Source organism: Pristis pectinata, chromosome 3 (genome assembly GCF_009764475.1).
Source record: "Pristis pectinata isolate sPriPec2 chromosome 3, sPriPec2.1.pri, whole genome shotgun sequence".
Lineage (NCBI taxonomy): Eukaryota > Metazoa > Chordata > Chondrichthyes > Rhinopristiformes > Pristidae > Pristis > Pristis pectinata.
In genome coordinates this window covers 140,906,417-141,050,595 of record NC_067407.1, presented here as the reverse complement: position 1 = coordinate 141,050,595, position 144,179 = coordinate 140,906,417, and the positions used below count along the sequence as shown (strand labels likewise).

The following is a 144,179-nucleotide window of genomic DNA, read 5'->3' as shown; positions in this document are numbered from 1 at the left end:
GGTGTATTTAAGGCAGCGATTGATAGGTTCTTGATTGGTAAGGGGGGTTAAGGGTTACAGGGAGAAGGCAGGAGAATGAGGTTGAGAAAGAAATCAGCCATAATTGAATGACAGAGAAAACTCGATGGGCCAAATGGCCTAATTCTGCTCCTATATCTTATGGTCTTATGGAGTTGAGCTCTTGTCACTGGCCCAGCACTGTGTGTTACAACCACAGTGAAGCTTTCATTTTAACAATGGGCTCATGGAATAAATCACTGGCTGGTACACTGACGAGAGGTGGCAATTTTTCAAGATCGTCCTATAGTGGAATAAACTCTGGGTTTAACAACTCAAATAAGACAGGCTGCGTCCAACAGTGCTACACTCTCTCAGTCCTGCACAGTTCCTTCGGGTGACTCCATGGCCTCCGGAGAGAGTGCTCTCCGCAGCGCCGCTGAATCGAATCACTGCTGCTCTTACCTCATCGAAGGAAGCCAAGCAATTGGGCAGCACAGTGGCACAGTGGGTGGCGTGCTGCCTCGCAGCTCCAGAGACGCCTGTTCAATCCTGACCTCTGCTCCTGTCTCTGTGGAGTGTGCATGTTCTCCCGTGATGGTGGGTGATCCAGTTTGCTCCCATATTCCATAGACATGCTGGTCTGTTAATTGTCTGCTGTAGGTTACCTGTGGTGTAGGTAATTGGCAAAAGAATCAGTTGTTGGGCATGTGACAGCGACCAGGATAAGTATAAATGGGTAGTTGATGGTTAGCATGAACTCAGTGGGCCGAAAGGCCTATTTCTCTGCTGTGTTGCTCTAAGACTCTGTATAAAGAACTCTAGTTGGGGTCTGGCATAGACTTGGAGCTCGATGGCTCCCTTTCCTGTTGTAATAAGTCAATAGTGGAAAATCTTCTGGGTGCAATACATAAAATGTTTTGAGGCATGGGTAAAGGGTACACCAGCATCACGGCTAGTAGCTTATGTCTGGATCACTAATCAAGATCTGGGTTCAAGTCCCACCAAGGATCCTGGGGCATTTAAATTCATTAAATAAATCTAGAATTTTTTAAAATTTAAAGTTAGTCATTAACAGGGATCAGGAAATGACGGCATTGACGTTAAAAATCCATCATAAATATCCTTCAGGGACAAAAATTAGCCCATGCTTATGTTTCCACACCCACCAAAGTGCTTGAGTCCGGACCACCCCCTCAGTTCAAGGGTAATTAGGAATGAACAATAAATGCTGGTGTTGCCAGTAGCAGCCACAACCTGAGAATAAATAAATGAAACAAACTTTGAGGAACAGCAGGGCAGTTCTCCCAAGTGTTTGGTCCAAAGGTTATTCCTCATCAACATCCCTGAAACAGCTTACGGAACAACACCTCATCTTCCGTTAAGACCTCTTGCAGCTCTTGTGATTCCATATTGAATTCAACAATTTCAGATAACCAGCTTTTCCTGTTTGTGTCAGAATCAGTCAGATCTGACGTCAGGTCATCCACCTTAACTCTCTCCACAGATGCTGCCTGAGCAGGAGCCGGGACTTGGAACGAGAGGCGGGAGTGAAAACACCAAGTCTGTGCTTGGGGTTTATTTTCAGTGAGCAGGACACTTAAAGAGACACACTTGCATATTGTTAATAATAATTGGCTAATTAGCTAATTGGAAGCAACCAATAAAAACAAGCTAGGATTAAACAGAGTGACCAGTTTGGAGTGGGGGGTTGGGAGTCTTTGATGAGAAGAGGCTGAGTAAGTGACCTAGGTGAGGGGAGTGTGAGTAGCTCTTTTTAAAAAAAAGTTTCAGCAAGAAGGTACAGGTAAAATCTTTATTTTGTTGTCTGTAGATCCTCAGCCCTTGATTCAGTAGAGGCAGGATGGCAGTTTGGGCAGTGGGATGCTCCTGTAAGATATGGGATGTCAGGGAACCTCACGGTCTCCCTGATGACTACATCTGTAGGAAGTGCACCCAGCTGCAGTTCCTGACTGACCAAGTCAAGAAACTGGAGCTGAAGTTGGATGTACTCAGGACCATCTGGGAAGCTGAAAACCTCATAGAAAAAGATCTCTTTATTAATCATATATACATTGAAACACACAGTGAAATGCATCTTTTGCATAGTGTTCTGGGGGCAGCTGGCAAGTGTTGCCATGCTTCTGGTGCCAACCTAGCATGCCCACAACTTCCTAACCTGTATGTCTGTGGAACGTGAGAGGAAACCGGAGCACCCGGAGGAAACCCACGCAGACACGGGGAGAACGTACAAACTCATTACAGATGGTGGCTGGAATTGACCCTGGGTTGCTGGTGCTGTAAAGCATTATGCTAACCGCTACACTACTGTTCCTGCCCAGGAACGGAAGGAATTAGTTTTGCCAAACCTTAATATAGTCTTGTGTCAGGAATGAGTACAGTCTTAAGTTTACTTGAGCATCTGCCCCATGCACCACCTCCCCTCAGATCCCCCACCTTTGGAATCTGTTATTCAACTTGAAATGCTACTGGATAAGACTTTTACCAAGGTGGTCACACCCATGGTACGGGCTTCAGATAGATGCATGACCACCAGGAGAAATAAGGGGAGTAAAGCAGTCAGTGCAGGGTTCCCCTGTGGCCATTCCCCTCAGCAACCAGTATACCCCTTTGGATACTGCTGGGGGATGACCTATCAGGGCACAGCAGCAGCCAGGTCAGTGGCACTGTGGCCAGCTCAGCAGGCAAGGGTAAAGTCAGGCAGAGCAATGCTGATGGGAGATTTGATAGTTAGGGGGACAGATAGCAGATGTGGCTGTGAAAGAGACCAATATCTTCATGCCCTCTCTAGCCACAGGCCAAGGTACCAGAGGACTGGCAAGTAGCTAATGTTGTTCCATCTTTCAAGAAGGGAAACAGTGATAATCCTGGAAACTATAGACCGATGAGTCTCGCATCAGTGGTGGGGAAGTTACTGGAGAGGATTCTTAGGGATAGGATTTATGAGCATCTGGAAAACCATACCTAATTAGGGACAGTCAGCATGGTTTTGTGCAGGGCAAGTCGTGCCTTGCTAACTTGATTGAGTTTTTGACGAGGCGGTGAGGGTGATTGATGAAGGTAGAGCGGTGGATGTTGTCTACATGGATTTTAGTAAGGTGTGTTATGGACTAGGTTACTATAGGTGAATGTCCCTTTAAGATAGAGCAAAATGGTGTGTGTGTGGGGTGCTTACGTCAACAAAAGATAAAGGACGGAATGACATTGTTGAAGTCAGTCAGGAGAGAGAGACATCAGCCTGCTAGTTTCTCTATCAATGGATGAGAAACAATAACTGTGTCTGTCACTACAATCCACGTATGGAATCTGGTGGAGTTCACTTTGTTGTTGACCTGTAGAGGGAAACAGGTATTTGTGTGGACGGCCATGATTCGAGAGCCTTCAGGGGTGAGGCAGATGCAGTGGAGTGGTCACTACTGAGTAGACACTGAGGTGTCGTTTGGGTTCCATCGTGGAACATTTGGATTTCGTAATTACTCTGTTCTCTCTACATCTACATTTTATCTTCAGACAACGGTGGTTGTCGAAGGAGCCTTTGCTCATGTTTCACCTTATGGCTTGCTGAACTGAACTTTAAGAACCATTCCTCGACTTGGAGTTTGGGACTTTGCCACACACACACAACAAGTTTAGTTTTGGGGTTAGTGTTCAAGGTTTAACATTTTTACTTCTGACATTCTAACATTTTTACTTTTATTTTTCTTATTACCATAAGTAGTTATTAACAAAATAGTTCTTAACACTGAATCATGACTCAGTGTGTTTCTTTTGTTGCTGGTTTGTAACAGGTGCTTGACAAAGTCCCTCATGGGAGGTTCGTCCAGAAGATTGAGATGCACGGGATCCATGGTGAATTGGCTGTTTGCATTCAGAACTGGCTTGCCTGTAGAAGATGGAGGGTAGTGGTCAATGAGACATATTCTAGCTGAGGGTCTGTGAGCAGTGGTGTTCCACAGGGATCTGTACTGGGACCTCTGCTGTTTGTGATATATGTAAATGACCTGGATGAAAATGTACATGGGTGGGTTAGTAAGTTTGCAGATGATATGAAGATTGGTGGTGTCGTGGATCGTGTAGGAGACTGGCAAAGGATACAGCAGGATGTGGATCAGTTGCAGATATGGGCAGAGAAATGGCAGATGGAGATCAACCCGGCCAAAGGTGAAGGGTTGCACCTTGGGAGATCAAATGTAAAGAGAGTGTGCTGTTAATGGCGAGACCCTTAACAGTGTTGATGAGCAGAGGGATCTTGGGGTCCAAGTTCATAGCTCCCTGAAAGTGGCTACACAAGTTGATAGGGTGGTAAAGAAGGCATAGGGCATGCTTGCTTTCATTAGTTGAGGCATTGAGTTGAAGAGTCAGGAAGTTATGCTGCAGCTTTATAAAAACTTTAGTTTTACAAACTGGAGTATTGCATTCAGTTCTGGTTGCCCCATTATAGGAAGGATATGGTGGCTTTGGAGAGGGTGCAGAAGAGGTTCACTAGGATGCTGCCTGGATTAGAGGGTATCAGCTATAAGGAGAGGTTGGACAAACTTGGGTTGTTTTCTCTGGAGCGTTGGAGGTGGAGGAAAAACCTGATAGAGGTTTATAAAATTATGAGAGGGATAGATAGGGTAAACAGTCTTTCACCCAGGGTACTAGAGGGCATAGCTCTAAGGTGAGAGGGGGAAAGTTCTTCTACGCAGGTAGTGGTGGGTGCTCTGAATGGGCTGCCCGGGATGGTGAGTGCACTTATTGTCCATCCCCCCAGTTGCTCCTGGACCAATGGCAGGAGTCAGCCACACAGGTTGGGTCAGGAGTCAGGTGAAGGGGGACCTTCACCCAGAAAGTGGGGAGTATCTGGAACACACTGCCGAAGACAGCAGTGGAAACAGTCACTGGCAGCATTTAAGAAGTGTCGAGACGAGCACTATAAGGAGAGGTTGGTCGATTTTGGGTTGTTCTCTCTTGAGCAGCAGAGGAAGAGGGGACATCTGATAGAGGTTTATAAGATTGAGAGGCATAGATTGAGTAGACAGCCAGTATCTTTTCCCCAGGGTTGAAATCTCTAATACCAGAGGGCCTGCATGTAAGGTGAGAGGGGGAAAAGTTCAAGGGAGATGTGCGGGGCAAGTTTTTTTTTAAGAGGGTGGTGGGTGCCTGGAATGTGCTGCTGGGGTGGAGGTGGAGGTAGATACGATAGAGGTGTTTAAGAGGCTCTTAGATACCCACATGGATGTGGGGGAAATGGAGGGATATGGACATTGTGCAGGCAGAAGGGATTAGTTTAGTTGGGCATTTTATTACTGATGTAATTGGTTCTGCACAACATTGTGGGCTGAAGGGCCTGTTCCTGTGCTGTTCTGTTCTATCTGCTGAGTATCTGCAGGTTTCCAACAACTAGTATTCTCTGCCTTTCAGTTCACGCAAGTCATAGTCACACAGCATGGAAATAGGCCCTTCGGCCCAACTGGTCCATGTTGAACAAGTGCCCACCTAAGCTAGTCCCATTTGCCCGTGTTTGGCCCATATCCCTCTAAACCAGAGGTTTTCAACCTGTGGTCTGCGGACCCTTGGGGGCCCGTGGCAGGTTGCCAGGGTTTCTGCGAGCAAGCCAAGAAAAAAAATGGAAAAGCGACCTGTTACAAAGACGAAGCTTACTTGCTTGCTCCAGTTTTCCACTATTCAGAAAATCGACCATATCTATTCTATCTGTTATAGGTGACAATCTTAGACTTGGGCGGTGTTCCCTTCTGGTAAGCTGCTGCTTAATATTTGATTTGTGTAGTCAGTGTTCACTTTTCTCTACTATTCTGTTATGCACTGTAGTGTTAGTGAGACTGAGTGACGTTGTTGGTGTGCCTTAATAATATTGCTTACTTACCGTGCATTTACGCCACAGTGACGTCACTGTTAAATGAAAAGTGCGCAAGTGTGTAAATTTGAGATTCGTTTTGATAACTTTGTTTATCAGTAATAGTAATTAAACTGTCCAGCATGTATTGCTGAGTATGGAAAAATTTCTGAAGAGAAAAGCTGACCAGAAACAGGAAGATTCTGATGACGAAGGGGATAAGGGTGACCGAAAGAGAAAACAATGCAAGTACAATCCAGAATACATTTCGTATGGCTTCATCTCAGTGGGGACAAATGCGGACCAACCTCTGTGTTGTGTGTTTGCAAACACTGTCCAACGATGCAATGAAACCAGTGAAATTGAAGTGCCATTTAACAACAGTGCATCCAGATATTGCCAGTAAGCCAAAGGAATATTTTGAGAGGCAAAAGGAGCTGTACCTCAAGCAGAAAGGCAAAATGACAGCCTGCACCACTGTAAATGAGAAGGCTTTTCACACATCATATTTGGTAGCATTACGAATAGCACGTTCCAGACCCTCACAACTGGAGAAGAGCTTATACTGCCTGCAGCAGTAGATATGTGTGAAGTTGTACTGGGAAAAGAATCCAGTCAAAAACTGAAAGCCATTCCACTGTCTGATAACACAGTAAGCAGAAGAATTGGCGATATGGCGGAAGATATTCAGAGCCAGCTGACAGCACATCTTCGAGTTGGATTTGTGATTCAGCTCGAAAGTACTGATGTTGCCAGTGCTGTGCAGTTGTTGGTTTATGTTTGATATTGCTGGGAAGGAGGGGCTTTGGAAGACTGTTTTGCAAGGCGCTCCCAGGGCGTACAACCGGTGAAGAACTTTTCTGTGTGCTTGACACTTTATTGTACAATTGGCGTGGACAGTGTATTGGAGTATGCACGGATGGTGCTGCTGCAGTGACAGGATGGAAGTCGGGTTCAGTCACACGAGTGAAAGAAGTAGCTCCACATGTAGCAGCAACCCACTGCATGATTCACCGTGAGGCTTTGGATGCAAAGGATATAGATGAAAATCTTGATGTGTTTTCCACATGCATTAAAATTGTTAACTTTATCAAAGCCAGACCGCTCAATCATCGTTTGTTTGAAAACGTATGCCGTGAAATGGAAGCCAAGCATAAGTATTTGTTGCTACACACAAGTCAGATGGCTGTTATGAGGCCGCGTTGTGCAGCGTGTATATGAATTGTGAGATGAACTGTTCATTTTTCTAAATGAAGCATAACAGATCATTGGCAGAGTTCTTGACAAATGAGACGTGGGTTGCCAGATTAGTCTATCTTGCAGATATTTTCAACATTTTGAACAGCTTGTATCTATCATTGCAAGGACCTGGCTCAAATCTTCTGAAAATGCATGACAAAATCAATGCCTTCCAGAAAAAAACTCTGTATCTGGAAGGGAAGATGTGAGCAAGGCGTCTATGATATGTTTCCATTGCTGGCTGACTTTCTGACAGTGAACGGGACTAAGACCATTGTGAGCACCATTTAGAACCATATTCAACAGCTGTCACATTATTTCCATGAGTATTTCAGCGACAATGACACACAAGCGTGTTTGATTGGATTCTAAATCCATTTGAGTGCATGCTTACTGATTTAACTGGACGTGAACAAGAAGAATTGGCTGAACTGTCATCTAACAGGTTTGTGCTTGCAGTTCAACTGAATGTCACTGCTGTTCTGGATAGCATGTTCCCAGGAGTACCCACTGCTGTCCAGCAAAGCCGTCAATGTTCTGTTACCATTTGCAACCACTTACTTGTGTGAAATAGCATTTTCTGCAGTCACTGCCATGAAAACCAAATATAGATAGTCTGAATATTGAGGATGACATACATGTGTGTTTGTTGCACATACCACCACATTTGGAGAAACTCTGCAGTGCAAAACAGGCACAACTTTCACATTGAACTGAACACTGAAAGACGCCACTGGTAATTATCAGTGATTGAAATAATGACTATTTCAATAGGGCCTATGTGCAGTAATTGAAGTGTTGTATGCATGAATTACGATTGTTTGATTTTGTGGGCTTTGGGGGTCTGCCATCTAACAAGGACATGTTCTGAGGGGCCACAGCATGAAAAAGGTTGAAAACCACTGATCCAAACCTTTCCTATCCATGTATCTGTCCAAGTACCTTTTAAATGTTAATGTACCTGCCTCAACCACTTCCTCTGGCAGCTTGTTCCATATACAGACCACCCTCTGGGTGAAAAAGATGCCCCTCAGGTTCCTATTAAGTCTCTCCCCTTGAACCTTAAACCTATGCCCTCTAGTTCTTGGTTTCCCAACCCTGGGGGGAAAAAGTCTGTGCTCATTCACCCCATCTATGCCCCTCATAATTTTATACACCTCTAAAAGATCACCCCTCATTCTCCTACACTCCAATGAGAAAAGTCCCATTTACTCAACCTCTCTCCATAACTCAGTCCCTCAAGTCCTGGCAACCTCCTTGTAAATCTCCTCTGCACTCTTTCCTGTGGCAGGGTGACCAAAACTGAACACAATATTCCAAATGCAGCCTCACCAATGCCTTGCACAACTGCAACGTAACATCCCAACTCAATGCCCTGACTGATGAAGGCCAGCGTGCCAAACGCCTCCTTCGCCACGCTCCACCTGTGACGCCACTTTCCAGGAACTGTGTACTTGTACTCCTGGGTCCCTCTGTTCTACAACAATCCCCAGGGCCCTACCATTCACTGTGAAAGTCTTACACTGAATTGTCTTCCCAAAATGCAGCACCTTGCACTTATCTGAATTAAACTCCATTTTCCATTCCTCAGCCCAATTACTCAGCTGATCAAGATCCTTCTGTAAATCCTGATAACCTTTACTGACTACAACACCATCTATTTTAGTGTCAACTGCAAACTTACTAACCATGCCTTGTACATTCTCATCCCAAACATTGATACAGATGACAAATTGCAATGGACCCCACACCAAGCTGTGTCTCTGTGTCTCAAGGAACTAGCATCACCATTTAATAAAATCAAGGCAGATCCAATCTTGGTCTTCGTTCTCTCTTCTCTCTCCCCATCCCCCTCGATTCAAATCTGTCAATCTCTCTGTTGAATAAATTCTATGACTCTCTCTCCACAGATCTCTGGGAGAATTCCAAGGAGTTATAATCTTCTGAGAGAAGAAATTCCTCCCCATCTCCATGGAATCTGATCTGTAAGATCACCCTCACTCTTCTATGTTCCTGTGAGCTTTCCCACCATGTTCTGCTTTGGTTTCATTGCAGCAGGGTTACCTGCTCATGGCTGCTTGGCAGTTTTGTGGGAGCTTGCTGTGTGCAGATTTCTTGTCTTTTCAAAAGGTGCTGCATGGAGTTACAGATGTCCTGGGGTGCTGAGGGGTGTGAAGGTCCTCCTTTACTTCCTGCCGCAATGTTCCAGCTCTTCGTCCCTGGTGCCTGCTGGTTGGCATTGTCAAGGTTCTGCACAGCCTAGTCTGGCCTGGGGTGGTCCCAAGGGTCATACAGGACAGAAACAGGCTTTTCGGACCACATCAGCCTCCCCTCCGTGGACTCTGTCTACACTTCCCACTGTCTCAGGAAAGCAGCCAACATAATTAAGGATCACACCCACCCCGGACATTCTCTCTTCTCCTCCTCCCATCGGGCAGAAGATACAAAAGCTTTAAAACACGTTTGGAATGATCTGTCTGGATGGCATGCAAAACAAAAGTTTTTCACTGTAATTTAGTACAAGTGACATTAATAAACCAATTACCATGCCCATACCAACTAATACATACCCATCTACACTAATTGCATTGACTAGCACTCGGTCGACAGCCTCCTATGCCTCGATGGTTCCAGGTTGCCAGTGGAAGTGGTGGATGCAGGTTCAATCGTAACATTTAAGAGAAGTAAGGATAGGCAGAAAACCAGGCTGGCATGGACTAGATGGACTAAAGGGCCTGTCTCAGTGCTGTAGTGCTCTGACTCTAAGTTTGGTGACCAGAACATCGTACATTATTTTAGCTGTAGCCTGACCAATGTTCTGTAAACTTGCACGGTCAGCATCTACCTGCACTCTTTTATTGTTTTACCTCGTACTACCTCAATGCACTGTGTACTGAATTGACCTGTATGAACAGTATGCAAGACAAGTTTTTCACTGTACCTCAGTACATCTGACAATAATAAACCAGTTTAGCCCAGGGATAATCCAATGACCTGAGGAGCTGGATAGATGGAGCTTCCTCCAACGCTCCCAAGAAATGCCTTGGACCAGGATTCCTGGAATGAATGGCACAGAAGCAGGGAGTTGCCGGGTGATTGACAATGGGGAGTAACTCTGCCAGTAACAGAGTGAGTGACCAGGGCAGCTCGGTTTGTTGTCTCTCCTCTCCTTCCCTTCCCAGTGAAAGCCAAGCGAGTACATTCAGAAAAGTAACGAGGTCATTAGAAGCGCAGTGCAATGATCAGATAAGTGCCTCGAGAACATTTTCTGCACATACACTGGTAATCAGAGGAGAGTTTCCAGGGAAACAATGTTTTGATGTTCTCAGAATTCAGCCTAAGAAACACGGCTGGTTCACCCTTGCATCACCAGAGAGCTCTTCATCTCTCTGGTGATGCCAAACATTCTCCCACAGTCTCCTGAAACTCTGCCACCAATGAGGACAAGGGAAATGGGTGCAGGGCAGCACCACCACCTGCAGGTTCCCTTCCAGGTAGCTCACCATCCTGAATTGGAAATATATCGGCGAATCCCTTGTCTCTGTGGGCTGCAGACCAGCTTCCATGCTGTATGACTTCGTGATTCCTCGGGATTGGGAATAACTTCCTCGTGCTTCGGTACTGTGAGGTCTCGGGTGAGTGATGAGGTCGGTGAATGGTCCAAGCAATGGAAAATGGAATTTAACTCAGACAAGTGTAAGGTAAGTTAAACCAGAACAGACTTCATAGAACATAGTACAGCACAGGAGCAGGCCCTTCAGCCAACAATGTTGGGCCAAACTAATTAAACTAGTAATTAAACACCTAACTAAACTAGTTCCTTCTGCCTACAGTCTGTATCCCCCCATTTTCTGCACATCCATGTGTCTCTCAAAGAGCCTCTTCAATGCTTTTATTGTAGCTGCCTCCACCACCACCCCTGGCAACACATTCCAGGCACCCACCACTCTGTGTGTAAAGTTTTTTTAAAAAAAATGCTTTTCCCTCAGATCCCCTTTAAAACTCCTTCCACTCATCTTAAGCCTCTGCCCTCTTGTTTTTGGTACCTGTCCCATGGGAAAGAGATTCTGACTGTCTACTCTATTTATGCCTCTCATAATCTTATATACTGTACTTCTATCAGGTCTCCCCTCAGCCTCTGATGCTCCAGAGAAAACAAACCCAGATAATCCAATCTCTCGCCATCAGTAAAGTCTTCCAATCCTGGTGAATCTCTGCACTATCTCCCGTGCAATCACATCCTTCCCACAGTGTGGTGACCAGAACTGCACACAGTGCCCTATGTGCAGCCTAACCAGTCTTTTGTAAAGTTGCAACATAATGTCCCAACTCGTATTCTTTGCCCCTTCCATATACCACCTTCATTCTTTTTTGCATTCGTATTTACTCTGGACACAGACAATAGAACTGAGGAAATAAAGTAGTGAGGTCACAGACCGTATCCGGATTACGGAAGAGGAGGTGCTGGCTGTTTTGAGCTGAATTAGGGTGGATAAATCTCCAGGGTCTGATGAGGTGTCCCCTCAGATCTTGTAGGAGGCTAGTGCAGAAATTGAAAGGGCCCTGGCAGAGATATTTAAAGCATACTCAGCCATGGGTGAGGTGCCAGAGGACAGGAGGATAGCTAATACTGTTCTGTTGTTCAAGAAAGGCTCTAAGGATAAGCTAGGAAACTATAGGCTGGTAAACCTGACATCAGTCGTGGGCAAATTATTGGAAAGTATTCTGAGGGACAGGATATATATCTATTTGGATAGACAGGGCCTGATTAGGGATAGTCAACATGGCTTTGTGCGTGGCAGGTTATGTTTAACCAACCTTATTGAGTTTTTTGAGCAGGTGACCAAGAAGGTCGATGAGGGAAAGCCGGTGGATGTTGTCTACATGGACTTTAGCAAGGCCTTTGACAAAGTCCCACGTGGGAGGCTGGTCCAGAAGGTTAAGTCGCTTGGCATTCAGGATGAAGCAGCCAATTGGATTCAACGTTAGCTTAGTGGGAGAGGCCAGAGAGCGGTAGTAGATGGTTGTCTCTCTGACTGGAGGCCTGTGACTAGTGGTGTGCCGCAGGGATCAGTGTTGGGTCCGTTGTTGTTTATCATCGATATTAATGATTCAGATAATAATGTGGTAAACTGGATCAGCAAATTTGTGGATGACACCAAGATTGGGGGCGTAGTGGACAGCGAGGAAGGCTATCAAAGCTTTCAGCGTGATCTGGACCAGCTGGGAAAATGGGCTGAAAAACGGTGGAATTTAGTGCAACACCTCACACTTGTCTGCATTTTGGGAAGACAAACCAGGGTAAGACTTGCACAGTGAATGGTAGGTCACTGAGGTGTGCAGTAGAACAAAAGGATCTGGCAATACAGATCCATAATTCCTTGAAAGTAGCCTCACAGATAGGTAGGGTCATCAAGCGAGCTTTTGGCACTTTGGTCTTCATAATTCAGGGCATTGAATACAGGAGTTGGGATGTCATGTTGAAGTTGTACAAGATGTTGGTGAGGCCGAATTTAGAGCATTGTGTGCAGTTCTGGTCACCTACCTACTGGAAAGATATCAATAAGCTTGAAAGAGTGCAGAGAAAATTTACACGGATGTTGCCAGGACTTAAGGGAGTTATAGGGATAGGTTGAATAGGTTGGGACTTCATTCCCTGGAGCTTATGGAGGTATACAAAATTATGAGGGGTATAGACAGGGTGAATACATGCAGGCTTTTCCCCCTCAGTTTGGGTGAGACTAGAACTAGAGGTCATAGGTTTAGGGTGACAGGGGAAATAGTTAAGGGGAATCTGAGGGGGAACTACTTCACTCACAGGGTGGTGCGAGTGAGGAACGAGCTACCAGCGGAAGTGGTGGATGCAGGTTCAGTTGTAACATTTAAGAGAGGTTTGGATAGATACATGGATGGGAGGGGTTTGGAGGGATATGGTCCGGGTGCAGGTGGATGGGACTAGGCAGAAGATCAGGTTGGCATGGACTAGATGGGCTGAAGGGCCTGTTTCTACACTGTACTGCTCTAAATTAGACAGGTCCTTCGCCCATCTTCCTTCATCAGCTTCTCAGAACCAGAAAACTAGGACTGGGGTAGGCCACTCGGCCCCTCACGCTGATCCGCTGCAGGCCTCAGCTCCTCTTCTGTGTCAGATCCTCAACTCCCTGATGTTGCAAAAGTGTACCTGTGAATACCAGGTTCAATGCTGACCTCCTCCATAAATGCTTCCAGTGACCCAGCCTCCACAACCCTCCAGGGCACAGGATTCCAGAGGTTCACCACCTCTGCCGCAGGTTGGTGTGTCTGCCTCTCAGCTCCAGTGACCTTGGTTCAATCCTGACCTCCAGTGCTGTCAGTGTGAAGTTTGTACCTTCTTCCTGTGTCTGTGTGGAACCAGAGCACCTCCGGGTGCTCTGGTTCCCTCCCACATTCCAAAGACGTGTGGGTTGGTGGGTTAATTGGCCGCAGTAAGTTGTCCCTAGTGTGTGGGTGAGTGGCAGAATCTGGCAAAAAGGTAGAATTTAAGGCAGAGATAAGTTGTGGATTGGTAAGGGGGCAAAGGTTGTCAGGGGAGAAGGTGGGAGGATGGGGTAAAAAACAATCAGCCATGATTGAATGTGGGAGCAGACACAATGGGCCAAATGGCCTAATTCTGCTCTTATATCTTATGATCTTGAATACAGAGGGCAGGCACAGTAGTGTAGCAGTTAGCGTAACCCTACTACAGCGCCAGCAACCTGGGTTCAATTCTGGTTGCTGTCTGTAAGGAGTTTGTACGTTCTCCCCGTGTCTGCGTGGGTTTCCTCCGGGTGCTCCGGTTCCCTCCCACATTCCAAAGACATACAGGTTAGGAACTTGCGGGCATGCTATGTTGGCGCCAGAAGCGTGGCGACACTTGCGGGCTGCCCCCAGAACACTCTACGCAAAAGATGTATTTCACTGTGTGTTTTGACATACATGTGATTAATAAAGAGATCTTATCTTAGAACAGTACAGAAAGGACCAGGCCCTTCGGCCTATGATGTTGTGCTGAACTAATTAAGCTAAAGACGCCTAATCCCTTCTGTCTGAATGTGGGGAGAATAAAACTGGGCCAAGTGTAAATGATTGCTTGGTGGTCAGATCAGACTGTTTTGTTATTCCAAAATAGACTTTATTCATCATAAAATAACTATATACACCAATAAAACTGTGCAAACCTTTATTCTTGTGTTTGGATCAATCATTAGCGTTACCTTTTTATATAAACAAAAACACATCACTGATGCCACTCGTGTAGCTCCCTGGGGGCTACCCCAATCCTGTATTTACAATATTTAGGGGCTTTCTCGCCTGACCCTGACCCTGCCCCTCCTTCTCCAGTGGCAGAAGAACCCTAAACTAGTCCTTCCCCACCGCGCCCTTGCATTGGCTGCACCCAGCTTCAGTGCATCCTTCAGCACGTACTCCTGCAGCCTGGAATGTGCCAGCCGGCAGCATTCCCCAATGGACAGCGTTGGACATCTCACAGTGCTGGGAGACCAAGTTTTTGGGCAGATCAAAGGGTGTCTTTCATCGAGTTGATGACCTTCCAGCAGCGGTTGATGTCAGTCTCTGTGTGTGTCCCCGGGAACAACCCGTAGAATCCTCTGTTATGCAGCTGCTGGGGATGAACCGTGACAAGGACCCCTGCATCTTTCGCCACACCCTCCTCGCAAACCCACAGCCCGCAAAGAGGTGGGCGACTGTCCGCCAAAGGGCCTGTTTCTGTGCTGTCTCTGTCTCTCAAACTCTGATTGTGTGAGAAGAGGTTCTTACACTCCTCACTTTTAAATGACCACGTTTCATCTTCCCCTGGTAACCCCAACACCTGATCCTCCCACAACCTTTGAGTGTTATTGATAACTACAATGGATTTTTGTTGGTATAATGCAAAAAGAAAGGCAACGAATGAGATTTATCTTTCCACTGCTGTATGATGCCATCTCTGGAGCTGACTCACAGCAATTTGATGTAGCTGAACAATTTTGTTCCAAATTATGTTTAAATGTAAGCATGATTACTGCTGTGCTCAATCAGGGGTGTTTTTAGATAATACGGCATTTCCACCAGTGAGTATTTTTAGCAGGGTACCAGAATTTCATCCTTTTGAACAAACTGGTGGTGTTCATTGGGCCCAGAAACCTCTGTGGAGGCAGGGAGAGAGTTAACGGTGACCTTTCACCCAGCCCGGGAAAGGTGAAGCATTTCTCCGGGAGGCAGGGAGAGGGAAGGGAGGACGGATGAAGGAATGGGAAGAAGGAAGCGATTAGTGATGAGAGGGGTGGGGGAACAAGGCGAAGGGGGAGTCACACAGGTAAAGAGCGGATGGAATAACCAAATCATTACCAACTCCTGGGAAGACTCTTGAAAGGACCTCCTGTACGATAAAGAATTCCTGATCTCTCAATCTACCTCGTCATGGCCCTTGCATCTTATCTGACTACATACACTGGGCTTCCCCTGTAACTGTAATTATTGTAACTGCAATGTTTTGCATTCTGCTATTGTTTTCCTTTTGTACTACCTCGATGTTCTTATGTATGGAATGACCTGTCTGGATGATATGCAGACCTCACCGTACCCTCTCATGGGGACAAAGATTTTGACTGTCTGTGCTGTCTATGTCTCTTATGATCTTAAGATATCTTTATTAGTCACATGTACATTGAAACACACAGTGAAATGCATCTTTTGCGTAGAGTGTTCTGGGGGCAGCCCGCAAGTGTTGCCACGCTTCCCGCGCCAACATAGCATGCCCACAACTTCCTAACCCATACGTCTTTGGAATGTGGGAGGAAACCGGAGCACCCAGAGGAAACCCACGCAGACACGGGGAGAACGTACAAACTCCTCACAGACAGCGGCCGGAATTAAACCTGGATTGCTGGCGCTGTAATAGCGTCACGTTATATACCAGTCTCCGAGTCTTCCCCAGCCTCCTTTGCTCTACCTTGTTATTCTTCTTTTGTACTATTAGTTCATTTATTGGTAACTTATCATAATTTAAATGTCTTGCACTGTACGGCTGCCGCAAAGCAACACATTTCACGACATATGTCAGTGATAATAAACCTGATTCTGATTCTGACAATCCCTCTGCAGCAGCCCAGAGTCCAAATGATGATCAGGGCTCCGTGATATGTGGCTCACGTATCTGAATCAGAATCAGGTTTATCACTGACTTGTACAGGTTATTTGGATGAGGAAGTGGAGGGATGGGTTAGTAAGTTTGCAGATGACACAAAGGTTTTGGGTGTTGTGGATAGTGTAGAAGGTTGCCGTGGGTTACAACGGGATATAGACGGGATGCAGAGCTGGATGGAGAAGTGGCAGATGGAATTCAATCCGGAAAAATGTGAAGTGATACACTTCAGGAGATTGAACTTGAAGGCGGAGTACAGGGTTAATGGCAGGATTCTTAGCAGTGTGGAGGAACAGAGGGATCTTGGGGTCCAAGTCCGTAGATCCCTCAAAGTTGCCGCGCAGGCTGATAGGGTGGTTAAGAAGGCGTATGGTGTGTTGGGCTTCATTAGTCGGGGGATCAAGTTCAAAAGTTGCAAGGTAATGTTGCGGCTCTGTGAAACTATGATGAGACCACACTTGGAGTATCGTCTTCAGTTCTGGTCACCTCATTATAGGAAGGATGTGGAAGCTTTAGAGAGGGTGCAGAGGAGATTTAGCAGGATGTTGCCTGGATTAGAGAACGTGTGCAGGCACGGTAGTATAGCGGTTAGCGTAACACCTTACAGCGCCAGCGACCCGGGTTCAGTTCCCGCCGCTGTCTGTAAGGAGTTTGTACGTTCTCCCCGTGTCTGCGTGGGTTTCCTCCGGGTGCTCCGGTTTCCTCCCACATTTCAAAGACGTACGGGTTAGGAAGTTGTGGGCATGCTACGTTGGCACCGGAAGTGTGGCGACACTTGCGGGCTGCCCCCAGAACACTCTACGCAAAAAATGCACTTCACTGTGTGTTTCGACATACATGTGACTAATAAAGAAATCTTATCTTATGAGGAAAGGTTGAGTGAGCTAGGGCTTTTCTCTTTGGAGTGATGCAGGATGAGAGGCGACTTGATAGAGGTGTATAAGATTATGAGAGGGATAGACAGAGTGGACAGCCAGCATCTTTTTTTCAGGGCGGCAATGGCCAATACCAGAGGACATCCATTTAAGGTGAGAGGGAGAAAGTTTAAAGGAGATGTGTGGACAAATGTTTTACACAGAGAGTTGTGGGTGCCTGGAACGCACTACCGGGGGTGGTGGTAAAGGCTGATACTACAGGGACATTTAAGAGACTCGTAGATAGGCACATGGATGTAAGAACAATGGAGGGTTATGGGCTGTGTAGGAGGGAAGGGTTAGATTGATTGTGGAGTATGTTTATATAGGTCGGCACAACATTGTGGGATGAAGGGTCCATACTGTGCTTTACTGTTCTATGTTAAATATCGTGATATCTGTTGTTTTGCGGCAGCAGTACCAGCATAATCAAAGACCCCACCCACCCGGGATATTCTCGCTTCTCTCCCCTACCATCTGGTAGAAGATACAGGAGCCTGAGGGCACATACCACTAGGCTTAAGGACAGCTTCTACCCCACTGTGATAAGACTATTGAACAGTTTCCCTTATACCATGAGATGGAATCTGACCTCACGATCTACCTTGTTGTGACCTTGCACCTTATTGCACTGCACTTTCTCTGTAGCTGTGACACTTTACTCTGTACTGTTATTGTTTTTACCTGTACTACCTCAATGCACTCTGTACTAACTCAATGTAACTGCACTGTGTAATGAATTGACCTGTACGCTTGGTTTGTAAGACAAGTTTTTCACTGTACCTCGGTACAAGTGACAATAATAAACCAATGCCAAATACCAAAGACATGAAATTACGATATATTACAAAATAAATAAATAGTGCAAAAAAAAGGAATAACGAGGTAGTGTTCATGGGTTCATGGACCGTTCAGAAATCTGATGGCGGAGGGGAAGAAGCTGTTCCTGAATCGTTGAGTGTGGGTCTTCAGGCTCCTGTACCTTCTCCCTGATGGTAGTAACGAGAAGAGGGCATGTCCCGGATGGTGAGGGTCCTTAGTGATGGATGCCATCTTCTTGAGGCACCGCCTCTTGAAGATGTCCTCGATGGTGGGGAGGGTTGTGCCCGTGATGGAGCTGGCTGAGTCTACAACCCTCTGCAGCCTCTTGCGATCCTGCACATTGGAGCCTCCATACCAGGTGGTGATGCAACCAGTCAGAATGCTCTCCACCGGACGTCTATAGAAATTTGCAAGAGTCTTTGGTGATGCTCTAAATCTCCTAATGGAGTAGAGCTGCTGCCATGCCTTCTTTGTGATTGCAGCAATGTGTTGGGCCCAGGATCGATCCTCCAAGGTGTTGGGCCCAGGATCGAGACGCTGGGGCCCAGGAACTTGAAGCTGCTCACCCTTTGTTTATGGCATCTGGCTGCTGCTGGTAATGACTGCATTTATTGCCCCTCCCTATCTACCCTGAGGGGGTTGGGAGGGGGTGAACTGCCCCCTTGAAGTGCCGCTGTCTTCTGGTGAAGGTACTCCCACAGTGATGTTGGGGAGGGAGTTCCGGGATTTGGACCCCATGACGTTGAAGGGCCGGTGATGTTTTTCCAAGTCAGGATGACATGTGGTTTGAAGGGGATCCTGCAGATGGTGGTGTTCCCCTGCACCCACTGCCCTTGGGAGGGAGAGGTGGTGGTTTGGGAGCCTGGGTGAGTAACCACGGTGCATTCTGTAGACAGTGCACGCTGCAGCATCTGTGCGCCGGTGGTGGAGGGAGGGGGTAGATGGGGCGCCGATCAATTATTCCATCTCATCCAGGGAAATCTGGTGCACCTTTAGAGTTGGAACTTCTGCAGGATAATTTAAAGAGGAAAGATCGACTCCAAGGTCTAATTGACTTTCTCCTGGTCACGGTGGCTGAAACTTCAAAGCCATGACAATGGGGTAGCCAGGGATGTTCCTGGACGTGTCATGGAGACACAAAGCATAGAACCAGGCACTTCGGCCCAACCAGTCCATGCCAACCAAGATGCCCATCTCAGATAGTCCCCACTGCCCGCGTTTGGCCCATATCCCTCTAAACCTTTCCTATCCACAAACCTGTCCAAATGCCTTTTAAATATTGTAACTGCCTCAACCACTTCCTCTGGCAGTTCGTTCCATGTACACACCATCTTCTGGGTGAAGCAGTTGTGCCTCAGGTTCCTATTAAATCTGTCCCCTCTCACCTTAACCTGTGCCCCCAGTTCTTGATCCCCCAACTCTGTCACGGTAGTGTAGCAGTTAGCGTAACGATATTACAGCGCCAGCGACCCGGGTTCAATTCCCGCTGCTGTCTGTAAGGAGTTTGTACATTCTCCCCGTGTCTGCGTGGGTTTCCTCCGGGTGCTCCGGTTTCCTCCCACATTCCAAAGACCTACGGGTTAGGAAGTTGTGGGCATGCTATGTTGGTGCCAGAAGCGTGGCGACACTTGCGGGCTGCCCCCAGAACACTTTATGCAAAAGATGCATTTCACTGTGTGTTTCCATGTACATGTGACTAATTAAGATCTTGTGGTGACTCACCGTTTAGTAGGGGGAACCAGCTCGGCAGTCGGGTCGCGCGGCATCGGAGCGATGAGGCCCAAGATGGCGGCGGGTCTCGTCTTTCCGAGCGACGGGGAGAACCCGCACGCGGGAAAGTCTTGATGACGTAGGACTTACGTCATTGCCGGTTGTTTTGGGCGGGAACATTCTCCCTTAAAGGGCCCACGCAAGGCGGGAAAATAAACCAGTTCTTGTTTGGCAATCCTCCGACTAGTGTCTTGTTTTATTCCGCAGTAGCAACCGCTACACTGGTGACCCCGACGGTCCAAACGGCTTTTGGACCCACGCAATGGATGACAGCGCAGCAGCCAACGTAGTGGCCCTCAAGCTGCCCACCTTTTGGACACTTCGGCCCAGCGTCTGGTTTGACCAGGCCGAAGCGCAATTCCACCTTTGGCAGATCACCTCCGACTCCACGAAGTACTACCATGTGGTTAGCTCTCTGGACCAAGAGACAGCCGCCCAGGTTGGAGACTTCATCCAGTCGCCTCCGGAAGGAGATAAGTACCCGGCTTTCAAAGACCTTTTGATCTGGACCTTCGGCCTCTCCCGTTGTGAGCGCGCCGCCCGCCTGCTTCATCTGGATGGCCTGGGGGACAGATCCCCATCCGTCCTAATGAATGAGATGCTGGCATTGGCCGAGGGACACAAGCCATGCCTGATGTTCGAACAGGCCTTCCTCGAACAGCTCCCCGATGACATCCACTTGTTGTTAGCTGACGCCGACTTCAGCAACCCCCGTGAGGTGGCTGCCCGGGCAGATGTCCTGTGGAGGGCCAAGCGCGAGAGCGGTTCTTTCTTCAGTCAAATCACCAGGCCATGAGCCCAACGCCCGCCTCGCCCGGCCCCAGCAACCGAGCAGCCACGCCCCAGGAACGCAGACGACGACACGGGTGACCAGCTGTGCTTCTACCATCAGAGGTGGGGTGCGGGGGCCCATTGATGCCGCCCACCCTGCAAGTTTCAGGGAAACGCCAGGGCCAGCCGCCGCTGATGGCTACGGCGGCTGGCCGCCGACAGAGCCTCCTCTTCGTTCAGGACAAGAAATCTGGACGGCGTTTCCTCGTTGATACTGGAGCGGAGGTCAGTATTTTGCCCCCGACCGGCCGCGACACTCGTGACAGGCCACCAGGTCCTCTACTCAATGCCACCAACGGTACAACGATATGGTCTTTCGGCACCCGTACACTTCAATTACAATTTGGCGGCAGCCGTTTTACCTGGACCTTTACCCTTGCCACCGTTGCCCGACCACTCCTAGGAGACGATTTCCTTCGGGCCCACAACCTGTTAGTCGACCTGCGAAGGAAGCGGTTAGTCCACTCTAGCACTCTCCAGACCTATCCCCTGGGAGAAATCAGCCCACCAGCCCCGCGCCTGGACTCCATTTCCCTTTCTGGCAACGATTTCGCCAAGCTCCTAGCCGAATTCCCATCGATTTTGGCACCTTCGTTTACAAATTCTAGGCCCAAACACGGGGTACGACACCACATCATTACTACAGGGCCACCCCTTCATGCCCTAGCACTACGATTACCTCCAGACAAGCTCCGCCTGGCAAAGGAAGAGTTCCGTCACATGGAGGAGCTGGGGATTGTTCGCAGGTCAGACAGCCCCTGGGCCTCCCCCCTGCACATGGTCCCCAAAGCCACCGGAGGGTGGAGGCCCTGCGGCGACTACTGCAGGCTGAATGACGCCACCACCCCGGACTGCTATCCCATCCCTCACATCCAGGACTTCGCAGCGAACTTACACGGGGCCCGCATCTTTTCCAAAGTGGACCTCGTTAGGGGATACCACCAAATCCTGGTCCATCCGGATGACGTCCCCAAAACTGCGATTATCACCCCATTCGGCCTTTTTGAATTCCTTCGGATGCCGTTCGGCCTTAAGAACGCCGCGCAGACCTTCCAGTGGCTGATGGACGCGGTAGGCCAAGACCTGGACTTCGTGTTCATTTACTTAGACGACATACTGATCGCCAGCCGTAACCGCCAGGAACACCTTTCCCACCTCCGCCAGCAGTATTCCCGCCTCCGCGATTTCGGCCTCACGATCAACCCGTCCAAGTGCCAATTCGGACTTGACTCTATCGATTTCCTCGGCCACAAAATCACCAGCGACGGGGCAACACCCCTACCCGCCAAGGTGGACGCTATCCGCCATTTTGCCCGCCCCGACACAGTCAAAGGCCTACAGGAATTCCTTGGGATGGTCAACTTTTACCATCGTTTCATCCCTGCAGCAGCCCGTATCATGCGCCCTCTGTTCTCGCTGCTGGCTGGTAAGGGCAAGGACATCACCTGGACTGACGAGGCTGCGGCTGCTTTCGTTAGGGCCAAAGACACCCTGGCAGACGCCACGATGCTGGTACACCCCAGGACTGACATCCCGACTGCCCTCACAGTAGATGCGTCCAACACCGCGGTGGGTGGGGTACTGGACCAGCTACTCGAAGGCCGCTGGCAACCCTTGGCATTTTTCAGCAAGCACCTTAGACCGCCCGAACTGAAGTACAGCGCTTTTGATCGGGAACTTCTAGCGCTGTATCTGGCGGTCCGGCATTTCCGATACTTTCTAGAAGGCAGGCCTTTCACCGCTTTCACCGATCATAAGCCTCTGTCCTTTGCCTTCTCCAAAGTCTCCGATCCCTGGTCAGCTCGTCAGCAGAGACATTTATCCTACATTTCCGAATTCACAACTGACATCCAACATGTCTCCGGAAAGGATAATGTCGTTGCTGATGCACTTTCCAGACCAACCATCCACAACCTATCCTTGGGTGTCGACTACACGGCCCTAGCTGACGCACAGCAAGCCGACGACGAACTGCCCAGCTACAGAACCGCAGTCTCGGGTCTGCAGCTCCGAGATTTCTTGGTTGGTCCAGGTCAGCGGACCCTACTTTGCGACGTTGCGATGGGTCAGCCCCGCCCTATAGTCCCTGCAGCCTGGCGGAGACGCGTTTTTGACTCGGTACATGGGTTGGCACACCCGTCCATCAGATCTACTGTCCGACTGGTCACCAGAAAGTTTGTCTGGCATGGCCTGCGCAAACAGGTCAGTGAGTGGGCCAGGACTTGTCCGCACTGCCAGACGTCAAAAATCCAGCGACACACCAAGGTCCCACCACAGCAGTTCGAGCCTACCCGTAGGAGGTTCGATCACATACACGTCGACCTCGTGGGCCCTCTGCCGGTTTCAAGAGGAGCCCGGTACCTCCTTACCATCGTGGACCGGTTCACGAGGTGGCCTGAGGCAACCCCCCTGACTGACATCACAACTGATTCCTGCGCCGGGGCGCTGCTCACAACTTGGGTCTCACGTTTTGGTGTTCCGGCCCACATCACTTCAGACAGAGGCACCCAATTCACTTCCAGTCTCTGGGCTGCATTAGCGAACCTGCTAGGGACGCAGCTGCACACCACCACGGCCTACCATCCTCAATCAAACGGGTTGGTGGAACGTTTTCACCGCCATCTGAAATCAGCCTTGATGGCCCGCCTGAAGGGTCCTAACTGGGTTGACGAGCTGCCTTGGGTCCTGCTCGGCATACGCACTGCCCCCAAAGAAGACCTCCGCACTTCGTCAGCTGAGCTTGTGTACGGGGTGCCCCTAGTTGTCCCCGGGGATTTCATACCTGCCCTTCGGGACCAAGGGGAACAACCCCCAGCAGTCCTACAAAGACTGCCCGAGAAGCTTGGCGCCTTGGCCCCGATTCCCACCTCACGGCACGGTCAAGCCCCATCCTGCCAGCCCAAGGAACTACGGGACTGTAAGTTTGTTTTCGTTCGCGGGGGCACACCTCGGGCGCCATTGCAACGACCATATGAGGGACCGTTCCGAGTCATACGGAATAACGGATCCACCTTTATTTTGGCTATTGGTGGCAGGGAACAGGTTTTCACAGCGGACCGCCTCAAACCGGCCCATTTGGATCTGCAACAACCTGTCGAGGTTGCAACGCCGCGACACAGAGGCCGGCCCCCTAAGCGGCAGCTGGCACAGCCCACGGACCTTGGGGACTGTATCGCCGGTTCGGGGGGGGGGGGGGGGGGGGGGGGGGGGTTGTGTGGCGGCTCACTGTTTAGTTGGGCGAACCGGCTCGGCAGTCGGGTCGCGCGGCGTCGGAGCGACGAGGCCCAAGATGGCGGCGGGCCTCGTCTTTCCAAGCCACGGGGAGAACCCGCGCGCGGGAAAGTCCTGATGACGTAGGACTTACGTCATTGCCGGTTGTTTTGGGTGGGAACATTCTCCCTTAAAGGGCCCGCGCAAGGCGGGAAGATAAACCAGTTCTTGTTTGGCAATCCTCCGAGTAGTGTCTTGTTTTATTCCGCGGTAGCAACCGCTACAATCTTATCTTATCTGGCAAAAAGACTGAGTGCATCATCCTATGTCTCTCATGATTTTTATACACCACTGAGACTTTTTCCCAAGGCGACAATGGCTAACACGAGGGGACATAATTTTAAGGTGATTGGAGGAAGGTATAAGGGGGATGTCAGGGGTAAGTTTTTTACACAGAGAGTGGTGGGTGCGTGGAACACACTGCCGACAGAGGTTGTGGGGGCAGATACATTAGAGACATTTAAGAGACTCTTAGATAGACACATGAATGATCGAGAAATGGAGGGCTGTGTAGGAGAGAAGGGTTAGAGCAGGATAAAATGTCGGCATAACATTGTGGGCTGAAGGGCCTGTACTGTGCTGTAGTGTTCTATGTTCTATAAGATCGCCCCTCAATCTCGTACACTCCAATGAATAATGTCCTAGCCTGCCCAACCTCTCTCCATAACTCGAATCCTGGCAACATCCTCGTAAATCTTTTCTGTACTCTTCCCAGCTTAATGGCACTTTTCCTATAGCAAGGTGACCAGAAATGAACACGTTCCTCCGAGTGCGGCCTCCCCAACACCCTGTACAAGGCATTACCCTCCGTATCTGGAGTCAGCCAGTGATCCCACTCGGCGGGAGGGGAGGCACATAAAGCCACCTCTCCCCCTCAGCTGACAGCAAACCCCTTGAGCCAGCCACGCCCCTGTCACAATGTGATAACCCTGGGATAACACTATAAGACACAGCAGCAGAGTTAGGCCATTTGGCCCATCGTGTCTGCCCTGCCATTCGATCACGGCTGATTTATTTTTCCCTCTCAACCCCATTCTCCTGCCTTCTCCCTGTAAACTTTGACGCCCTCACTAATCAAGAACCTACCTTTAAATATACCCAATGACTTGGCCTCCAGCACGGACTGAATAAACCACACAGGGAAAGTAAGACTGCTGCATCCAAGGGGTTGAGTTCCCTATTGTTTTTAACTTTGCTGGATTTGTGCTTTAATTACCCATTAAACTCTCTGTTGGGAGGTAAGTCTGCGGTATAACAGCATGTTCTGTTTTAATGAAATCATTATCCAGCAGCCCAGACAAGTAAGAACACAGAATCATTCCTTTGTGCGGTAAACATCAATGTCTATTCTTTTCTTACTTTCACTGTTTTGTGTCTGCATCAGCTATTCAGCACTCGGCTGTATCAATCTCACTTACTGACACTTCTGTGGCATTCTATACCTTGACGTTTAAGGTGCTTCTTAAGTGCGAGAGTCTCTGCCTCCACCACCCCCTCAGGAAGTGCGTTCCAGATTCAAACCATCTTCTGGCGGTTAAAAGTCCCCCTTGGACCCCTCAAAACCTCTTACCCTTCAACCCAAACCTATGCCCTCAGGCGTTAGACGCCTCTGCCAAGAGGAAAACAAGGAGGGGTGGGTTAGTAAGTTCGTAGACGATAGAAAGATAAGCAGGACTGTAAGAAGCTGCAGAGAGTAGTGGACTCAGCCCAATACATCACGGGCACATCCCTCCCCACCATTGGGAGTATCTACAGGAGGTGCTGCCTCAAGAAGGCAACATCCATCATCAAAGATCCCCACCATCCGGGCCGTGCCATCTTCTCACAGCTCCCAATGGGCAGGAGGTACAGAAGCCCGAAGTCCCCACACCACCACGTTCAGGAACAGCTACTTCCCTTCAACCATTCGGTTCTTGAACCAACCTGCACAACCCTAATCACCACCTCAGTACAGCAGCACTATGGCCACTTTGATCACTTTGCACAAAAATGGACTTTGATTTTTTATATTGTAATTGTGCACTTTCGTAAAAATTGTGTATAACATTTAATTTATATTTTTCTTGTGAATGCTGCATATCTGACGCTATGTGCCTGTGATGCTGCTGCAAGTAAGTTTTTTATTGCACCTGTGCACACATGGACTTGTGCAGATGACAATAAACTCGACTTGACTTCACTTGGCCTCCTCTTGGTCAGTTTAATGTTACGATCCCACAGTGAGTGTGGACCTTAGTAGAATATTAGCACTAGTGGGACTGGCTCTGAAAAATGTGTTTGGGGAACAGCGCTGATTGGAATAACAAATTCTATAGAAGCCACATATTGCAGTAAACCTGCTGAAGCTGTTTCCATGGTGACAACACTGTGAGGCATCCTTTGATGCTTGGTCTGGGCTAGGAACAGCCAATAGCTGAAACCGTGTGGTGTTAATAAAGCCAGAGAAGAAAGCAGAACACAACTGAGGAGGCCATTTGGCCCATCCTGCTGATGTGGGCTCTTTGTAAGGGCTCTCCAATTTGTCCCATACCCCATATTCATTTCAAGGCACTTTTCCAAAATTTAACCTCAGCAAATAATTATCCAGCTCCCTTGACTCCACTTCAGCTGCCCTGTCGGGCTCAAGCTCCAGATCACAATTTGTGGAGTGAACCCGTTCCTTTTGGTCCGCTGCTCCAATCTCAGTCTGAAATGAACATCTCCTTACCCTGGGCTCCTGTTAGTGGGTTCCAGAACCAAGACAGCAGAGAAATCCCATCAGTCCCAAATCCATAGCTCCCTGAAAGTGGCCACACAAGTAGCTAGGGTGGTAACGCTTGGTATGGAGGCTCCAATGTGCAGGATCGCAAGAGGCTGCAGAGGGTTGTAGACTCAGCCAGCTCCATCCCTCCCCACCATTGAGTCAGTGGTAACGATTTTGATTCTGAAAGAAGGTGTACAGCACGCTTGCCTTCATTGGTCGGGGCATTGATTTTAAGAGTCAGGAAGTCATGTTGCAGCTGTATAAGACTTTGGTCAGGCCGTACTTGGAGTATTGTGTGCGGTTCTGGTCGCCCCATTACAGGAAGGGTGTGGAGGCTTTGGCGAGGGTGCAGAAGAGGTTCACCAGGATGCTGCCTGGATTAGAGAGTATGAGCTACAAGGAGAGGTTGGACAAGCTGGGCTGAATGGCTTCCTCTTTCTTTTACATCGTCACTAAATCCCAGGGCACCCTCCTCAACAGCAGTAAGTGGAAGTGGCCAGTATTCCTGAACTGTGCCCTCACACCCTGACCCCCAGTGTATCAGCAAGAGTACCTTTTTGAGACAGGTACATTAACAACATTGTAAAGACACTTGGATAGGTCCATGGGTAGGAAAGGTTTCAAGGGATATGGGCCAAATGTGGGCAAATGGGACTGGCTTGGATGGGAATCTTGGTCAGCATGGACCAGTTGGGCCGAAGGGCCTGTTTCCGTGCTGTGTGGCTCTGTGACTCTCCACACGAGCCTCTGCTCTGTCCCATTACTCCATCAACTCTGCATGCTCCCTCATGTCCGTGACCAACTTCACTTTAAATGGACAACTGACATGTTGAGATGTGCAGTCCTACATTGCCCATCATACCCCGTCATAGAGTTATGGAAACAGACCCTTCAGCCCAACTGGTCCATGCTAACCAAGTTGCCTAACTGAGATAGTGTAATTTGTCTGCTTTTAGAACTATAGAACAATAGAACACTACAGCACAGAAAACAGGACATTCGGCCCTTCTAGTCTGTGCCGAAACTTTATTCCACTAGTCCCACCCAGTCCATAACCCTCCAGACCTCTCCCGTCCATGTATCTATCCAATTTATTTTTAAAGCTTAAGAGTGAGCCCATATTTACCACATCAGACGGCACCCTGTTCCACACTCCCACCACTCTCTGAGTGAAGAAGTTCCCCCTAATGTTCCCCCTAAACCTTTCCCCTTTCACCCTAAGCCATGTCCTCTCGTACTTATCTCTTCTAATCTTGGCGGAAAGAGCCTACTCGCATTTACTCTGTCTATACCCCTCATAATTTTGTAAACCTCTATCAAATCTCCCCTCATTCTTCTACGCTCCAAGGAATAAAGTCCTAACCTGTTCAATCTTTCCCTGTAACTCAACTCCTGAAGACCCGGCAACATTCTAGTAAATCTCCTCTGCACACTTTCAATCTTACTGATATCCTTCCTATAGTTAGGTGACCAGAACTGCACACAATACTCCAAATTTGGCCTCACCAATGTCTCATACAACCTCACCATAACATCCCAACTCCTGTACTCAATACTTTGATCTATGAATGCCAGGATACCAAAAGCCTTCTTTACAACCCTGTCTACCTGTGACGCCACTTTCAGGGAATTATGTACCTGAACTCCCAGATCCCTTTGTTCCTCCGCACTCCTCAGTGCCCTACCATTTACTGTGTATGTCCTACCTTGATTTGTCCTTCCAAAATGTAGCACCTCACACTTGTCTGCATTAAATTCTATCTGCCATTTTCTGGCCAATTTTTCCAGGTGGTCCAGATCCCTCTGCAAGCTTTGAAAGCCTTCCTCGCTGTCCACAATGCCTCTAATCTTAGTGTCATCAGCAAACTTGCTGATCTAATTTACCACATTACCATCTAGATCATTGATATAGACAACAAACAACAATGGACCCAGCACAGATCCCTGAGGCACACCACTAGTCACAGGCTGAGAAACAATCATCCACTACCACTCTCTGTCTCTCCCACACAGCCAATTTCGAATCCAGTTTACAACCTCTCCATGGATACCTAGTGTCTGAACCTTCTGAACTAACCTCCCATGTGGGGCCTTGTCAACGGCCTTACTGAAGTCCATGTAGACAACATTCACGGACTTTCCTTCATCTACTTTCTTGGTAACCTCCTCGAAAAACTCTACGTTTGTCTACTTTTGTCACTTATTCCTCTAAATCTTTCCTATCCATGGACCTGTCCAAGTGTCTTTTAAACATTTGTAATTGTACCTGCCTCAACCACTTCCTCTGGCAGCTCGTTCCATATACACACCACACTTTGGTTGCAAAAGGTTACCCGTCAGGTCCCCTTTACCCTCTCACCTTCAACCTATGCCCTCTGGCTTTAGCCTCTCCTACCGGGGTAAACAGACTGTGACCGTTCACTTTATCTACGCCTCTGATAATTTTGTAAACTTCTGTCACACCCCCTTCGGCAGCAAACAATCTGCAGGGGGAGCTCGGCGGGTCGAGCAGCATCTGTGGAGGCAGAGGGATGGTCGACGTTTCACATCGAGGCCCTGCATCGGGAGTGGGTTTCTTCCTGGGACATCAGGGACCTGATGCAGGGTCTCAACCCAAAACGTTGACAATTCCTTTCCCCCCAACAGATGCTGTTCAACCCACTGAGTTCCCCCAGCAAATCGTTTGTTGCTCCAGATTCCAGCATCTGCAGTCTCCTGTGTCTCCATTAGATCAGTACATCCTTCCTAAGATAAGGGGCCCAAAACTGCACACAGTATTCCAAATTTGTGCAGTTTTGGGCCCCTTATCTTAGGAAGGATGTGCTGATGTTGGAGAGGGTTCAGAGGGGATTTACAAGGATGATTCCCGGAATGAAAGGGCTTACTTATAATGAGCGTTTGTCAGCTCTTGGACTGTACTCATTGGAGTACAGAAGAATGAGAGGGCACCTCATAGAAACATTTTGAATGTTGAAAGGACTGGACAGAGTAGATGTGGATAAGCTGTTTCCCCTGGTGGGTGAGTCCAGGACTAGAGGGCACAATCTTAGAATTAGAGGGTACCAGTTTAAAACAGAAATGAGGAGAAATTTCTTTAGCCAGAAGGTAGTGAAATTATGGAATTCTTTGCCACGTACAGCTGTGGAGGCCGGATCATTGGAGGCGTTTAAGGAGGAGATTAATAGGTATCTAATTAGTCAAGGTATCAAGGGATATGGGGGTAAGGCCGGAAATTGGGGCTAGATAGGAATAGTATTAGTTTAGCTCATGGAGCAGACTCGATGGGCCGAATGGCCTACTTCTGCTCTTTTGTCTTGCAATCTTGTAATCTTCTGATCCCCTTCATCCTGTCAAAGTGCACCTTTGGTGTGTAATGATCTTAAAACAGCCAAACCACTTGACAGACTAGAAGCTGGGTTTGCCAGTCGGATTTGGAGCTTCCTTCAGAGACTGGGATGGGAACTGGTGCGGAGTGGTCAGTCATTCTGTGCTGACACACTTCCAGCTGCTCAGTGGGGAGAACGGATCAGGCTCCGGAGCTCCACCACACGTACCAGGAAGCTTGTCAATGAATCTCAGATGAAGGTGTCGGACTCCAGTGCAGTCTTCGATGTCTGAAAGCCTGCGGGTTGGAGCCATTACCAAGAGGCGGGATGATTATACAAACTGTTTAAAGGCATCTCCCATGGACTCTTCCGCATTGTCAATTAGGGCTGGTGTGTGGGACTGAAAGAGAAGAGGAAATCAATGAGCTGAACTAAGGAGAGAATTGACCGTCTCTGCCTCTGAGACTGTGTGCTTGCCAGATACAGGGATACTCACACTGAACGAATGAATCACTTCCCTCTCCCGGGAGCACGGTTCTGTTGTCTCCATGTTACCTGCCCAAGAAACCAGGTGGCAAGAATCCATGGACCACCAAGCAGATTCCATTGAGGAATAATTGGTGATTGGTAATTGGTTTATTATTGTCACATGTACCGAGATACAGTGAAAAGCTTTTGTCTGTGTGCCATCCAGACAGATCATTCCATACATAAGTACAGAGAGGCAGTACAAAAGGAAAACAGAACGCAGAATGATGTGTTACAGTTACGGAGAAAGTGCAGCGCAGGCAGGCAATAAGGTGCAAGGCCACGGCGAGGTAGATTGTGAGGTCAAGAATCCATCATCATTGTATAAGAAATCCCTTCAAGATTCTTATAGTCTTGTAATATCTTCCTCTTACCAGAGGAAGTGGTTGAGGCAGGTACATTAACAACACTTAAAAGGAACTTGGACAGGTGAAGTCAAAGCAAGACCAAGGAATTGATTGTGGACTTCAGGAAGGGGAAGTCGGGAGGACACACACCAGTCCTCATCGAGGGGTCAGGGGCTGAAAGGGTGAGCAGCTTCAAGTTCCTGGGCGTCAACATCTCAGAGGATCTATCCTGGGCCCAACACATTGATGCAATCATGAAGAAGGCACGCCAGTGGCTCTACTTCAGTAGGAGTTTGAGGAGATTTGGTATGTCACTAAAGACTCTTGAAAATTTCTACAGATGTACGGTGGAGAGCATTCTGACTGGTTGCATCACAGCCTGGTATGTAGGCTCCAATGTGCAGGATCGAAAGAGGCTGCAGAAGGTTGTAGACTCAGCCAGCTCCATCATGGCACAACCCCCCCCCCCCCCCCCCCCCCCCCCCCCCCACCATCGAGGACATCTTCAAGAGGCGATGCCTCAAGAAGGCAGCATCCATCACTAAGGACCATCACTAAGGACATGCCCTCTTCTCGTTACTACCATCAGGGAGGAGGTACAGGAGCCTGAAGACCCACATTTCAACATCTCAGACACAGCTTCTTCTCCTCCGCCATCAGATTTCTGAATGGTCCATGAACCCATGAGCACTACCTCGTTATTCCTTTTTCACTATTTATTCACTTTTGTAATTTACGGTAATTTTATGTCTTGCACTGTACTGCTGCAGAACAACAAATTTAATGTCATCCAAGTCAGTGATAGTAAATCTGATTCTAATAGTGTCACAGTTACAGAGAAAGTGCAGTGCGGGCAGACAAATAAAATGCAAGGTCCATGACGAGGTAGATCGGGAGATCAAGAATTCATCTTTATTGTATAAGAAATCCCTTCAAGAGTCTTGTAACATCAATAGTCTTGTAACATCTTCCTCTTGCCAGAGGAAGTGGGTGAGGCAGGTAAATTAACAATATTTAAGAGGAACTTTGACAGGTAAAAACAAAGTCGAGTTTATTGTCAGATACACAAGTCCGTGTGTGCACAGGTGCAATGAAAAACTTACTTGCAGCAGCATCACAGGCACACAGCATCAGGTAAGCAGCATTCACAAGAAAAACATAAATTAACCATAAATTATACACAATTTTTATAAGAAAAAGAATTAGAACAAAGAAAGTCCATTTTAATGCAAAGTGGTCACAGTGTTGGTAAACTGTAGTGATTAGGGTTTTGTCAGTTGGTTCAAGAATGGAATAGTTGAAGGGAAGTAGCTGTTCCTGAACGTGCTGTGGGACTTCAGGCTTCTGTACCTCCTGCCCGATGGTAGCTGTGAGAAGATGGTAGCTGTGAGAAGATGGCATGCTGAAGGTCTTGCTGAAGTCCATGTAGACAATGTCCACTGCCCTGCCCTCATCCATCATCCTCATCAGCCCTTCAAAGGACTCAATCAACTTGAAGAGAGACACGATTTCCCACACACAAAAACATGCTGACGTTCTCTTTTCAATCCTTGCCCTTCCCAATGCCAGGAGCCAATTCCAGATTGGGTTCCAGAGTGAATGGACAAGGTTTTCACAGGTATCAGTATTGAGAAAGTTCCTCCGTGACTTCCTTGTACTCTGTGCCTCTGTTTCTAGAGCCCAGGATCCCACATGCTTTTGTAAACCTCTCCCACCACTCACCCTGAATCATTAAACAATCTATGCACGGGACCCCTGAACGGGGTCCTGGAAATGTTCACTCCAAGTCTCATCCACCCCGTCTATGCGAGGGAAGCCCCCTCAGTGGCTCCTCTTTCCCCATCCTGATCCAATGGCTCTGGGCTTCCCCAGGGTGCTGACAGACCTCCAGGCGACCCCACCCACACCCCTACTGAAGATCAGCAGGTACATGGAGCCAGTCGGCACAGACCCCCAGGTCAGTGAAGTCCAGGGCTGCACCCTTGGTTTAAGCAGTGCTGTGTATCCCTGTGTGTGAATTCTATCCCTTGGGGTGATAGGGGACACCGTTAGGCACAGCAAGATCCCACAGAAGGATCACAACCAGACAGTGGGCAGGACTTGCCTCCTGCAAATCTGCGGCCATGCAATCTTTTATCTCCACTGGAAGGGCCTCCAGTTCCTTGTGTCAGCGGAGAAAAGGTGTCTCCAAATGTACTGAGCTCTCTCACTACCACTCCTCCCACTGTGGGCACTCCCTTACTACTGTTCCCCCCACAGTATGACACTCCCTCAGTACCGCCCCTCCCAGAGTGGGTGCTCCCTCAGTACTGCCCCTCCCACAGTGCGTGCTCCCTCAGAACTGCCCCTCCCACAGTGCGTGCTCCCTCAGAACTGTCCCTCCCAGAGTGGGTGCTCCCTCAGTACTGCCCCTCCCAGAGTGGGTGCTCCCTCAGAACTGCCCCTCCCACAGTGAGACACTCCCTCAGTAGCGCACCTCCCACAGGGATTTGCAAGTGATGTGAGATTGCTGTGGGTTCCAACTGCAGTCTGAAGCCTTCAGCACCGGATTATTAACAGGTTATTCTGGGGAGAGCAGTGAGTGGTCAGTGGGATCAATTGTTTTGGACACAGCCTCAAGATTCGGGGGAATAGATGTAGGACGGAGGTGAGGAGAAACTGCTTTTCCCAGAAAGTGTTGAATCTGTGGAATTCTCTGCCCAGGGAATCAGTAGAGGCTGCCTCATTAAGTATATTTAAGACACAGTTAGATAGATTTTTGCACAGTGGGGGAATTAAGGGCTATGGGGAAAAGGCAGGTAGGTGGATCTGAGTCCACGGCCAGATCAGCCACGATCTTATTGAATGGTGGAGCAGGCTCGACGGGCCAGATGGCCTCCTCCTGCTCCTATTTCTTACGTTCTTATGTTTTGCCCTATGGTCTGAAACTCAATCAGCCACCTCAATCCACAAAGACAGTCAACCAGTATCTGGTTGGCAAGGTGGGAGACAGAGATTTGGTGCCTCCATGTGTCCAATGGGAGTATTGCAGACAGCAGTCATCAGCATCTGTGTGATCGATGGTGTGTAAGGGAGAGCTCCCATGGGTAGGAACTCAGCCCAAACTGGGTTCAATAACTTGTGGGTAAACACAAGGTGGGAGAGTGAGACTGGGGAACTGCAGGAACTGACTAGCGTGTGGGGCCCTCATATAGCGGGTGAACATTGATCATTGATGGGGAGGAGATGCTAGGAAGACTGGTTACGCTGAAACATGTCACCAGGTCCAGATGGGATGGTGCCACGGGGGATGTGTAGGGTGAGGGTATGCAGTCTGCTGAATTTCTGGCCAGGATCTTCCACCAACCCTCAGTGGATACACAGCAGTACCAGAGGAGCGGCAAATGTGAAACCCTCGATTCGCTTTTTGAGATCTGGAAAGACCAGCATTTATTGTCCCTCCCTAACTTCCCTGGAGAAAGTGGAGGTGAGCTGCCTCCTTGAACCGCCGCAGTCCTTCTGGTGAAGGTGCTCCCACAGTTTAATCCGGGCAAGTGTGAGGTGTTGCACTTTGGGAGGTCAAATGTGAGGGGAAAGTCTACAGTAAATGGCAGGACCCTTGGGAGCACTGATGTAGAGGAGGATCTTGGCGTCTAAGTCCATAGTCCCTGAAAGTGGCCACACAATGAAGGTGCATGTCATGCTTGCTTTGATCAGTTGGGGCATTGAGTATAAGAGTAAGGAGGTCATGTTGTAGTGATATAAACCTTTGGTGAGGCCATACTTGGTGTATCTTCTGGTCACCTCATTACAGGAAGGAGGTGGAGGCTTTCGGGGAAGACTGTGTCGGACGGTTCTATGTCCTATGTTCATAGTGTTGTTGGGGAGGGAGTTCAAGGATTTAGATCCCCGTGACAGTGAAGGACCAGCGATTATTTCCACGTCAAGATGGGGGGCAACTTAGAGGGGAACCTGCAGGTGGTGGTGTTCCCCTGAGCTTGCTGACCTTGGAAGGAGAGGTGGCAGATTTGTGAGGTGCTGTCGGGGCAGCCTGGGTGAGGAACTGGCACAGTAGTGCAGTGGTTAGCATAATGCTATTACAGTGCCAGAGACCCAGGTTCGATTCCCGCCGCTGTCTGTAAGGAGTTTGTACATCCTCCCCGTGTCTGTGTGGGTTTCCTCCGGGTGCTCCGGTTTCCTCCCACATTCCAAAGACATACGGGTTAGGAAGTTGTGGGCATGCTACGTTGGTGCCAGAAGCGTGGCAACACTTGGTAGTGGTATTGGTATTGGTTTATTATTGTCACTTGTACCGAGGTACAGTGAAAAGCTTGTCTTGCATACCGTTCGTACAGGTCAATTCATTACACAGTGCAGTTACATTGGGTTAGTACAGAGTGCATTGAGGTAGTACAGGTCAAAACACTAACAATACAGAGTAAAGTGTCACAGCTACAGAGAAAGTGCAGTACAATAAAGTGCAAGGTCACAACAAGGTAGACCGTGAGGTCATAGTCCATCTTATTGTATAAGGGAACCATTCAATAGTCTTATCACAGTGGGGTAGAAGCTGTCCTTAAGTCTGGTGGTACGTGCCCTCAGGCTCCTGTATCTTCTACCCGATGGAAGAGGAGAGAAGAGAGAATGACCCGGGTGGGTGGGGTCTTTGATTATGCTGGCTGCTTTGCCAAGACAGCAAGAGGTAAAGACTCTAAGGAGGGGACTTGCGAGCTGCCCCCAGAACACTCTATGCAAAAGGTGCATTTCACTGTGTGTTTCGATGTACGTGTGATGAATAAAGGTAACTTATTTTATAGGCGGTGCACACTGCAGCCAGGGAGCTGGTGGTGGAGGGAGGGTGTGTTCAGGGCGGTGGACTGGATGTCAACAAAGCAGGCTACATTGTCCTGGAACTACAGTCATGCAGGCAAGTGGAGCGTGTTACATCACACCCCTGACTTGTGCAGACGGTGGAAACAAATCAACGACTGCAGATGTTGAAAATCTGAAATAAAAAAATATTTGGAAACACTCAACAGGTCAGGCAGCATCTGTGGAGAGAGAAACGGTGGTAGAAAGGCCTTTGGAGGCAAGTCACAGAATAGCCAGCTCTGGCTTTCTCTTGTAGCTGAGGTATTCGTGTAGCTGGTCCTGTTGAACATAGAACATCGAACAGTATAGCACAGGATCAGGCCCTTCGACCCACCATGTTGTGCTGAACTAATTAGACTAGTAACTAAATACCTCACTAAACTAATCCCTTCTGCCTTCACAATGTTCATATCCCTTCATTCTCTGCACATTCATGAGCCCCTTGAACACATCTATCGTATCTGCCTCCACCACCACCCCTAGCAGCCCGTTCCAGGCACCCACCACTCTCTGTGTAAAAAACTTGCCCTGCACATCTCCTTTGAACTTACCCCCTCTCACTTAAATGTGTGCCCTCTAGTATTAGACATTTCAACCCTGGGCAAAAGATTTCGGCGGTCTATTCTGTCTATGTCTCTCATAATCTTATAAACCTCCATCAGGTCAATCTCCACTGCTCCGGAGAGAACAACCCAAGTTTGTGCAACCTCTCCTTATAGAACGTGCCCTCTAATCCAGGCAGCATCCTGGTGAACCTCTTCTGTACCCTCTCCAAAGCCTCCACATCCTTCCTGTAGTGGGGCGACCTGAACTGAATACTCCAAATGCAGAGATTTGGTGAGTTTGGTCTGTTGGGTCCCTTGTCAGTGGTAACCCCCATGATGTTGATGGTGGGATACTTGGCACTGAATGTCACGGGTGGTGTTTAGACTCCCTCTTGCTGGAGTGGTTATCGTCTGTTGCTTTGGTCACATCAATGTTACTTACTACTATCAGTCCGTGCCTGAAGTTTGTCCAGGTCTTGCTGCCGCAGGCATGGGCTGCTTCACTGGCTGAGGAGCTGGGAGAGGATTTGAATATCACGTGATCATTCGCAAAAATCCCCACCTCTGACCTTATGAGAAGAATTCGGCAGGTCCCCATTGACGCTCATCAGTTTTTATCGATGCACCATAGAAAGCCTCCTATCCGGATACATCACTGCTCTGCCCGTGACCACAAGAAACTGCAGAGAGTTGTGGACACAGCCCAGCGCATCACGGAAACCAGCCTCCCCTCCATGGACTCTGTCCACACTTCTTGCTGCCTTGGTAAAGCAACCAGCATAATCAAAGACCCCACCCACCCCGGACATTCTTCTCAGAATCAGATTTATTATCACTGACACATATTGTGAAATGTGTAGTTTTACAGCAGCAGTACAGTGCAAGACATAAAGACATAAAAATTACTATAAATTACAAAAATAAATATCATCGGGCAGAAGATACAAAAGTCTGAAAGCATTTTCCACCAGTCTCAAGGGCAGCTTCTGTCCTGCCGTTATAAGACGATTGAACAGACCTCTTGTACGATAAGATGGATTCTTGACCTCACAATCTACTTCGTTGTGACCTTGCACCTTATTGTCTGCCTGCACTGCACTTTCTCTGTAACTGTAACACTTTATTCTGGATTCTGCTATTGCTTTTCCCCTGTACTACCTCAATGCACTGATGTGATGAAATGATCTGTGTGGGTGGCATGCAAAACAAAGTTTTTTCACTTTACTTCAGTACATGTGACAACAATAAACCAATTTATCAGTTTGATGGAAGGAAGGTCAGTGACGAAGCAGATGAAGATGTCTGGACTCGGGACACTGCCTGATGAAGTCCTGCAGTGATGTCCTGGGGCTGACCTTGCACCTTATTCTACCTTGTTGTGACCTTGCACCTTATTGCACTGCACTTTCTCCGTAGCTGTGACACTTTACTCTGTACTATTATTGTTTTTACCTGTACTACATCAATGCACTCTGTACTAACTCAATGTAACTGCACTGTGTAACGAATTGACCTGTACGATCGGTGTGCAAGACAAATTTTTCACTGTACCTCGGTACAAGTGACAATAATAAACCAATTCCAATACCAATACCAAGGCAGCATCTGTGGACCTTACTTGGGAGGGTGCAATACTTTTTATTCATTGTTTATATAAATGATTTGGATGAGAATACACAAGGCTTGATCGGTAAATTTGCTTGATGACACAAAATTAGGAAGTTTGGTATTGGTTTATCATTGTCACTTGTACTGAGGTTCAGTGAAAAACTTGTCTCGCATACCGATCGTACAGGTCAATTCATTACACAGTGCATAGAGGTAGTACAGGGTAAAACAATGACAGAATACAGAGTAAAGTGTCACAGCTACAGGGAAGTGCATTGCAGGTAGACAATAAGGTACAATAATGAAGAATATTATCATAGATTACAGGGGGATCTTGATTTGTTAGGGAAGTGGGCCAAGGTGTGGCAAATGGATTTCAAAACAGGTAAGTGTGAGGTGATGCATTTTGGAAAGTCAAACCAGCGTAGGACTTCTACTATGAATGGTAGGGCAGCAGGGAGTGTAATGGAACAGAGGGACCTAGGAGTACAAGTGCATAGTTCATTGAAAGCAGCATCACAGGTCGACAGGGTGGTGAAAAAGGTACTTAGCATGTTGACCTTCATCAGTCAGGGCACTGAGTATAGGAGCTGGGACATTATGTGGCAGTTGTATAATTCATTAGTGAGGCTGCTCTTGGTATACAGTTTTGGTCACTCTCTCACAGCAAAGATATGGTTAAACTGGAAAGAGCACAGAGAAGATTTACGAGGAGGAACAATCTGAGAGAAGTGTTTAAAATTATGAGAGGCATAGATAAGGTGGACGGTAACAGTCTTTTCCCCAGGGTCTGGGAGTCCAAAACTAGGGGGCAGAGGTTTAGGGTGAGAGGGGAAAGATTTCAAAGGGACCCGAGGAGCAACTTTTTCAAGAGTGGGGTGAGTATGTGGAACGAGCTGCCAGAAGAAGTGGGTGAGGCACGTACAACAGTGTCATTTAAGAAGCACTTGGATAGGTACATGGAGGGATGGGGCTTGGAGGGATATGGACCGAACGCAGGAAATTGGGACTAGCTGGGTGGGCAATGTGGTCGGCATGGACTGGTTGGGCCGAAGGGCCTGTATCCGTGCTGTATTGCTCTATGACTCAATGACTCTGTGGTAACAAAGGGATGGGCAACCTGTCGGGTTGAGACCCTTCATCGGGACTGATCTCTTTACTTTGATTTCTCTGATAAAGGACGATATTCTGGACTTGATGGTTTGTATTATAAGGAGAGATTGGATAGGCTGGGCTGTTTTCCCTGGAGCATAGGAGTCTAAAGAAGGTGACCTTATAGAGTTTTATAAAATCATGAGGGGCATAGATAAGGTGGATGGTAACAGTCTTTTCCTCAGGGTAGGGGAGTCTAAAACCAGAGGGCATAGATTTAAGGCAAGAGGGGAAAGATTTAGAAGGGATCTGAGGAGCGACTTTTTCACACAGAGGGTGGTGAGTATATGGAATGAGCTGCCAGAGGAAGTGGTTGAGACACTGCGGGACAGGGACTCTATGGATTCTGTGGGTTTGTTCCCAGAGCAAACGGCCCAAACCATCTGGCAGAACGCCTCATTGCCAGATCTGACCAACAAGCACCAAGACCTCGCTTGGCTGGTGGTGAGAGGGGCTCTCACAGTCAGAGCATTCCTCTACAGACGACACAGTGCACACTGCCCTCGGGATGGCTACGGTGGGGAGGAGACAGTCACCTACCTCTCTGCAGACTGTGGATTTGCCCAGAGGGTGTGGAGACGGATGCGAGGGTCTGTATCCTGGTTCATCCCCAGCAGCTGCGTGACAGAGGACTCTCTGATCCACGGGCCGTTCCCGGGGGCACACACACACGGACAGACATCAAGTGCTGCTGGAGGGTCATCCTCGGTGAAGGACACCCTTTGGTCTGCCCGAGACTTGTTGGTCTCCCAGTGCAGCAAGATGTCCGTAAGGGAACGCTGCTGACTGGCACAGTCCCGGCTGCAGGAGTCTGTGCTGAGGGACGCGCTGAGGCTCGGGACAGCCAGTGCAAAGACTCTGTGGGGAAGATCGACAGTCTGGGCTCCTTCCGCTACTGCACATGGAGGGGCTGGGTCGGGTGGGGAAGCCCCATGAACAATGAAAGGGGCATCACCTCGGGGGCAATGGTGCTGTGTTTGTTTGTATGTTTTTTCCCTCTTTAAAGTTTTACACCACAGAATGTAACAACCATGAATGTTAAGACCTTTTGTTTTTTTTGCCCTGTTTCTTCCTTTGTTTATACTTTTTATTACGAATAAAGTTTATTTTTGAAAGAGGAAGCGGTGAGGAAGGTACTTAACAGCATTTAAAAGGATGGGAAAGGTTTGCAGGGCCAAACGTAGGCATCTGGGACTAGCTCAGGAACGCACCTTGGTCAGCATGGATGAGTTGGGCTGAGGGACCTGTTTCCCACACTGTACAACTCTTGACTCTATGACTCATTTTCTGTCTTGGAACCTTGCAGCCTAATGGCATGAACATTGAATTCTCCCACTTTAAGTAACCCCCCCAACCCCTACCCCACAACCACTCCCCCCCAACCATGCCTCTTTTCTTCCCTTTCTCAGCCTCTCTTTTTTTCTACCCCCCCTTTTTTCCACCTTACCTTTGCCCCATCCCCTGGTGGATCTGCTCTCCCCTCCTCCCCCGCACCTGCCCATCACTATCTCTTACCTGCATCTACCTATCACCACCCTGTGCCCACCCCGCCTCCCCTCTTTTGTCCACCTATCACTGCTCTGCTTTTCCCTCCTATATATCGGGCTTCCCCTTTTCCTATCTTCAGTCCTGAAGAAGGGTCCTGACCCGAAACGTTGACCGCCTGCTTTTCTCCACGGATGCTGCCTGGCCTGCTGAGATCCTCCAGCATCATAGTGTTTTTCATCTATGACTCAAAGAGTTTTGTGTAAAAATTAGACATGATTTAATTTAATTGGGAACTAGTGCCTTAAACTGTTCAAGCAAAATACCAAGACGTGAGGCATGAGCTGGCTTTGTAGAATGGGAAATTACATTAAGAGCTATAATAGTAAATGGGAAATAGGTAACATTAAATAATTAATACACGGCAATGCACTGTATCAGTAAGCTCTCATTATATAATTGTTCAGAAACCCCAATGGCTCAGCATCTGCTTCGCTGGGTGACGTTACCCATGTTTCTTGTAAACTGACTGGCATCTGTTTCCTGCACCCCCTTTGAATTCACTGGGTTCACTGGAAAATGCATTGAGTCATAGAGTGATACAACATGGAAACAGGCCCTTTGGAGCAATTCGTTCAAGCTGACCAAGTTGCCTACTTGGGCTGGTCCCAATTGCCCACGTTGCGCCCATATCCCTCTACACCTTTCCTACCGTGTACCTGTCCAAGTGTCTTTTAAATGTTGTTAATGTACCTGCCTCAACCACTTCCTCTGGCAGCTCGTTTCATATACCCACCACCCTCTGTGTGAAAACGTTGCCCTTCGGGCCCTTTTTAAATCTTTCCCCTCTCACTTTAAACCCTCTAAGTTTAGACTCCTCTACCCCGGGAAAAAGACATGGCACCTCCTGACTGCAAAAGGTTTGGATGGAGCCGAATTTGTTAGGTGTGTCCAGGAAGGATTCCTGACACAATATGTAGACAGGCCAACTAGAGAAGAGGCCATTCTGGACCTGGTACTGGGCAATGAACCTGGTCAGGTGTCAGATCTCTCCGTGGGTGAGCATTTCGGAGACAGTGACCACAACTCCCTGACTTTTACCCTTGCCTTGGAGAGGGATAGGAGCAGACGATATGGGAAAGTATTTAACTGGGGGAGGGGGAATTATGATGCTGTTAGGCAGGAACTTGGGAGTGTCAATTGGAAGCAGGTGTACTCGGGGAAATGCACAATGGAAATCTGGAGGTTGTTTAGAGATCACTTACATGGGGTTCTGGATAGGTTTGTCCCATTGAGGCAGCAAAAGGATGGTAGGGTGAAGGAACCATGGTTGACAAGAGATGTGGAATATCTAGTGAAGAGGAAGAAAGAAGCTTGTTTGTGGTTCAGAAGCAAGGATCAGACAGGGTTCTAGAGAGTTACAAGGTAGCCAGGAAGGAGCTTAAGAATGGACTTAGGAGAGCTAGAAGGGGCATGAGAAGGCCTTGGCGAGTAGGATTACGGAAAACCCCAAGGCGTTCCACAAATATGTGAAGACTAGGAAGATGACTAGAGTGAAGGTAGGACTGATAGAGGAGGAAACATGTGCCTGGAGTCGGAGGAGGTAGTGGAGGTCCTTAATGAATACCTTGCTTCAGTATTCACCTGTGAGAGAGACTTTGATGTTTGTGAGGACAGCGTAAAACAGGCTGATAAGCTAGAACATGTCGATGTTAAGGAGGAGGATGTGCTGAAACTTTTGAAAAACATTAGGATAGATACGTCCCCGGGGCTGGACGGGATATATCCCAGGATACTACGGGAAGCAAGGGAAGAGGCTTCTGAGCCCTTGGCGATGATTTTTGTGTCCTCACTGGTCACGGGAGTAGCGCCAGATGATTGGAGGGTGGCAAATGTTGTTCTTTTGTTCGAGGAAGGGAGTAGGGATAACCCTGGGAACTATAGACCAGTGAGTCTTACTTCAGTTGTGGGCAAATTACTGCAAAAGATTCTTAGGGACTGGATCTATGAGCATTTGGAGAAGAATAGGCTGATTAGGGACAGTCAGCACGGCTTTGTGAGGGGCAGGTCGTGCCTCACGAGCCTGATTGCATTCTTTGAGGATGTGACAAGGCACATTGATGAGGGTAGAGCAGTGGATGTGGTGTATGTGGACTTTGTGGTGTATAAGGAGTTTGATAACGTTCCTCATGGAAGGCTCATTCAGAAGGTCAGGAGGCACGGGATCCAGGGAAACTTGTCTGTGTGGATTCAGAACTGGCTCGCCCATAGAAGACAGAGTGTGGTTGTAGATGGAGCATATTCTGCCTGGAGGTCGGTGACCAGTGGTGTTCCGCAGGGATCTGTTCTGGGACCCCTGCTCTTTGTGATTTTTATAAATGACTTGGACGAGGGTGTGGAAGGGTGGGTTGGTAAGTTTGCGGATGACACGAAGGTTGGTGATGCTGTGGAGAGTGTAGAAGGTTGTCGAGGGTTACAGCGGGACATTGATAGGATGCAAAGCTGGGCTGAGAAGTGGCAGATGGAGTTCAACCCAGAAAAGTCTTAAGTGATTCACTTTGGAAGGTTGAATTTGAATACAGGGTTGATGGAAGGATTCTTAGCAGTGTGGAGGAACAAAGAGATCTTGGAGTGCAAATCCATAGATCCCTCAAAGTTGCCACACAAGTTGATAGGGTAGTTAAGAAGGCATATGGTGTGCTGGCCTTCATTAGTCAGGGGATTGAGTTCAAGAGCTGCGAGGTAATGTTGCAGCTCTTTAAAACCCTGGTTGGACCACGCTTAGAATATTGCGTTCAGTTCTGGTTGCCTCACTACAGGAAAGAAGTGAAAGCTTTAGAAAGGGTGCAGAGGAGATTTACCAGGATGCTGCCTGGATCGCAGAGCATGTCTTATGAGGATAGGTTGAGTGAGCTCGGGCTTTTCTCTTTGGAGAGAAGGAGGATGAGAGGTGACTTGATAGAGGTGTACAAGATGATAAGAAGCATAGATCGAGTGGACAGTCAGAGACTTTTTCCCAGGGCGACAATGGCTAACATGAGGGGGCATAATTTTAAGGTGATTGGAGGAAAGTACAGTGGGGGATATCAGAGGTAAGTTTTTTACACAGAGAACACACTGCCAGGGGTGCTGGTAGAGGCAGATACATTAGGGACATTCAAGAGACCCTTAGATAGGCACATGGATGATAGAAAAATGGAGAGAGGGATTATGGATAGGAGGAATGTGAGAGGAAATGGTTAGATTGATCTCAGTGTAGGCTAAAGGGTCGCCACAACATCATGGGCTGAAGGGCCTGTACTGTGCTGTAATGTTCTATGTTTGATGTTCATTCACCTTATCTCTGCCCATCATGATTCTATAAACCTCTATAAGGTCCACCCTCAGCCTCCTTCGCTCCAGGGAAAACAGTCCCGGTTTATCCAGTCTCTCCTTATAACTCAAGCCCTCCCGTCCCAGTAACATCCTTGTGAATCTTTTCTTAATGACATCCTTATGACATCTTAAAAAAATGAATTAGAAGTATGTTGGGCTATTAATATTCAATTAATATTCAATAGTCCGTTAAATCTACCAGTCCAGACCAAGGGTGCCAGATTATTGGGGTTTTACCATAATTTTGAGCAAAGAATGGAGAGGGCTAGAGGTGATCCAGTTGACACAATCAAGAGAAGTTAAAGGCAGTATTAGACCAAAGCAAAATGTTGGAATGTTTACAAAGACAGTACACTTCAGGATTGGGGATCATTGCAGAGGGTAGTGGACTCTGCCCAATACATCGTGGACACATTCCTTCCCACCATCGACAGGAGGCGCTGCCTCAAGAAGGCAGCATCCATCATCAAAGATCCCCACCATCCGGGCCATGTCATCTTCTCGCAGCTATCATTGGGCAGGAGGTACAGAAGCCTGAAGTCCCCACACCACCAGGTTCAACAACAGCTACTTACCTTCAACCATTCGGTTCTCAAACCAACCAGCACAACCCTAATCACTACAGTTTAGCAACATTGTGACCATTTTGATCACTTCACACTAAAATGGGCATTTTTTTTGTTCTAATTGTGTTCTTTCTTGTAAAAATTGTGTAAGATAAGATATCTTCAGTAGTCACATGTACATCGAAACACACAGTGAAATACACCTTTTGCGTGGAGTGTTCTGGGGGCAGCCCCCAAGTGTCGCCGCACTTCTGGCGCCAACATAGCACGCCCACAACGTCCTAACCCGTACATCTTTTGGAATGTGGGAGGGAACCGGAGCACCCAGAGGAAACCCATGCAGACACGGGGAGAATGTACAAACTCCTTACAGACAGCGGTCAGAATTGAACCCGTCACTGACGCTGTAAAGCGTTACACTAACTGCTACACTACCGTGTATGCTTTCTGTTTCATTTATGTTTTTCTTGTGAATTCTGTTTATATGATGCTCTGTGCCTGTAATGCTGCTGCAAGTGAGTTTTTCATTGCACCTGTGCACACACGAACTTGTGCATCTGACAATAAACTCGACTTTGACTTTGACATTGCAGAATTCAGCGAAGGAGGGCCAAACCATTGGTAAGGAAAGGACAAGCATAATACAAGGGCAGGTTGGCAAGAAGCAAGTTGTAAGAGCTTCCATAGATATGGACAAGGGAAAGGATTAGCTATAGTTAATGTGGGTCCCTTAATAGTGAGCCAGAGAAATTATACTGGAGAATAAAGAAATGGCAGAGAAGTCAGACTAATGTTTTGTGTATGTTTCCATGGAAGGAGCCACAGAAGTCCTCCGGGAAAGAATGGAGAGGGCTAGATGTATGAGGAGCTCAAAAAAGTTAGCATTGGTATAAAAAAACAACTATTAGTAAAATTACTCGGACTGAAAGGTGATAAATCCCCAGAACCTGATAACCTGAACCTAAAGGCTTTAAAGGAGATGACCGTGGAGATAATGGATGCATCATCTTCCGAGTCTCTGGATTCTACAACAGTTCCCACAGTTGGAGGTATGAAATGCAACCTGACTACTTAGGAAAAAGGGGGTTTTTAGACCAGTTGCCCATGACATGGGGGAAAATGCTGATATCTATTTTTAAGGAAGTGGCAAAAGGTCACTTTGAAAATAATAATAGGATTGAGCAGTCAACAGTTCTGTGGTAGAGTTTATTTTGGGATTCCAGCTACAGAGAAGCTGAAGGTGAATCAGTCAATATGGTGTACTTGGACTTGCAGAAGGCTCTCAGAAGAATTTATTAGACAAAATTAGAGAGCTTGCTATAGGGTGTAACGATACGGGTGTGTATTAAGGATTGGTTAATCAATAGAAGATGGAAAAGTAATAAATGGGTTTTTCAGGTTGGTGGCGTTGACAGGGATCGGTTTTGGGGCCCTTGCTGTTCACAATCCATGTTGATGAGTTGGATGAGGGGAATGAGGAAAATTTGGAGCGAAGGAGAATGAGGGGCGACCTTAGAGAAGTGTTTAAAGTTCTGAAAGGCATAGATAAGGTGGACGGAAACAGTCTTTTCCCCAGGGTAGGGGAGTCCAAAACTAGGGGGCATAGGTTTAGGGTGAGAGGGGAAAGATTTAAAAGGGATCTGAGGGGCAACTTTTCCCACGCAGAGGGTGGTGAGTGTACGGAACGAGCTGCCAGAGGAAGTGGGTGAGGCAGGTACAACAGTATCATTTAAGAAGCACTTGGATAGGTACATGGAGGGGCAGGGCTTGGAGGGATATGGGGGGAACACAGGAACTTGGGACTAGCTGGGTGGGCACCATGGTCGGCATGGACTGGTTGGGCCGAAGGGCCTGTATCCGTGCTGTATTGCTCTATGGCTCTAATTAAGTGGAATATTTCAAGGTTTCCTGATATTGACAGCTAGGTGGCAGTGTAGGCTGTGAAGATGATGCTGGGGAGCTTCAGTGGGACAAATAATGAAGGGTCTTTGACCTAAAACATCAAATCTGCTTTTCTCTCCATAGATGCTGCCTGATCTGATGAGTGTTTCCAGCATTTTTACTTCAGAGGAACATGGTCAGGTTAGAGAGGGGCAAGGAGCATGTTTTAAATGGAGAGAGATGGAAAGGTGTTGGTGTTCAGAGCGACCGCAGTGAGATCCTGCCTCATCCTACCCACAGGTGTTATCACAGACAGTGATGAAGGTTATCAACAATTACAGGGGGATCTTGATGAGCTTGGTAAGTGGGCTGACGATTGGCAAGTGGTGTTTAATTCAGATAAGAGCGAGGTGTTGCAATTTGGGAAGATAAATCAGGGCAGGACTTTCACAGTGAATGGTAGGGCGTTGGGGAGTGTTGTAGAACAGAGGTGCCTGGGAGTATAAATACATGGTACCCTGAAAGTGGTGTCACAGGTAGACAGGAGGGTGAAGAAGATGTTTGGGACGCTGGCCTTCATCGGTCAGGGCATTGAGTATAGGGGTTGGGACGTTATACTACAGTTGTACAAGGCGTTGCTGAGGCTGCACCTAGTGTGTTGTGTACAGTGTTGGTCACCCTGTTATAGGAAAGATGTCATTAAGCTGAAAAGAGTGCAAAAATGATTTAGGAGGATGATGCTAGGATCTGAGGGCCTGAGTTATAGGGAGAGGTTGGGCAAGTTAGGACTTTATTCCTTGGAACACAGGAGATTGAGGGGTGACCTTATGTTTAAAATCATGAGGGGGAGAGATAGGGTGAATGCACTCAGTCTTTTTCCCAGCGTTGGGGAATCAAAAACTTGAGGGCATAGGTTTAAGGTGAGAGGGGAGAGATTAAAAAGGGACCTGAGGGGCAACTTCGTCACGCAGAGGGTGATCAGTACATGGAACGAGCTGCCAGAGGAAGTGGCCGAGGCAGGTACAGTAACAACTCTTAAAAGGCAGTTGGACAGCTGGACAGCTACATAGAAAGGAAAGGTTTAGAGGGATGTGGTCCAAACACGGGCAAATGGGATGAGCTCAGATGGACACCTTGGTCGGCATAGACACGTTGGGCTGAAGGGCCTGTTTCCGTGCTGTGTTGCTTTATGACTCTCGACCCCTCTCCCTTCCAAGTTCTCAACCCATCCTCCCCTCTAATCCTGCCCATTCTACCTTCCCTTCCCCGTGCCCTCCCAACCTAAATCCATTCCCCTATTCTAACTCCTCTCCCTTTGCATTTTATCTCCCCTCCCCTATCTCCCATCCTACCCCCAATCCCGGCCCCTCTTTTCCCTTCCCCATTGTACTCTTCTTCCCCTCCCCATTCTACCCCCTCCCTCCCTCCCATTCAACCCCTCGCTCCCACCCCCTTATCCCTCATTTACCCCCTCCCTCCCACTCTACCCCCTCATTCTACTTCCCTTATTTACCTCTTCCCCTCCCACATCTACCCCATCCCACCTTCATCTACCCCCTCTCTCATCTACCCTTTCCTCATTTACCCCTCCCCATCCAGTTTTACCCCTCCCACATCCACCCCCCTCCATCGTCTACCCCATCCCTCATCTACCCCCTCCCTCCCTCCATCTACCCCCTTCCACATCTACTCACCACTTCATCTACCCCCTCCCTCCCACCCTCCCTCATCTACCCCCTCCCTCATCTACTCCCCTCCCTCCCCTCATCTACTCCCTCCCTCATCTACCCCCTCCCTCCCTCTGTCTCTACCCCCTCTCTCATCTACCCCCCTCCCCCTCTCTCATCTACCCTCCCTCCCTCCCCCTCTCTCATCTACCCTCCCTCCCTCCCCCTCTCTCATCTACCCTCCCTCCCTCCCCTCTCTCATCTACCCCTCCCTCCCTCCCCCCATCTACCCCTCCCTCCCTCCCCCCATCTACCCCTCCCTCCCTCCCCCATCTACCCCCCTCCCTCCCTCCCCTCATCTACCCCTCCACACCCCTCTCCTCATATATACCCCTCCATTTCCCCCCTCCCTCCCTCCCTCATTTCCCCCCTCCCTCCCTCCCTCATTTCCCCCCTCCCTCCCTCCCTCATTTCCCCCCCTCCCATTCACCATCCCTCCCTACCCCATTCACATCCCTTCCCGCGCGTACCCGAACCCCCACCCACCCCCAAAAATCCTCCCCGCGCGTCCCCGACGGCTGCGCGCCCCCACCCGGCGCAGCGCCGGAGCGGCCGCCCGAAGCGGAGCTGATGTGGGCGAGGGAGCGGGCGCCGGAGCCGCGGTGTCCGAGGAGCAGCGGGCGGAGGGAGCTCAGGTGGGTGCGGGTCTCTCGCCCCCCCCCCTCCCCCGCCCCCGCCCTTCCCGCATCTGACAGCTTTCGGGGTCCCCAGCTCGCCTCTTGCGGGGTTTCATTCTCCGCAGTTTTGGGGGGTGGGGGAGAGAGGAGGGTTGAGGGTCGGGGAGGGCGGGTGGGTGGGGGAAACGGTGTCCGGTCGCCCCCTCCCCTTTGCAGAGGGAGCAGATCGGTGCATGCACCTGGACAGGGCTAAACCTTCCCCTGATGCCCCCACCCAGGGGCTAACTACAAGGAGGGTGGGGGACAGAGAGACAGACAGAGACTGGGGGTGCATAATTACAACCAGGACGTGTGCAGTGGGTGTGAATGAGCTGTCACCCGCACTGCAATCAGATGCAATTGAAAATAACATAATATCTGATCAGAGTGTAACTGGGGAGAGGCGTGCTGGGGATCCCTGGTGGCTGCTGGTGTGTTTATTACCGCCTTATTCCCACCAAGGCTTCTGCCCAACTCCTGCTGGGAGCTCTGTGGGTGTGAGAGAGGTTCCTTTTTTTTATCGTTTGAGGTGGTTCCCCCAGGAGCTGGCAGGGTTATTTGTGAAGCCTGTGATGGAAAAGTGAGAGAGGGGTGGAAATGTTGAACAGAAAAAAAATAAGAAGCCCTCCCTGGTTGACAGGGTGTGAGGTAAGTCCAAATAACCAGAGGATGTTATTGCTTGAGGCAGGATGAGCTTGAATTTAGGAATAATATTTGTAATGTATTGTGTCTTCAGGGGAACTGGGAAAACAGCCCATGTTGCTCTCTCACTTGGAACACCAGAGAGGTGTCTCAGGGGGTCTTTCCAAGACCTGCTCATAAAGGAAATCACACAGTCTTGGTAGGGTCACAGAGCAATACAGCACATTTACAGGCCCTTTGGCCCAACCGGTCCATGCCGACCACGGTGCCCGCCCAGCTAGTCCCAATTTCCTGCGTTCGGCCCATATCCCTCCAAGCCCCACCCCTCCATGTACCGATCCAACTGCTTCTTAAATGATACTGTTGTACCTGCCTCACCCACTTTCTCTGACAGCTCGTTCCATACACTCACCACCCACTGTGTGAAAATGTTGCCCCTCAGGTCCCTCTCACCCTAAACCTCTGCCCCCTAGTTTTGGACTCCCCTACCCTGGGGAAAAGACTGTTACCGTCCACCTTATCTCTGCCTCTCATAATGTTAAACACTTCTATGAGGTCGTCCCTCATTCTCCTACGTTCCAAGGGATAAAGACCCAGCCTGGCCGACCTCTCCCTATAACTCAGGCCCTCCAATCCTGGCAACATCCATAGGTACATGGGACAGACTGCATTTGAATGGCACCCCTCACCACCTGGTGTGTGTTTCAGCCGTGAACCTCCCACTGAGATTCCCGGGGGAAATCTGTTGGTGATGCAGTATTTTGTCAGTACTCAGCCTGATTTTTAGCAATGTCTACACATAGCTTCTGGTAATGACATGGTGTATGGTTGCGACTCAGGTCCAGTAATTACTCCAGTGAGATAAAAAAAACCTGGAATTGGAAAAGCCGCCATCCTCTCCTATCGGATTCCATCATCCACAGCCCTTTGTTCCCTCCACCTATCACCCCCCAGCCTATTTTAACTCTTGGTAAGTTGGTTTGATGTTGTCATATGTACTGAGGCACACTGAAGAACTTTGTTTTGCATGCCATCCATACAGATCATTTCATTACACAGTGCATTGAGGTAGTACAAGGGAAAACAATAACAGAATGCAGAATAAAGTGTTGCAGTTACAGAGAAAGTGCAGTGTAGGCAGACAATAAGGTGCAAGGTCATGACGGGGTAGACTGTGAGGTCAAGAGCCCATCTTATCGTACTAGGGGACCATTCAATCGTCTTATAACAGTGGGATAGAAGCTGTCCTTGAGCCTGGTGGTACGTGCTTTCAGGCTTTTGTATCTTCTGCCCGATGGGAGTGGGGAGAAGATACAAAAACCTGAAAGCATGTACTGAGGCAGTGAGAAGTGTAGACAGAGTCCACGGAGGGGAGGCTGGTTTCCCTGATGTGCTGAGCTGTGTCCTCAACTCTTCCCCCCATCTGCCTATCACTCCTCCTCACCTGGATCCACCAATCGCTTGCTCCACCCCTTCCCCTCACCTCTTTACACTGGTGATCTCCCCTCTACCAGTCCAGATGAAGGGTCTTGACCCAAAACGTCAACTGTCCATTTCCCTTCACAGATGCTGCCCGACCCTCTGAGTTCCTCCAGCAATTTGTTTTTTGCTCCAGATTCCAGTGAAGTCAGTTGATTTGCCCTCCTTTGGTATGAAGTTGTATCTGTACATTTCTCATTGCAGAGATTTGCTTCATCAATCTACACCCATTCTAACTGTGTGACTGCAGTGGACATTCACCTGTTATGGAACAGAGGAGAGACTACATAGATGGAGTTTGTTTCCCTTGGAGCAGAATAGACTGTACAGAGAAACTGATAGGGTTATACAAAATTACGAGGAACATAGATAGGGTGTGTATTGGTATTGGTTTATTATTGTCACTTGTACCGAGGTACAGTGAAAAGCTTGTCTTGCATACTGATTGTACAGGTCAATTCATTACATCAGTGCATTGAGGGAGTACAAGGTAAAACAATAACAGAATACAGAGTAAAGTGTCACAACTACAGAGAAAGTGCAGTGCAGGTAGACGATAAGGTGCAAGGTCATAACGAGACAGATTGTGAGGTCAAGAGTCCATTTTATCGTACTAGGGAACTGTTCAATAGTCTCATAACAGCGGTATAGAAGCTGTCCTTGAGTCTCGTGGTACGTGATTTCAGGTTTTTGTATCTTCTGCCCGATGGGAGGGGGGGAGAAGAGAGAATGACCTGGGTGGGTGGGGTCTTTCATTATACTGGCTACTTCACCAAGGCAGCGAGAGGTAAAGACAGAGTCCATTGGAGGGGAGGCTGGTTTCTGTGATGCGCTGGGCTGTGTCCACAACTCTCTGCAGTTTCTTGCAGTCCTGGGCAGAGCAGTTGCTGTACCAAGCCGTGATGCATCCAGATAGGATGCTTTCTGTGGTGCATCGATAAAAGTTGGTAAGTCTCACCATTGAAGGGCATCTTAGGCAATTTCAGAGGGCAATGGTCTTTGATTATGCTGGCTGCTTTACTGAGGCAGCGAGAAGTGTAGACAGAGTCCATGGAGGGGAGGCTGGTTTCTATGATGTGCCATGATGTGATGTAGTGAGACAGTGTCTATAATCAGAGGGCCTAGGTTTAAGGAAAGGGCTGGAAGATTTAGAAGGGATCTGAGGAAGATCCTCTGGGTAAATGGTTGGAATCTGGACTGCATTCCCTGAGGCGGTGGTGGAGGCAGAAACTCTCACTGCAGTTTAGAAGTGTGTAGACGAGCACTTGAATCGTTGAGGCAGAGAAGGTTACAGGTTGAGTGCTGGGAAATGGGATTAGTGTGGATGGCCAATGAGGGTTGGTGGGCCAAAGGGCCTGTTTCTGTGCTGAATGATTCACTGTGAGTCACAGAGTTCTTGGTGTGAGCTCAGGAGTGTGATGACACCACGTTGGCATGGAAAGGGTGCAAGGAACTCCATCGCTTACCCCGTTGTCTTCAGTTGTCTGATACCAATTACTTTTTGTTGGGTCTAGGGTTGCAGAACTGAGGCAGGTTCATGGCGTTCAGGTACAGAATGAGCCACAAAGGAAGAGAGCAAACTTTAGGGTTGTGCTACTAGCCCAGTGATCCAAAAGGCCGGAACATGGAGGTGGGAGTTCGAATCCCAGCTGGGAATCACAAAACAAACCTGGAATTGAAAGCTAGTACTAGTGGTGGTTACTCTGAGACCACCAGATTATCCTAACACCCATGGATACGTGGATAGAAAGAGGGATATGGGCCAAGCACAGGCAAATAGGACGAGCTTGGAGAGACACCTTGGTCAACATGGATAAGTTGAACCAAAGGGCCTGTTTATGTGCTATATGACTGTATGACTCTAAAGCCTATCATGTTCACTAGGAAGGGAATCTTGGAGTAATAAGAGCCGTACAACAGGAAAACAGGCCATTTGGCCCACTATACTGACCAGTGGGCACCCATCCACTTAATCCCATCTTCCAGCACTTGGCCTATAGCCTTCCATACCTGGGCGATTCAAGTGCTCATCTCGACACTTCTTAAATGCTGCCAGTGACTCTGTTTCCACTGCTGTCTTCGGCAGTGTGTTCCAGATACTCCCCACTCTCTGGGTGAAGAAGGTCCCCCTTCACCTGACTCCTGACCCACCCTGTGTGGCTGACTCCTGCCATTGGTCCAGGAGCAACTGGGGGGATGGACAATAAGTGCACTCACCATCCCGGGCAGCCCGTTCTGGGCACCCACCACTATCTGCGTAGAAGAACTTGCCCCGCACATCTCCTTTAAACTTTCCCCCTCTCACCTTAGAGCTATGCCCTCTAGTACCCTGAGTGAAAGACTGTCTACCCTATCTATCCCTCTCGTAATTTTATAAACTTCTATCAGGTCTCCCCTCAGCCTCCAGCGCTCCAGAGAAAACAACCCAAGTTTGTCCAACCTTTCCTTATAGCTGATACCCTCTAATCCAGGCAGCATCCTGGTGAACATATTCTGCACCCTATCCAAAGCCTCCACATCCTTCCTGGAATGGGGCGACCAGTACTGCACACGGTACTCCAAGTGCAGCCTCACCAAAAAGTTTTATAGATGGATAATTCTAAAAATTCATGACCGTCTCAGGGAAGAGATTCTTCGCCTGAAATGGCTGACCCCTCTCCAAAATTGATGCCAATATCCACCTCCTGGGTAGGGTTTTACAGGAATGGAGAAAGACAACTTATAGAAGTGTTTAAAATTATGAGAGGCAGAGATAAGGTGGACGGTAACAGTCTTTTCCCCAGGGTAGGGAAAACTAGGGGGCATAGGTCGAAGGTGAGAGGGGAAGGATTTCAAAGGGACCTGAGGGGCAACTTATTCACACAGAGGGTGGTGAGTGTATGGAACGAGCTGCCAGAGGGAGTGGCTGAGGCAGGTACAACAGTGTCATTTAAGAAGCACTTGGAGCGGTACATGGAGGGGCGGGACTTGGAGGGATATGGGCCGAACGCAGGAAACTGGGACTAGCTGGGTGGGCACCATGGTCAGCATAGACTGGTTGGGCCGAAGGGCCTGTATCTGTGCTGTATTGCTCCATGACAGCTGTCAATTATTTCCTCCACCTCCCCCCTCCCCTGCCTCCCTCAAAGCTTCCCTCAGGAAAGTCCTCCTGTCCTCGTTACAAAGGCTGTTTTCACAGGATCGGCTAAGTTCTTTGCCTCTCGCTGTTCACTTCAGCTCTTTGCATCGCCTCAAAGCTTCTAATGGATCACCCGTGGGGAGGTCACGACACAATGGAAATGTCAATAAATGGAAGTTATTTTGAGTATAAATTGTCACTGGCGTGAAGGGGTAGGGAGAAAAGCACTCTCTGTAATTAGATACTCTCCAGCATCTGTATCCAAACCATAGCCCTGGGGGTGCCTCTGATCCTTGAGATTCCCCAGCCCTTTAATCCCCAAACTGCCAGTCCTGTCAGCATTGGAATTAGCGGGCTTTAGCTGTTTGAAATGTGAAATTGGAATTGGTTTATTGTTGTCACTTGTACTGAGGTACAGTCAGAATCAGAATTAGATCTATTATCACTGACATAGGTCGTGAAGTTTGCTGTTTTGCAGCAGTACAGTGCAAGGCATAAAAATTACAATAAGTTACTATAAGACAGTGAAAAACTGTCTTGCATACAGTTCATACAGATCAATTCATTATACAGTGCATTGAGGTAGTACAAGGGGAAACAATACAGAATGAAGAATAAAGTGTTACAGTTACAGAGAAAGTGCAGTGCAGGCAGACAACAAGGTGCAAGGTCACAACCAGGTAGATTATATTGTACTAGGGACTTTATTGTACTAGGGAACCGTTCAATAGTTTTATAACAGCTGTCCTTGAGCCTGATGGTACATTCTTTCAGGCTTTTGTATCTTCTGCCCTATGGGAGAGCAGAGAAGAGAGAATGTCCGGGGCGGGTGGGGTCTTTGATTATGCTGGCTGCTTTACCGAGGCAGCGAGAAGTGTGGACAGAGTCCATGGAGGGGAGGCTGGTTTTCGTGAAGTGCTGAGCTGTGTCCACAACTCCCTGCAGTTTCTTGTGGTCCTGGGCAGAGCAGTTGCCATATCAAGCCATGATGCATCCAGATAGGATGCTTTCTGTGGTGCATTGATAAAAGTTGGAGAGGGTCAAAGGGGACATGCCAAAATTCTTTAGCCTCCTGACGAAGTAGAGGCACTGGTGAGCTTTCTTGGCCGTGGCATCTATGTGATTGGACCACGACAGGCTGTTGGTGATGTTCACGCCAAGGAACTTGAAGCTCTCAAATCTCTCGACCTCAGCACCATTGATGTAGACAGGTGTATGTACACTGCCCCCTTTCCTGAAGTCAATAACCAGCTCTTTTGTTGACATCGAGGGAAAGATTGTTGTCATGACACCATGTCACTAAGCTCTCTATCTCCTTCCTGAACTCCGACTCATCGTTACTTGAGATACGGCCTACAACGGTGGTATCATCTGCAAACTTGTAGATGGCGTAAGAGCAAAATAGGAGTTGTGAGTGCATAGGGGGTAGAGTATGGGGCTGAGGACACAGCCTTGTGGGGCACCAGTGTTGCGAATTATCGTGCTGGAGGTGTTGCTGCCTATCCTCACTGTTGGTCAGGAAGTCAGCAGGTCAGGCAACACTGCCCTCTCCTACCAGATTCCTTCTCCTTCAGCCCTTTGCCTCTTCTACCTATCACCTCTCAGCTTCTTACATCTTCCCCCCCCCCCCCCCCCCCCCCCCCCCCCCCCCCCCCCCCCCCCCCCCCCACCTACCTTCCCCCTCTCACCTGGACTCGCCTATCACCTGAAAAACACTTTGATGCTGGAGGAACTCAGCAGGCCGGGCAGCACCCGTGGAGAAAAGCAGGCGGTCAACGTTTCGGGTCAGGACCCTTCTTCAGGACTGAAGATAGGAAAGGGGGAAGCCCAATATATCGGGGGGAAAAGCAGAGCAGTGATAGGTGGACAAAAGAGGGGAGGTGGGGTGGGCACAGGGCGGTGATAGGTAGATGCAGGTAAGAGATAGTGACGGGCAGGTGTGGGGGAGGAGGGGAGAGCAGATCCATTGGGGGATGGGTCAAAGGTAAGAAGAGAGGAAATAAAAAGGTAGATAGAAGAGAGAGGGGCTGGGAAAGGGACGAAGAGAAGAAGCGTGGTGGTGGGGGGGGGGTGTGGGGAAGGGGTGTGGGGATTACTTAAGTGGGAGAATTCAATGTTCATGCCATCAGGCTGCAAGGTTCCAGGACTTAAAATGAGGTGCTGTTCCTCCAGTTTGCGCTTGGAATTCTCCTGGCAGTGGAGGAGGCCGAGGACCGACGTATAGTGTGGGAGGGGGAGTTGAAGTGACCGGCAACGGGGAGATGCAGATCGCGGTTACGGACGGAGCGCAGGTGTTCTGTGAAATGGTCACCTGGTCTGCATTTGGTCTCGCCAGTGTAGAGGAGGCCACACTTGGAGCACTGAATTGGGATTCCAGGTCCATTTCCAGGCCTCCCAGTTCAGCTCCAGCCTGGATCTCTGTGGATTCCACAGTCCTTTTGTTTCTCACCTCTCCCCTGCCTGTGTGTGCTCCTCCCCCTCCCCCAACCTTCTTATTCTGGCTTCTGCCCTCTTCCTTTCCAGTCCTGATGAAGGGTCTCGACCCAAAACATCGACTGTTCATTTCCCTCCACAGATGCTGCCTGACCTGCTGAGTTCCTCCAGCATTTTGTGTGTGTTGCTCCAGATCCCAGCATCTGCAGAATCTCTTGTGTCTCAGTTGCAGAGGGATGTGTCGAGTCCCAGGTCTCGGAGTTTGGTGATGAGTTTGCTTGGAATTATAGTATTAAAGGCGGATCTGTAGTCAATAAACAATAGTCTAATGTAGATGTCTTTACTGTCCAGATGCTCCATATATGAGTGTAGGACCAGGGAGATGGCGTCCACTGTAGACCTGTTTCGGCAGTCAGCGAATTGCAGTGGGTCAAGGTTGTGTGGTAGGCTGGAGTTGATGTGTGCCATGACCAGCCTCAAAGCACTTCATGATGGTGGATGTCAGTGCCATTGGTCGGTAGCCATTAGGGCATGTTACCTTGTTTTTCTTAGGTACCAGGATGATAGTGGTTTTCTTAAAGCAGGTGGGAACCTCAGATTGATGCTGGGAGGGGTTAAATATGTCTACAGATATCCTGCCAGCTGATCTGCACAGGATCTAAGAACAGGACCAGGAACACCATCCAGGCCAGATGCTTTCCTCGTGTTCACTCTCCGGAAGACTGATCTTACGTCCTCAACGGTGACCATGGGTTCAGTTGCATCAGAGGCTGTCAGGGTGGGTGGTGACAATCCACTCCCCTTCTGTTCAAAACGTGCATAGATTGCATTAAGCTCATCGAGAGGAGATGCTGCCTGACCGTTTTGTAGCCCGTTATAGCATGTAAACCCTGCCACAACTGACGGCTGGTCTGGGACACGATTTTGGACTGATATGGTCTCTTGGCATCAGAGTGAGTGGGGAAGAGAGAGAGAAAGGGGTAGAATGGTGGGAGAGAGAGAATAGGGGGAGGGAGAGGGTGGGGGAGACAGAGAGGAGGCAGAGAGAGTGGGGAGAGAGGAGGGGAGAGTTGGAGAGAGAGTGGGGGAAGAAGATGGGAGAAAGAGAGAGAGATGGGGAGGAGAGGAGAGTTGGGGAGAGAGAGAGTGTGGGGAGGCGGGGAGAGAGAGTGTGTGGGGAGGCAGAGAGAGAAAGAGAGAGAGATTCACACAGTAGGAGAAGCCAAATGATTGCAAGGAGAGAGATGGGTGACAGGTAGAGATAAGATCTTTATCAGTCACGTACATCGAAACACACAGTGAAATGCATCCTTTGCGTAGAGTGTTCTGGGGGCAGCCCGCAAGTGTCGCCACGCTTCCAGCGCCAACATATCACGCCCACAACTTCCTAACCCGTACGTCTTTGGAATGTGGGAGGAAACCGGAGCGCCCGGAGGAAACCCACGCAGACACACGGGGAGAACGTACAAACTCCTTACAGACAGCGGCGGGAATTGAACCCGGGTGGCTGGCGCTTTAACAGCGTTACGCTAACCGAGGCAGTACTGTGCCTGCCCTAGAGAGGGACAGACAAAGAGGGAAGGGAAAGGTAGAACTGGGGAGAGAGCAAAAACGAGAGGGAGGTGACCATCAATCCAACTGTTCCGGAGGTGGGCCCGGGACACTGTGGATCGGGGTGTGTTGTCTCCCAGGTGTGGAGCATCCTGCACAACCACACAGCCCTGCTCCCTCCATCTGCACACCATCCGCGGCACCGCTCAGTGAATGAATCCACAACTCCCCGAGCTGCAGCGAGGCAGCGTGCAGGAAACCCCAGTGGCACTCGCCAGCAGGTCCCATCTTGTGGCACCGGGAATTAAAGGGAGGCGCAGGTTCTGTTTTCCGATGCCGATTGGTGGGTTAATTAAGGCAACGCTTGTCACACCTGCACCAGCTCCTCCTGCTCGCCGTCTGGGCTGGGTCCTCACCGTACATCACCCAGCGTGGCCCTCGCAGAGGCTGGGGCTGGGGCTGTCAGAACCCTAGCCTGACCTGGGATCCGTAACGCAATCGGGCCACCCCAGATCAGTGTCGTGGGGTCACTGAGCATCAAAACAGGCCCTTCGGCCCACCGTGTCTGTGCTGACCACCTTGCCTATCTCTACTAATCCCACTTACCCGCATTATTTCCATATTCCTCCATTCCAATACCTGTCCAGATGCCTCTCAAGTGTTGTTACTGTTCCCGTCTCCACCACCTCCTCTGGCAGCTCGTTCACCCTTCATGTGAAAAATTTACCCCTCAGATCTTCAGTAAACCTTCTCCCTCATACCTTGAACTGATGCCCTCCGGTTTTAGGCAGTCTTGCACCCACAGGGGACAAGACTCTGTCTTTATATCTATGCCTCAAATGATTTTATATACCTCTATAAAGTCACCTCTCAGTCTCATTCACTCCAGGGGAAAATAGTCCCAGCCTATCCAGTCTCTCCCTGTAATTTAAGCCCTCCAGACCAGGCACCATCCTTGTGAATCTATTCTGCATCCTCTCTCTAGCTGAATCACATCTTTCCGATAGTGTGTCTTGCACTGCATTAATATGATGTCCCAGGTCTTGTACTCAATGCCCTGACCAACGAAGGCCAGCGTACCATACACCTCCTTCATCATCCTGTCTACCTGTGTCGCTACTTTCAGGGAAGTGTGTACCTGTACCCCCTGCAACATTCCCCAGAGCCCTACCAGTTACTGTGTAAGTCCTGCCCTGGTTTGACTTCCCAAAATACATCACTTGGCACTTGTCTGAGTTAAATTCAATCTGCCATTCCAGAGGAACTCAGCAGGCCAGGCAGCATCCGTGGAGAAAAGCAGGTGGTCAACGTTTCGGGTCAGGACCCTTCTGAAGAAACGTTGACTGCCTGCTTTTCTCCACGGATGCTGCCTGGCCTGCTGAGTTCCTCCAGCATCATCGTGTTTTTCATCTAGATTCCAGCATCTGCAGTCCTTTGTTTCTCAGTCTGCCATACCTTTGCCCACTTTGCAAGTTGATCAATATCCTGTTGTAAACTTAGACACCTTCTTCAGCAAATTAGTGGAGAAGGTTCTTAGAGACAGGATTTATGGGCATTTGGTATTGGTATATTATTGTCACATACTGAGGTACAGTGAAAAACTTGTCTTGCATACTGATCGTACAGGTCAATTCATTACACAGTGCAGTTACATTGAGTTAGTACAGAGTGCATTGATGCAGTACAGGTAAAAACAATAACAGTACAGAGTAAAGTGTCACAGCTACAGAGAAAGTGCAGTGCAATAAGGTGCAAGGTCATAGTCCATCTCATCGTATAAGGGAAGGTCATAAGATCGTGAGGTCAGAGTCCATCTCATCGTATAAGGGAACCATTCAATAGTCTTATCACAGTGGGATAGAAGCTGCCCTTAAGTCTGGTGGTACGTGCCCTCAGGCTCCTGTATCTTCTGCCTGATGGAAAAGGAGACAAGAGAGAATGTCCTGGGTGGGTGGGGTCTTTGATTATGTTGGCTGCTTCACCAAGGCAGTGAGAGGTAAAGACAAGAGTCCAAGGAGGGGAGGCTGGTGTCCGTGATGCGTTGGGCTGTGTCCACAACTCTCTGCAATTTCTTGCAGTCCTGGGCAGAGCAGTTGCTGTACCAAGCCGTGATACATCCAGATAGGATGTTTTCTATGGTGCATCGATAAAAGTTGGTGAGTGTCAAAGGGGACATATCGAATTTCTTTAGCCTCCTGAGGAAGTAGAGGCGCTAGTGAACTTTCTTGGCTGTGGCATCTACGTGGTTGGACCAGGACAGGCTATTGGTGATGTTCACTCCCAGGAACTTGAAGCTCTCAACCCTGTCGACCTCAGCACTATTGATGTAGACAGGTGATTAGGGACAGTCAGCATGGTTTTGTGAGGGGCAGGGCATGCCTCATGAGCCTGATTGAATTCTTTGAGAATGTGACAAAGCACATTGATGAAGGTAGAGCAGTGGATGTGGTGTACATGGATTTTAGTAAGGCATTTGATAAGGTTCCTCATGGAAGGCTCATTCAGAAGGTCGGGAGGCATGGGATCCAGGGAAACTTGGCTGTGTGGATTCAGAATTGGCTCGCTCATAGAAGACAGAGGGTGGTTGTAGGTGGAGCGTATTCTGCCTAGAGGTCGGTGACCAGTGGTGTTCCACAGGGATCTGTTCTGGGACCCCCGTTCCTTATGATTTTTATAAATGACTTGGATGAGGATGTGGAAGGGTGGGTTAGTAAGTTTGCTGATGATGCAAAGGTTGGTGGTGTTGTGGATAGTGTAGAAGGTTGCTGTAGATTATAACAGGATATCAATAGAATGCAGAGCTGGGCTGAGAAGTGGCAGATGGAGTTCAAACGGGAAAAGTGTGAAGGGATACACTTCGGGAGATCAAATTTGAAGGCAGAATACAAGGTTGACGGCAGGACTCTTAGCAGTGTGGAGGAACAGAGGGATCTGTCCATAGATCCCTCCAGGTTGCCGCGCAGGTCGATAGGGTTGTTAAGAAGGCATATGGTGTGTTGGCCTTCATTAGTCGGGGTATTGAGTTCAAGAGCCACGAGGTAGTTTTGCAGCTCTATAGAACTCTGGTTAGACCACACTTGGAGTACTGTATTGCGTTCAGTTCTGGTGGTCTTATTATAGGAAGGATGTGGAAGCTTTAGAAAGGGTGCAGAGGAGATTTACCAGGATGCTGCTTGGCTTGGAGAGCATGTCTTATGACGATAGGTTGAGTGAGCTGGGGCTTTTCTCTTTGGAGAGAAGGAGGATGAGAGGTGACTTGATAGAGGTGTACAAGATGATAAGAGGCATCGATCGAGTGGGCAGTCAGAGACTTTTTCCCAGAGCGACAAATGCTAACACCAAGGGACATAATTTTAAGGTGATTGGAGGAAGGTATAAGGGGGATGTCAGGGGTAAGTTTTTTACACAGAGAGTGGTGGGTGTGTGGAACACACTGCTGACAGAGATTGTGGGGGCAGATACATTAGGGACATTTAAGAGACTCTTAGATAGACACATGAATGATAGAGAAATGGAGGGCTATGTGGGAGGGAAGGGTCAAATAGAGCAGGATAAAATGTCGGCACAACGTTGTGGGCCGAAGGGCCTGTTGTGTCTTCTCTCTCTCTGTTCTTCAGTGTCCACTATACCACTGATTTTGGCGTCATCCACAAACTTACTAACCATGCCGCCTACATTCTCAACTAAATGGTTAATACAGATGACAGACAACAGTGGACCCAGCACCGATCCCTGCAGCACACCACTGGTCACAGGCCTCCAGTCTGAAGAACAACCTTCCACTACTGCCCTCTGATTTCTTCCTCCAAGCCCATTTTGTATCCAATTGGCCAGCTCACCCTGGATCCCATTGGACCCAATCTTCCAGACCAGCCTACCTCGCGGCACCTTGTCAGAGGCCTCGCTAGAGTCCATGCAGACGATGTCTACTGCCCTGCCCTCATCTGTCCATTTGGTCACCCCTTCAAAAAAATTCATGAGACACGATTTCCCACGCACAAAGCCACGCTGACCATCCCTAATCAGTCCTTGCCTTTCCAAATGCAGGTAGATTCTGTCTCTCAGAATCCCCTCCAGAAACAAAGAAATAGGAAGTCCCACCTATCTGAGGGGGAGTACTGAGAGAGGGAGGGAGAGTGAGTGCTGAGGGCTGGGGAAGCCTGATCTCCAGAACTGAGAAAAATGGGAGGTGATCTGATCCGAGGGAAAGTGACAGGGTAGATAAAGGAGAATATTTCCTTTGGCTGGAGAGACAGACCCTGTTACAGGCTGGGAATAAAGGATCCACCTTTCAGGATTGACATGATGGTTGGTGGGTTAATTCTCCTAGAGTGTAGGTGGCTGGCGATTGGATTGGTGGGGTGTGAGAGATTAGGTTACAGGGAAATAAGAAAGCATAGAAAGCATCCTATCCAGATGCATCACGGTTTGGTACGGCAACTGCTCTGCCTGTGACCGCAAGAAACTGCAGACAGTTGTGGACACATCTCAGCACATCACGGAAACCAGCCTCCCCTCCATGGACTCTGTCTACACTTCTTGCTGCCTCGGTAATGCAGCCAACATAGTCAAAGACCCCACCCACCCCGGACATTCTCTCTTCTCCCTCCTCCCATCAGGCAGAAGATACAAAAGCCTGAAAGCACGTACCACCAGGCTCAAGGACAGCTTCTATCCTACTGTTATAAGACTATTGAACGGTTTCCTTGTACAATAAGATGGACTCTTTACCTCACATTCTACCTCGTTAGGGCCTTGCACCTTATTGTCTGCCTGCACTGCACTTTCTCTGTAACTAACACTTTATTCTGCGTTCTGTTATTGTTTTCCTTTGTACCACGACATACTGATTTAATGAAATGATCTGTATGGATGGCACGCAAAACAAAGTTTTTCACTGTACCCCAGTACGTGACGACAATAAACCAATTTACCAATTAAGTGGGGGAGTGCGACTAATGGGATTGCTCTGACAGCTGGCATGGACTCGAGGGACACTGCCCAGTCCATCACGGCACAGCCCTCCCCACCATTGACAGCATCTACACAAGGTTCTACATCACGAAGGCAGCATCTAGCATTAAAGATCTCTACCATGCCCTCTTCTTGCTGCTACCGTCAATTGGGAGGTACAGAAGCCTGAAGTCCCTCACCACCAGGTTAAGGAACAGCAGCTTCCCTTCAACCATCAGGTTCTTGAACCGACCTGCACAACCCTAGCCCTACCTCAGCAACGGAACACTACGGACCACCTCTTGCACTACCATGGACTTGTCTTTTTTTTTTGCACTAGTGTCTTGTTTTGCACTCTTTTTCTTCACTGTCTTGTATAATTTATGAAAAATTAATATTCTGTGTGTTGTCTGTACCAACGTGCCTGTGATGCTGCAGCAAGCAAGTTTTTCATTGTACCTGTACCTCACCGTACTTGTGCACATGACAATAAACTCAACTCGACATAACTGAAGACCTTACAGTTTGCAGTGGATGGTATGGCTCTCGGGAGTGTTGTAGTATAGCAGGACCAAGGAGTACAAGTACACGGTTCCCTGAAAATGGTGTCACAAGTAGACAGGGCAGTGAAGAAGGCATTTGGCAAGCTGGCCTTCCTCAGTCAGGGCACTGAGTATCGAAGTTGAGATGTTATGTTGCAGTTGTAGAAGACATAGGTGAGGCCACATTTGGAATATTGCATTCAGTTTTGGTCACCCTGCTGTAGGAAAGATGTCACTAAGCTGGAAAGAGTGCAGGGGAGATTTACAAGGATGTTGCCGGGAATCAAGGGACTGAGTAATGGAGAGAGGTTGAGCAAGTTGGGACTTTTTTCACTGGAACGTAGGAGAATAAGGGGTGATCTTATAGAGGTGTATAAAATTATAAGGGGCATAGACAGGGTGGATGCACACAGAGTTTTTCCCAGGAATCAAAAACTAGAGGGCATAGGTTTAAGGTGAGAGGGGAGAGATTTAATGGGAACCAGAGAGGCAACTTTTTCACCCTGGGGGTAGTGTGTGTACGGAACGAGCTGCCAGAGGAAGTGGTTGAGGTAGGTACATTAACAACATTTAAAAGGTACTTGGACAGGTCCATGGATAGGAAAGGTTGAGAGGGATATGGGCCAAACGCGGGCAAATGGGATGGGCTTAGATGGTCGGCACGGACCAGTTGGGCTGAAGGGCCTGTCTACCTGCTTCTCTGATTCTGTAACTGAACGGCCGCCTTCTACGCTATAAAGCAAACTGAGAAATGATCTAAAGGGTTTATTTCTTAGCTACTTCTTGGGAACTTCTTGTGCCAGAGGGTTATTGGTGGGCAGTTGTCTGTTGTAGGTTTCTGGTTTTCGGGGATATTGGGGGTGGGGATGGGGGTCGTGAGGGACAGGATTGGTCAATCTCACTCAACACCAGGACAGATACAAGCTCCCCCTGGCCAACTCTCGCCCATCTGATGGGAATCTAAAAGGTATGCCTCCCCCCCCCCCCACTGGGCCAGTTTGGGGTTGGCATCTTTAGGGGTGTCAGGTCAAAGGTCCTGGGTGGGCAAAAGGGCGGTGAGCCGGATGTTGGAGACTGGGGGTCTGACACTGGGCCCATTCATAGAACACAGAACAGCACAGCACAGAACAGGCCCTTCGGCCCACAATGTTGTGCTGACATAGCTAGTCCTTCCTACCTACAGAAGGCCCATATCCCTCCATTTTCCTCTCATTCATGTGCCCATCCAAGCCCCTCTTAAACGCCCCCAATGAATTTACCTCCACCACCCAATCAGGCAACGCATTCCAGGCATCCACCACTCTCTCAGTAAAAAAACCTACCCCTCATGTCTGTTCTGAACCTACCCCCCTCACCTTAAATGCATGCCCTCTGGTATTGGATCGCTCAATAATGGGAAAAAGATATTGCTTGTCCAGTATTCCTTCTGATGCAGCTTGTTGTTAATCTGGGAAGAGCACACTCTTCAAACCCAGGCACAGTCAACGACTTTGGAAAACGTGCTCACCACAGGCCCTGACAGTGTTCAACGTTCTGGCACGTGGGATGGGAGATTGTTTAGAATTCCTTCTTTCATACATAATCGTGATTTTCCTCAGCTAAATATTTTGTTTAGGGCTGATTTTTCATTCCTTCATTTGATAAACATCTGTGGGGCTTATTGGAGTTTGCAAGGATAACGAGGACTGGAAACTCATCCCAGCCAGCTAGGTAGGGGAGGGGATGGGGAGACGGAGACTTGGGGAGAGGGGAAGTCGGGGAGACTGGGAAATCGGAAGATGGAATAGGAAGGGGCAGGAGATCATCCTCTGGCAAGACAAGCCAGCCCTGACTGCTGCTCTTTGACTCATTATAGTGTCACACAGTAACACAGCACAGAGATAGGCCCTTCGGCCCACCATGTTGTGCCAACCTTTAAACCTCACCTAAGATTATCTAACCCCTTCCTCCCACATATCCCTCTATTTTAAATTCCTCCATATGCTTATCTAACAATCTCTTGAACTTGACCAACGTATCTGCCTCCAGCACCGCCCCAGGCAGAGCATTCCATGCCCCAACCACTCTCTGGGTAAAAAACCTTCCTCTGATATCTCCCTTGAACTTCCCCCATTACTTTAAAGCCATGCCCTCTTGTATTGAGCATTGGTGCCCTGGGAGAGAGGTGCTGGCTGTCCACTCTATCTATTCCTCAATATTTTGTACACCTCTATCAAGTCTCCTCTCATCCTCCTTCTCTTCAATGAGTAAAGCCCGAGCTCCCTTAGTCTCTCCTCATAATCCGTACTCTCCTATCCAGGCAGCATCCTGGTAAATCTCCTCTGCAACCTCCGGGCTGCCCCCCAAAATGACTACGCAAAAGATGTATTTCACTGTGTGTTTCCAAGTACATGTGACTAATAAAGATCTTATCTTATCCAATGCTTCCACATCCTTCCTATAATGAGGCGACCAGAACTGGACTCCCTCTGAACCGCTCCTGTCCATCCACCTGTCCAAGCGTCTTTTAAACGTTGTAATTGTACCCACTTCTTCTGGCAGCTCGTTTCACACACCCACCACCCTCTGTGTGAAAAACTTGCCCCTCAGGTCCCCTTTAAATCTCTCCCCTCTCACCTTAAACCTGTGTCCTCTAGTTTTAGACTCCCCAGGCCTGGGGAACAGACTGTGACCATCCACCTTATCCATGCCCCTCCTGACTTTATAAACCTCTCTCAGGTCACCCCTCAGCCTCCATCACTCCAGGGAAAACAGTTCCAGCCTGTCCAGCCTCTCCTTCCAGTCCCGGCAACATCCTCGTGAATCTTTCCTGCCCCCTATCCAGCTTCGTGACACCTTTCCTATAGTTGGGCCAGAAGTCCTGTCCCAATCCCCGTTGCCCCATCCCCTGCCCCTCTACTCCCTCCTGCCAAGGCTGGGGACAAAATGACACTGGGCAGGTCTCAGCCAAGACTGGCATCCTGGCATGGCTCTCCCTTGCTCAGAGACTGAGGAAGTTGATGCCCAAATTGAGGGCCAGCAGTGAGCTGGAGGCAGTCCCAGTTTGGCCAGCAAGTGGTTGAGGGGCACTCTGGGATAACATTGGATGGGTCAGGCCGGGGTTTCAGGGGAGCTCACTGGGAGAAACCCTGGATGGAAATGCAGCAGTGGTCCTGGTGATGCCTCCTGCAGAGGATGTGCCTTGTGTGACTGAGAGTGACCACGCTGTTAGAACATCCCTCACTGCAAACTTGTTGGTGCAGGACCTGGTGTTGCTGGCAAGGGCAGTATTTATTGCCCATCACCAATTGCCCTTGGGGAAGGTGGTATTGGTATTGGTTTATTATTGTCACTTGTACCGAGGTGCAGTGAAAAACTTGTCCTGCATACCGATCATACAGGTCAATTCATTACACAGTGCATTACACAGAGTGTATTGATGTAGTACAGGTAAAAACAGTAACAGTACAGAGTAAAGTGTCACAGCTACAGAGAAAGTGCAGTGCAATAAGTTGCAAGGTCACAACAAGGTAGATTGTGAGGTCAAGAGTCCATCTCATCGTATAAGGGAACCATTCAATAGTCTTATCACAGTGGGTAGAAACTATCCTTAAGTCTGGTGGTACGGGCCCTCAGGCTCCTGTATCTTCTGCCTGATGGAAGAGGAGAGACGAGAGAATGACCTGGGTGGGTGGGGTCTTTGTTTATGCCGGCTGCTTCACCAAGACAGCGAGAGGTAAAGCCAGAGCCCAAGGAGGGGAGGCTGGTTTCCATGATGCGCTGGGCTGTGTCCACAACTCTCTGCAGTTTCTTGCGGTCCTGGGCAGAGCAGTTGCCGTACCAAGCCGTGATGCATCCAGATAGGATGCTTTCTATGGTGCATCGATAAAAGTTGGTGAGTCTCACCACTGAAGGGCATCTTGGGCGATTTCAGAGGGCAATGGTGAGTCTGGGGCCACACATAGTCCGGACTGGGTAAGGATGGACAAATTCCGTCTCTGAAAGACATCTGTGAACCAGATGGGTTTTTAACAACATAAACTAACTTTGTAGTCTTCGTTACTAATGACAACCATTTTTTGTTAAGTTCCAGCTTTATTAACACCGTTACCACGGTGGGATTTGAATTCAGGTGTCGTAGAGTCATACAGCACAGAAACAGGCCCTTCGGCCCAACATGTCCATGCTCACCATTAACTGCCGATCTACACTTGCATGCTGTATAACTCTATGACAAATCCCATTGACCACCACTCGGCCTTCTATACCTTAGAGATTCAAGTGCTCGTCTAGATACTTAAATGTTGTGAGAGTCTTTGCTTTCACCACCCCCCAGATCACAACCACCCTCTGGGTGAAAACCACTTACCCCTTACCCTAAACCGAGGGCCTCTGCTTTTTGACACCTCTGCTGTGGTACAAAGTGCCTCACAATTTACCCTATCTACACCTCTATCAGGTCCCCCTTCTGTTCCAAGGGAAGCAAACCTGGACTGTCCAGTCTCTCCTCACAACGGAAGCACTCCGGATGGTTGGAGTCCAACAGCTCATTCCATGTACCCACTACCCTCTGTGTCTTCTCCGCGGATTGTCACCTTGTCGTGGTGGAGAAGCTTGTGTGGTCCTGAGATCCCGAGAGCGATGCCGTCTGGAGCTATGCTCCTGGTAGGGTCACCCATGGCGGTAAGGTCGATGGTGAGGTCCCTGACAAAGAACAATCCAAGCAAGACCTTCACAGCCGTTGAGTTCGAAGTAACTTTGTTCGCCTGTCCAGCAGGAACAGGCGGACAAAGTTACTTCGAACTCAACGGCTGTGAAGGCGGATGAAGGCTGCAACAAATCCATCAGCTCCAATCGTCGTAGTTTCCATGCCATTGGAATCGGTTGATTTGTGAAGTATCGTGTGCTTTTTGTAGTGCAACGTCAAGTACACGTTAAACAAATACACGCACAGGCATCCTCGCTCTGTGAGCTACTTCGCAAGTCAATCACTTGAGAGCCCGTAAATAGATCAACGCAACGAAGACCATCATCCTCGACCTCGAGGGGTAGCCACGACGACGACAACCCTCTGTGTGAAAAAGGGGCCCCCACGGGTCCATTTAAAATTTTTCCCCTCTCACCTTAAACCTATGCCCTCTAGTTTTAGACTCCCCTACCCTAGGAAAAACATTGTGACCATCCACCTAATCCATGCCCCATATTTTATAAACCTCTATAAGGTCACGCCTCAGCCTCCTGCATTCCAGGGAAAACAGTCCCAGCCTATCCAGCCTCTCCTGGTAACTCAAGCCCCCCCAGTCCCGGCAACATCCTTGTGAATCTTTTCCGCACCCTTTCCAGTTTAATGACATCTTTCCCATAGTGTGGTGACCAGAACTGCTCACAATACTCCAGGTGTGGTCTCACCAACGTCTTGTACAGCTGTAACATGACATACCATGTCTTGTACTCAACGTCCTGACCGATGAAGGCCAGCACATCAAATGCCTTCGTCATCACCTTGTCTTCCTGTATCGCTTATCTCCTTTCTGATGGTAAATCTCAGAGCTGTTGTCTGTCTCAGCATTCTGGATTGTTTTACCTTGTACTACCTCAATGCACTGTGTAATGAATTGATCTGTATGAATGGTATGCAAGACAAGTTTTTCACTGCATCTCGGTACATGTGACAATAATAAACCAATTCCAATTACAATAACAGAATGCAGAATAAAGTGTTACAGTTACTGAGAAAGTGCAGTGCAGGTAGACAACAAGGTGCAAGGCCAAAATGAGGTAGATTGTGAGGTCAAGAGTCCGTCTTTTCGTACTTGGGGTCCATTCAATGGTCTTATAACAGTGTGGTAGAAGCTGTCCTTGAGCCTGGTGGTCCGTGCTTTCTGTATCTACTCAATTCCTACTCCCTATACACTCATGACTGTGTGGCCAGATTCTGCTCTAACTCCATCTACAGGTTTGCAGATGACACCACTGTAGTGGACTGAATTTCAAATAACATTGAGTCGGAGTACAGGAAGGAGATAGAGAGCCTAGTGACGTGGTGTCATGACAACAACCTTTCCCTCAATGTCAGCAAAACAAAAGAGCTGGTCGTTGACTTCAGGAAGGGGAGCAGTGGAGTAGGAATTAAGTGATTTACACATACACTTGTAACTCTCTCCTATTTTCACATGACATCTCTTTGCCAGCTTCACACTATTCATTGCTGAGAGACAGGTTTGCCAGGTGATGTTAGTAGTGGTTTATTATTGTCGCGTGTACTGAGATCCAGTGAAAAACTCTGTCTGTGTGCCATCCAGACAGATCATTCCATCCGTAAATACATCGAGGTAGTACAAAGAAAACAGAATGCAGAATATAGTGTTACATTTACAGAGAAAGTGCAGTGCAGGTAGACTATAAGGTGCAAGGGCCATAACGAGGTAGATTGGGAGATCAATAGTTCATCTTTTAGTGTACGAAAGGTCTGTTTAAGAGTCTTCCTGTGTATTAATTCCCCAATATTGCAGACTCCCTTTATCCACATTCAGTTGAGTTAATGCATGTGACACACCTAGACTGGTGAAGACTTTGGTTCATGCCAACCCTGTGTACATCCTGTGAAGCGGGCAAGGTCTGTTCAGTGACTTGGTTCAACATCTCCTTGTAATTAAACAGATGAATAAGAAAGAACATTGAACAGTACAGCACAGGAACAGGCCCTTCGGCCCCCCCGTGGACTCCGTCTACACTTCCCACTGCCTCGGGAAAGCAGCCAACGGAATCAAAGACCCCTCCCACCTGGGACATTCTCTCTTCTCCCCCCTCCCATCGGGCAGAAGACACAAAAGCTTTAAAACACGTACCACTAGGCTCAAGGACAGCACCTATCCCACTCTTATAAGTCTCTTGAATGGACCTCATAAGAAAAAGATGAACTCTTGATCTCTCAGTCTGCTTTGTTGTGGTCCTTGAACTTTGTCTGCCTGCACTGCACTTTCTCTGTAACTGTAACACTACATTCTGCATTCTGTGTTATTTTCCTTTTGTACTACCTTGATGTACTTATGTAGGGCATGATCTGTCTGGATGGCACACAGACAAAGCTTTTCACTGTATCTCAGTACATGTGACAACAATATACCAATTACCGTGTCTGTGCCGACCATGATGCCAATCTAACTAATTCCAGCTGTCTCCACATGGCCCACATCCCTCCATTCCCTGCCTGTTCTTGTGTCTGTCTAACAGCCTCTTAAACGCTATCATATCTGCTTCCACCATCCCTCTTTGCAGTGTGTTCCGGGCACCCACCACTCTCTGTGTGAAAAAGAATTGCCTCATAACTCTTGAAACTTTCCCCCTCTCACCTTAAAGGTATGCCCTCTAGTATTTGACTTTTCTACCCTGCGAGAAAGACTGACTATCCACCCTATTGATGCCTCTCATAAACTTATACACTTCTACCTCAGCCTCTGTCACTCTGGAGAATAGACTTCAGTATTGGTATTGGTTTATTATTGTCACTTGTACCGAGGTACAATGAAAAACTTGTCTTGCACACCGATCGTACAGATCAATTCATTACACAGTGCAGTTACATTGGGTTAGTACAGAGTGCATTGAGGTAGTGCAGGTAAAAATAATAACAGAACAGAGTAAAGTGTCACAGCTACAGAGGAAGTGCAGTGCCATAAGGTGCAAGGTCACAACAAGGTAGATCGTGAGGTCAGAGTCCATCTCTTTGTATAAGGGAACTGTTCAATAGTCTTATCACAGTGGGGTAGAAGCTGTCCGTAAGCCTGTGGGTACATGCCCTCAGGCTCCTGTATCTTCTACCCGATGGAAGAGGAGAGAAGAGAGAATGTCCCGGGTGGGTGTGGTCTTCAACATGACAATTAGTGTTACCCTGTCACTCTGGCTTCTCTTTGTGCTCTCTCCTCTGGCTCCTCTTGCTGGAACTCCACTTCATGATAATTTATCTACCACTTCCTCTGTCCATGTTCCCAAAGCACTTAGACCCATAGAACACTACAGCACAGGAAACAGGCCATTCGGCCCTTCTAGTCTGTGCCGAAACATTATTCTGCTAGTCCCATTGACCTGCACCCAGTCCATAACCCTCCAGGCCTCTCCCGTCCATGTATCTATCCAATTTATTCTTAAAACTTAAGTGAGCCCACATTTAGCACATCAGATGGCAGCCCGTTCCACACTCCCACCACTCTCTGAGTGAAGAAGTTCCCCTAATGTTCCCCCTGAACCTTTCCCCTTTCACCCTAAAGCCATGTCCTCTCGTACTTATCTCTCCTAATCTAGGTGGAAAGAGCCTACTCGCATTTACTCTGTCTATACCCCTCATAATTTTGTAAACCTCTATCAAATCTCCCCTTGTTCTTCAATGCTCCAAGGAATAAAGTCCTAACCTGTTCAATCTTTCCCTGTAACTCAACTCCTGAAGACCCGGCAACATTCTAGTAAATCTCCTCTGCACTCTTTCAATCTTACTGATATCCTTCCTATAGTTAGGTGACCAGAACTGCACACAATACTCCAAATTTGGCCTCACTTTACTCTGTACTGTTATTGTTTTTACCTGTACTACATCATTTGTACTAACTCAATGTAACTGCACTGTGTAATGAATTGATCTGTGCGATCAGTTTGTAAGACAAGCTTTTCACTGGACCTCAGTACAAGTGACAATAATAAACCAATACCAATACCACTTATACAACCTCACCATAACATCCCAACTCCTATACTCAATACTTTGATTTATGAATGCCAGGATACCAAAAGCCTTCTTTACAACCCTGTCTACCTGTGACGCCACTTTCAGGGAATTATGTATCTGAATAGAACATAATTGGGGTGGGCCAGGTGTTCGAGCAGAGAGGTTTTGCATTAGGCTTGCTGTGATATGTGCATTATCGTCTGTAATTGCGTGGAGCTGCTGTTGGAGCAGCCTGGGCGGGAGACTGCAATGTGGTGAGAAGATGGTGCACACTGCAGTCACTGGGCACTGGTAGTGAAGGGAACATCCCTACCTATGTCTCCGCATGGTTTCAAGCATCTGCACTGAGCTCGCCTTCCAGTCTGTTGTCAGTTCTCTGAGCCCACCTTTGCCATCGGAGTTAGGCAGTACAATTAGTTCCAGTCATCAGTAAATGCAAGTTAAAAAAAAACTGCAGATGCTGCAAATCTCTTAGAGTTATACAGCATGGAAACAGGCCCTTCAGCCCAACTTGTCCATGCTGACCAAGGTGTCTACCTGACCTACTCCTGTGTGCCTGCAGTTGGCCCATATCCTTCTCAACTTTTTCTGTCCAAGAATCCATCTAAATGTCTCTTAAGCATTGCAATACACTTCACTCTGCACTCTGTTATTGTTTTACCCTGTACTACCTCAATGTGCTGTGTAATGAATTGACCTGTACGATCGGTATGCAAGACAAGTTTTTCACTGTACCTCGGTACAAGTGACAATAATAAACCAATACCAATACGGATTGTACCTGCCTCTACTACTTCGTCTGGCAGCTTGTTCCACACACCCACCACCCTCTGTGTGAAAAACGCCCCTCAGATCCCCTTTAAATATTTCCCCTCTCACCTTAAACCTATGCCCTCTAGTTCGTGATTCCCCAACCCTGGGAAAAAGATTGTGACATGTCTATGCCCCTCATAATTTTATATACCTCTACAAGGTCACCCCTTAGCCTACTTCACCCCAACTATCCAGCCTCTCCTTATAACTCAAGCCCTCCAGTCCCGGCAACATCCTTGTGAACCTTTTCTGTGTCCTCTCCAGCTTAATCGCATCCTTCCTATAGCTGGGTGACCAGAGCTGCGCACAACACTCCAGGTGCTGTTTCACCAGCATCAGCTGTAACATAGCATCCCAGCTCCTGTACTCAGTGCTCTGACTGATGAAAAATCCCGCAGCTACTGTATAAAGTGGAACTCCCATGCCATAATGAGGCTGTGCTGCAGTGGCTTTTAGATAATGCATTAATCCTTGCCCACCTACCCTCAAATAGAAGTAAGATCCCATGGAATTTCAGCAGAGAAATGTCCCCTCAACCAAACTCTCCAAACCAGGGGATCTGGCCATTAACATTTTTTTTCTATTCATTCAAGGGGTGTGGGCTTCGCAGGCTGAGCCAGTGTTTAATTGTCCATCCTGAGTTGCCCTTGAGAAGGTGGTGGTGAGCTGCCTACTTGAACCACTGCAGTCCCTGAGGTGTGGGTGCACCCACAGAGTTGTTGGGGAGGGAGTTCCAGGACTTTGACCCAGCGACGGTGAAGGAACGGTGATATATTTCCAAGTCGGGACGGTGTGTGGCTCAGAGGGCAACTCCCAGGGGGTGGTGGTCCCCGGGCTTTTGCAGCCCTTGTCCTTCTCGCTGGGAGAGGTGGTGGGCTTGGAAGGTGCTGTCTGAGGAGTCTCGGTGAGTCGCTGCAGTGCGTCCTGTAGACGGTACACACTGCTGCCACTGTGCGCCGGTGGTAGAGTCAATGTGGAGAGGGTGCCTGTCAGGTGGGCTGCTGTGTCCTGGATGGTGTCGAGCTGCTTGAGCGTTGTTGAAGCTGCCCTCACCCGGGCAGGTGGAGAGTGTTCCCTCACACTCCTGGCTCCAGCCTTGTAGATGGTGGACGGGCTTTGGGGATTCAGAAAGTGAGGTACTCACTGTGGGATTCCCAGCCTCTGACCTGCTCTTGTAGCCACACTGTGTGTACGGCTGCTCCAGGTCAGTTTCTGGTCAGTGGTAACCCTAGGATACTGACAGTGGGGGAATTCAGTGATGGGAATGCCATTGAACGTTGGGGGTGAGAGCTGGATTGTCTCTTGTTGCTGTTTGTGGGAGCTTGCTGTGTCTAAGTTGGCTGCACTTCCAACTTTGCAGCAGTGAAGAATTAGACGGTGGGGTATTGGTATTGGTTTATTATTGTCACTTGTACCGAGGTACAGTGAAAAACTTGTCTTGCATACCGATTGTACAGATCAATTCATTACACAGTGCAGTTACATTGAGTTAGTACAGAGTGTATTGTGGTAGTACAGGTAAAAACAATAACAGTATAAAGTGTCATAGCTACAGAGAAAATGCAGTGCAATAAGGTGCAAGGTCGCAACAAGGTAGATCGTGAGGTCAGAGTTCATCTCATCGTATAAGGGAACTGTTCAATAGTCTTTGGAGAGTCCTGAGGTCAGGAGAGGGAAACACGAATCCTTTTTTTATATACCCAGGGCACCTTCATTAGAACCCCTGAGTGAAACGCCTGAACTGATGTGGACCGGACTGGGATTGTGAGAAGCAATGGGAAAATTTGACGCGTCATTGATTCACACTGGTGTGAGCTGGATCACTTAATGATACTGCTTGGTAATTATTTAACCATCTTAATAAGTTCTAATTAAGATTTCCAATCTCCTTGGGCCATTAAGCGTAGTTTATTTAAAGCAGTCTGTTGTTCCCCTGAAAGAAGCAGTGTGGTGTAAAAACAAGTCTACCAACTCTCAAATTGAAGGATCTTTTTCAGAATACATAATGTGAAAGGCAGAAAGTTGCAAGTAATCGGGAAAACAAATGGAAATTTGGCCTTTATTGCAAAGGATGAAAGTAGGAAACTTGGTATAATTGTACAGGACATTGGTGAGGCCACACCTGCAGTGCTGTGTACAGACTTGGTTCCCTTATTTAAGAAGGATATACTTGCCTTGCAGGTAATTCAGAGACCTTTCATGGTCAATTCCTGGGGTTGCCATAATGGAGGTTGAGTTGGTTGAGCTTTATACTCTCTGGAGTTTGGGTGGTCATCTTGTAATGTGAGGCTCTGGGAGGCCGTGACAGGGTAGATGCTGAGAGGATGTTTCTCCTGGTGGGGAATCTAGAAGTGGAGGAAGCAGTTTCAGAATAGCGGATTCCTCATTTAATACGGAGATGTGGAAATTCTTCTCCGATGATCACGATTCAGGAATTATATCTCCAGAGAGCTATGGAGGCCGAATAATTGAATATATTCAAGGGCAAGAAAGGCAAAGGATCTGGGAAACAAGACAGGAGAGTGGAGTTAGGCCAGATCAGATCAGCCAAGGTCTTATTGAAAGGCAGAGCAGGCTCCCATTCCTTATCTTCTACCCCACTGTGATAAGACTATTGAACAGTTCCATTATACAATAAGATGGACTATGACCTCACGATCTACTTTGTTGTGACCTCGCACCTTATTGCACTGCACTTTCTCTGTAGCTGTGACACTTTACTTTGTACTGTTATTGTTTTTACCTGTACTACATCAATGCACTCTGTACTAACTCAATGTAACTGCACTGTGTAATGAATTGACCTGTACGATCGGTATGCAAGACAAGTTTTTCACTGTACCTCGGTACAAGTGACAATAATAAACAATACCAATACCAATCTTCAAAACAGTTCCAAGAGCTAATGGGAGGAAGGTAGTGTCTGGAAGACTGTAGCCTGTAAGGCCCAATACAGGCCTTTACAATTATTGAAGGGTTTGATGGATGGATAGGAAAGGTTTAGGGGGCCAAACACGGGGAAAAGGGACTGGCCCAAGTAGACAACTTGGTTGGCATGGACGAGTTGGGCTGAAGGGCCTGTTTCTCTGCTGTGTAACTCTGTCACCCTAGGACTCTAACAGAGCATCCAAAAGATTTTTGTTGCAGAAGCAGTGCTTCATTGATAATTGGGCATTTTCCACTAGATTTTCCTCTCCTCTGGAGCCTCATCCTGACGCTCACTCGTGTCCCGTCGCCCCAGTAATGGGTCAACTGTCCTGTCAAACCTCTGCCACAACTCACACCAGCCCCACACCCCCGGGTCTGACCCCACCCCCCTCCTCCCTGTTTTTGAACACGATCTCGTTTCGAAGGAAGAATGTGGATTGGGAAGCGGGGAATCCCGTTGGCTCTGTGGAGACCTGACACCTGTCATACAACTAAGCTGAAGGACCGTAGACAACAAAACAGGAGCAGGAGTAGGCCCCTCAGCCCCTCAAGCCTATCCCACCACTCAATGTGATCCTGGCTGACCTCTCCCAGGCCTTTGTGTCAGATCCCCATACCCCTCAGTTCCCCGATCTTTTAAAACTTTTATCTACCTGCATCGTAAATCCAATGATCCAGCCTCCACAACCCTCTAGGGCAGAGAATTCCAGGGATTCACCATCCTCTGATGGAAGAAATTCCTGTTTTAAATGATGGTTCCTTATCTTGTAGCCATGCCCTCTCATTCAAGACTCTCCCAATCACTGAAACATCTCCACATCTACCCTGTCACATACCCTTAGGATCTTGTATGTTTCAATAAGGTATTGGTATTGGTTTATTATTGTCACTTGTACCGAAGTACAGTGAAAAACTTGTCTTGCGTACAGGTCAATTCATTACACAGTGCAGTTACATTGAGTTAGTACAGAGTACGTTGATGTAGTACAGGTAAAAACGGTAACAGTACAGAGTAAAGTGTCACAGCTACAGAGGAAGTGCAGTGCAATAAGGTGCAAGGTCACAACAAGGTAGATCGTGGGGTCATAGTCCATCTCATTGTATAAGGGAACCGTTCAATAGTCTTATCACAGTGGGGTAGAAGCTGTCCTTAAGTCTGGTGGTACGTGCCCTCAGGCTCCTGTATCTTCTACCTGATGGAAGATGAGAAAAGAAAGAATGTCCCAGGTCGGTGGGGTCTTTGATTATGCTGGCTGCTTCACCAAGACAGCGAGAGGTAAAGACAGAGTCCAAGGAGGGGAGGCTGGTGTCCGTGATGCGCTGGGCTGTGTCCACAACTCTCTGCAATTTCTTGTGGTCATGGGCAGAGCAGTTGCCGTACCAAGCCGTGATGCATCCAGATAGGATTCTTTCTATGCTGCATCGATAAAAGTTGGTGAGTGTCAAATGGCACAAACCGAACTTCTTTAGCCTCCTGAGGAAGTAGAGGTCACCCCTCATTCTTCTAAACTCCAAGGAACACAGGCCCAACCTACTTAGCATCTCCTGGTAGGACAAGTCTCTTGTGAGATGTTTGTTAGACCGGTTGGTATCTTTGTACCGTACGTTAGATTCACTTGGTGCCTCTGGAGAAGATTGAGTCAGGTCCAACAAAGGATGTCCACCTGCATTCAGCCAGTTTTTCTTCAGGCACTCTGTGACTTTATTGTACCGTGTGTACTGTTGTGTACACATGTGGACAGTTTTGGTTACCCTGTTATAGGAAAGACGTCATTAAGCTGGAAAGAGTCCAGAAAAGATTTACGAGAAAGTTGCCAGGACTCAAGGGCCTGAGTTATAAGGAGAGGTTGGGCAGGCTAGGACTTTATTCCTTGGAGTGTAGGAGACTGAGGGGTGATCTTATGGAGGTGTATAAAGTCATGAAGGGCATAGACAGGGTGAATGCACACAGTCTTTTTCCCAGGGAAAGGGAATCAAAAACTAGAGGGCACAGGTTTAAGGTGAGAGGGGAAAGATTTAAAGGGGAACTTCTTCACACAGAGGGTGGCGCTTATATGGAACGAGCTGCCAGAGGAAGTGGATGAGGCAGGTACATTAACAACATTTAAGAGGCATTTGGACAGGTACATGGATTGGAAAGATTTAGAGGGATATGGGTCAAATGCAGGCAAATTGTTATTGGTATTGGTTTATTATTGTCACTTGTACAAAGGTACAGTGAAAAGCTTGTCTTGCAGACCGATCGTACAGGTCAATTCATTACACAGCGCAGTTACATTGAGTTAATACAGAGTGCATTGAGGTAGTACAGGTAAAAACAATAACAGTACAGAGTAAAGTGTCACAGCTACAGAGAAAGTGCAGTGCAATAAGTTGCAAATGGGATAGCTTAGATGGGCATCTTGGTTAGCACGAACCAGTTGGGCCGAAGGACCGGTTTCTGTGCTGTGTGACTCTATAGTTTACTTCTTGCATTTTTGAGACTTATGGTTGGCCTGAAATATGCACTGAGGTCTCGACGCCAATCTGGCACCTTCTGCAATCCTTAGTCCAAGTTAAGGTCAAGTTTATTATCCTATGCACAAGTCCGTGTGTGCACAGGCGCAATGAAAAACTTACCTGCAGCAGCTTCACAGGCACATAGCATCATAAAGCAGCATTCACAAGAAAAACATAAACTATACACAATTTTAACAAGAAAGAACACAATTAGAACAAAAAAGAAGTCCATTTTAGTGCAAAGTGATCAAATTAGTCATGGTGTTGCTAAACTGTAGTGATTAGGGTCGTACATTACTGTGGCTCTGAGCACCTCCAGGTCTGCGGCTTCCAGAGACCCACATCCTTTGTGGCTTACACTGGTGCTTTCCCTTGTTGCGTCTTCAGAACCTACTGCCCGTATCTCCCTGATCCATTGTAACATCCAGCTGACCAAGTTCTCTCCCTCTGTCCTCCACTTGAACATGAATTAGGAGCGGGAGGAAGTTACTATGCTCCCTCCTGCCTGCTCGCTATTTAATAAGTTGATGATGGACTGTAACCCCAACCCCATATTCCCACCTACACCCACGCCCCCCCCATAACCTTTCACTCCCTTGCTTATCAAGAACAGAGGTCGGGGGGCGGGGGGGGTGGTTGTTCATTATTTATGTGAGGGATTTGGATGTGAATGCACAAGGTTAGTAAGTTTGCGGATGATACTAAAATAGGTGGTATGGAGGACAGTGAAGAAGGATATCAAAAGTTACAGCGGGACATTGATAAGGTAGGTAAGTGGGCTGAGGATCGGCAAATGGCATTCAATTGCAGTGAACGGTAGGGCCCTGGGGAGTGCTGTGGAACAGAGGGACCTAGGAGTAGAAGTACACGGTTCGCTGAGAGTGGTGTCACAGGTAGACAGGGTGGTGAAGAAGGCTTTTGGCACGCTGGCCTTCATCAGTCAGCACACTGAGTCACAGAGCAATACAGCACAGATACAGGCCCTTCGGTCCAACCAGTCCATGCCGACCACGGTGCCCACCCAGCTAGTCCCAACTTCCTGCGTTCGGCCCATATCCCTCCAAGCCCTGCCCCTCCGTGTACCGATCCAAGTGCTTCTTAAATGATACTGTTGTACCTGCCTCACCCACTCCCTCTGGCAGCTCGTCCCATACACTCGCCACCCTCTGTGTGGAAAAAGTTGCCCCTCAGGTCCCTTTTAAATCTTTCTCCTCTCACCCTAAACCTCTGCCCCCTGGTTTTGGACTCCCCTACCCTGGGGAAAAGACTGTTACTGTCCACCTTATCTATGCCTCTCATAACTTTAAACACTTTTATAAAATCATCCCTCATTCTCCTACGTTCCAAGGGATAAAGACCCAGCCTGGCCAACCTCTCCCTATAACTCAGGCCCTCTCGTCCTGGCAACATCCCCGTAAATCTCGTCTGCACTCTTTCCAGTTTAACAACGTCTTTCCTATAACAGGGTGACCAAAACTGTATGCAGTACTCCAAGTGCGGCCTTGCCAACAGCATTGAGTATAGGAGCTGAGAGGTGACCTTATAGAGGTGCATAAAATCATGAGGGACGTAAATAGGGTGAACGCACACAGTCTTTTTCTCAGGGAAGGGGAACTAAAAACTAGAGGGCATAGATTTAGGGTGAGAGGGGAAAGATTTAAAAGGGACCTGAGGGGCATCTTCTTCACGCAGAGGGTGGTGAGTAGATGGAACGAGCTGTCAGAGGAAGTGGTTGAGGCAGGTACAATAACAACATTTAAAAGACATTTGGACAGGTCCATGGATAGGAGGGGTTGAGAGGCATATGGACCAAACGCGGGCAAATGGGACTAGCTTGGTGGACACCATGGTCAGCATGGACGAGTTGGGCCGAAGGGCCTGCTTCTGTGCTGTAGAACTCTCCGACTTCACCTCTGCCGTAAAAATATCCAAAGGCTGCTACCGCTGACCTTTGCAGCAGAGAGCTCCAAAAATTCACCTCATCCCTCCCTTAAATGGGTAAACCCCTGTTTTTAAACAGTGACCCCCCCCACCCCCCCAGTTTAATGTTCTCCTTCAAAGGGATGCCCTCTCTCCACACTCTAAGACCCCTCAGAATAAGTTTCAATCAGGTCCCCTCTTACCCTTTGAAACTGCACCATCTACTGTGTCCACTTACTGGACTTCTGTGAATCATGTGCTAGAATCACCCAGATCCCTCTGCAATCTCTCACCATTTAGATAATTAGTTTCTCTTTCATTTTTCTCGCTTAAGTTGACAATTTCACTTTTTCCCACTTTCTCGTTTCCTGTACAGGAAGCCTTCCATAAATTGAAGTTCCGCTGAATCCACTTTGTCCTCGATGAACTCCAGTAAATTGGTTAAATGTGGTTGTCCTTTCAAAGAATCATGTTGACCTTGGCAGATTACATTGAACGTTTTGAAGTACCCTGCTGTAACATCTTTAATAACAGTTTCTAACATTTCCCTGTGACAGACCATGAGCTCACTGGTCCGGACTTTCCTGCGTTCCGTCTCCCTCTTTTGTTAGTTATTGGTCAATCTAGCTGAACCCTCCCTGAATCTAACGAACTTTAGAAAAATAAAACTGAAGCCAAACCTCATTCCTCCTCACCATCTGTACCACACTCAATCCCCTCACCGCACATTCACCCACACCCTCCCACCAACACACACAGACCGACATCACACACACACTCCCCTCACACACACCACACACAAACCCACACACATCCCACACGCGCACACCCTCCCTTCATTCACAACCCACATAAACATCAACACACACACACACACACACACACACGCCAAACACACACACAGCCCCCCAAACAACCTCGACCCACTGCAATTTGCCTACCGCCAAAACAGGTCTACGGCAGACGCCATCTCTCTGGCCCTATGTTCATCTTTGGAGCGTCTGGACAGTAAAGCCACCTACGTTAGACTATTGTTTATTGACTACAGCTCTGCCTTCAATGCTATAATTCCAAGCAAACTCATCACCGAGCTCACAATCTACCTCGTTATGACCTTGCACCTTATTGTCTGCCTGCACTGCACTTTCTCTGTAACTGTGACACTTTACTCTGCACTCTGTTATTGTTTTTACCCTGTACTACCTCAATGCACTGTGTAATGAATTGATCTGTACGAATGGTATGCAAGACAGGTTTTTCACTGTACCTCGGTACCAGTGACAATAAAAAACTAATTCCAATTCTACACACTACACATGAACACACATGCAGAAACACACATGCACAAACCACACACACACGCTCACACAGAATACATAAACACACACACACCACACAAACACATGCGCGCACACCACACACACACACACACACACACACACACACACCTCAAACAAGCACACGTACACCAAACATAAACAGACACACACCACAAACAAGCACACACACACACACACACACAGCCCCCACACACACCCGACGCACATCCCCATGTACAGCCCCACACAGCTCCCATATACCCCACCTTATCCTCTCTTGCCTTCCCTGTGCTCCCTTCACATTCCCCCCCCCACCGAATCCCTCCCTAAACCTAACTGCCCCGCTCTCCTCAGCACCCTCTGTCCGACCAGCCCTGACCTCTCTCCGTGTGGCCCTGGTGTCACGCTGTGTACTGGGAGCTGGTTCCGGTGGAGGTGTGAGGTGTGAGGTGTGGGATGGGGGCAGCATTAATGGGTCACGGCTCTGTCCTGTAGCCAGAGAGATCCTACAATCACCACCATCCACAGTAACTCCTGATGCCCCAGTATAAGGGGGTGTTCGGTCATTACTGTAGCTCCTGGTTCAGTGGTGTGTCTGGTACATTTGTCCTTTTGATCTCATTAAACAAAATCCAAAGGTTAATTAGGAAAGCCGTCTGCTGGGTGATTTAATTGCATGGACTAGGATTTAGGTCGGTTTAATGGTTGTGTGCAAGGAACCTGCCCTGAAGCTGCCACGGTCCTTGAGGAGTTAAGGTGAAGGTTGACAGCTCTCTTCCGCTCTGCAACTCCAGGTTGACGCAGGGAGTGGCAGACCGAGGGTTGGGAGAGCAGGGACCAGCTGTGGAAACCGTATGAGTTCATCCCACCACCACCCCCGAAACATCTGGCCCGGCATCAGTGTTAATCCTCGGACAGGAGCAGCGCACAGGCAGCAGCATTTGGGACAACCACCGGGGCAGACCCATGTTCTCCTGTGTCAGGTCACTGGTGCTGGATGCCAAGGTAACGGATTGGATTTATCTGGGCATCGGGGTTTCAGCACAAGCATCTCCCTGTCACTCAGGGAGACGGAGTTGGCTGCATTGGATAATTCTTGCCATATACCGTAGCTTGGGTGATGGTAGTTCCTGCTCTCACGTGAGTTCCAGCATGCTGGTGAGCTTGTCTTGAAGTACAGTGCTTGAGTTTTCACTGGGAGGTATCTCTGTGCTTCTGCTGTGAGCTTCATAACAGCAAGGCACAAGACTATTCTTGTAAATTTCACGTTATATGTCAGTGTAGAAGATAGAGGAGCCTGAGGGCACGTACCACCAGGCTCAAGGACAGCTTCTACCCCACTGTGATAAGACTATTGAATGGTTCCCTTATACGATGAGATGGACTCTGATCTCACGATCTACCTTGTTGTGACCTCGCACCTTATTGCACTGCACTTTCTCTGTAGCTGTGACACTTTACTCTGTACTGTTATTGTTTTTACCTGTACTACATCAATGCACTCTGTACTAACTCAATGTAACTGCACTGTATGATGAATTGACCTGTATGATCGGTATGCAAGACAAGCTTTTCACTATACCTCGGTGCAAGTGACAATAATAAACCAATACCAATACCAGTAATCTGATTCTGATAAACCATCACTTGGACCATAATTAACGTACTGTGTACAATTCTGGTCACCGCAATATAGGACCGCAGGAGAGGGTGTGGAGAAGATTCACCAGGGTGTTGCCTGGGATGGAGCATTCCAGTTATGAGGAGAGGGTGGAGACGCTGGGCTTGTTTTCCTTGGAGCGGAGGAGGCTGAGGGAGACGTGACAGAGGTGTGCAGAATTCTGAGGGGGATTGACAGGGTAGAGAGTAGGAAACTTTTCCCTGTAGCAGAGATGTCTGAAGCGAGAAGGTGTAGGTTTCGGGGAAGGGGGAGGAGGTTAGAGGGGGTTTGAGGAAGAATTTGTTCACCCGGGGGGGGGGGGGGGGTTGGAATCTGGAATGCACTGCCTGTGGGGGCAGTGGAGGCAGAGACTCCCACAGCATTTAAGAAGTACCTAGATGAGCACCTGAATCGTCAGGGTACAGAGGGCTGTGGACCAAATGATAGGATAAGATATATATATATATTTATTAGTCACATGTACATTGAAACACACAGTGAAATGCCCTTTTTGCATAGAGTGTTCTGGGGGCAGCCCGCAATGTCGCCACGCTTCCGGCGCCAACATAGCATGCCCACAACTTCCTAACCCGTACGGCTTTGGAATGTGGGAGGGAACTGGAGCACCCGGAGGAAACCCACGCAGACACGGGGAGAACGTACAAACTCCTTACAGACAGCGGCCGGAATTGAACCGGGGTCGCTGGCACTGCAATAGTGTTACACTAACTGCTACACTACCATGCCACCCTTGTGCTGGGAAATATTGCTGGGAAATGATGGGAAATGGTGGGCTGAAGGGACTGTTTCTGTGTTGTACGAGTCTGTCTTTGACTAAGATTAGCAAAGACACAGTATGGGTAGAATTATGCCGCTGTTTTAGACTTCTTCTCATGGGTGTCTTGTGTGTGGTTTCGTCAGGGTGATCCAGGCCTGGGGAAACTTGAACTGTGTAGAAAATCGAATGAACTGTTTTCAGCAGAGAGGTGTAGATTTTTAGAGAAGAAATGTTCTTTGGTGAACAAGGAATAACTGATTCATGTGGATGGGGACCCCGTGAATAGGTATCATCAAGTTCAAGGTGTCATCTAGTATGATAAGATGGCCTCCTAGCACAATAAGATGGACTCTTGACCTCACAATCTTGTTATGACCTTGGACATTACTGTCTGCCTGCACTGCACTTTCTCTGTAGCTGTGACAGTTTATTCTGCATTCTGTTATTGTTTTACCCTGTACTACCTCAATGCACTGCAGTAATGAACTGATCTGTATGCAAGATAAGTTTTTCACTGTACCTCGGTATGTGTGACAATAATAAACAGATTCCAATTCCAGTTCCTAAAGTGAGTGAGGAGAGAGCCCGGGTAAGGTCCCTGCACCTGGGTGGTTGGTCAAAGGGAGGCTTTGGCTCAGAGGACATGAAGTAGTCACCGTCCCACCGCCTCAAGGGAAAGCCAACGGGCATTTGACCATAAGACATAGGAGCAGAAGTTGGCTGTTCAGCCCATCGAGTCTACTCTGCCATTCAATCACGGCTGATTTATTCTTACCTTTCAATCTCATTCTCCTGCCTTCTCCCCATAATCTTTGATGCCCTTACTGATCAAGAACCTATCAATCTCTGCCTTAAATACACCCAGTGACTTGGCCTCCACAGCCGTCTGTGGCAATGAATTCCACAGATTCACCACCCTCTGGATGAAGAAATTCCTCCTCGTCTCTTTTCTAAAAGGAGGTCCCTTCACCCTGAGGCTGTGCCCTCGAATCTGAGACTCTCCTGCGAAACCAACTGGAGGGAAGAATAATTTGCCGGACTATGGGGGAAGGCTGTGGGATTGTGGCTGCCGAGATTGCTCCACAGGGAGCTGGTGTGGATTTGATGGATCGAATGCTTCCTCTCTGCTCAGGTGCTGAGCTAGTGGGTGGGAATAATGATGGAGTTGATTTAGATTTCAAGGTATTTTACAAAGCCGCTTATGTGGGAAGATTAAAGCTCATGGAATAAGTGACAAACAATTGAGAGTTGCCTGCAGAGATGAGGAAAGGAGGTGGTGATTAATTCAAAGTGCTTCACTAGTGCTTTGGGGGATGGGTTGGAAATATTTACAAGGGCTCCAGGGATATTTCCTCTGTGTGCAGATTAATGCTGCGAATTACTGACCGGGTTACTGGGGGAGATGGAAATGCAGAGCTGGGGTTACAGTTAGATTAACCATGATCTGACTGACTGGTGGGGCAGAGCTGAGGGTTAGACTGGCCTGAACAACACCTCATATTCCGCCTTGGGAATCTCCAACCTGATGGCCTCAACATCCATTTCTCTAACTTCCGGTGACCTTGATGACCTGACCATCTCCTCTCCCCCCAATCCTGCATCGTGTGTGTGTGTGTGTGTGTGTGTGTGTGTGTGTGTGTGTGTGTGTGTGAGAGAGAAAGTGTGTGGGGGGGTGTAAGGTGTGTGTGTGTGTATACGTGTGGGGTGTGTGCGTGCGTGTGTGGGGGTGTGTGGGAGTGTGTGTGTGTGTGTGTGGTCGAGGACAGTTTTCCATCTCCTGTACTTTTGAATGAAATGGACTCTTAGTAGCAGGAGTATCGAGCCCCAGGTGGGTTCACTGTTCTGATGCAGGGCTCTGACCTGACACACAAACTCTGCTTCTCTCTCCACAGGCGCTGCCTGACCTGCCGAGCGTTTCCACCATTTTCTGCTTTCATTTGAGATTTTCCAGCAGCCGTGGTCTTTAACCTTCACTCAGGCCCATCGTCCCCACGTTGATTTCTGTGTAGCGTAGTGTGTAACCGTAGAGGTGTCCGGCATGTGAAAGGAGCAGAGCTCATTTCAGATTTTGATATCTCTTATCTGCCCTGTCAGACTACAGTCCATTCAGCCCATTGTGTCTGTTCCAGCTTCTGGTAGACCCATCTAATCACTCCCGTTCTCCAGATCTCTCCCCTTCCCCTTCACTGAGCTCCCCAGCTACAAGGCCCATTTCCTTTGTGAATGCCGATGGAAATGACTCATTTAGGACCTCACCTGTAGCTTCTGGATCCACGCACAGATTGATCCTGGGGCCTACTTTTTCCCTGGTTATTCTTTTGTCTGTAATATCCTTATAGAACGCCTCTGAGTTTTCCTTTATCCTGTCTGCCAGTAATTTCTCGTGACCCCCTCCTTGCCTTCCTAGTTTCCTTTTTAAGCACCTCCCTACACTTTTTACATACTTGACATTTACTTAGTTCCCTCCATCTGGTAAATTGGTTTATTATTGTCACATGTACCAGGTACAGTGACAAATTTTGTTTTGCATGCCACCCATACAGATCATTTCATCATTTCAGTCCATTGAGGTAGTACAAGGGAAAACAATAACAGAATGCAGAATAAAGTGTTACAGTTACAGAGAAAGTGCAGTGCAGGCAGACAATAAGGTGCAAGGGCCACAACGAGGTAGATTGTGAGGTCAAGAGTCTACCAGGGGACCATTCAATAGTCTTACAACAGTGGGATCCTTTTTCCTCTTATCATATTATACCACTGCCAACGCCTCTTTATCCAACCCTCAATATCCCTCAACATCCAGGGTTCTCTATACTTGTTACTGTGCTGTCTACATTCGACAAGTCCTCCCTTATGTTAATGAAATTGGCCTTCCCCAATTTAACACCCTTATTATTTCTCCTGTCTTTTTCCATGAGATAAGATTTCTTTATTAGTCACATGTACATCGAAACACACAGTGAAATACATCTTTTGCGTAGAGTGTTCTGGGGGCAGCCCGCAAGTGTCGCCATGCTTCCGGCGCCAACATAGCATGCCCACAACTTCCTAACCCGTACGGCTTTGGAATGTGGGAGGGAACCGGAGTACCCGGAGGAAACCCACGCAGGCACGGGGAGAACGTACAAACTCCTTACAGACAGCGGCGGGAATTGAACCCGGGTCGCTGGCACTGTAATAGCGTCTCACTAACCGCTACACTACCATGCCTGCCCTTTACCACTTTAAAGTATACAGAGTTATGGTCACTATCTTTGAAATGATCCTACACTTACACTCCCTCTGCTTGACCAGCTACATTACCTAAGATAAGGTCTAGTAATGCTCCTTTCCTTGTTGCCATGTCTACATATTGTGTTGGGTGTTGAGTATCAAGGTTGGGAAGTCATGTTGCAGCAGCTGTAATGAAACTTTGGTTAGGCCACATCTGGAATATTGCATGCATTTCTGGTCACCCCATCACAGGAAGGATGTGGAAGGTTTGGGAGAGGGTGCAGAGGAGATTCAGCAGGATGTTGCCTGGATTAGAGAGTACTAGCTATAAGGAGAAGTTGGACACATTTGGATTGTTTTCCCTGGAATGTCAGAGGCTGAGCGGAGACCTGATGGACGTTTATAAAATTATGAGAGGTATAGATAGAGCAAACAGAGTCTTTTTTCCCAGAGTGGAAATGTCACATACCAGAGGAAATGACTTAAAGGTAATTCTGCCCCTTCTGAGCCTTTATCACCAAGACAATCCCAGTTAATAGCTGGGAAATTAAAATCCCCCAGTACGACAACCCTACGACAAGTTTTTCACTGTATCTTGGTACAAGTGACAATAATAAACCAATACCAATATGAATATTTTTATGGCATCTCTCTGATATCTGCCTACAGATCTGTTCCCCCATCTCCTGTTGACCGCTGGGAGGTCCATAGTACACCCCAGGAAAGTGATGATGCCTTTTTTTATGTTTAGTCTCTGTTCTTATTTGAGGAGCCTTTGAGGATAGATTGTATGAATTGTCTGCTGTGTTCTCTGACAGTGACCACACTTCATTGGTCCTTTGGGACATGCTGAGGTTGTGAGAGGTGGTCCACGAGTACTGGCCTCATTTCCTTTTGTATAATCTGGGGACGGACGGGCTCTGTTGGTGTTTCCTTCTGCTTCCTGCCTCAGCACCTGCCATTGCTGGGGAGGAGGAGCCCTGTCCCACCACGCAGTTACATCTGAAGTGATTGGTGCAGGGTGCCCAGTACCTTGACATTGAACATTCACCATTGGGGATGAAGCCAAGGGTGTAGGTTAGAAGGTCGAGCTCCATATGGTGAAAGGTCAGTCAATTAACCTCTCTGTGGCTAGGTTGTAGGGGTGAGCCCCTGTTACACCAGGTGAAAGGTCAAGGTGTGAACCCCAGTTACAGCAGGTGAAAGGTCACGGAGTGAACTCCAATTACCTGGTGAAAGGTGAAGAGTCATCATGCCTATCCGTGTTATACCAGCCTTGCGGACGAAAGTCAGTGTCTTAACCCCGAGCACGAAGGTCACCCAGGTCATCCTGAGGCAGGAAGCAAAAGGAAACACCAGCAGAGCCCATCCATCCCCATATTATACAGAAGGAAATGAGGCCAGAACTTCTGGACCATTCCTCACAACCTCAGCACGTCCCAAAGGGCGAATGAGGTGAGGTCGCTGTCGGACTGGCTCTCACACTGCCCCTCTCACTCACACTGCCCCTCCCCATCCTCTCTTGTTTTCCAGTGCACGGGCTCGGAACAAACAGTGATGGGAAAGAGGGCCGAGCCGAGGAGCCAGGAAGACTGCACCGAACCCCCGCCATCGCCCGGTCAGAGACCCAACACCTGCTGCTTCTGCTGGTGCTGCTGCTGCAGCTGTTCCTGGTAGGTTGACCGCCCACCACCCCCCCCCCCCCCCGCCCCTGCGCGGACCGACGCCGACTCACTGGACGGGGCCAGCATTTGTTTCTCATCCCTCTCAGCCCATGGGGAAGGTGGCGATCAACTCCCTCCTTGACCCACTGCAGCCTGTGAGGTGAAAGCCTTACCGAGTGTCGGGGCACCGGGACTCTGCTCCAACGAGTTGGCCGTTGTATTGGGTGGCTGTGGGTCAACCACTTGCCCTGGAGTCACGTAGAGGCCAGAGCTGGGTGAAGTTGGCTATGAACAGTAGTCCGAGATTCGTGGCGCTGGTGGGGATGGACAGGGCGGTGAAGAAGGCGTTTGGCACGCTGGCCTTCATCAGTCAGGGCACTGAGTGCAGAAGTTGGAACGTGATGTTGCAGTTGGTGGTGAGGCCGCACTTGGAGTATCGTGTACAGTTTTGGTCGCCCTGTTATAGGAAGGATACCATTAAACTGGAAAGGGTGCAGAAAAGTTTTACAAAGGACTCGAGGGACTGGGTTAGAGCGAGAGGTTTTTAGAGGCGAGGACTTCACTCCTTGGCATGTAGGAGACTGAGAGGTGATCATATGGAGGTGTATAGTATCCTGAGGGGCATAGATAGGGTGAATGTGCACAGTCTCTTTCCCAGGGTTGGGGAATCAAGAAAAAAAGGGTATAGGTTTAAGGTGAGAGGGGAAAGAGTTAATAGGAAGCTGAGGGGAATCTTTTTAACGCAGAAGGTGGTGCATAAATGGAGCGAGCTGCCAGACGAAGTGGTTGAGGCAGGTACAATAACACCACTTAAAAGACACCGGACAGGTACATGGATAGGAAAGGTTTAGAGGGATTTATGGCAAGCGCAGGCAAATGGGACTGACTTAGGTGGGCGCCTTGGTTGGCATGGACGAGTTGGGCCAAAGGGCCTGTTGCTGTGGTGTATGACTCCACATGGCTCCGGGGAGCAGGACGGACTATTAGGTTGATGTACTAATCTACTTTTGACAAGACAAGATCTCTTTATTAGTCACATGTACATCGAAACACACAGTGAAATGCATCTTTTGCGTAGAGTGTGTTGGGGGCAGCCCGCAAGTGTTGCCACGCTTCTGGCGCCAACATAGCACGCCCACAACTTCCTAACCCGTACGTCTTTGCAATGTGGGAGGAAACTGGTTCACCCGGAGGAAACCCACACAGACACGGGGAGAACGTACAAACTCCTTACAGACAGCGGCTGGAATTGAACCCGGGTCTCTGGCGCTGTAATAGCGTTATGCTGACTGCTACACTACCGTGCCTGCCCTTAGGAATAGTAAAGAGAAAAGGTAACTGGTGGGAGTTGTCTATAGACCACCAAATAATAACATTACAGTGGCACAGGCAATAAACCACGAAATAGATGTAGCAGAGGATGTGGAGAGTCTGCAATGCAGTGAGGAGGTAATTCTTCCTTAGCAGTGTGACTCATCTCCTGATGCATTGAACCAGGAGTCACCTATATTGACCAAACCACACTCACGGCCAATTTTACAGCTGGCTCCAAGTGATCTGACAGTACAATCGCTCCTGGTTTGAATCTCGGATCTTCTGTGCATCTCGATTGTGTGGAGGATTAGGCTCCCTCTAATCTCTAGATTAATAAAATAGTTGCCAATCAGTTTTGTCTCCAGCAGAAATTCAGCTAAAAATAAAACAAACAGCAAACTGGGTGGGTGCTTGCAGTGTCACAGACCAGGATCTGAGGCACAAAGACTCGAGAAAATCAATCATTCAATAGTTGCCCAAGTACTCTCTGTCGGAATTTCTTACAGTTGAGGACCCTATCTCTATTTATTGAGGAGTGTGCAGCACGGAAGAAATATTGGGACAATCACAACATTTAAAAGACATTTGGACAGGTACATGGATAGGAAAGGTTTAGAGGGATATTGGTCAAATGTGGGGAAGTAGGACGAGCTCAAGTAGACCACTTGGTCAGCATGGACGAGTTGGGCTGAAGGGCCTCTTTCCATGCTGTCTATCTCCATGACAGTGACCCCCCCCCAGATGTGGGATTGGGATTGAGGAGGGTGACAATCCACTGCAGGCCTGATCAATGATGGTGGCTGTTTTACCCACAATCCCCTGTATACCAGGGACCACTCTATCCATTAACCAGGGAGATAAAGCATGCTACAGTTATTGTGATTCTGAAAGATGCATCGAGCCATAGAGTCATACAGCACAGAAGCAGGCCCTTCGGTGGTACGTCCTTTCAGGCCCAATGGGAGGAGGGAGAAGAGAGGATGTCCGGGGCGGGTGGGGTCTTTGATTATGCTGGCTGCTTTACCGAGGCAGCGAGAGGTATAGACAGAGTCCACGGAGGGGAGGCTGGTTTCCGTGATGTGCTGGGCTGTGTCCACAACTCTCTGCAGTTTCAAAGGATGTGTGTCTACTGGATGCAAAGAAAAGGTCTTTCAATCGGCATTTCCTTCGATAACGCAGGTCATGGACCCCTGCAGACTCGAAGGGACATTGGGAAAGGATGAAGTTGGGCTGTGATAATCCTTGGTGGAAAGTGGAGTCTGATTTCTTTTGTTTTCAGCCATGATGCATCTGGATAGGATGTTTTCTATGGTGCATCCTCCAAATCCACAAAACACCCAGTCCAGTGGAGAGAATTTCATGGATTCCCAACCCTCTGAGTGACGAGCTCCTCCCTCCTTCCATCCCGAGTGGTTGACCCCTTTCCCCGAGGCTCTGCCCTGCCTCTGGACTCTGGGGGACCAAGAACCTCCCCCATCCAGGGCTGGTGCTTTTGCTGAACCTGGCCACAGAGCCATCAATTGGTGCTGCCACCCAGGGTATTTGCTGTATTTTCTGAGTACAAGGTTAATGGCAGTATTCTGGGTAGTCTGGAGGAGCAGAGGGATCTGGGGGTTATCCACAGATCCCTGAAAGTTGCCTCACAGGTGGACAGGGTAGTTAAGAATACTGATGGGATGTTAGCTTTCATGTTGTGGGATCGAGTTTAAGAGCCGCGAGGTAATGATGCAGCTCTATAAAACTCTGGTTAGACCACACTTAGAGTACTGTGTCCAGTTCTGGTCGCCTCATTATAGGAAGGATGTGGAAGCATTGGAAAGGGTGCAGAGGAGATTTACCAGGATGCTGCCTGGATTGGAGAGTATGCATTATTAGGAGAGACTAAGGGAGCTAGGGCTTTATTCTTTGGAGAGGAGGAGGATGAGGGGAGACATGATAGAGGTGTACAAAATATTAAGAAGAATAGATAGAGTGGACAGCCAGCACCTCTTTCCCAGGGCACCAATGCTCAATACAAGAGGGCATGGCTTTAAAGTAATGGGTGGGAAGTTCAAGGGAGATATCAGAGGAAGGTTTTTTACCCAGAGAGTGGTTGGGGCATGGAATGCGCTGCCTGGGGTGGTGGTGGAGGCAGGTACATTGGTCAAATTCAAGAGACTGCTAGATAAGCATATGGAGGAATTTAAAATAGAGGGATATGTGGGAGGAAGGGGTTAGATAGTCTTAGGTGAGATTTAAAGGTTGGCACAACATTGTGGGCCAAAGGGCCTGTATTGTGCTGTACTGTTCTATGTCCTAAAATACCTTCCCTCTGAGCCGTCGGCCAGGCCGCAGTGGACAGGACTCACCCGTTCGGGGGTTCAAATCCCACCCCCAGAGATGTCATGAGAATGCCCGGGAGTGCGGAGGGAGTGACAGAGCTGCCATCCTGCTCAGCTGAGGCATTTGGCTGACCCTCCTGCCTGACCTCTCCACCAGACGTAAAGTAATCTCATGAACTGAGAGTTCTCTCGATTCCATCCAGAGCCCAGGGGAATTATTCCGATCAAGAGCTCATTAAATGAGAGCTCTCTCTCTCTTGCTGCCAGTGCTCTCATCCATAATTAACAGCCTCCCTGGCTGCATTAAACACAGCGGAGGTGTTGGAGCCGTCCCATGTTCCCCTGACGATGTGCAGGACTTAATGAGCCTGCACATGCTGTGTATCTCAGTCAATTCCTCAAAACCGGTGCGATGTACATGGAACAGTACAGCACAGGAACAGGCTCTTCAGCCCACAATGTCTGTGCCGAACATGATGCCAAATTAAACTAAATCTCTTCTGTCTGCACGTGGTCCATATCCCTCCATCCCCTGCATATTCACGTCTCTAACAGCCTCTGAAACCACTATCATATCTGCCTCCACCACCACCCCTGGCAGCCCGTTCCAGGCACCCACCGCTCTCTGTGTGTAAAAAAAAACCTGCCCCGCACATCTCCTTTGAACTTTCCCCCTCTCACCTTACATGCATTCCTCTAGTATTTGACATTTCTACCCTGGGAAAAAGGTTCTGACTTTCTACCCTGTCTATGCTTCTCATAATTTTATAAACCTCTATCAGGTCTCCCCTCAGCCTCCGACACTCCAGAGAAAACAACACAAGTTTGTCCAACCTCTCCTCATAGCTCATACTCTCTAATCCTGGCAGCATCAATGACTACCGACCAGTGGCTCTGACATCCACCATCATGAAGTGCTTTGAGAGGTTGTCCATGGCACACATCAACTCCAGCCTCCCAGACAACCTGGACCCACTGCAATTCGACTATCGCCGAAACAGGTCTACAGCAGATGCCATCTCCCTGGCCTTACACTCAGCTCTGGAGCATCTGGACAGTAAAGGCACATACGTTAGACTATTGTTTATTGACTACAGCTCTGCCTTCAATACAATAATCCCAAACAAGCTTGTCACCAAACTCCGAGACCAGGGACTCAACACTTCCCTCTGTAACTGGATCCTTGACTTTCGAACCAACAGACCACAATCAGTGAGGACAAGCAGCAATACCTCCAGCACGATTATTCTCAACACTGGTGCCCCACAAGGCTGCGTCCTCAGCCCCCTACTCTACTCCCTAGACACTCATGACTGTGTGGCCAGATTCTGCTCTAACTCATCTACAAGTTTGCAGATGATACCACCGTTGTAGGCCGTATCTCAAACAGTGATGAGTCAGAGTACAGGAAGGAGATAGAGAGCTTAGTGGAATGATGTCATGACAACAACCTTTCCCTCAATGTCAACAAAAGAGCTGGTCATTGACTTCAGGAAAGGGGGCGGTGTACATACACCTGTCTACATCAGTGGTGCTGAGGTCGAGAGGGTTGGGAGCTTCAAGTTCCTGGGAGTGAACATCACCAACAGCCTGTCCTGGTCAAATCATGTAGATGCCATGGCCAAGAAAGCTCACCAGCGCCTCTACTTCCTCAGGAGGCTAAAGAAGTTTGGTTTGTCCCCTTTGACTCTCACCAACTTTTACAGATGCACCATAGAAAGCATCCTATCTGGATGTAACATGGCTTGGTACGGCAACTGCTCTGCCCAGGACCACAAGAAATTGCAGAGAGTTGTGGACACAGCCCAGCACATCACGGACACCAGCCTCCCCTCCTTGGACTCTGTCTTCACCTCTCATTGTCTTGGTGTAGCAGCCAACATAATCAAAGACCCCACCCACCCGGGACATTCTCTCTTCTCTCCTCTTCTATCGGGTAGAAGATACAGGAGCCTGAGGGCACGTACCACCAGACTTAAGGACAGCTTCTACCCCACTGTGATAAGACATTTGAACGGTTCCCTTATACAATGAGATGGACTCTAACCTCACGATCTACCTTGTTGTGACCTTGCACCTTATTGCACTGCACTTTCTCTGTAGCTGTGACACTTTACTCTGTACTGTTATTGTTTTTACCTGTACTACATCAATGCACTCTGTACTAACTTAATGTAACTGCACTGTGTAGTGAATTGACCTGTATGATCAGTATGCGAGACAAGTTTTTCACTGTACCTCGGTACAAGTGACAATAATAAACCAATGCCAATACCAATCCTAGTGAACCTCTTCCGCACCCTCTCCACATCCTTCCTGTAATGGGGTGACCAGAACTGCACACAATACTCCACTATTTTCTTCCCTGAATTCCCTAGCTTCTGTGACCTTCTCCGTGGTAAACAAAAAAAAATTTGGTAAATTGGTTTATTATTGTCAAATGTACAGTGAAAAACTTTGTTTTGCATGCCATTTCATCATGTCAGTGCATCGAGGTAGTACAAGGGAAAACAATAACAGAATGCAGAATAAAGTGTTAGTTACAGAGAAAGTGCAGTGCAGGCAGACAATAAGGTGCAAGGTCATAACAAGGTAGATCGTGAGGTCAAGAGTCCATCTTATCGTACTAGGGGACCGTTCAACAGTCGGAATAGAAGCTGTCCTTGAGCCTGGTGGTACCTGCTTTCAGGCTTTTGTATCTTCTGGCCGATGGGAGGGGGGAGAAGAGAGAATGTCCGAGGTGGGTTGGGGATATGAGAGAGTCAGGGGATCCCAGGTGGGAATCAGTGTCCAGCTCCTAGCTGTCCTTTCCTGCTCCCTTCCCTCTGGTCTGTGTGTCAATGTGTTGTCTCTCTGCTTATAAACCACCGGAGCCTGGTGACTGGAAATCACTGGCGTGGGAAGCTGCAGGTGAGACCACCCCAGTGTGTTCCCCCCACCCCTCCTCCCCTCCTTGCCCTGATGAAACTGTGTTTGCCCTTGCAGCCTCTCCGCGCAGAAGGACGAGAGGGAGGAGATGACGGGGAGGCCCACGGAGGAGACCAGGATGGAGACCACGGTGGAGACCATCGAATCTGCCGAGGAGAGGTCAGTGGGATCTTCCGTTTTAGAAGCATGACCCTCAAACCCAGGGTCAGATTTGGCAACGCACTGTCATATGGAACACAGAACAGTACGGCACAGGAACAGGCCCTTCGTCTCACAATGTCTGTGCTGAACACGATGCCAAATTGAACTAAATCTCTTCTGCCTGCATATTATCCACATCCCTCCATCCCCTGCATATTCACGTGTCCATCTGACAGCCTCTTAAACAGCACTATCATATCTGCCTCCACCACCACCCCTGGCAGCCCGTTCCAGGCACCCACCACTCTCTGTGTAAAAAAACTTGCCCCGCATATCTCCCTTAAACTCTCCCCCTCTCACCTTAAATGCATGTCCCCTAGGATTTGACATTTCTACCCTGAGGAAATAAATGTTGACTGTTTACCCGATCTCTGCCTCTCCTAATTTTATAAACCTCTATCAGCTCTCCCCTCAGCCTCTGCTGCTCCAGAGAAAACAACCCAAGTTTGTCCGACCTCTCCTTATAGCTCATACCCTCTAATCCAGGCAGCATCCTGGTGAACCTGTTCTGCACCCTCTCCGCAGTCTCCACATCTTTCCTGTAACGGGGCGATCAGAACCGCACACAATACCGATATAAGCCTGCCTCAACTTCTCTTCTGTGCCAGTTCCCCATAACCCTCAATTCCTCGATCTTTTAAATATTTATTTATCTTCACCTCAAATATATCTAGTGATCTGTCCTCCACCACCCTCGGGGGCAGAGGAATCCAGGGATTCACTAGCCCCTGAGAGAAGGAATATCTACACACTTCAGTTTTAAATAACCTCCCTTAAGCAAGTGAACTGTTCTCTCCGAATCCACTCCATCAAAGCCGTTCACTATTTTAAAGAACTCAATCTCCATTTCTCATAAGAAAAGACACCCAGTCTGTGCATCCTTTCCCAATCCCTGCTCTCTCACGTTCCTGGTCTCATCCTCGCAAATCAACCCTGCACCCTCTCCAGGTCTCCCTATCCATATTGACCAGAACTCTACGTGGTCACACCAAGGTTTAGCATAGCAACTTCCTAATTCTGTTCCTCAGGAATTAAATCCTAGTAACACACAAGATACTGGAGGAACTCAAGTGGGTCAGGCAGCATCTGTGGAGGGAGATGGACAGTCAATGTTTCAGGTCGAGACACTTCATCTGGACTGGAAAGAGGGGAGAAGCCAAGTATAAAGAGGTGAAGGAAGGGGAAGGGAAAATTTTTTTTATACTGGCTCCTCCCCTCTACTCTCATAGTCCAGAAGAAGGTTCTCGACCTGAAACTTTGACTGTCCATTTCCCTCCACGGATGCTGCCTGACCCGCTGAGTTCCTCCAGCATCTCGTGTGTTGCTCCAGATTTCAGCATCTGCAGTCTCGTGTGTTTTCATGAAACCCTAGTAAGATAAGATAAGATTTCTTTATTAGTCACATGTACATTGAAACACACAGTGAGATGCATCTTTTGCATAGAGTGTTCTGGGGGCAGCCCGCAAGTGTCGCCACGCTTCCGGCACCAACATAGCATGTCCACAACTTCCTAACCCGTACGTCTTTGGAATGTGGGAGGAAACCGGAGCACCTGGAGGAAACCCACGCAGACACGGGGAGAACGTACAAACTCCTTACAGATGGAGGTGGGAATTGAACCCGGGTTACTGGCGCTGTAATAGCATTACGCTAACCGCTACGCAACTGTGCCTGCCTTTATGGGCTTGTTAACCCATTGCACAACTTCTTCTCTAAGATCCCTGGTTCCTCTAGCGCACACACCCTCTAAGTAAAGTGCCTGCCTTGCATTTAGCTGGGTAAATGAAGGCTATTGGTCTCTTAACTCCCCTGTTAGTGAACACAGTCATTTTAGTTTAGTTTATCATTTTAGTTTACCATTGTGCTAAAAGGGATGGACTCCGAATAGATCCATCAAATCTTCAACACTGGATGCCGTGCATTTGGAGTATTGTGCACAGTTCCGGTCGCCCAGCTATAGAAAGGATGTCACTAAGCTGGAGAGGGTGCAGAAAAGATTTACGAGGATGTTACCGGGACTGGAGGGCTGGAGTTATAAGGAGAGACTGGCTAGGCTGGGACTGGTTTCCCTGGAGCGAAGGAGGCTGAGGATTGACGATAAAATGGACTCTTGACCTCACAACCTACCTCGTTATGACCTTGCACCTTATTGTCTGCCTGCACTGCACTTTCTCTGTAACTGTGACATTTTATTCTGCATTCTGTTATTGTTTTCCCCTGTACTACCTCAATGCAGTGTTGTGATGAAATGATCTGTATGGATGGCACTGTACCTGTGACAATAATAAACCAATTTACCTTTTATTAGTTTATAAAATCCTTATTATTATTCTTATTTATTAGTCACATGTACATTGAAACATACAGTGAAATACGTCTTTTTGCGTTACGGAGAATGTGCTGGCGTCAGCCCGCAAAGTGACGCCACGCTTCCGGCGCCAACCTAGCATGCCCACAACTTCCCAACCCGTACGTCTTTGGAATGTGGGAGGAAACCGGAGCACCCGGAGGAAACCCACGCAGGCGCGGGGAGAATATACAAACTCCTTACAGGCAGCAGCGGGAATTGAACCCAGGTCGCTGGTGCTGTAACAGCATTACGCTAACCGCTATGCTACTGTGCCGCATGGGGGGTGTAGATAAGGTGGACAGTCACAGACTTTTTCCTAAGGGTCCGGAAGTCTAAAACTAGAGGGCAGAGATTTAAGGTGAGTGGGGAAAGGTTTAAAACCTGAGGGACAACCTTTCACACTGAGGGTGGTGGGTGTACGGAACAAGCTGCCAGAGGAAGCTGTAGAGCTGGGTACAGTTACAATGTTTAAAACATATTTGAACAGGTCCATGGATGGAGGGATATGGGCTGCATGCAGGCAAATGGGGACTGGCTCAGATAGACATCTTGGTTAGCATGGACCAGTTGGGCCGAAGGGCCTGTTTCCCTGCTGTGTGGCTCTGTGACTCTACAACCATCATCAGCAGAAGCACTCCAGAATAATTCTATTGATTTGAGAACAATTTGCACAGATTGGAAGGTCATCGATGTGACCCCTGTGTTTAATGAAGGAATGAGACATAAAAGAGAGAGAGCAAACACTGACCACAATGTGGGGAAGGTCTGGCGGCTTCTGTAGATGTTTCAGATCTGGGATCCTTCACCGATAATCGGTATTGGTTTATTATTGGCACATGTACCGAGATACAGAGAAAAGCTTTGTGTGCCATCCAGACAAATTGTTCCGTGCATCAGTAGATGGAGGTAGTACGAAACGAAAACAATAACAGAATGCAGAATAAAGTGTTACAGTTACAGAGAAAGTACAGTGCAGGCAGACAATAAGGTGCAAGGGCCACAAGGAGGTAGATTGAGAGATCAAGGGCTCATCTTTAGTGTATGTGAGGTCCGTTCAGGAGCTAATAACAGTGGGATTGCTGGTGCAATGTAGGCAGACAATAAGGTGACAAAGTAGATTGTGAGGTCAAGAGTCCATCTTATCGTTCTAGGGGACTGTTCATTGGTCTTGTAACAGTGGGATAGAAGCTGTCCTTGAGCCTGGTGGTACGTGCTTTCAGGCTTTTATATCTTCTGCCCGACTGGAGGGGGGGAGAAGAGAGAATGTCCGGGGTGGGAGGGGTCTTTGATGACGTTGGCTGCTTTACCGAGGCAGCGAGACGTGTAGATGGAGGCAGTGGAGGGGAGGCTGGAGGAGACGATGTGGCGGAGGGAGACACGGGGTGATTGCGGTGAAGGGAGAGATGGGAGTGGGTATGGTGGGTGCTGAGCGCCCTGTCAGATAGAACAGTGCACCGGAGAGTTTGGGCTGCAGCAGGAGACAGGTAGGACTCACCTGGTCGGCAGGTGAGGGGAGCAGGCAGCCCCGAGGGGAGAGTCTGACGTGTTGTTGTTTCAAGGTTTCAAAGGTGACAAAACCTGAGTTCAGTTCCCTCATTAGCGTCGCTGCTTCCAGCTGGAAATGATTTCCCACGCTGCGTACAACAGGGAGGCCCCGACCATTCACCAGCATCCTTTCAGGAACCTTCTTGTAGTTGTCACTCCCTTCATTTTATGATTCTCCTTCCCCTGAACCCCCCACCCTTCCCCTCCCCCTCACCCCTCCCCCTCCCTCCCCCACCCTACCCCACCCCACCCCTGACTTCCCGCACCCCACCCCTCCCCCTCATCCCCACCCCTGCCCCCTCACCCCTCCCCTACCCCTCATCCCTACCCCTGCCCCCTCACCCCTCCCCTACCCCTCATCCCCCCCTCACCCCGTCACTGCCCCCACCCCTGCCCCCTCACCCCTCCCCCTACCCCTCATCCCCACCCCTGCCCCCTCACCCCTCCCCCTACCCCTCATCCCCACCTCACTCCGTCACTGCCCCCAACCCTCTCCCTCACTCCCCCCAACTCCTCCCCCACCCCCCACTCCAACCCATCTCCCTCCCCCCACCCCACCCCCACACCCTCACCCTCCACCCATCCCCACCCCACCCCTCACCCTCACCGCTCACTCCACCCCACCCCTCACCCCTTCAATCCCCCACCCCACCCCCTCTCCCCTCATCCCCACCCCCACTCACACCGCCCACACCACCCTTCCCCCTCTCCCCACCCCTCATCCCCACCTCACCCTGTCACTCAGCCCCCACGCCTCCCCACCACTCCCCCTCACACCCCTCCCCCATGCCCATCACCCCTACCCCCTCACTCCCCCCACCCCCACCCCTCCTTCCCCCTCACCCCTCCTCCACACGTCCTCCTCACACCCTCATCCCTCCCCTCCTCACCACCCTCCCCCTTACCCCTTCCCTATCACAGCACCCCATCAACCCCCCTCACCCAGCACCCCTCCCCATCACTACCCTGACCCCTTCCCGTCACCCCCTCCTCATTACCACCACCCCCTCCCCCTTCCCCCTCCCCATCAGCCCCACCCATCCCATCGGACACCTGCCTTTTCCCACCCGCATCACACACACCCTCACCCCCAATGCCCATCTCTCCCTCCCCCCTCCCATTCCACTAAAGGGGATTAGGCAGGAGCCTCAGGATCCCCCGGCAGAGAAGTTTTCTGCTGGCGTTGGACTGCGGTTACGTATCAGGCAGGCTGATCGACTGTGGTAGTCTGGATGCTACCTGATCGGCGGGTCAGGCAGCATCCGTGGAGGCAAATGGACATTTGACGTTTTGGGTCCAGGTGAAGGGTCTCGACCTGAAACGTTGACTGTCCATCTCCTTCCACAGATGCTGCCCGACCCGCTGAGTTCCTCCAGCAGATTGTGTGTTGCTCCGGATTCCAGCATCTGCAGTCTCTGGTGTCTCCCACTGTGGTAACCTTCTTGGCCTTGGAGACATGAGTGAGCCTGGTGTGGGTCATACAATAACCTGAGCGGTTCAGAGTTAGCTGCACTTCTGCACGTGTTTTAAAACCAGCTTTCTCTTTTAGAAGTTTTACGAGGATGATTCCTGGAATGAAAGGGCTTACATACGATGAGCGATTGTTGGCTCTTGGACTGTACTCATTGGAGTACAGAAGAATGAGAGGGGACCTCACAGAAACATTTCGAATGTTGAAAGGACTGGACAGAGTAGATGTGGTGAAGCTGTTTCCCCTGGTGGGTGAGTCCAGAACTAGAGGGCACAGTCTTAGAATTAGAGGGTATCCATTTAGAACAGAGATGCAGAGAAATTTCTTTAGCCAGAGAGTCGTAGATTTATGGAATTGGTTGCCACATACAGCTGTGGAGGCCCGATCACTGGGGGTGTTTAAGGAGGAGATTGATAGGTATCCAATTAGTCAGGGTATCAAGGGATATGGGGAAAAGACCGGGAATTGGGGCTAGATGGGAGAATAGTTTAGCTCATGGTGAGGTAGCGGAGCAGACTCGATGGGCCGAATGGCCTACTTCTGCTCCTTTGTCTTGTGATCTTGTGAAGTGAGGTCATTCTCATTCTGAAAAGGTACGTTCTCTGGACTGTCGGACCAGTAGCCCACATCCCCGTCTCCGCTGTTGCCCACCTGAGCACCAGGTGATTCTGAGCCACCAAGGTTAGCTGAGTGAGTGACTGCAATGAGAGACTCTCCGCGTCATTGGGTCGCCAGAGCTTCTTGAGAAGTGGAAGCCATCTCAACCGGTTATGGATCCTACACCGTGCGTTGCAACCAGGTGCCTTTGCACTGGGGGGTAAGGGGGGGGCAATGTGAATGGAGAACCAATGGGCAGACAGACCCCACGGCAACTGCAGGCAGCCCAGTGGCCCAGCGGGTAGAGCTGCTGCCTCACAGCTCACGAGACCCCGGTTCGATCCCGACCCCCGGCGCTGCGTGTGGAGTTTGCACGTTCTCCCTGTGACCGCGTGGGTTTCCCCCCAGTTCTGTCCCAAAGACATGCGGGTTGTAGGTTAGTTGGCTGCTGTAAATTTCCTCTAGTGTGCAGGTAGGTGGTGGGAAAATCAGGGAACGGTAGGTTGACACATGAGGGATAAGTAGTCAGGGGACAGGGAAATGAGAGGGGCAATGGGACTGATGGGATTGCTTCCCTGGGAGATTGCAGAGACCTGATAGGCCAAATGACCTCCTCCTGTGTTGTGGTGAGTATAAGCTCCCATTTACTAAAGCAATACAAGAGGGCATGGCTTTAAAGTCATGGGTGGGAAGTTCAAGGGAGATATCAGAGGGAGGTTTTTTACCCAGAGAGTGGTTGGGGCGTGGAATGCACTGCCTGGGGTGGTGGAGGAGGCAGGTACATTGGTCAAATTCAAGAGATTACTAGATAAGCATATGGAGGAATTTAAAGTAGAGGGATATGTGGGAGGAAGGGATTAGATAGTCTTAGGTGAGGTTTAAAGGTCGGCACAACATTGTGGGCTAAAGGGCCTGTATTGTGCTGTGCTGTTCTATATGTTCTATGTTCAAAACAGGAGTACGTCACAGCAACTTTATCAATGGTGACACAGGTGGACTGGGTAGTGAAGAAGGCATTCGGCACGATTGCCTTCAGTTGGGGCATTGAGTGCAGGAGTTGGGATATCATGTTACAACTGTACAAGTTGTTGGTGAGACCACACTTGGAGTGTCGTGCGCAGTACTGGTCGCCCAGCTATAGGAAGGACGTCATTAAGCTGGAGAGGATGCAGGAAAGATTCACCAGGATGTTACCGGGACTGGAGGGCTGGAGTTATAAGGAGAGGATGGACAGGCCGGGACTGCTTTTCCTGGAGTGAAGGAGGCTGAGGGGTTTATAAGATCACAAAGGGCAGAAATAGTGTGAACGGACACAGGGCAGTGTTGTCTAAAATGAGAGGGCGTAGATCTGAGCTGGGAGGGGAAATAATTATAGGGGAAAATTTTCACATTTCAGGGTGGTAGGTATATAAGATAGGTTTATAAAATAATGAGGGACTTAGATAGGGGATAGTCATTTTCCCAGGTTGGGGGAGTCTAGAACTAGAGGGCACAGGTGGGAGGGGAGAAACTTAAAGAAGATCTGAGGGGTAACTTTTTTTCACCCAGAGGGTGGTCCATATTTGGAATGAGCTACCACAGGAAGTGGTTGAGGCAGGTACATTAACAACATTTAAAGGACACTTGGACAGGTCCATGGATTAAGATAAACCAATTAAGATATCTTTATTAGTCACATGTACATCGAAACACACAGTGAAATACATCTTCTGCGTAGAGTGTTCTGGGGGCAGCCCGCAAGTGTCGCCACGCTTCCGGCATCAACATAGCACACCCACAACTTCCTATCCCGTACGTCTTTGGAATGTGGGAGGAAACCGGAGCACCCGGAGGAAACCCACGCAGACACGGGGAGAACGTACAAACTCCTTACAGACGGCGGTGGGAATTGAACCTGGTTCACTGGCGCTGTAATAGCGTTACGCTAACTGCTAGGGATATGGGCCAAACGCGGGCAAATGGGACTAGCTCAGATGGGAATCTTGATCGTCATGGACAGGTTGGGTCAAAGGGCCTGTTTCTGTGCTGTATGACTCTATGGCTGGGAGCCAGTATAGGTCGGGGGACATGAGGTGAAAGGTGAAGTGCTCTAGTGTCAAGACTGTTTCCCTGAGGATGGATATTTTAAACTGGCCAGGGCACTCTCTGGTAATGGAGAGTCTGGCTGGAGTCCATCAAGGTCCAGGGTGAGGGTTGGATTAAAGAGGCAGTGGTAAAATTAAACTGTTTTGTTCTTGGTAAATTTGTTTATTATTGTCACTTGTACCGAGGTACAGTGAAAAATTTGTCTTGCACACCGATCGTACAGGTCAGTTCATTACACAGTGCATTGAGGTAGTACAGGGTAAAACAATAACAGAATACAGAATAAAATGTTACAGTTACAGAGAAAGTGCAGTGCAGGCAGACAATAAGGTGCAAGGCCATTACGAGGTAGATTGTGAGGTCAAGAGTCCATCTTATCGTCTTAGGGAACCGTTCAATAGTTTTATAACAGTGGGATAGAAGCTGACCTTGAGCCTGGTGGTACGTGCTTTCAGGCTTTTGTATTTTCTGCCCGATGGGAGGGGGGAGAAGAGAGAATGTCCTGGGGTGGGAGTGGTCTTTGATTATGCCGGCTGCTTTACCGAGGCAGCAAGAAGTGTGGACAGAGTCCACGGAGGGGAGGCTGGTTTCCGTGATGTGCTGAGATGTGTCCACATCTCTCTGCAGTTTCTTGCGGTCCCGGACAGAGCAGCAAACAGAAATGCTAAACATCTGGCGTGTGGGTGGTGGGGAAACGTCGACTGGAAGAAGCCCCAGCATCAGCCCAATGCCAGCTGAGGAAGGAGCAGGAATTGGCAAGGGTTCAACAATCCAAGAGAACTCTGTTCCCACTGCCTCCACAAGAGAGATTGACAGCTCATCCAAGCACTTTTATTAGTTTGGGGGAATTCAAGATCTTCCAGCTGTGTTTACTTCCCGAGCCAGAGCAACGTTCACAATTTTATTGCCCCTAAACATTTGGTTTACCTCAAGCAAGGTTATTTATTCCTTTCACCAGCTGGGCTCCATGAGTCGGTAATGTTGGTTAACCCCTGCTCAGTGAGGAGATTCCTGAGTCATGGAATCATTGAGTTTACTGCCCCATGGCATTGATACCTAGCTCCCAGCTGTATCCCTGTCCTGTTAAACGTGGGGAAGGTGATACGGGGAGATCCAGGGATGTCCCACATCTCTCTGCCAAATCCATAAACACTTAGGAGCAGAATCAGGCCATTCGGTCCATCATAGTCATAGAATCATACAGCACAGAATCAGTCCCTTCAGCCCATCACACCCATACCGATCTTTTTGCCTGTTTAATCCCATTTGCCCACGTTAGGTCTGTATTCTTCTGTACCTTGCCTATTTAAGTGAACGCATCTGATTCCAGCAGAGAGTTCGAGATATAGAACATAGAACACAGAACGGTACAGGAACAGGCCCTTCGGCCCACAGTGTCTATGCTGACCATGATGCCAAATTAAACTAATCCCATCTGCCTGCACATGGTCCATATCCCTCCACTTCCTGCCTGTTCATGTGTCTGTCTTAAAGACTGCTAATCATACCTGCCTCCACCGGCACCCCTGGCAGCCCGTTCCAGGCACCCACTGCTCTCTGCATAAAAAAACTTGCCCCGCACATCTCCTTTAAACTTTCCCCCTCTCACCTTAAACCTCCGCTCTCTGGTATTTTGACAGTTCCACCCTGGGAAAAAACTTCGACCATCTACCCTATCTATGCCTCTTATTATCTTGTTTACTTCTCTCAGGTCTCCCCTCAGCCTCTGACGCTCCAGAGAAAACAACCCGAGTCTGTCCAACTTCTCCTTATAGCTAATACTCTCTAATCCAGGCAGCATCCTGGTGAACCTTCTGCACCCTCTCCAAAGCCTCCGCACCTTTCCCGTAACGGGGTGACCAGAACCGCACACAACACTCCAACAGTGGCCTGACCAAAGTTTTATACAGCTGCAACGTGACTTCCCGGCTTTTATACTCAACACCCTGACCGATGAAGGCAAGCGTGCCGTACGCCTTCTTTACCACCCTGTCTACTTGTGTTGCCGCTTTCAGAGAGCTATGGACGCACCCCAAGATCCCTCTGTATGTCAATGCTCCTAAGGGTCCTGCCATTCTCTGTATACTTTCGTTTGCTTATTGCTTGTTTCTTTAGTTCTTTATTTGTCATTGTACTGTTGCAACAACAACACAACGAGATTACGATGGCACTCCCTTGCTTAATCAAAACAGTAAATTGATAAGAGCAATTATAACTATAAAATAAAACAAACATACTTACACAAATATAAAGTATATAAAAAAAATAAAAAGGCAGTGTGCAAATGAACCATGATAATCAGCAGCATATCAATATCAATGTATTAAATAACACCGTGATGAGTCCAGCCGGTAAAGGGGGGAAGACATAGTATGTGTACGTATGTGTGTATAGGAGGTGTCAGTCCATGTTCAACAATTTAACAGCTTTGGGAAAAAAGCTGTGTTTCAGTCCTGTAGTGTGTGCATGTATTGTCCTGTATCGCCTACCAGAGGGGAGTAGTTTAAAAAGGTAGTGAGCAGGGTGAGTTGGTTCTCGAATGATGCTTAAAGCCCTGCTCCGACATTGAGCCTGATAGATGTCCTCCGTCGCTGGTAACTGAGTCCCAATGATGTTTTGATGACCCTCTGCAGAGCCTTCTGCTCCTTCCTAGTGCAGCTGGCATACCAAGCAGTAATGCTGTATGTCAGGATGCTCTCCACCGCACACCGGTAGAAGTTCACCAGAATGTTCTGAGACAGTCTGGCTCTCCTCAATTTCCTCAAAAAATAGAGGCATTGCTGTGCCTTCCTCATGACAGCTGAGGTGTGTATTGCCCAGGAAAAGTCCTCGGTGATGTATGCCCCCAGGAATTTAAAACTGGAGACTCTCTCCACAGCCTCGCCACCAATGAACACTGGACCAAGATCTATCTTCCTTGACTTCCTGAAATCCACCACAATCTCTTTAGTCTTTTGGGTGTTGAGAATGAGATTATTGGCGGAACACCAGGCTGTCAGGTTTTGTACCTCATCCCTGTCTGCCAATTCATTATTGTTCACGATCAGGCCAATGACTGTCGTGTCGTCTGCAAACTTTATGATGGTGTTTGTTTCATGGACGGATGAACAGTCATGAGTAAAAAGGGCATACAGGAAGGGACTCAGCACACACCCCTGGGGAACACCAGTATACAGGGTGTGGGTAGAAGATATGTGCCCTCCTAACCTGACAGTCTGCGGACGATTGGTCAGAAAGTCCATAATCCAGTTACAGATTGTTGTATTCAGGCCCAGGCTGTGGAGTTTGGACACTAATCTGCTGGGAATAACTAACACAGTCCAAAAAGAGCATCCTGACATACGTGTCCGGTCTTTCCAGGTGCGCCAGAGCAGTATGGAGGGCGAGACTAATTGCATCCTCCGTTAATCTATTTGCCCGGTAGGCAAACGGTGGCAGGGATAGCACGTTTAATGTGCTTCAAAATCAGTCTCTTAAAGCATTTGGCTATGATCAGTGTAAGTGCAATTGGGTGATAATCATTCCGGCAGCACACATTTTTTTTGCTTAGGAATGGGCACAATGATTGTTGATTTAAAACACGTAAGGACAACAGCATATGTCAGGGAGAGTTTGAAGATGTTAGTGAAAACCCCAGCTAATTGGTTAGCGCATGCCTGAAGCACACGCCCTGGTACACCATCAGGTCCGGCTGCTTTCCTTGCGTTAACACTGTGTAGTATCCTACTGACCTCATTAGTATCAAGTACCAGTCCATAAGGATCTTGAGGCAGTCTGACCATTTCCTTGCTGTAGTTCTCCCCGTCAAAGCGGGCAAAGAACTTATTAAGGTCCTCTGCCAGTGAGATGTTACTGTTTACAGGCTGGGTGTCTTTCATTTTATAATCAGTGAAAGCCTGTACTCCTTGCCACATGCGATGGGGATTATTATTGTTAAAACTGTCCTCGATCCTAAGTTTGTAGTCGTGTTTTGCTGTTTTGATGCCGCGTTTAAGATTTGCTCTAGCTAGACTATAGGCAATGGTGTCTCTAGCTCTGTAAGTAGCATCTCTAATCTTTAGCAGCTTCCCAACCTGTGTATTCATCCAGGGTTTCTGGTTTCTTTTAGTACTTAACCTGCCGAAATGTATCTCCTCATCTTTGTCTGGATTAAACTGCTTCTGCCGTTTCTCCACCCAAATTTCCAGCTGATCTATAACCTACCATATCCTTTGACAACCTTCCTCACTATCCAGATGCAGTCTCACTAGATTCTTACCTAAGTAAGATGGCTCTATTCTTGTTATCAAATCCTCTTGTGAAAAAAGCTACAGAAGGTGCAGGGCTGAAACTCTAAAGGTCATGAGGAAAGCAAAGAGGGCACTTGAAAACATATCAGCAGGTAAAATCAAGGAAAATGCTACGATCTTCTGGGAGAGAGGGTTAGAAGGGAAAGAGTTGGTCCTATTGGAAGCCAAAATGGCGGCCTGAGTTCGGAGACACAAGACGCATCAAATTCTGAATGAATACATTGCATCTGTCCTCAGGGAACGATACGGACATTGTGAAGTATTTAAAGTGATAAAATAGGATTGGTAAATTGGTTTATTATTGTAACATGTACTGAGGTACAGTGGAAAAAAGGTAGAAAAAATGAGGCTAGAAAAGGGGAGAAACCTCGCCCCCACCACGCTTCTTCTTTTCGTCCCTTTCCCAACCTCTCTCTCGTTTATCTACCTTTTTATTTCCTCCCTCCTTGCTTTGACCCACTCCCCCAGTGGATCTGCTCTCCCCTCCTCCCCCGCATCTGCCCATCGCTATCTCTTACCTGCATCTACCTATCACCGCCCTGTGCCCACCCCGCCTCCCCTCTTTTGTCCACCTATCACTGCTCTGCTTTTCCCCCCCGATATATCGGGCTTCCCCTTTTCCTATCTTCAGTCCTGAAGAAGGGTCCTGACCCGAAACGTTGACCACCTGCTTTTCTCCACGGATGCTGCCTGGCCTGCTGAGTTCCTCCAGCGTCGTCGTGTTTTTCATCCATACAGATCATTTCATCACATCAGTGCATTGAGGTCGTGCAAGGGAAAACAATAACAGAATGCAGAATAAAGTGTTACAGTTACAGAGAAAGTGCAGTGCAGGCAGACAATAAGGTGCAAGGCCATAACGAGGTAGATTGTGAGGTCAAGAGTCCATTTTATCGTACTAGGGAACCATTCAATAGTCTTATAACAGCGGGATAGAAGCTGTCCTTGAGCCTGGTGGTACGTGCTTTCAGGATTCAATATCTCCTGCCTGATTGGGGGGGTGGGGGGGGGGAAGAAGAGAGAATTTATTAAGGATCAGAAGGCAGTAAGCTCAGATAAAATATGTCCCAGTGCAGCTTCAGGCTGTCGGTTTCCAGCGCTCTTTGCCACGGTGTTGTAGAGCTGAGGCAGGACATGGATGCTCAGAGGGGGGAGAAAGGGGAGACAAGGGGAGGTTGGGCCTGAGTAACTGCAGTTGGGTCAGCTTCCCATTGGGACTGGGCATTGGTCATTGGTTTGTTATTGTCCCAAGAGTCACTTACAGCACGAAAACAGGCCCTTCGGCCCAACTCGTCCATGCTGGCTGTGTTGCCCAGCGAGCTAGTCCCATCTGCTCACGTTTGGCCCAGAGCCCCCGAAACCTCTCCTATCCATGGACTTATCTAAATGGCTTTTAAACGTTGCTAAAGTGCCCGCCTCAACCACTATTTCTGGCAGCTCGTTCCAAATACTCACCACCCTTTGCATGAAGAAGCTGCCCCTGATGTCCCTTTTAAATCTCTCACCTCTGATCTTAAACCTCTGCCCTCTTGTTTTTAAGCACCCCGTCCCTGGGAAAAAGACTGTGTGCTTTCACCCTGTCTATGCCCCTCATGATCTTATACACCTCTATCAGGTCACCCTGCAATCTCCTACCTTCCAGGGAATAAAGTCCTAGTCTACACAACCTCTCCTTGTAACTCAGGCCCCCAAGTCCAGGCAACATCCAGGTAAATCTCTTCTGCATGTGAAAAATTTTACAGCGAAAATCTTTTGTTTGCATGCACTCCCAGACAGATCGTTCCATACATAAGCACATTGAGGTAGTAAAAAGAAAACAGAATATAGTGTTACAGAGAAAATGCAGCGCAGGTAGACAAATAAAGTGCAAGGGTCTCAACAAGGTATATTAGAAGATCAAGAGTTCATCTTTCGTGTATGAGATGTCCCTTCAAGAGTCTGATTACAATGGGGTGGAAACTGTCCCTGAGCCTGGTGGTACGTGCTTTCAGGCTTTTGTATCTTCTGCCCGGCGAGAGAGGGGAGAAGAGAGAATTTTCAGGGTGGGTGGGGTCTTTGATTATGTTGGCCGCTTCACCAAGGCAGCGAGAAGTGTAGACAGAGTCCATGGAGGGGGGCTGATTTGTGTGATGCGCTGGGCTGTGTCCACAACACTCTGCAGTTTCTTGCAGTCCTGGGCAGAGCAGTTGCCATACCAAGCTGTGATACATCCGGATAGGATGCTTTCTATGGTGCATCGATAAAAGTTGGTGAGAGTCACCAGGGACATGTGGAGATGAGGGAGGTGGGAAGTACCAGCAAGTCAGCTGAGCCCTTTTTCCACTGAGTGTCAGCTGCAACCCGGCCTGCGCTGGGGAACGGGTCTTCGAGCAGGAGGCTGTGGCTGTTGCTGAGCTGTGGCTGTTTACAGACCTGCTGCTTCACCTCGGAATGCCCTCCACCATTGTTTACCACTCTGTCCCCGAGAAAACAAGTATGATGGCCGTCCCAACCAATCACAGGCCTCCACAGCCAGCCCATCAGAGAGATAAGAGGCGGAGGGGGGGGGTGAGTGGAGACTGAGCAGAACTGAGAGTGCCAGGAAGGAGCAGAGGCAGTAACATTCCGGGAGCTAACCGTTGGCCAGAACTCGGAGACATGCAGAATAACAGGCAGATTGAGAAGAAGAAGAACACAAAAGATGAAGAAGATAACAGGTAAATGACACAATTGGGCTTTCCAATGGCAGCTGGACCTATCCTCATCAAGAAGATCTCACTCTCTGTGAGACCATCCTCTTCCTGAGCCACATACACTTGTTCACATTGCCCGTTACCCAAGTGTGATCCCGCCACAAACTATTACAGGAAGGGTGTGGAGGGGGTGCAGAAGAGGTTCGCTGGGATGCTGCCAGGATTAGAGGGTATGTGCTATGAGGAGAGGTTGGACAAACCTGGGATGTTTTCTCTGGAGCAGCAGAGGCTGAGGGGAGACCTGATAGAGGTTTATAAAATTATGAGAGGCATAGACAGGGTAGAAAGTCAGAATCTTTTTCTCAGGGTACAAATGTCAGATACTCGAGGACATGCATTTAAGGTGAGAGGGGGAAAGTTTAAAGGAGATGAGCGGGGCAAGTTTTTTTACACAGAGAGTGGTGGGTGCCTGGATTGTGCTGCCAGGGGTGGTGGTGGAGGCAGATACGATGGTGGTGTTTAAGAGGCTGTTAGACAGACACATGAATATGCAGGGGATGGAGGGATGTGGATCATGTGCAGGCAGAAGGGATTAGTTTAATTCGGCACAGACATTGTGGGCTGAAGGGACTGTTCCTGTGCTGTACTGTTCTGTGTTCTATCCCACAGTGTGGACAAGCATAGTCTGATCCCAGTTATGGGGATAGTGCAGGGAAATGGTGCTGAGGTGGGAGATGAGCCATGATGGATGGGGGAACGGATTCGATGGACCGAATGGCCTGTAGCTTCTTCTCAGTTCTTCCCTTCCCCTGGCAAACCGAAGGCAGTTGGATCCTGCGGGCGGAAATGTGGGGGAATTCCGCAGAGCAGTGGGATTGCGCCGTGAGCCCACATGGGTTAATGGGCTGGATGGCCTCCATCTCTACCTCTATAAGGTACGGAGATGGAGAATGACTGCATGGTGCAGTGTTTGATGCCAACTGCCGATAGGTGCGGGGGTACCGCCAAGGCTGGCATCTATTTCCTGTGCCCAGGACTCCTGTGGGACCTTCTCCCTGTCCTGCTGAGGTCAGGTGATCCGGGATATCGGCTGGGGAGCTGGGAAGAATGGCTGTCAGTGCCCAGCGCAGGCTGGCGTGGCTGAGAAGGCAGTGGCGCTGCCCTTGTCTGTTTCCAGGGGAGCTGGGGAGGTGGGAGACAGGGAGGGTGGTTACCCACGGAAGCTCAGGCAGGGCCACCAGGTAACTGAGCATCTGTGAGTTTCTGGATGTTCGAGGGACTGGGGTTGGAAGGTTCTCGGGCACTGTGAACTGCCCCTGGTGTATGTGGGTGAGGGGCAGAATCTGGGGGGGGGGAGTTGACGGGAATGCGGGGAGAATAAAATGGGATGAGTGTATATGGATGGTTGATGGTCAGCACGGACTCGAGGGGCAGAAGGGCCACCTTCCGTGCTGTACCCCTCCATGACTGGACCCCCGCCAGTATCAGCGGGACATTCAGCCACAAACATAGCCCGGCACTTCGCCGTGACTTTAAGAGATCAGTGGGTGTCCGTCCAATCTCTATGCTGATCAACCCCCCTCTCTCCTCGAAAGGTGCTGAGAGGCAAGATCAGCCACCCTGCTAAACCCCAGCCCATGCATATTCAAACAGGCAGCGGCTGTGTTGTGATCAGAGGCGGGCTCTTCTCCTCGCTGTCTACAAGCTTTCCTATGAAAGGCATCTTTGATTTAGTTGCAAATGCAGGAGAGAAGACCCTTTGATCAGGACTTTGTACGTCAGAGCGAGCTCTCTCGGCAACGATTGAAACAGCGGTGTTCATAAAGGGAGCAATGGACAGGCTCACTTAAGATGCCCAGTTATTGTGGGCAAACACAGCTGACGTGTTCTTTTGTCGGTAGAACACAGAGCAGTGCAGCACAGGAACAGGTCCTTTGGCTCACCATGTCTGTGCCAACCATGACGACAAATTAAACAAAATCCCTTCTGCCTGCACATGACCCATATCCCTCCATTCCCTGGCTGTTCATGTGTCTGTCTAACAGCCTCTTAAACATTGCTATTGTATCTGCTTCCACCCCCACCCCTGGCAGCCTGTTCCAGACACCCACCACTTTCTGTAAAAAAAAACTTACCCCGCACATCTCCTTTAAACTTCCCCCTCTCACCTCCTTTAAACTTCCCCCTCTCACCTTAAAGCTATGCCCTCAAGTATTAGACACTTCCACCCTGGGAAAAAGACTGTCTACCCTATCTATGCCTCTCATAATTGTACAAACTTTCCCCCTCAGCCTCCACCGCTCCAGAGAAAACAACACAAGTCTGTCCAACCTCTCCTTATAGCTCATGCCCTCTAATCCAGGCAGCATCCTGGTGAACCTCTTCTGCACCCTCTCCAAAGCCTCCACACCTTCCTGTAACGGGGTGACCAGAACTGCACACAATACTCCAGGTGCGGCCTAACCAGAGTTTTATACAGCTGCAATGTGACTTCCTGACTCTTACACTCAATGCCCTGACCGATGAAGGCAAGCGTGCATATGCCTTGAGGTAACGATTGGATCAACTGTGATTACATTGAACGGGAGTAGCAGGCTCAAGGAGTGGCCTTTCCCCTGCTCCTAACTGGTACGTTTGCACAATTGTACTGATTACCAATAAGGTGCAAGGTCACAACAAGGTAGATCATGAGGTCAGAGTCCATCTCATCGAACGGTTCCCTTATGCGATGAGATGGACTCTGACCTCACAATCTACCTTGTTGTGACCTTGCACCTTATTGCACTGCACTTTCTCTGTAGCTGTGACACTTTACTCTGTACTGTTACTGGTTTTACCTGTACTACATCAATGCACTCTGTACTAACTCAATGTAACTGCACTGTGTAATGAATTGACCTGTACGATCGGTATGCAAGACAAGTTTTTCACTGCACCTTGGTACAAGTGACAATAATAAACCAATACCAATACCCGATGTAGATTTGGGAGTGCGTGGGTTAATCCAAGACATTGAAGCAAGCTGGTGAAATACAACCACTTTCCGCACCATTGTTTGGCCGGGTAGCGGGTGGGAGACAGGTGTTGGGTGTCTCAGTTTTCAGGAGGCCTTTGATCGGGTTTCCCGGAGGGTGAATGGGAGAGGGAACGAATGTCGCTGGAACACTGGGCAGGGGGACTGGAGACAAACAAGTAGGTGCGGTCCGATATCTGGGGTCAGCGCTGTGTCCTCTGCTGATCAGGGTCGGCGTTCACTTGCTTGTTGACAACACAAGAGCTGGGCAAAGAGCCAAAGGAGGTTACGAAAGACCTGGGCGAGAGGTAAACAGTTTGGCAGAAGGGGCAGAGAGATGGAAGGTGCAGTTTGAGTCTGAGGTAAACAAGTGGAGGTGTGTGCTCGGTGGAAGACATTGTCGGGCACAGGTAAACATCTGCTGGAGATCACGAGCAACAAGTCCCAGAAGGATCTGGTGCATGTAGATAACACAGATACAACTGCGGCGTTTAAGAGCCTTTTAGGGAGGCACGTGGATATGCAGGGGATTGGGGGGTGTGGGTCGTGTGCAGGCAGGTTAATTTGGCATCATGGGTTGGCATATTGTGGGCCAAAGGGTCTGTTCCTGTGCTGTTCTAGGTTCTAAAACTATATTTCCACCTTTTTCCCCAGGGAAAGGGAACCAAAGACCAGAGGGCAGAGGTTTAAGGTGAGAGGAGAAGGATTTAAAGGGGACCCGAGGGGCAACTTCTTCACACAGAGGGTGGTGGGTGTATGGAACAAGCTGCCAGAGGAAGTGGTCGAGGCAGGTACAATAACAACATGTAAAAGACACTTGGACAGGTCCATGGATAGGAAAGGTTTAGGAGGGACATGGGCCAAATGCGGGCAAATGGGACTAGCTCAGATGGGAACCTTGGTCAGCATGGACAAGTTGGGCTGAAGGGCCTTTTTCCGTGCTGTATTACCCTATAACTATGGATCAAGGTCATCCCCGTGTTCAGTTCTGGGGAATAGACAAGAAGATAGGGCTGATCACTGAACATCAGTTCTTCCTTTCAGAGACTTGTGCATGAAGTGGTATTTAATGCATTGGCCTGTTAGTTCTGAGACCACCGAATATTCAGAGGAGATTCCAAGACCGTTTCCACTGAGACAGCGAGGGTTAAAAGGAGATTTAATCGAGATTTTTTTTGAAGAAGGCCCGACGTTATGAGTTGGAGAAAGAGTGTTTTCTCTCTGCTTTGTTAGAAGAGTTGGTGAGGATTGACTCTGGTAGAAGAAAGTATTTTGTATACACCGGGGTTGTGCTGGCAAGAGGCACGCTGACTCAAAGTGAGCTTGAGGTGGAGACTCTCCACATCTTGGGGAATGCGGACCCGATAAAGGGGGAAGTAACAGGGTATTTTGGATTGGTTCAGCAGAGGGTCAAGTCTTATTGTCATGTGTACGGAGAGGTACAATGAGTCATGTGCACAGGCACGGTGAGGTACAGGTACAATGAAAAACTTGCTTGCAGCAGCATCACAGGGACGTAGGTACACACAACACACAGAACATGTTAGACATAAATTATACAAGGCTGTGAAGAAAAATGACTGCAAAACGAGACAGTGCAAAACAGAAGCACAATCAGAGACAAGCCCACAGCATTGCAAGAGGTGGTCCATAGTGTTCCGTTGCCGAGGTGGGGTTAGGGTTGTGCCGGTTGGTTCAAGAAGCGAATGGTTGAAGGGAAGTAGCTGTTCCTGAACCTGGTGGTGTGGGGACTTCAGGCTTCTGTACCTCCTGCCCGATGGTAGCTGTGAGAAGGTGGCGTGGATAAAACGGCCTCCCTTGCCGCTATGAACATCTAAGGATATTAAGGAGGTCGATGTGCAGTTTCTGTTCCAGTGTGTTAATCATCTCAGCAAACCCTTTATCTTAAAGCAGCGGAACCATGCCTTCGATGGAAGAGATCACGTCGTGGACACAGGGCTTTGACAAGGTGATGGGGACAGAGGCGGGCAGGAACGTCTTCCGACAGTTTCTGCGGACAGAGTACAGCGAGGAGAACATGCTCTTCTGGCTGGCCTGTGAAGAGTTCAAGAAGGAAAAGAACACAAAGGTGGTTGAAGAACGAGCGAGGACCATATACGAAGACTACATCTCGATTCTCTCCCCAAAAGAGGTAAGTGAGTTCTCCAGCCTGGGACACCTAGAACACAACAGTACTGCGCAGGAACTGGCCCTTCGGCCCACCTTGTCTGTGCCGACCATGATGCTGAATTAAACTAAATCCCTTCTGCCTGCACATGATCCATCTCCCTCCACTCCCTGCACATTGATGTGTCTAACAACCTCTTGAACGCCCCTATCATATCTGCCTCCACCCCCACCCCTGGCAGCCCGTTCCAGACACCCACCGCTCTCTGTGTAAAAAAAATTAACCTGCATATCCCCTTTAAACTTACCACCTCTCATCTTAAACCTTTAGTATTTGTCATTTCCCCCCTGGGAAAAAGACCGACCCTATCTGTGCCTCTCATCATTTTGTAAACCTCTATCAGGTCTCCCCTCAGCCTCTGCCGCTCTGGAGAAAACAACCCAAGTCTGTCCAACCTCCCCCTATAGCTCATACCTCAGCATCCTCATGAACCTCACCTGCAACCTTTCCAAAGCCCCCACAACCTTCCTGTAACAGGGTGACCAGCACCTGTTTAATTACTGCTAAAGGGAATAGGCCCTGTGCCACCAACGACTGGTCCCCTCGACAGTTGACACTCAGAATGACATTTACTCTTACTGAAGCAACAAGCACCTGGAGGAACTCGGTGTTTGCTTTCATCCAGATGAAGGGTCTCGACCCGAAACATTGACTGTCCGTCTCCCTCCACGGATGCTGCCTGACCCGCTGAGTTCCTTTAGCAAATTGTGTGTTGCTCCAGGTTCTAGCATCTGCGGTCTCTGGTGTCTCCATTCCATTCTTACTGACCTTGTCAAACTAATACCATTTATGTTTCGGAGTTATACAGCGTGGAGGCAGGCCCTTCGGCCCATCGAGTCCCTGCCGACCGCCACCCACCCATCTACTTTACTACCATGTTACTCTCCCCACAATCCCATCAACACCCACCTCCCCCCCCCCCAGATGCTCGCACTCACCTACACAGAACAGCCGATTAACCCACCGACACCGCACGTATGTGGGAGGAAACCGGAGCGCCCGGGGGTTGGGGGGGGAACCCACGCGGTCACAGGGAGAACATGCAAACTCCAAACAGACAGCGCCGGAGGTCGGGATCGAACCCGGGTCTCTGGAGCGGTGAGGTAGCAGCTCTACCCACTGTGCCGTCTAGCATTGGCTGATTATTTTAATTACTGTTAATAATTGGTAAATTACTGAGTGTGATCAGTGGTTAGGGCTGTAAATAATTGGGTTGTGTGCAATTTGCACAGTGATTGCAGTCAATAGTTAACAGTGTTGGTGCCCATTGCTGCCAATTAGTGTCTCCGAATGTGCTCAGAGGAGTCCAGGTCGGCTCCTGCCTGTTTGGGTCAGAACTGGTAATCATAAACACTGTCAGTGCTGATGCTTTATCCCACAGTGCAGCGTTAGGATCACCTGCCGTTAGCACAGCGTCAGAACAGGCCAGCACCCCTGATTAAATCCCATTCCCTGGGTAAGGAATAATGCAATCCCCGCCTGTGGATTTACTATATAAATTTTTGCTCGGAGTATTTACCACGTATTAGGTCGGGGCAAGACAGACTGAAGCGGTCGTGGAAGGTGATCCAAGCACACAAGTGCATCTGCTGACACTCAGTGGAGGAACACAGAACTGCAGTGAGTGGAGGATGGTTCTGGCAGGTAGACATTGTTACTGACTACCGATACCACAGGTCACAGACTGGTTATTGCTAGCATCCCTGACTACTAATACCATGGGCCCCAGACTGTGGTTATTATTAACAGTACCGACCTCTGATACCACAGGATGAATGGGCCATTAGCACACAGAACAGTACAGACAGGAACAGGCCATTCAACACATGATGTCTGTTCCGAACACGATGCCAAATTAAACTAATCCCTTCTGTCTCCATTCCCCGCATGTCCATGTGCCTATCCAAAAGCCTCTTAAACACCACCATCGTATCTGCCTCCACCGCCTCCCCTGGCAGCCTGTTCCAGGCACCCACCTCTCTGTGTAAAAAAAAAATTGCCTTGTAATCTTCTTTAAACTTTCCCCCTCTCATCTTAAACACGTGCCCTCCAGTAGTGTAGCAGTTAGCGTAACGCTTTACAGCGCCAGCGACCCGGGTTCAATCCCGGCCGCTGTCTGCAAGGAGTTTGTACGTTCTCCTCATGTCTGCGTGGGTTTCCTCCGGATTCCTCCCACATTCCAAAGACCTACAGGTTAGGAAGTTGTGGGCATGCTATGTTGGCGCCAGAAGCGTGGCAACACTTGCGGGCTGCCCCCAGAGCACTCTACGCAAAAGATGCATTTCACTGTGTGTTTCGATGTACATGTGACTAATAAAGAGATCTTATCTTAATCTTAGTACCTGACAGTTCCACCCTGGGAAAAAGACTGTCTGCTCTATCTATGCCTCTCATAACTTTATAAACCTCTATCAGGTCTCCCCTCAGCCTCCGACACTCCAGAGAAAACAACCCAAGTTTGTCCGACCTCTCCTTATAGCACATGCCCTCTAATCCAGGCAGCATCCTGGTGAACCTCTTCTGCACCCTCTCCAAAGCCTCCACATCCTTCCTGTAATGGGGTGACCAGAACTGCACACACAGGAGTGGCCTCACCAGAGTTTTATACATCTGCAATCGGTGAAGAAGCTCGGTCCGTTGCTGCTGCCACTGTCCGTGGCCAGTTCACCGTCTCATTCCCCCCCCCGGGGCGATCCTGCACGATGCACAGGGATCACGTCAGGCAGTGCTGTCACAGGGGCACCCCGGGTGTGACAGTGTAGCTGTGAATTGTGCTGCTCAGATCCAAGGGCACGGCCTCAGAATAAAGGGACGTCCCTCTAGAACTGAGATGACAAGGAATTTCTTCAGCCAGAGGGCGGTGAATCTGTGGAATTTGTTGCCACAGACGGTTGTGGAGGCCAAGTCACTGGGTACATTTGAGGCAGAAGTTGATAGGTTCTGGATTGGTAAGGGGGTTAAGGGTTATGGGAGAAGGAGAGAGAATGGGGCTGAAAAAAATCAGCCACGATAGAATGATGGAGCAGACTCGATGGGCCGAATGGCCTAATTCTGCTCCTGTATCTTATGGTCTTTGTCTTTGTGCTGTTTGCAGGTGAGTCTTGACTCCCGGGTGCGAGAGATCGTCAACAGGAACCTGATGAATCCGGGCCCTCTCATGTTCGAGGATGCTCAGCTCCAGATATACAGCCTCATGCACAGAGACTCCTTCCCCAGGTTCCTGAACTCGGATCTGTACAAATCTCTCGTGCAAAAGCCACAGCCTTCTCCCGACACTACTCCCACCACCGAGAGCTAATCCCAGGACCCCGAGAGAGCAAGGAATGGTGGAGCTCAGACACAGGTTTACACTCAAACTCACGTACACCGTCACACACACACATAAACTATCTCACACACAGTCACTCACACTGTCACACAAACCATCTCACACACCGTCACACACACACATAAACTCTCACACACCGTCACGCGCACACATACATCATCTTACACACCGTCACACACACATATACCATCACACACACCGTCACACACACCATCACACACACTGTCGCACACACACATAAACCATCTCACACACTGCCACACACACAGACACCACTACTCACACCGTCACTCACACTGTCACACACCCCTACACCATCACACACACCGTCACACATACCTACACCATCACACACACACATACACACTTACACCTACCCAATCCTGCACAGTTACAAGCATACTAATGTGCACAACTAATCAAATGCATGCATAGAAGTGAGTGTGCACGCACACACACACAATACAGGATTAACAGACACAATGATGTACATAAGGAATTCACCAGTGTAGTCACTTGCTTCCTCCTGGACATGTGCACTTAAACCCTGATACACTCCTCTCTCTTTCTCTCACACACATGCTCTCAAAGTCTTATAAACACACACACACACTCTTACACACAACCCACAAATGCATAATCTCATGCACAATTAAATGCACATACATAGACACACACACACACAGACACACACATACAGACACACAATAATTAAATATAGCGAAGCAGTGAAAAGCCCATTCGCTGGGTTCCTAGAGACCCCCAGTTTAGCTTTACTCAGGGTGTAGTGATACATTGAACATGGAGCTACTTTTAAAAACAAAATAGATATATATTTATTGGTTGTAATAAATCTTTTGCTCACTGCCTCAACCAGAAATACAAAAAAAGTCAAAAATATTTGTTTTTTTTAAAAAAACCAAGATTATTGTTCCCTGTAGAAACAGATTAGTGAGTTGGTCACTGCTGGGGTGGGATCATTGATACCACAGTCCACTGCTGGGGGCAACACTTATCCCAGTGCCCCAGCAGACTGTAAGACCAGTCAAGCTCATGTCTGCCACCCTTTTCCCTGGGGAGGGCAGATGTCACACGGTGTGTGTGTTGCCAGTGTGGTTCCCCCTAACAAAGGCCTGGCTTTATGTTATCGGGGGTGGATTTGCTCACTGTAACTTTGCCTCTGCTCCCTCGAGCTCCCAAAAATGCTTTCTTTGCAGTGAAGCATCTTGGAATGTCCTGAGGTCAGGGAAATGCAGGTTTGTTTCTCTTGTCAGTTGTCTACAGGATTTAATGAACTTTTACTAAGCACAAAAAAGAATTTAAATGTCGATTTTTTTTCCCTCAAGGGGGAAACCAAGATGTTATTGTCAGTAAGTCAGAGATATAGGGCCAATCTATCTCTTTAAAGATATGTGCAAAAAATATATATACATAGTAAGTAAAAGCCTAGAAATCTCCATTGCCTTTTTTTTTGGATGAGCAAATATTCCACCTCATCTTTCAGAAGGGGAGCAGATAACTCATTTTGTTTTAAAACAGAGTGAATATCGATGCCAATGTATTGGTTGGCAGCAGGTCAGAATGTGGTATTGAACTACAGCAGAGTCTCCCGACAACAGCAGGATTAATTCTAAAAGCAGTAAATGAAGGGCAGTGTCAGTATATAAAGTGCACATGATTAAATTACTTAACGTGGAGAAATTCTGGTCAAGATTGACAAGAGAATTATCCAATCGTCTTTCATCTCAAATCTTGACGGGTCACTCAATGTAACCCTTCGTTTTCAATGGATTAACGCATCCACTTGCAGGTGGTTCAAAGAGTGCACTAAATCACACCTGTCACCAGCGGAGATTTCTAGGCTCGATATTTTGCTTGTGTGTTGTTTAAAATATGTATGTAATTTTCACTTTTTTATTAAAAGCCTATGAGTATATTTATATAACTACATATGGATCAACAAAGTGGGCTGTGGGGAACGAGTGGGGAAGGTGGATGGATAGGGAGGGGGTCGAGTTTTACATGAGCATCAGGGCAGTCTCACAGCAGGAACCGCTCCCTGTTTAGTCTTGTCTTGTGTACACGGACTGGGCAAGTGTGGGGATGGGAACTGAGACCACCAGTCGGGCTGGTGAAGCCGAGCTCGGCCAGTGCGCCAGTCTCCAAGCTGGTTCCGTTATCCCCTCACCCCTACCCCCACCCCCGGAAATCTGCCAGTTTCAGTGATTCGGAAAAGCCCTGCCAGGTCCGTCCTTTGCCCTCATCTCTCTGCATGCTGGTGCAGCAGGCTCTTTGTTCCCCCAGGGAGATCGAGGGAGGGAAGGTAAACTTTTCCTCCTCGCCCGAGAAAGGTACTTTTCACAAAGAAAGGAGTTCGGCTCTTCAGCGCGCGGGTCTGTTGGTGCAGTGGCGGGGATTTAATCATTCCCCGCAAGTCTGGTCTCATTGTGGTCACCCCTCCCTACAGAAAGGGTGCTCGCACTCACACTTACCTAAAGGAACCGCAGAATCTTGCTCCTCACCCAAGGACAGCACTTCATACGTCCACGGTTCCACATCGCAGAGATTGCAGGAGGAACAGGAAGCAAATTGCATCCAAGTCCACAGCTAAATGCAACAATTCACAAACAAGAGACTTGGGGTGATCTTTAACTTAAAGCTTTTCCCTTCAGTTAAACAAATGAGAGGAAGGAAAAAAAGCAAGGCAGAGCTCCCCTTACCCACCACACAACTTTGGCAAGGTTCTTTGTTAAAAGGATGGCTGGGTTTGGCTGCTATTAAAGGGGAGGTTAGCTATGGCTCATTATAGGTAAATTAGATTGGTAAATTGGTTTATTATTGTCACATGTACGGAGGTACAGTGAAAAACTTTGTTTTGCATGCTATCCACACAGATCAATTCATTACACAGTGCATCGAGGTAGTACAAGGGAAAACAATAACAGAATGCAGAATAAAGTGTTACAGTCACAGAGAAAGTGCAGTGCAGGCAGACAATAAGGTGCAAGGGTGAGGTTAGGTGGAAATTTACTTAAAGGGGAATTTGTCAGGTGCACTCCTGATTATTAAACTAGAACTCTGACACATCCTTGCATTGAGAGAACTTTCTGTCTGCCAGTTGTTAACAGACCAGAGTGCGATTGCTAGATTCTCTTAACATTCAGTTTCTTTAGAAAGAAGCAATGATGAAGGCAAATGGTGTGTTGGGCTGTATTAAAAGAGCAATTGAATACAAGGGTAGAAATGTCTTGTTCCAATTATACAGACGCTGGTGAAATTGACCCTGGAGTGTTAGCCCCATACCGAAGGAAGGTTGTACTTGCAATAGGGGATTGCAGTGAAGGATGACTCCTGGGCTGATGGGTTTGTCACGTTGAAAAGAGATCAGGCAGACGAGGCCTGTGGTATCTTGTTTAGAAGAATGAGAGGTGATTTTATTCAAATGTACAAAATTCTTATTCGACTTGACAGAGTCAAAGTCAAGTTTATTGTCAGATGCACAAGTCCGTGTGTGCACAGGTGCAATGAAAAACTTACTTGCAGCAGCATCACAGGCACATAGCATCAGATATGCAGCATTTAAAACATAAATTATACACAATTTTTACAAGAAAGAACACAATTAAGACAAAAAAAGTCCATTTTAGTGCAAAGTGATCAGAGTGGTCAGTGTTCCTGAACTGTAGTCATTAGGGTTGTGCTGGTTGGTTCGAGAACTGAATGGTTGAAGGGAAGTAGCTGTTCTGTGTGCAAACTGCACACAGACAGCACTCGAGGTCAGGATACAACCGGGGTTAGACACGGGAGTGATATTTGCTCTGACTGGGGTGTTTAGAACAAGGGACACAGTTTCAAAAGAAAGGGTTGGCCTTTCAAACTGGTATTACAGATCAATTCATTACACAGTGCACAGAGAGGAAATTTCTTCAGTCAGAGGGTGGTGAATCTTTGGAATTCTCGACCCAAGAGGACTGGAGGCTCGGTCCATGAGTGTAGTCAGGACAGATTGGAATTGGTTTATTATTGTCACATGTACCGAGGTACAGTGAAAAACTTGTCTCACATAACGTTCATTTAAATCATGTCATCACATCAATACATTGAGGTGGTACAAGAAAAAACAAGACAGAATGCAGAATAAGGTGTTGCAGTTACAGAGAAAGTGCAGTGCAGGCAGACAATAAGGTGCAAGGCCATAACGAGGTAGATTGTGAGGTCAAGAGTCCATCTTGTTGTACCGGGGAACATTCAATAGTCTTAAAACAGCGGGATAGAGCCTGGTGGTACGTGCTTTCAGGCTTTTCTATCTTCAGCCTGATGGGAGGGGGGAGGAGAGAGAATGCCCGGGGTGGGCGGGGTCTTTGATTATGCTGGCTGCTTTACCGAGGCAGTGAGAAGTGTAGACAGAGTCCATGGAGGGGAGGCTGGTTTCCGTGATGTGCTGAGCTGTGTCCACAACTCTCTGCAGGCTGACCTCGCAATCTACCTTGTTGTGCCCTTGCACCTTATTGTCTGCCTGCACTGCACTTTCTCTGTAACTGTAACACTTTATTCTGCATTCTGTTATTGTTTTTACCCTGTGCTTCCTCAATGCACTGTGTAATGAATTGATCTGTACGACCGATATGCAAGACAAGTTTTTCACTGTACCTCAGTACATTTGATCAACAGATCATTAGATTTTAAGAGGTCATTGCAGGAAAGTGGTGCTAAGGTAACAGCCATCAGTAATTAAATAGCAGAGCAGGCATGAGGGACTAAAAGGTCTTTTCCTGTTCTCATAGTGTAAAAACGGGTGTATGATGGTTGCCCCATCGAATCCATGCCGAACTAATCCCACTCAAACCTGTTTCATTCTCTCCACATTCTCACCAACTCCCACCAGTGCTCTACCCCTCACCCACACACCGGGCGGGCAACTTACAGCGGCCAGTTAACCCACCAACCCCGCACGTCGTTGGGATGCGGGAGGAAACCGGAGCACCCGGGGTAGGGGGGGAGCCCACGGGGGTCACAGGGAGAACGTGCAAACTCCACACAGACAGCGCCGGGAATGAATGGGGGTAGCAGAAAGCGTGAGGCAGCAGCACTACCCATTGCACCGTTGTTTGTCTTGCGTCGTTACTGCTACCGAGGACACTTGCTGGTTCTGGTATCCCTGCATGTTCCCCCACGGGAACAGCTTCTTCCTCTCTGCCATCGGATTTCAGAATAATCCACGAACACTATCTTATTTTTCCTTTTTGTTTTGCACTTTTTATTTATTTTGTAACTTAGAGCAACTTTAAGTCTTGCACTGTGCTGCTGCCACAAGACAACAAACTTTACGACATATAAGTCAGTGATAATAAACCTGATTCTGATTCCCCCCCTTTCCAATACACTCGGTGCTGTTAAAGTTCCCATTGCTGACCCTGGCTCACTGCATCAATGGAGCCATGGTAAAATGTCTGTAACATAGAATATAGAACATAGAACAATACAGCACAATACAGGCCCTTCGGTCCACCATGTTGTGCCGAACTTTAAACCACGCCTAAGACTATCTAACCCCTTCCTCCCACATATCCCTCTATTTTAAATTCCTCCATATACTTATCTAGTAATCTCTTGAACTTGACCAATGTACCTGCCTCCACCACCACCCCAGGCAGCGCATTCCACGCCCCAACCACTCTCTGTGTGAAAAACCTTCCTCTGACATCTCCCTTGAACTTCCCACCCATTACTTTAAAGCCATGTCCTCTTGTATTGAGCATTGGTGCCCTGGGAAAGAGGCGCTGCCTGTCCACTCTATCTATTCCTCTTAATATTTTGTACACCTCTATCATGTCTCCTCTCATCCTCCTCCTCTCCAAAGAGTAAAGCCCCAGCTCCCTTAGTGTCTCCTCATAATCCATACTCTCCAAACCTCTGGCCCCTTCCATTCCCTGTGCCTCCCAAGCAGGGATGTTCAGGGAAAGTGGAAATCCGTGCTATTAAAGCAGTGACTTGTCTACCCACTGGATCCTGTAATCCGGGATAGCTGGGTCGGAACTCTCTGGGATCCAGCCAATCGGATGGAAATAAATACAGAACACAACAGAGCCCCAATTGGGTGCCAATGTTTTAATGCAGCCAATGACAATGGCCTCCAACCCATCCCAGAGCTTTGATTGGTCGAGCCACCTGCTGGTCAGGAGCTTGAGCCTGTCCCAGGAGAGTCCTGACTGGCTGAGTTTCTGAGCCCAGCCCGTCTGTACAATGCGGCACCCTGGAGCAACACACAAGATGCTGGAGGAACTCAGCGGGTCGGGCAGCGTCCGTGGAGGGAAATGGACAGTCGACGTTTTGGTTTGAGGTCCTCCATCTGGATCTGGCCGAGGTTTCGACCTGAGGGTTTTGACCTGAAACATCGACAGTTCCTATCCTTCTACAGATGCTGCTCGACCCGCTGAGTTCCTCCAGCAGATTGTGTGTTGCTCTAGATTCCAGCATCTGCGGTCCCTCGTGTCTCAGGTTAGAATTGCTATTGGACATTTGTGATATCATCAGGTGGTCTGCACGCTGGTTAAAATTGGCAGGTGGAAGAGGGGACTGAGTGATTCACTTTCCCTATGCAAACAAAACCTTGGTGAGGCCACACTTGGAGTATTGTGTTCAGTTTTGGTCACCCTGCTATAGGAAGTTTGTGATTAAACTGGAAAGAGTGCAAAAAAGATTTACAAGGATGTTGCCAGCACTCGAGGGACTGAGTTATAGGGAGAGGTTGGGCAGGCTGGGCCTTTACTCCTAGGAGTGTAGGAGACGAGGGGTGAACTCATAGAGGTGTATAAAATCATGAGGGGCATAGATAGGGTGAGTGGTCTTTTATCCAGGGTTGGGGAATCGGAAACTAGAGGACATAGTTTTAAGGTTAGAGGTGAAAACATAGAGTATAGAAAACCTACAGCACAATACAGGCCCTTTGGCCCACAAAGCTGTGCCGAATGTGTCCCTACCCTAGAAATTACTAGGCTTACCCATAGCCCTCTATTTTTCTCAGCTCCATGTACCTATCCAAAAGTCTCTTAAAGGACCCTATCGTATCCGCCTCCACCACCGTTGCCGGCAGCCCGTTCCACGCACCCACCACTCTCTGAGTAAAAAACTTACCCCTGACATCTCCTCTGTATCTACTCCCCAGCACCTTAAACCTGTGCCCTCTTGTGGCAACCATTTCAGCCCTGGGAAAAGTCCTCTGACTGTCCACACAATCAATGCCTCTCATCATTTTATACACCTCTATCAGGTCACCTCTCATCCTCCGTCGCTCCAAGGAGAAAAGGCCGAGTTCACTCAACCTGTTCTCATAAGGCATGCTCCCCAATCCAGGCAGCATCCTTGTAAATTTCCTCTGCACCATCTCTATGGCTTCCACGTTCTTCCTGCAGTGAGGCGACCAGAACTGAGCCCAGTACTCCAAGTGGGGGTACCTGAGGGGCAACTTTTTTACCCAGCGGGTGGTAGATATATGGAGCCAGCTGCCAGAGGAAGTGGGTGAGGCAGGTACATCAGATACATTTAAGAAGTATGTGGAGAGGTATATGGATGACAAGAGTTTAGAAGGGCTATGGGCCAAGTGCTGGGAAATGGGATTAGCTTGAATATACATCTTGGTCGGCATGGATGTGGATGGGCCAAAGGGCCTTTTTCCGTGCTGTACAACTTTGTGACTCTGACTCTAATTGTCGTGGCGGATGTGGAGGGGGCAGTGTAGGGCTTGCACAGAGGTTGGAAACATGGGAACTGGAATGTATGGAGCTAAACAATGTCCCCCGAAAACAAATGTCAACCCTGGTTCTACAGGAGAAACAATAACTTTAAGAAGTGCGCAGGTGTTCAGAGGGGCTAAATAGACAACAGGAAGCTCCCTCTGAAACTGTTTTGCCTTCATCTCTGTGTAAATGAGATTTGATTTACTGCACCAGCTTTTCCCAAAATCTCCAGTTGTTTAGAAATTCAAACTGAACGAGAATCACACATTTTAATTGTAACCCACTCTCTTTGTATATACTTGTGGATGTAAGACTCCGAGAGAAAGCATTTACAATCAGTTCTGTGTGTCACTGAATTCACTTTCACAATAAAGTAGCATGTTGATTTCTACTCTCTGGAACTAAGGGAATTCAGAAACCACACATTTTAAAAGGGCTATTTCTCTTTTCTCTACATGACATCTGATGGTGTACAGTTTAAGGAGTCAAGTTAATGAAATTGTTAAATATTAACTATTAAAATAACTTATGGAGTTTACACATGGAGAGACTCAGTCCTCTTTGCTAATATTGTACTCTCACTGGTGAACTTCATAGGTAATGACTTTCATACACTATGTAGTTATATATACAAACATGTATGGTGAGAGCACATTAACTGATATGTTTCAATGAATGTCTCTGAAATATTACTGTGTTTTAGAGGGGATAACTGCACTGACTTGAAGAAAATGGCACTAAATCCATTGCTATTCCTGTTAAATATCTCACCATATATTGGAAGGCAACTGACTGATGACGTTTGAGATGGAGTGTAAATGGGGAGGCTATGGCTGATAAATTCAGGGTTGACAAAGGATTTTCAAGGGGAACTTTTGTTTCAGAGGTTCCCTTTCTTGGTGTCTGGAGAGAGCGCCCCTATCCCTCCTGCCCCCGAGCCCAGCTCCCTTCTTTCAGGTTCTGACCTCTGTGGTCGCACCGAGGCATGTAGAGCCTTGGCTGGGATTGTGTACGGGATTGGCCACCTTTGGTGACCCCTGACTCCGTAAACTCTAACGCAAACTTCATCGTTCATCAGTCAACGCACTGAGTATGGGAGTTGAGATGTATAAAATCATGAGGGGCAGAGATAGGGTGAATGCACTCAAGTCTTTTTCCCAGGGTTGGGGAATCAAGGACTAGAGGGCATAGGTTTAAGGTGAGGGAGATTTAAAAGGGACCTGAGGGGCAACTTTTTCACCCAAAGAGTAGGGAGTATATCGAACGAGCTGCCAGAGGAAGTGGTTGAGGCAGATACATTAACAAGAGATAAGATATTGTTATTAGTCACGTACATCGAAACACATGGCGAAATGCATCTTTTCGCGTAGAGTGTTCTGGGGGCAGTCCGCAAGTGTCACCACGCTTCCGGTGCCAACATAGCACGCCCACAACTTCAACAAAATTTAAAAGACCCTTGGACAGGTACATGGATCGGAAAGGGTTAGAGGGATATGGGCCAAGTGCAGGCAAATGACTAGCTTGGATGGGCACGTTGGTCGGTATGGACAAGTTGGGCCGAAGGGCCTGTTTCTGTGCTGTATGACTCTATGACGATGTTGCTGATTCTCCGCAGAGCAGACAGATAACTCTCAGCAACTGACGGGCTGATTTGGGGGGGAGACGCCTACCTGCCTCAGGAATCACGCCTCCTGTGTAGGGGTTCCTGCGGATCAGAAGTGTCTAAACTTCACGGAGAGCGTGTGATAGATTCACAGAGAGGTACAGCGTTGGAAAGAGGCCCCTGTGTTTCCTTTTGTTGTAAGTGTGGTAGCATGGTGCGTGTGAAGCAGCGCCCCTCTACGTTCACCTTAAGCTGCATTGCACCTGAAAGAGTCCCAGCAGGAAGCTAAGTCAGTCGAGAAATGTCAATCCTGGAATGGGTAGGTTTGTGCTGGGTTGGATTGTCGAGCATTACAGGATCACAGCGGGTACGGGGTAGCTAAGGTACAAAGGAGGGATAACTGAGTGACTTTATTCCTTCGAGCGTAGGGGACTGAGAGGTGATCACATAGAGGTGTATAAAATCATGAGGGGCAGAGATAGGGTGAATGCACTCAGTCCTTTCCCAGGGTTGGAGAATCTAGAACTAAAGGGCATAGGTTTAAGGTGAGAGGGGAGAGATTTAAGAGGAACTTGAGGGGCAACTTTTTTTACACAAAGGGTGGTATGTATGTGGAACAAGCTGCCAGAGGAAGTGGTTGAGGCAGGTACAATAACAACATTTGAATGACACTTGGACAGTTAAATGGAGACGAAAGGTTTAGAGGGATCTGGGCGAAACACTGGCAAATGGGACTGGCTTGGATGGGGCATCTTGGTCAGCATGGACCAGTTGGGCCAAAGGGCCTGTTTCCGTGCTGTGTGACTCTATGGCAGAACTGAAACAGAAAACTGCTGGAAACACTCAGCAGGTCAGGCAGATTTTGTGGAGAGAGACACAGAGGGAATATGTCAAATCCAAGACCCTTCACCCGCTTCAGATTTGAAGGGCTGATTAGCTTTTCATTTTCCTATATACGAGGTGTTACTGAAGTTGACCAACAGTTATACAGAGACAAAAAGGGTTAAAGTACAGGCCCACAGAGCAGGCTTGTGTTCCGTATAGAACGCGGAGTATAGAATTCAGTATAGAAGGCAGAGACATGATCTGATTAAGATGGTAAACAGATAGATCAGGTTAGTCAAATGAGTGAGGGATCTGCTGCTGGGAACAAGATTGCAAAGACTTTGTTTGTTGAAGTTGGTAAATTGGTTTATTATTGTCACTTGTACCGAGATGCAGTGAAAAACTTGTCTTGCAAACCGTTCGTACAGATCAGTTCATTACACAGTGCATTGAGGTAGTGCAGGGTAAAACAATAACAGAATGCAGAGTAATGTGTTACAGTTACAGAGAGAGTGCAGTGCAGGCAGACAATAAGGTACAAGGTCATAACGAGGTAGATTGTGAGGTCAAGAGTCCACCTTGTCGTACAAGCGAACAGTTCAATAGTCTTATAACAGTGGGATAGAAGCTGACCCTGGTGGTCTGTCTTTCAGGCTTTTGTGTATCTGGCTGATGGGAGGGGGGAGAAAATGTCTGGGGTGGGTGGGGTCTTTGATTATGTTGGCTGCTTTACCGAGGCAGTGAGAAGTGTAGACATGGAGGGGAGGCTGGTTTCCGTGATGTAGGCTGGAGAACTCCCAACTCTCCATCCGGGTGGAGATGTCTCACCTGTGATTGCTGGTGTATAAATTAACGGGGATTACCTGAGACAAGAGTCCAAAGCGTGGGGTAATTTCTAGGCAAGTGGGAGTGGGAGTTCTGATCAAATGTCACCCTTGCACATCAAGAAAGGGAAAACGTTTGGGGAGAGGAATTTCAGATGGAACTGGAGGTGGGACCCTGGCTGTGATCAGGGGGAGGGAATTTGCCACCCAGTTCAAAGGCAGCTCCTGGGAAATTGCCAGTGTGAGTGAATAAGTTAGCTCTTCCAAAGAGACCGCACCGGTCTGGTGGGCTGAATGGCCTCATCCTTCTACAGTCCACCTCACTGGGAGAGGGCCAATGTTTTGAGCACGGTTTAGATGACCATATGGTGAGAGGAATTCCTGACGCCAGTGTCATTGGAACCTGACTACGACAACCTCACTGAAGGCAGGACAGAGACATTTGCTGATTTTTTTACATAAGTGCCAACTTTGAAATTTACGCAGGAATTTTGATTCATGAAAAAATGAAAATATATTTAGAACTGTTTGAATAACATATTTGTTGTCTGTCTGTGTTATTTAATTGCAAGAAAAAATGGAAATTCTGATTTGTAACAAACAGAAATCAATACCGGGATTCAGTTTATCGCTTCCTGGTGTTCCGGGTATAAGCTGCCTCCTGTTGTATGGTGCCAGTATTTATTGTCATGTTAAATAAACATTGTGTAAATAAAATGCTTATTGAACAGCCTTGAGTCCTTGTATTTTCTTTCTCACATTGCCTTACAGTCTAGGAGGCCATTTGGCCCATCAAGTCATTGCTGGCTCTTAGAGAATCCCTTCGTAGAATTCAGAACAGTACAGCACAGGAACAGGCCCTTCAGCCCACAATGTGTGTGCCAAGCACGATGCCAAATTAAACTAAAATCCCTTCTGCCTGCACATGATCCACATCCCTCCATCCCTATGTGTGTTTATCTATCAGCCTCTTAAACACCCCTATCATATCTGCTTCCACCCCCACCCCTGACAGCCTGTTCCAGACACCCACCGTGTAAAAATACCTGCCCCACACATCTCCTTTAAACTTTCCCCCTCTCACCTTAAATGCATGTCCCCTGGTACTTGACATTTCCACCCTGGGAAAAAGACTGTTTGCCTTATCTATGCCTTTCATAATTTTATAAACCTCGATCAGGCCTCCCCTCAGCCTCTGACACTCCAGAGAAAGCAACCCACGTTTGTCCAACCTCTCCTTATGGCTCACACCCTTTAATCCAGGCAGCATCCTGGTGAACCTCTTCTGAACCCTCTCTGAATCCACCACATCTTTCCCGTAATGGGGCGATGAGAACTGCACACAAAACAAGAGTGGCTTAAACAATGTTTTATACAGCTGCAACGTGTCTTCCTGACTCTTGCACTCTATGCCCTGACTGATGAAGGCAAGTGTGCCATACGCCTTCTTTACCAACCCTACTTACTTGCATTGCCACTTTAAGTGAGCTATGGACTTGGGCCCCAAGATCCCTCTGTACATCAGACCCATCTCTCATTATTTCCCTGTAACCCATTATGTGCTGAGCCGTGTCCACAACTCTCTGCAGTTTCTTGCACTCCCGGGCAGAGCAGTTGCCGTACCAAGCCGTGATGCATCCGGATAGGATGCTTTCTATGGTGCATCAATAAAAATTGGTGAGGGTCAACGGGGACATGCCGAATTTCTCTAGCCTCCCACCTGCACTAGGAGTAATTTACAGCGGCCAATTAACCTACTGGCAAGTTTTTGGGATGTGGGAGGAAACCGGAGCACCCGGGGGAAGCACACATGATCGCCGGGAGAACGTGCAAACTCCACACAGCCAGCACTGGTGACTAGGATTGAACAAGGGTTCACTGGATCAGGCAACACCTCTGGAGGCAAAGGGATAATCGATGTTTCGGGTTGAGACCCTGCATCAGGACCCTGCACAGGGACCTGATTCAGGCTCTCGACCTGAAATGTTGACTGTCCATCTCCCACCACAGATGCCGCCTGACCCGCTGAGTTCCTCCAACAACTTGTTTAATGTTTTTTGCTGGATTCCAGCATCTGCAGTCTCTTGTGTATTGGTATTGGTTTACTCTTGTCACACGTACCGAGATGCAGTGAAAAGCTTTTGTTTGCGCGCCATCCAGGCAGATCATTTCATACATAATTACTTTGAGGTGGAGACAGGAAAAACAGAATGCAGAATATAGTGTTGCAGTTCCAGAGAGAGTGCAGTGCAGGCAGACAATAAGGTGCAAGGGCCACAACGAGGTAGAGTGGGAGATCAAGAGTTCATCTTTTAGTGTATGAGAGGTCCATTCAAGAGTCTGATAACAGCGGGATTGAAGCTGTCCTTCTTGTGTACGTGCATTCAAGCCCTTGTATCTTCTGCCTAACAGGAGAGACGAGAAGAGAGAGTGATCGGGGTGGGAGGTGTCCGGCTAGGAGAGCCAATGACTTGCAGAGCCGGTGACCCTGTTTCAATCCTGACCTCCAGCGCTGTCTGTGAGGAGTTTGCACGTCCTCCCTGTGGCTGCTTGGTTTCCCCTGGATTCTTCGGTTTTCTCCCACATCTCAAAGATTTGCAGGTCGGTAGGTTAATTGGTCACTGTAAATCGCCCCTAGTGTGTAGCTGAGTGGTAGAATCTGGGGTGAATTGATGGGAATATGGTGAGAATGAGATTAATGTAGGATTAGTGTAAATGGGTGTTTGATGTTTAGTAATGGATTTAATGGCCTGTTGAATGGCCTGTTTCTGTGCTTTCTGACTCTATCACTCTGCTCCAGTGAAGACCCATTACTCACAGGTTATTGGGCTCCAGGATTCTACTGCTCCTTTGCGTGAAGACCTTTCCTCACAATGCTCCTGAGCAACCTGACTTAATTTTATTATGTCCCTTATTCTTCATTAAGTGAAGGTTCATTAAGATGGTTCTTGGCATGACCGGTGTGCCATTTGTGGAGATTGTTTAAAATGCATTCTCCAGAGTTTAGAAAAATGAGAGGAATCTCGGTGAAACCTATAAGATTCTTACAGGCTGTATGCAGGGACGGTATTTCCCCAGACTGAGGAGACAAGAACCATGGGCACATTATCAGAACAAGTAGTAGGCTATCTGGGACAGAGGTGGCCAGAAACTCCTTGACACAAGAGGGTAGAGAGCAGGCTGGGTCATTGAATTAATTCAAAACTGCGGTCCATAGATATTAAGGGAATTGAGGTGTATGAGAATAATGCAAGAAATGGCGCTGAGACAGAAAATTCACCATGACCTCAGTGAGTACTAAAGCAGACTTGAATGGCCAAATGGCTGACTCCTATTTCATACCATCCCCAGTCTTCTGACTTAATAAAAGAGGAAAATACGGCCTGTGGGTTTGCGAGGAGGGTGTGGCGAAAGATGCAAGGGTCCTTGTCACGTTTCATCCCCAGCAGCTGTGTAACAGAGGATTCTCTGATCTACAGGCCGTTCCTGGGGGGACACACAGAGACAGACATCAGCTGCTGCTGGAAGGTCATCAACTTGGTGAAAGCACCCTTTGGTCTGCCTGAAACTTGTTGGTCTCCCAGCACTACGAGATGTCCATAGGGGAATGCTGCCGGCTGGCACATACCAGGCTGCAGGAGTACGTGCTGAGGGATGCACTGAAGCTGGGCGCAGCCAACGCAAGGGCTTGATGGGGAAGGACTACAGTTGAGGGTTCTGCTGCCACTGGAGAGGGAGGGTCAGGGCCAGGCGAGAAAGCCCCTAAATATTGTAAATACGGGATTGGGGTAGCTCCCCCCCCCCCCAGGGAGCCACACGAGTGGCATCGGTGCTGTGTTTTTTATATTAAAAAGGTAACACTAATGATGGATCCGTACACGAATGTAAAGGTTTGCATTGCTTTATTGTTGTATATAGTTTATTTTTTATGATGAATAAAATTTATTTTGTAAAAAAAACTACAGTAAAAAGAAGGAAAAAAAAAAGAAAATATAAAACTGAAAAGAAGTTTGTAATAAGTCGAGGGATAAAACACACCGGGAACATGACGCCAGGTACCAGAGATGGGTCGGATGATGGCGGTGAAAGTAACCATAAGGCACCGCGGCTGGGAAAGTGCTCCATCCGCGGAGAGGGCGGGGCCTGGCGGGGCCTGCGGATCCTCGGGCTCTCCCCGCCCGCCGGCCGGGTGGGTGGGTCGGTGCTGCGGCTCCGGGGGTTCTCCGGCCGATCGCCGCCGCGCTCCCTGTTCACGGCTGCGCGGGTTATCAACCGAATACTCCCAGAGGTGAGGAGAGAGGGAGGGAAGGGAGGGAAGGGAGGGAGGAGGGAGGAGGGAGGGGAGGGAGGGGAGGGAAGGGGGAAGGAGGGAGGGGAGGGAAGGGGGAGGGAGGGGAGGGAGGGAGGGAAGGTGAGAGGGAGGGAGGGGAGGGAGGGGAGGGGAGGGAGGAGGGGGAGGGAGGGAAGGGGGAGGGAAGGGGGAAGGGGGGAGGGAAGGGGGAGGGAAGGGGGAGGGAAGGGGGAGGGAAGGGGGAAGGGGGAGGGAAGGGGGAGGGAAGGGGGAAGGGGGAGGGAAGGTGAGAGGAAGGGAAGGGGAGGAGGGAAGGAAGGAGGGAGAGGGAAGGGGAGGGAAGGAGGGAGAGGGGAGGAGGGAGAGGGGAGGAGGGAGGGAGGAAGGGAAGGAGGGAAAGGAGGGAGGGGAGGAGGTAGAGGGAGGGAAGGAGGGAGGAAGGGGAGGAGGGAAAGGGGAGGAGGAAGGAAGGAGGGAGGGGAAAGGAGGGAGGGAAGGAGGGAGAGGAAGGGGAAGAGGGAGGGAAGGGGAGGAGGGAGGGAGGAGGAAGGGGAGGAGGGAGGGGAGGAGGGAGAAGAGGGAGGAAGGGGAGGAGGTAGAGGGAGAGGAAGGGAAGGAGGGAGGGAAGGAAAGAGGGGAGGGAAGGAGGGGGAGGAGGGAGGGGAGGGAGGAAGGGGAGGAGGGAAGGAAGGACGGAGGGAGCATGGCAGGGAGAGGGAGGGAGCGCCGCGAGGGGAGGAGGGAGCACGATAGGGAGGGGAGTAGGAAGCGCCTCTTGGGGGAGGTGCTGAGGGAGGGAGGGAGCGCCGAGGGAGGAGGATGAGGGGGTGGCCTGAGGGGGGAGAGGAGGGAGAGGGAGTGCCGCGGGAGGGAGGGGGAGGAGGGAGTTCAGCGGGATGGAGGAGGAAGAGGGTGTGCAGGTGGGGGGTGGGGAGGAGGGAGCTCCGCACTATGGGAGGGACCATCACTGGCGGGAGGGATGGAGTGATCACAGCGGGAGGGAAGGGGGGAGGGGATGTCGCGGAAGGGAGCATCACTCACAGGAGGGAGAGGCAGTGGGGAAGGAGGGACAGAGGAGGGAGGAAGCCCTGTACAGTGAGGTAAATATTGGGTAGTCAGTCCCAGAGGGTCCATGTTCCAGTAAATATCTGGGGGAGCTTTGAGATCCTCAGTTCACGGTTAGTCATTGCTCTGAGCATCTGCTGCAGGACCTGTGGGTGGAAGGGTGTGCACCTTGGTGGTGGCTCGGCGTACCCCTGAGACTGCCCTCTCTGCCCTGCAGGTATAAGACCTCTGGAAGCTGTGCTGGACAGAATCCCCCTATTCTTATTGCCAAGCTGCAGGAACGCGTGGTGAAATATGTTCCTTGCCAGACGCACTCTTCTGGACATTGCCCGCGGCCATGTTCACGCTGGGAGGTGCCTTGGGAAGCTCCAGCTCTGGTGTGTGAGGAGGACCTTCCATCTGAAGACTGGGCTTGGGTTCTCCAAGCCTCCCCAGGTCGATCGCCATCCGCCCAGTCCATCTCGTGCTCCCACGACGGAGGAGTTGTTCGGCCAAAGCTCGCTGCAGGGTTACCTGAGCGAGCTGGAGCGGGAGTACGCGGAGTGTCTGGAGCGGCTCAGCGGCTGCCAGGAGTCCGGAGAGGCGGAGGGAGAGGACAGGGCCAGGGCACTGCAGAAGCGAATCAGTGAGCTGGCACCGGTGGTGAACGAGCTGCTGCAGCTGAGAGGCAAGGAGCAGGAGCTGAGGGATATTGAGACCCTGCTGAAAGGTGAGGGGTTGTCCTCGCACAGTGTCATAGCGCTATGCTGCACAGAGACAGGCCCTTCAGCCCAACCAGTCCATGCCAACCAACATGCCTCTCCTTGGACTCGTACTTTCTTGGTGAAGTAGCCAGCATAATGAAAGACCCCACCCACCCAGGTCATTCTCTCTTCTCTCCTCTCCCGTCAGGTAGAAGATACAGGAGCCTGAGGGCACATACCACCAGACTTAAGGACAGCTTCTACCCCACGGTGATAAGACTGTTGAATGGTTCCTTTATACAATGAGATGGACTCTGACCTCACGATCTACCTTGTTGTGACCTTGCACCTTATTGCGCTGCACTTTCTTTGCAGCTGTGACACTTTACTCTGTATTAGTATTGGTTTATTATTGTCACTTGTACCGAGGTACAGTGAAAAACTTGTCTTGCATACTGATCGTACAGGTCAAGTCATTACACAGTGCAGTTACACTGAATTAGTATAGAGTGCATTGAAGTAGTACAGGTAAAAACAATTACAGAGTAAAGTGTCACAGCTACAGGGAAGTACATTGCAGGTAGACAATAAGGTGCAAGGTCATAACAAGGTAGATTGTGAGGTCAAGAGTCCATCTCATTGTGTAAGGGAACCATTCATTATTACCTATACTACATCAATGCACTGTGTAATGAATTGATTTGTACGAATGGTATGCAAGTTTTTCACTGTACCTCGGTACGTGACAATAATAAACTGAACCAAACCAAATCAAATTTGGCCCATTTCCCTCTAAATCTTTCCTCTAATCCTATCCACGTACCTGTCCAAATGTCTTTTAAATGTTATAATTAATTGTACTCGCTTCCTCTGGCAGCTCGTCCCACATACTCACCACTGTCGGTGTGGAAAGACTTGCCCCTTGGGTCCCTTTTAAATCTTTCCCCTCTCACCTTGAACTTATGCCCTCTAGTTTTGGACTTCCCTGGGAAAATACTGTGACCATCCACCTAATCAACGCCCCTTGTGATTTTATAAACCTCTATAAGGTTTGTAAATGTAAATTAAATTAGTAAATTGGTTTATTATTGTCACGTACCGAGGTACAGTGAAAAACTTGCATACCGTTTGTACAAATCAATTCATTACACTGTGCATTGAGGTAGTACAGGGTAAAACAATAACAGAATGCAGAGTGAAGTGTGACAGTTACAGAGAAAGTGCAGTGCAGGTAGACAATAAGGTGCAAGGTCATAACGAGGTAGATTATGAGGTCAAGAGTCCATTTTTTCTTATTAGGGAACCGTTCAATAGTCGTATAACAGCGGGACAGAAGCTGTCCTTGAGCCTGGTTGTATGTGCTTTCAGGCCTTTGTATCTTCTGTTGCTAATGTACTGTGCTGCTGCTGGAAAAAGTTAATTTTCATGGCATTTATACCCTGGGGGTGTCTGCCCATGATAATAAACTTGAAGGTCACCTCTCAGTCTCCTCCTCTCCAGGGAAAACAGTCCCAACATTGAGGAAAATAACTCATGCCTTCGGAGCACCCAGAGTAACGAGTACCCACAGCACTGTGGTTGGTGAGATGGATTTGCATTTCAGTAGGACCCTCCTTCACCACAAAGTCACCCAAAATGCTTTCCAGCCAATGATGTACACTTGATGTGCAGTCACATATATATGATGGCCGCCAGTGTGTCTACAGCAAGTTCCCATTCTTAGCTGCAGGATAATGACAGAACCATCTCCGCTTCTCATTCGCTAGGAGAGAAATTTCCCTCCTTTTCCCTCCCCATTATCCACGAGGGATAGGGGGATAGACATCCTGTGGACAACATTAATGTTTGTACCACTGGCAGTAAGGCTGCAGTGACACATCAGCAGAGGGGTTGACTGTTGTACAGCATCGTCCATCTGCCCCCTTGTGTTCTCTCTCCTTATCTGTTTCAACCTATCGCCCACCATTTCCTCTCTCCCAACCCCACCCCTGACCCTTCCCCACCTGGCTCCCTTTGCCTGTCATCACCTTGCTCACCTGGTTCCACCCGCAGACTCCTGGCTCACCCCTCCTTCTCACCGACCACCTCCCATCTATGCTCCCGGTCTTGAGGCGGGCTCTCGATCCAAATCCTCGACAATCCCTTTCCCCCTGCACAGATGCTGCTCAACCTGCTGAGTTCATCCTTCAGTACTTGCTCCAGATTCAAGCATCTGCCATCTCTTGAGTTTCCATTTAAGATAAGATATGATATCTTTATTAGTCACGTGTACAATACATCGAAACACAGTGAGATGCATCAATGCGTAGAGTGTTCTGGGGGCAGCCCGCAAGTGTTGCCACGCTTCTGGCGCCAACATAGCACGCCGACAACTTCCTAACCTGTACGTCTTTGGAATGTGGGAGGAAACCGGAGCACCTGGAGGAAACCCACGCAGACACGGGGAGAATGTACAAACTACTTACAGACAGTGGCTGGAATTGAACCTGGGTCGCTGGCGCTGTAATAGCGTTACGCTAACCGCTACACTACTGTGCTTTTTCTCGGGGTAGGGGAGTCTAAAAACTAGAGGGCAGAGGTTTAAGATGAGAGGGGAAAGATTTAAGGGGGACCTGAGGGGCAACTTTTTCATACAGAGCATGGGATATATGGAATAAGCTGCCACAGGAAGTGGTAAAGGTGGGTACAATAAAATTTAAAATACATTTGGACAGGTACATGGATAGAAAAAGTTTAGAGGGATATGGGCACTGAGTACAGGAGTTGGGACATTACGTTGCAGTTGTATAAGTCGTTGGTGAGGCCACACTTGGAGCACTGTGTACAGTTTTCATCACCCTGTTATAGGAAAGATGTGGTAAAACTGGAAAGAGTGCAGAGGAGATTTACGGGGATGTTGCCAGGACTGGAGGGCCTGAGTTATAGGGAGAGGTTGTCCAGGCTAGGTCTGTATTCCTTGGAACGTAGGAGAATGAGGGGCGACCTTATAGAGGCACAGATAAGGTGGACGGTAACAGTCGGTTCCCCAGGGTAGGGGAGTCCAAAACTAGGGGGCGTAGGTTTAGGGTGAGGGGGAAAGATTTAAAAGGGACCCAAAAAACAACTTTTTCACACAGATGGTGGTGAGTATATGGAACGAGCTGCCAGAGGAAGTGGGTGAGGCAGGTACAACAGTATCATTTAAGAAGCACTTGGATCGGTACATGGAGGGGCAGGGCTTGGAGGGATATGGGCCGAACGCAGGAAATTGGGACTAGCTGGGTGGGCACTGTGGTCGGCATGGACTGGTTGGGCCGAAGGGCCTGTATTGCATGCTGTATTGCTGTGTGACTCTAAACATGGGCAAATGGGACTAGCTTGGATGGGAATCATGGTCACTATGGACCAGCTGGGCCGAAGGGCCTGTTCCCGTGCTATATGACTTTGTGACTATTGTTGAAACAAGGTGAAGTTAACGAGCACTCCAGACCCTGGCTCCTGGTCTGCACTCCGGAACTTGGCTCTCCCACACATCCAACCCCACACTCCGCCCCCCCAGCTGCTGCATCTGAAAGATGACACTTCTGAAAATGTGGCACCGGGCGTGCTGGCCTGGAGCTCTGTACTGAAGTGTGTTGCAGCGTTATAAAACTCTGGTTAGGCTGCATCTGGAGTATTGCATTCAGTTCTGGTCACCCCATTACAAGAAGGATGTGGAGGCTTTGGAGAGGGTGCAGAGGAGTTTCACCAGGATGCTGCCTGGATTAGAGGGTATAAGGAGAGGTTGGACAAAGTTGGGTTGTTTTGTCCGAAGCGGCGGAGGCTGAGGGGAGACCTGATAGAGGTTTATAAAATTATGAGAGGCAGAGATAGAGTTAGAATCTTTTTCCAAGGAGAGAAATGTCTAATACTAGAGGACATGCATTTAAGGTGAGAGGGGGAAAGTTCAAAGGAGATGTGTGGGGCAAGTTTTTTTACACAGAGAGCGATGGGTGCCTGGAATGTGCTGCCAGGGGTGGGGTTGGAGGCAGATACGATGGAGGCATTTCAGAGACTCTTGGTCAGGCTCATAGATATGCAGAGAATGGAGGGATGGGGACATGGTGCAGGCAGAAGGGATTAGGTGTCGTGGGCTTAGTTTGGCACAACATCGTGGACCACAGTGCCTATTTCTGTGCTGTACTGTTCTATGTTCTTGTTCACCAGACCCTGTTCACGCCTGACACACTGCATAGGATATTTATTTATTCATTCACTCGGGATCTGGGCATCACATCGAGTGTCAGCATTTACTGTCCCTCTGTAATTGCCGTGGGCATTAAAGAGTCAACCACGTCGGTGGGTCTGGAGCCGTTTACATCCCATCCCCTGAACACCGTCGGTGAGGCAGCCACGTGCCAGCAGTGCGCCGCACACTGAGACGGCTGTGATGCGTTCTGTACCCCAGGCAGGTGGTGAAGTCAGAGTGCAGGAACTGACGCACGGCTTCTGTGTTGCAGATGAGGACGCCGATCTAAAGAGGCTGGCTGAGGGCGAAGAGAGGTCTTGCCAGGCAAGCATCCAAGGCCTGAAGGCCAAGGTAGGAACAACTCCTGTCTCCTGCTTTGGGAAGTTGAGGAAACGGGAGACATTTGGTTTGTCTGCCATTTCTAACGTTCGAGTATCCTCATATTTCTCAGCAGAAGTGACAGAATATAGAACAGTACAGCACAGGAACAGGCCCTTCGGCCTACTGTGTCTGTGGCGACCATGATGCTAGTATAACTAATCCCACCTGCCTGCACAAGGCCCTGATTCCTCTATGCCCTGCCTGCTTAAATGTTGCTATCATATCTGCCTCCACCACCACCCCTGGCAGCCCGCTCCAGGCACCCACCACTCTCTGTGTAATAAAAACCCACCTCATAAATCTCCTTCAAACTTTTCCCCTTTCAACTTAAACCTATGCCCTCTAGTATTTGACATTTCCACTCGGGAGAGGGAAAAAGGGTCTGACTATATAAGGTAAGATATCTTTATTAGTCACATGTACATCGAAACACACAGTGAGATGCATCTTTTGCGTAGAGTGTTCTGGGGGCAGCCCGCAAGTGTCGCCACGCTTCCGGCGCCAACGTAGCACGCCCACAACTTCCTAACCCGTACGTCTTTGGAATGTGGGAGGAAACTGGAGCACCCGGAGGAAACCCACACAGACACAGGGAGAACGTACAGACAGTGGCCGGAATTGAACCTGGGGCGCTGTGGCTGTAATAGCATAACGCTAACTGCTACAGTACCGTGTACCTGTGCCTCTTGCCATTTTATAAACTTCCGTCAGATCTCCCCTCAGCCTCCAATGTTCCAGAGAAAACAATCCAATTCTGTCTAACCTCCCCGATATCCTGGTGAACCTCTTCTGCACCATCTCCAAGGCCTCCGCATTTTTCCACCAGAGCTGCACGCATTACTCCAAATGTGGCCTCGCCAAAGTTTTATACAGTTGTCACAAGACTTTCTGACTTTTATAGTCAACGCCCCGACCGATGAAGGTACCACCCTGTCCACTTGTGCTGCCACTTTCAGGGAGCTCTGGACTTGCACTCCGAGGTTCCTCTGTCCATCAATGCTCCTAAGTGTCTTGACGTTTTACTGCGTACTCTCAAGCTCCCAAAATGCACAGGACAGGAGGAACAGGGGAGCATTAGGAATCTGTTCAGCCAATTCTTTCCTTCACTTTACTCACAGCTAATTCATGTCTTCACTCTGCTCATTTATTTTGGTTAGAAAGCCATTTGTATGGATCAGTAAATGTTAATAATAATAAATGACCCCATACTGCAAATGCTCAGCAGGTCAGGCAGCATGAGTGGGGAGAGGAACTCCCATCTGGCTTCCTGTAAGGAATCCCTTCCATTTTCCCAGTTTCCCCGTTTCCCCATCTCTGTCTTATCTGCTTGGCTGGTGAGACCTTCCAGGTCAGAACCTCTGAGATGTCTTCTGTCTTCCTTCTATCTTTGTTACAGGAGAAGGTTCCAGGGAAAGTTAGTGGAGGAAGGGGATTGTTCTATAGAACATTGAACAGTACAGCACAGGAACAGGCCCCTGACCATAATGTCAAATTAAATTAATCCCTTTCGCCTGTATATGATCCACATCCCTCCATTCCCTGCATGTTCATGTGTCTACCTAAAAGCCTCTTAAACACCACTATCGTATCTGCTTCCACCACCACCCCTGGCAGCCTGTTCCAGGCACCCACCACTCTCCGTGTAAAAACAAAACTTGCCCTGCACATCTCCTTTAAATTTTTCCCCTCTCACCTCAAGCCTATGCTCACTAGTATTTCACATTTCCATCCCTGGGGAAAAAACCTCCAACTATCTATCTCTGCACATACTTTAAAAACTTCTATCAGGTCTCCCCGCAGCCTCTGACGCTCCAGAGAAAACTATCCAAGTTTGTTCAACCTCATAGCTAATACTTTCTAATCCAGGCAACATCCTGGTGAACCTTCTCCTCAGAAAGCATCCTATCTAGATGCATCACGGCTTGGTATGGCACTGCTCTGCCCGTGACCGCAGGAAACTGCAGAGAGTTGTGGACACAGCTCAGCACATCACAGAAACCAGCCTCCCATCCGTAGACTCTGTCTACACTTCTCGATGCCTCGGTAAAGCAGCCAACATAATCAAAGACCCCACCCACCCCAGACATTCTCTCTTCTCCCCCTCCCATTGGGCAGAAGATACAAAAGCCTGAAAGCACATACCACCAGGCTCAAGGACAGCTTCTATCCCACTGTTATAAGACTATTGAACGGTTCCCCAGTATGATAAGATTGACTCTTGACCTCACAGTCTACCCCGTTATGGCCTTGCACCTTATTGTCTGCCTGCACTGCACTTTATCTGTAGCTGTGACACTTTACTCTGCATTCTGTATTGTTTTACCTTGTACTACCTCAATGCACCGTGTAATGAATTGACCTGTATGAACGGTATGCAAGACAAGTTTTTCATTGTACCTCGGTACAAGTGACAACGATATTCCAATTCCAAAGCCTCCACATCCTTCCTGTAATGGGGCAACCAGAACTGCACAGAATAATATGAGCTAGCATAGACTCGATGGGCCAAATGCCAAAGAAGGAAAGCGTATGGAAATGTGAAAAAACATGACAGGAACCAGAACTGTGTGTCTTCTGTTTCCCTCTTGTACCTCTTTCCCACCCAGAGACAGGATGGGGTTTCATAGAACATAGAGCAGTACAGCACAATACAGGCCCTTTGGCCCACAATGTTGTGCCGACCATTAACCCTCACCTAAGACTATCTAACCCCTTCCTCCCACATATCCCTCTGTTTTAAATTCCTCCATATGCCTATCTAGTAATCTCTTGAATTTGACCAATGTACCTGCCTCCAGCACCGCCCCAGGCAGCGCATTCCACGCCCCAACCACTCTCTGGGTAAGAAACCCTTCCTCTGATATCTCCCTTGAACTTCCCACCCATTACTTTAAAGCCATGCCCTCTTGTATTGAGCATTGGTTTCCCTTGTCCTTGGCTTCCACCCTACCAGTCTCCACATTCAGTGGATAATTTCCTCTACCAGAGACATCTTTCCTTCCCATCCCATTCCAGCATGCCGAAAGGACAGTTCCCTCGGTGATTCCACTTTTCAATCCGTACCAGCCACTCCCTTCCTCTCAGCAGTTTTCCCATGGAACCACAGGGGATGCAACACCGGCCCTTTCACCTCCTCCCTTCCCACCGTCCAGGGACACCAACTCCCTTTCCAGATGAGGCAGCGGTTCACTTGCACCTCATCCAGTCCAGCGCTCTGCAGCTGGTGCTCACAACGTGGCCTCCTCTACAATGGAGAAACCAAACCGTAGGCACGGTAGTGTAGCAGTTAGCGTAACGCTTTACAGCGCCAGCGACCCGGGTTCAATTCCGGCCACTGTCTGTAAGGAGTTTGTACGTTCTCCCCGTGTCTGTGTGGGTTTCCTCCGGGTGCTCCGGTTTCC

The 144,179-nt window shown here is 48.7% G+C and overlaps 2 protein-coding genes across 2 annotated transcripts in view; both read left to right on the top strand.

The window, feature by feature from the left end:
• Positions 1–48,526: 48,526 nt before the first annotated feature.
• On the top strand, positions 48,527–123,705 carry LOC127568877 (regulator of G-protein signaling 17-like). The gene is made up of 5 exons (XM_052013103.1): positions 48,527–48,629; positions 88,730–88,869; positions 95,481–95,582; positions 115,559–115,799; positions 118,930–123,705. The coding sequence occupies exons 2-5, from the start codon at positions 88,754–88,756 to the stop codon at positions 119,131–119,133; spliced, it is 663 nt and encodes a 220-aa protein (XP_051869063.1). The 5' UTR covers positions 48,527–48,629; positions 88,730–88,753; the 3' UTR covers positions 119,134–123,705.
• Positions 123,706–134,301: 10,596 nt separating this feature from the next.
• LOC127568875 (peptide chain release factor 1-like, mitochondrial) overlaps positions 134,302–144,179 on the top strand; it is a 102,719-nt gene continuing 92,841 nt past the window's right edge. Inside the window, exons 1-3 of the mRNA XM_052013100.1 lie at positions 134,302–134,439; positions 135,725–136,216; positions 140,669–140,748. Coding sequence (XP_051869060.1) covers positions 135,802–136,216; positions 140,669–140,748 — 495 coding nt within the window. The 5' untranslated portion in view covers positions 134,302–134,439; positions 135,725–135,801. The remainder of the gene's footprint in view (positions 134,440–135,724; positions 136,217–140,668; positions 140,749–144,179) is intronic.

What these genes read in the sequence shown, in the direction of transcription:
- LOC127568877 (XM_052013103.1), top strand. Translation starts at nt 88,754, where the DNA reads ATGGGAAAGAGGGCCGAGCCGAGGAGCCAGGAAGACTGCACCGAACCC. An exon ending in TGCTGCTGCAGCTGTTCCTG is followed by an intron (nt 88,870 to 95,480) that starts GTAGGTTGACCG and finishes TTGCCCTTGCAG; the next exon opens with CCTCTCCGCGCAGAAGGACG. An exon ending in CGATTCTCTCCCCAAAAGAG is followed by an intron (nt 115,800 to 118,929) that starts GTAAGTGAGTTC and finishes TGCTGTTTGCAG; the next exon opens with GTGAGTCTTGACTCCCGGGT.